This window comes from Lynx rufus, unplaced genomic scaffold, assembly GCF_022079265.1.
Source record: "Lynx rufus isolate CCGP_SWC_20201006 ecotype Redwood Valley unplaced genomic scaffold, mLynRuf1.p SCAF_5, whole genome shotgun sequence".
Lineage (NCBI taxonomy): Eukaryota > Metazoa > Chordata > Mammalia > Carnivora > Felidae > Lynx > Lynx rufus.
Genome location: NW_025814867.1, coordinates 110,872,255 through 111,016,433, shown reverse-complemented (window position 1 = coordinate 111,016,433; position 144,179 = coordinate 110,872,255). Strand labels below are relative to the sequence as shown.

General features: G+C 38.0%; 3 protein-coding genes across 4 annotated transcripts in view; all 3 read left to right on the top strand.

Moving 5' to 3' along the window:
• Positions 1-12,885, top strand: part of LOC124526009 (cell cycle control protein 50C-like) — a 24,875-nt gene extending 11,990 nt beyond the window's left edge. The window contains exons 3-7 of the mRNA XM_047098686.1: positions 616-717; positions 1,712-1,799; positions 2,193-2,333; positions 9,735-9,944; positions 12,695-12,885. Of these exons, the coding sequence (XP_046954642.1) occupies positions 616-717; positions 1,712-1,799; positions 2,193-2,333; positions 9,735-9,944; positions 12,695-12,885 (732 nt within the window). The remainder of the gene's footprint in view (positions 1-615; positions 718-1,711; positions 1,800-2,192; positions 2,334-9,734; positions 9,945-12,694) is intronic.
• A 37,336-nt stretch (positions 12,886-50,221) lies between these two features.
• TBC1D23 (TBC1 domain family member 23) lies at positions 50,222-109,865 on the top strand. 2 transcript variants are annotated; one of them, XM_047100378.1, is made up of 19 exons: positions 50,222-50,498; positions 71,886-71,997; positions 73,359-73,464; positions 74,740-74,944; positions 78,977-79,100; positions 82,165-82,289; positions 82,384-82,430; positions 83,271-83,374; positions 84,983-85,105; positions 86,395-86,487; positions 90,039-90,209; positions 92,469-92,511; positions 94,449-94,558; positions 97,963-98,102; positions 99,490-99,534; positions 103,107-103,195; positions 105,508-105,643; positions 107,176-107,370; positions 108,197-109,865. In XM_047100378.1, exons 1-19 carry the CDS (start codon positions 50,446-50,448, stop codon positions 108,276-108,278), a joined length of 2,103 nt encoding a protein of 700 aa, XP_046956334.1. In that variant the 5' UTR covers positions 50,222-50,445; the 3' UTR covers positions 108,279-109,865. The 2 variants fall into 2 exon arrangements, with proteins under 2 accessions (XP_046956334.1, XP_046956335.1); XM_047100379.1 differs by lacking the exon at positions 99,490-99,534.
• Positions 109,866-113,470: 3,605 nt separating this feature from the next.
• NIT2 (nitrilase family member 2) lies at positions 113,471-134,318 on the top strand. The gene is made up of 10 exons (XM_047099938.1): positions 113,471-114,155; positions 117,471-117,589; positions 119,056-119,176; positions 120,236-120,324; positions 126,430-126,523; positions 127,038-127,112; positions 128,180-128,258; positions 129,961-130,059; positions 132,194-132,249; positions 132,598-134,318. Exons 1-10 carry the CDS (start codon positions 114,128-114,130, stop codon positions 132,687-132,689), a joined length of 852 nt encoding a protein of 283 aa, XP_046955894.1. The 5' UTR covers positions 113,471-114,127; the 3' UTR covers positions 132,690-134,318.
• The last annotated feature ends 9,861 nt before the right edge of the window (positions 134,319-144,179 follow it).

The window sequence follows — 144,179 nt, the reverse complement described above, 5'->3', positions numbered from 1 at the left end:
TTGAAATCATTGGCTTTGATGCCTACCACAACTCCTAGGCAAAGCATTTTTCCTACTATTGCTAGGAAACAACAATATTTGTTACATCAATTTTATATATTGAGAATACAAAATCTTTTCATGGTTTTAAAATCTTTTCATGGCAGGAACACAGTAGCCCTTACAAAATCATCTCAAATAAATTAATTGGTTATTTTAATAATTCTGTGTAAATGAGGATTTTCCATCACTGATTTTTTAAAATGATTTATTGGGTTTCTGTTTGATATAAAGAAACTTACAGTTCCCAGGGCACCTGGGTAGCTCAGTCCATTAAGCATCACACTCATGAATTCAGCTCAGGTCATGATCCCAGGGTTGTGGGATCAAGCCCTGAGTGGGGCTCAGGGCTGAAAATGGGGCCTACTTAAGATTCTCTCTCCCTCTGTACCTGCTCCACTTGTGCTCGCTCGCTCTCTTTCTCTAAAATAAAATTTGAAAAAAATTTTAAGAAAGAAATTTTCAGTTCCCATCATTTTTTTCTGTGGTACTTTTTATTACAGAAATCCTGTCTGTGTTTATTAATATTCTAGTTAATTCTTCTTACTCTGCTCTTCTTGCTTTTCTCCTTTACAGGGCAATGTTTATTTGTATTACAAGTTATATGGCTTCTATCAGAATCTTTATAGATATATTCTATCCAGAAGTAATAGCCAACTGGTGGGTACAGATTTAAAGGTAAGACTTTATTTAATTTGGTATAATACTCCTTTTTTTAAAGACCAGGTGGATCTTTCAGTCTAAAAGAGAGTTTGGAAAATAAACTAAAAACGTAAAGTTTTACAAGGCAGGAATGCTCATTTCATTCTTGCATAAATTGAAGGAGCTGGGTTTTCAGTATAATTGCTATTGAGAGGCATGGTTTCTCTCTTCAAAACAGTAATGTGTATCTTGTCCAATTAAATGGTTATCCTTTCCTGCACCAACCATTTTGGTAGTAACTCTGAGTGGTTGGTCTCAATCCAGTTCCTTGTATACCTACCATTGTTCTTCCAATAACTGGGACGTTCATTCCAGACCAGATTAAGGAAATTCAGCCCTACTTGATTGATTAAAAGACTTTGGTTTAATTAAATACCCTTTCTCACCTAGAACACAAAATTTTATTCTTGATAAATGATACTCACCATGCTAGCAAAAAAAGCTAGAAGGAAACCTTTTCCATACTGAGATTATTATATGCAAGTGATAATCAAATGATTTTTTAGCAACCACTCTTTTTAGATACATTCTGGTAGTTAGCTGTATGGATTCCCTGTGATAAGTCATCTAGCTATATAAACTCACCATTTGTATAGTTTCAGAATATGAGTTACACTTTGACAAAAAAAGGGGTTTAAAAATGTATTTCAGTGTAGCTTAGTGTGATATTTAGCACAGCCAGCAAGTTAAGTTCCTTTCTGCAGATATATTGGTATGTTACATATTGTTAATAAGGGGGGAAAAAACTACACACACACACACACACACACACACACACACACGTCTCCAAAACACAAAAATTTCTGAGTCTAAGTGAGCCAAAAGTCTGGGAAAAGTTGGTAGCAGTCCATAATCTTGTTATGTGTGAATAAATTACTGTGGGTTGATTTACATTGCCAGTGTTGTCACTTTTAACATTCTAAGAGAATTTACCAAAGCATTTCTCTTTACTGTATCATCTTGCATCCAGGATGTTGGAAACTGTGCTCCATTTAGCAAGTCCCACAATGGGACCCCCATCGCTCCTTGTGGTGCTATTGCCAACAGCATATTCAATGGTAGGTGACTTTTCCTGTCTCCATGGTGTGCCTTTTCATAAGCGTGTAATAACCTAAATGTCCAGAAGATCAACTCTGCAACTGGCAGTTCAAGAAAAATTTTTGTATGCATTATCCATTGACTTATGGTATTTCATTTGCAAATAAGTTCTCCCTTACCAGAGATTTGAAGTAGTTAGGGAACATGAGCTAAATGGAGCTTGACAATATTTTCCAATATTTGAGGCTTTGGCAAGAAAAAGAATAGTCTTATAATTCCAACACCTATTGCATGTAGGCATGTTGAGAGTCTACTGAAACCCTAGTTTATTTTTCATCTGTGTCTGGTTTTGTATTTTGAAGTGGGGCAAAAATGCTTGCTTATATCTCTGACAATTTTTAATTTCCTTACAGATACCATCATTCTTTCCTACAACCTTAATTCATCTATACATATGGAAGTCCCAATGCTAAGGAGCGGAATTACATGGTGGACAGATAAGTATGTCAAGTTTCGGAATCCAAGTGCCATTAATCTTTCTAGTGCATTTACAGGTAAGATACATATGTTAAATATTTTTACCTCTTTACAGAAACATTGATTTTTATATATGGGGAAATGTTTATGATACCTCCTTCTTTACTTTTTGTTGACCTCCGTTTTGCTCTAACTTTCCCTACCTGCAGGCACCTCCATCATATACCTATCAGAAACATGAAATGATTGGTGCCCTGGTTCTTTCAGTTTATCATTTGGAAAAATGCAATGTTTTAAAAAACGTGTTGCTTCATCTGTAATTAGGGTCACCATGTAATTTATTGTCCAACCTGGTGCACTTTTGAGAGTAAAAAAGGGGCACGAGAATAAGTCAAGTCATATGTTTGTTTGAAATTTGTATTTATTTATCAATAAATTGACATTACCCTATTGGTGGGCCTGTAAAATAATTCTATACAAACTATTTTAAAATGCAATTCTTTCAAAACTTAAAATGACATATCTGTGTATATTAAAACAACCTAGGGGCGCCTGGGTGGCGCAGTCGGTTAAGCGTCCGACTTCAGCCAGGTCACGATCTCGCGGTCCGTGAGTTCGAGCCCCGCGTCAGGCTCTGGGCTGATGGCTCGGAGCCTGGAGCCTGTTTCCGATTCTGTGTCTCCCTCTCTCTCTGCCCCTCCCCCGTTCATGGTCTGTCTCTCTCTGTCCCAAAAATAAATAAAAAACGTTGAAAAAAAAATTAAAACAACCTAAAAAAACTACTTTATTATTAGAATATTAAAAATAACATAAGCAGAATAATTATTCTGGATAGTCACATACTTTAATCAGTTTCTTGGCCATATCTGTCTTCATTACATGCCTCTGTATTTTTATTTTTTCTTATAGTTTTTTTAACATTTATTTATTTTTGAGAGAGAAAGAGGGAGCACAAGCAGGGGAGGGGCAGAGAGAGAGGGAAACACAGAATCTAAAGCAGGCTCCAGGCTCTGAGCTACGAGTGCAGAGCCTGATGTGGGGCTCAAACTCATGAACTCTGAGATCATGACCTAAGCTGAAGTCAGATGCTTAACCAACTGAGCCACCCAGGGAACCCACATGTTTCTTTATTTTTCTAATGAATCTGTTCTATTATTTTAAAAACATTTTATTGAAATATTTTTGCACCAAAAACCATAAGGTACCTAGGAATAAACCTAATCAGAAAGGTAAATGATCAGTGCACTGAAAACTATAGAAAGTTTATGAAAGAAATTGAAGAAGACATGAAGAAATGGAAAAACAGTCCATACTCATGGATTGGAAGAATAAATATTGTTAAAATGTCAATACTACCCCCAAAAGCTTGACAGATTAGAGAATAAAAGGAAAAAATTAGAAAAGGAAAAAAGAGGTAAAAAAGGAAAATGCTTTGAATAGAATAAAATAAAATGATGAAAGTCAAATAGAATTTTTAAATTTTTAAAAATGTAAAAAATATAGTAGAAAAAGTTAAAGAAAAATCTTTTTAATAAAAATAGAAAATAAAAATAGATTTTTTTTCTTTTTCTGTGTTCAAGAATAAGAAAAGAAAAGAAATTGAATAAAAGGACCAGCGAATAGAATGAAGTACCATTGAAATTACATCTGGTTTCCCATAGAAGTGAAGCTATGAAGCACTTTGTAGTCCATAAACTAAGCAGGGGGAGAGACGTGTTTGTCAAGAGCACTGTTGGCCCAGTTAGGCAGGGTTTAGTGTAAAGGTCTGTTCTCCACTACATGGTGCTGCTTAGCTTACTGGGGTGGATTGTTGTGGTATATGTAGGTGTGTATGCCCATGTGCAGAAGGGCTGAAAATGGTGTCACCCAGCTACCCAGTCTCTAGTATCGGAACTCTGTGCTCTCTGTGACTGGCAATCAAGCACCCTTCCTTTGTCTTGGGCTTCTGTCCACTACCCGCTTTTACACTGTCTGTGACCAAGCAGTCAGGTTGCCAGGCGGCACCTGACTCAGATGCGGCTGTGTTTCCCAACGCCTGACTTCTGAGGGACTGCAGCTCTGACCTGCTCAGACCTTCTGGAGGAGGGTCTTGTTGAGCAATGGCTGGATGCCAACCCACCCCCAGGATTGTTTGGGAGACTGCTGCTGCTGATGCCCAGAGACTGCAGCTGGGTGCCAGTCTACTCCAAAAACAGTTCACGTGATCTTGTAGCAGCAGTGTTTCAGGGTTTATGGAAAATCACAACACACATCTGGCACCAGGCTTCCCCTTAATGTCCTTGTTCCAGCACCAGCCAATGTGGCTGTTCTCCAGGGTCCGCTGGGGCCTTTGCCTGTGGGGAGGCCACACAGCCTCTACCAAATGTCCTCCCAGCAGGGGAACCACCTCTCCCGTGTGACCTCGCTTTCTGCTCCTGAGGATTTGCCCTTCCCACCAGAGCACTTCCAGGTATCAAGCTGCAGAGTTTCAGACTCTGCACTTCCCCTGTTTATAGAGTCTTAATGGAACTTAAACCCTCTCCTTTCTCCCTTCTCCCTTCTCCCTTTTTTTTGTTCCATCCCTGTGACTGATTCCACTTTTCCACTTTCTCTCCAGCTGCTTTTTTTCTGGGTGGGGGGCTGATTTTCCAGTACTCTTCCCCCATCTCTGTCCTCTCTCCGCCAGCAAATACAGTTCCCTGCCCTCCACAGCTTCTCTCTCCCCCAGTTCACCTCTCTGCACCATGTACCTGCTGAGTTCTGTGGTTCGGGTTGTGCAGATTGTTGTGTTAATCCTGAAATCAGTTTTCTAGGTGTGTGAGATGATTTAGTGTTGATCAGGCTGCATTTCAGGGATAAGAGATGCAAAAAAAATTTTCCACGCTGTTCTGCCATTTTTGGCCCCTCCTCCAGATGCTATACAATATTAAACTTTCTTGATATCATTTAATTCTGGAAGAGAAAAACATTTTTTATTCAGTTAAAAATAAGAGTTCCAGGGTGCCTGGGTGGCTCAGTCAGTTAAGCATCTGACTCTCGATCTCAGGGTCATGAGTTCATGTTCTGTGTTGGGTTTTGCACTAGGCACGAAGCCTACTTTAAAAAAAAAAGAAAAGACAATGAAATGAAATAAACAAAATAATTAATAAATAAATAAAATAGGAGCTCCATCAAAAGAGTTTTTACATAAATTGAAATATCTAGAGCAGAATTATAGAATTTGTTTTTAAATGTTTATTTATTTTTGAGAAAGAGAGAGACAGAACGTGAGTCAGGGAGGGGCACAGAAAGACGGAGACACAGAATCTGAAGCAGGCTCCAGGTTTCTGAGCTGTCAGGACAGAGCCTGACAATGGCTCAAACCCACGGGCTGTGAGATCATGACCTGAACCCAAGTTAGACACTTAACCAACTGAGCCACCCAGGTGCCCCACAATCATAGAATTTAAAATTTAAATTTGTACACATTTTGACCTCTTATTATGTAATATGTTCAATAATTTCCTGCTTTTTGGGGGGTAAATTTTAATATCTTCTTGTTTGCAAGCTTGGCTTTCAATAACTATAATTCATTAAATCAAAAACTGAAGTTTTTTGATATTCCATATTTTGGATACTTTGTTTAAAATTTTTCAACTCTTTTGAATTAAATTCAACCAAAAGTTAGAGGGCTTATTTACCAAAATGTTTGAGATCATTTTAGGACACATCTTTTGGTATATAAAATAGTTCTTCAGAGGCTCAAACATTTCTAAATTTCTGGTTGATGATATATAACAAAGACAGGCCACATACCATGCTGATGTATTTCCTTAATTTAGCATCCCTATTACTGTAAAAATTTTGCAGTTCAGTTTCAAAAATATTTAAATTTGCACAACTACAGCTCTTCTTTTGATTGGTAAAATAGTGTAGCTTGTTTGGATATAATTATAAATTATGTATGTACTACAACCAATTTAAGAACATTGTTGTGTTCTTAACACATTAATAAATTTCTCAATTTATTAAGAACATTATATTTATTCTGATATTGTGCTCCTCCACATTTAATTTATATTATCACTACACATTTATATTATCACTACAAAGCCAAAAATTTACACTTGCTGTTTGAAGTTTTTAACTGAATTTAGAATCAATTTATTATATTAGAGGCTTTATCTTTCAAGATTGAATATCTAAAAGCCTTGCTTCGATTCCACGAAAAATCAAACCCAAAAAATCAGACCAGCATTATAATTAACTTGTCTGGTGTTTCTATTTGAAACATCTGAAGACACTAATGTAAAACTTGCCTCATTTAACTGTTTACAAAGTGGTTTTTTGTGCTAATAGAGGCAAAACATGAAAGCTTTTTTTTTTTTCTTTTTTGGTAACAACAACAACAACACAACAACAACAACAAACCCTCTAAATAAAAGGAGAAGGAAGCTCACTTGATCTAAATGACAAGTCAAGGTCGTGCTCACATTATTAGATATAAATAGACCTTCTGTAGCTATCTGAGGTAAAGCATTGTCTTTGGATACACTCTTTTAAAAATAGCCACAAACTTCTAAAGTAGATTCTGATGTTCTTCAGCTGATTTATGTCTTTTAATTTTCACGCAGTCACTGACATCACAATGATTCCCCTGTTGTGGGGTAAATGTCAACTAACACTGCAAGTTTCACATTCATCAACTTTCTCAAGAAACTGTACTTAATTTTATATTAAACATATGTGTTCCCTTTTTAACTCTTCACAGCTACAGGGACTTACTAGCAAATAAAAACTGATACCAAACAATAAAATAGTTACATATTTGCACCATATAATAAATAATAAAACCACAGTTGCAAGGGAGTTCAGATGACTCTCAGCAAGACCGTTCAGCATCTATTTCCCACATATATCATGTATGTATAATGTAACCTATAATTTCCCATGTTTCCCACTGATCCCACTGGCTTATAGACTGGCATCTTCATGCATCTCACAGGCCAAGAGTGAGGTTATGACCTAATCAGTTGGAGTGTCAAACAGCTGGCAGAGGTCACAGGAATATGTTGTGTTTTGATTGAAAGGGTCTCTGGTTATCTTTCACTAATTACACATTAAAGTACTCCATTCACTGCACATTGGTATTTCACACACTACCCGTAAAGACCTGGAAGGTGGAGGGATGGAGTTATAAACATATTATTTGTTTGGGGTAAATGCTAAGTCAGTTGGGATAACAGACAACAGACATCAGCTGGAACTACTTTAGACAAACAGGCATGTATGGTCACTTTATCTCTGATTGACTTCCTACTGTTTGAAAGGAACTTGGCAGCATTCTATAGTTTTGTCTTCCCACATAACCACAGGCCTATAACACAAAGGGGCCTTGGCTTTCATCTCCTGCTATACTTTGTTCTTACCTTCACTGTAAGAGTTACCACATTATCTTGTAATTATCTATTTGAATACTTGTCATCCCCACTTCAAGTCTGTGAATTCCCTGAGGAAATTAGGAAGTTTTATATCCCTGTTCCTTCATACATAGTGAGCAATCAGGAAAAGCTTATTGTTGAATGAATGGATAAAAGTAAACGACCCAACTTGGAAAATGAAGAAAAGTGGTGCCTCTTAAACCACACTTCTTATACTCTTCAGTAGTGGGATGGAGTGGGAGCGGGGGGGTTGGTAGGAGAAGGCATGCTTGAACCTACATTTTTAACAAGCTCCTTGGGTGACTTGGGTGTCAATGTGCCCATAGGACACATTGTCTTAGGGCATGTCTCTGGCTAAAGTAGACAGAGGGTGAGGTCCACAGTATGGGTACAAAAGGCAATTTCAATTTTTATCAAAATTCTTCTGGCAACAGTGATTGAAGTTTTGGGAAGGGTCAAAATAGGTGAGCTCCACAGAATTTGCAGAGGAAGTTTCTCCAGCAAAGGATTATTTCCTGAGGAAGTGTTTAAGAATACAAACATACTTCAACAGATTAATCCAACCAAACACAGTACTCACTTTTACCAGCACCACACCCCATGCTTAGAAAACATGACTGGGTTTCTTTTAAGAGAAAATAGTTTAGTTAATTGTCAGAGTTGAGAAAGAGTGGTTTTCCCTTTTTCATTTTGTATTCTACAAATACTAGGACCAATTGTCTGGAACTAAAAAGTTCATTAAACAATTTTCCATTATTAACTCATTCTTTAAAATTCAATATAGTTTTTAGGATCAACTTCTGTCAGCTTTAATTAGAACCACTCATTCCTTTATTGAGCATATATTGAATACCTACTATGTGCCAGGCACTAGACTAAATGCCAGCAGAAAAAAGATGAGGAAGACATTGTACTCAAGAATCTGCTGTAGAGTGGGAGAGGCAGACATGCCCACCATGGGCCCTAAAGTGGGAAGTATGAGAATGAGACTAAACTCAACAGACTCATTTCCTGGCACTGGCCCTCCCTCCTTGTGCTTCCAACATTCCCACAGCACCCAAACCGACTAGGCCTCCTGGATTTAGAAGAGGCTTGCAGTACCTTTGCTCTTCACCTCCTCCCATCTACCAGTTCCTCCTCACTTCCAGCCTTCAGCTCTTAGGCACACTATTGCAGAGAATCTCTGTTTAACACGATCTTCATGCACAGACATGATAATTTCCTTAGATTACATTTCTAGAAGTAGAATTTCTAGACCAAAATATAATTAAACCTTTTTTTAAAAAAAGTTTATTTATTTTGAGAGAGAGAGAGCAAGAGAGAGACAGGGGTAGGGGCAAAGAGAGAGGGAGAGAGAGAATCCCAAGTAGGCTCTGCACTGTCAGCGCAGAGCCCGATGCAGGGCTCGAACCCACAGACTGTGAGATCATGATCTGAACCAAAATCAAGAGTCAGACACTTAACCGACTGAGCCACCCAGGCACCCTTATCAAACTTTTTGATGCACGTTCCTAGATTGCCAGAGGTGTTATTAATCCACACATTTCTCTGCTCTGTTCAAGAGTTCCCATTTCCATTGCATCATCAAGGGTTGTCACTCTTTTTCTCTTTACCAATTAACCAAGTTAGGTGAAATGATCATATCTTGTTTTAATTTTCTCTCTTTAAATTACTAATGAAGTTAAAGAAAATACAGAACCTATGATGATATCACTGAATACAACCACTATTATAATTTTCTCTACCTGTTTTTTCTCAGTGCTTTATATGCATTTAATGTAGTTGAACACATAATATACATATAATTTGATACTCTGTTCTTTTTTAACCCTATGACAAATCATCATTATTTCCCCTACATTTCTCTAGAGTCTTTTTAATCCATTATTTTTAGTGGTTATGTATTCAGAGAGCTCACACACATGCTCACACACACACACACACACACACACTTTTTTTTAAGTCTTAATTTTTATTTCTCTTAAGAATGCAAAAGTTTTTTCATTCTCTACATTCTAAGGAAAACTGAATGGGTATAGATGATTTCTTTCAACCATGTCCATTATTTTCTTCCCACAGGAACCGCAAAGCCCCCATACTGGTCTAAACCTGTCTATGAACTGGATTTAGAGGATACAGAAAACAATGGCTTCCTCAATGATGACTTCATTGTGTGGATGCGGACAGCTGCCTTTCCCACTTTCAAAAAACTATACCGTCGACTCAATCGAGTACAGTATTTTATTGAAGGCTTGCCTGCTGGTAACTACAGTTTCAACATTACCTACAGTATCCTTTTATACCACTTTTGCTCCTGGGGATGAAGGAAAATCAGTGTCCATCTGGGCACTAGTTGTTGAATTATTTCATTTTTTACTTTTCTATTCTACAATCTAATCTATCTATATGAAGAAGAAATATATAGTTCTCTCATAGGTAATACTGTCACTTGCCACCATATAGCTGTTTTTCTACACCTTATGTAATCAAATGTGTACAATGGGTTTTTTAGGAATAACAGTAAAGCAGTATCAGGTAAGTAGGTATGGGTAAGTAAGGAGGGATATTTCTATCCTCCAATAAAGATTAAGTACCACGGAGCCTTGAGATCTTTAACAGAGAGGAGAAGACTGCTATGTAAGATGGGATGAGTTTGGAGGACCATAGTAATGAAGAGAGAGCAATTTGATAAGAAGTAAATGTAGAAAATGGGCTAAAAATAATGAAAACTGAGACTGTAGAGCCTTTTATTCTAGGCAAAACTATAGACCAAGGGAGCCCCGGACTCAAGAAGCAGGTCGGGTTCATCCAACCCATATGATGTGTGCTGTAAGCTGTGCTCTGAAGACGCTATTCTTCCCTCCTTTGGCACAAAGCCAGCTAGTAGGGGTCAGTGCCTTGGTTACAGACATAAGGTCCAAGTTAGGAGATACATGCTTTCATATGAGATTCTGAATTTTTTACTTAGTTCAAAAATACAAATGTAACTCTTGATCTAAAAACAAAAAGACTTAATTTCAAAATGACACCAAACACTGTTTTTTAAAATATATATATATTTATAAGCAATTTATACTCACTGTCATCATCAGACTTTAAAGTCTCTTCCTAATTCTCCTTGAAGCTGAAACTTTCCAGGGCTTGTAAAAACTTTGGGACATCAGCCCAAATAAGCATCAGCACTTCCAGTAGCATCTCAGGGCTACTGACTGGGGGTTGTTCTTGGGGCCCGTGGCAGGCCAGAGGATCTTAACACAAAGCTGTCTCCCTCCTTAGTTTCTATACCTCTCAGGGAGCTTGAATGAGAAATACTTGAGAATAAGTGAATTGACTGCATGTGCTCCAGTTCCCAGCTCCATCTTCTCTTCTATCCTGGAGTGTGGATATCTCCATCCTGACAGGGGAGGGGGACCTTCCTCAGTCAAAGACGCCCCTACCGACGTGACACAGTCTCTACTTCTCAGCCTGTTGCCTCCTTTTTGTTCACTGATGAGGAGTACAGTTTGCCTTCAGTTTGTTCATTTTCATGTCTCCCAAAATGAAAATGAAAGCCACAAACTGATTTCTCTTATGCAGCATTATCCATACACATCAAAGAGTAAGCCAAAGACTATTACCTTTTTAATAGGAGTTTAGCAACCCCCCCCAAAATTTGAGATTGAAAGTTGCTTGACAGCGGTCTCTCAAATTAGATCTTCCGGTGCCACCAACTTTGTCTATGACTGCTTTACCAGTTACAGTAGCAATCACAAAACAGGAAGAAAAAAACCAATCATGTCCTCACAATGCACGATAAGGAGTTTCAAGTTGAGGAGAAGCATGGGTTCCAAACAAAGGAGACACTCTGTTTCTCCTCTGGAGACAAGCTCTCCTCAGGTGACTTCGCTCACAGTCATATTTTAATGCTGATGACTCTCAAGTGTAAATCTAGCAAGCAGAACCTAGATCCTGGGTTTCAGTCCTATACTTGTGCTCACCATGCTGAGCCCTGATGTGAGCGGTACCCAGCCTGCCTCACGGCCTGGCTGCTATGCAAGGAGAACAGCTATATCTGAGCTGCAGCAAACACCTACCACTCCTAAGGGGAAAAAGATGTTCTTTGTGCAAGGAAATGATCTTAATGGAACTGAGGAAAGAAAACAGGCAGGTGGGTCAAAGTGGCACTCAAGGACCTGGTGACAGTGAAGAATTCTGATGGAAAAGAAAGAGAGAGAACTTGTTTCCTTGTTAGGAAACTGGTTAATTTCCTTGTGCCTTTAAATCGCATGTTGCCAAGTGATTCGAGGCCTTTTAAGAGCTTTGCTGGGAAATGCTTCTGTCCTGTGCCGTTGCTATGAGAAGCCTTTATTTGTTTATTAGTTTGGTTTACAAAAGGCACCAGATGTTTAAAAACCTCAGGCCACATGCATAATCAAAATGACATCATTAAAATGCTAACGATAGCAAACCCACTTCAAATATTTTCTCTCCGGCAGTGAGGGATGTTTGCTTTTTCAAAACCCAAATGAATGCACCACCTTTAGCTTTCCCACCAAAAATGTTTTGCCATCTATCTCATTATTTTTTCTTCTTCACTGGTCTTGAAGAATTTTCCCTCAGGTAGAAATTCAAACAGTCTATGAAGGACTTTAGCCTACGCTGGGTCTCCTGATTCATAAACATAAATTTAGGCTTGCTGTAAAACCCATCTGTATTTTTTTCATTTCCTTGGGTCTGCCAAAGGAAATTAAATATATTTGTTCATAATTTAGTTGTCCGTAAGCCATTCTGATGTATTTGTGTCAGAATTTCTTTTATAGACTAGAGCTATGGTGAGAGAAGGCTTCTTTTTACTTAATTTCATTCCAGCAAGATACACCACATTGCTTGGTAAACATTAGACAATATGACATTGAATATTCAACCATTCTTTTAACCTACAAAACAACAAATTTATGTGGTTCAGATATTGAGGATACTATATTGGTACTATATTGAGGATATACAGTGGTAGAGCTGACAGTGTCGAGATAGGTCCTTAACAGGTCTTCTTGTTTTAGATTTTCCAGTAACCAGGTTCAAAGGAGAAAAATCAGTTGTTCTTTCCACCCTGACATGGAGTGGAGGCAGTAGCCTTTTCTTAGGTCTCGCCTACACAGTGACAGGAGCTGTGACATGGTTGGCTACCTTTTCCATGATGGCAATCCACTTGATGCTGAAAGAAAAGAGAACGCTCTTCATCGAGCGGTAAAGTCAAGGTTTAAAAAGAAAACAAGAAAACACAGAAATGGACAATGAAGCAACTAACAGAGCCAATGATTTCTGACAAGGCTTGAAATGACTGGGATGTTTCATCAAGGGGAACTGGATTGACCGACCAAGTGCAATCCCAGAAAGATAAATACTGAGAGTTTCAGGGTGAAGAAGAGGAAGAAGAGGGGGAGAAAGCGGTGGAGGAGGAAGGATGGAACAGCATAATTATGTATTTAGTAAAGTGTCCTTGGAATGGGAAAGATAAGTCATCCTTGAGTTCTTTTCTTTTAATTTTTTAAATTTATCTATTTATTTTGAAAGGCAGAGAGAGAGAGAGAGAGAGCACACAAGTAGGGCAGGAACAGAGAGAGAGGGAAAGAGAGAGAATCCCAAGCAGGGTCCATACTGTCTGCACAGAGCCCAATGCTGGGCTCAAACTCAAACCGTGAGGTCATGACCTGAACCGAAATCAAGAGTTGGACACTTAACCGACTGAGCCACCAGGTGCCCCCATCCTTGAGTTCTAAACCAAGTCTCAGGTGTTTATTTGAAGCCCTGTGCCAAAGGCCGGTGAATGCCTAGGGAAGAATGCCATCAGCAGACATAAGTAAGTAAGTCTGGGTTCCCAAAGACTTTTAACCTCAGTCTCAGACCATGAGTCTTCATTGCCTGGTAGAAATTACAGACTTTCTAACAATTGCTGAGCAGTGATTTTAGCAATCAGGATGATTTTTAAAAACTTATTTATTCAATGTTCTCTTCTTTCTAGAGATTCAAAACTCAGTTTTCTCTGCTAAGTATATACCTAGCAAAGATTATGGCAGTGCTCTGACCACCCAATATATAGCAATACACCAAAAAGAAAGGCCAGAGGGTTTCCTAAAGCTATCCATGTAGCTAAGAAGGAAGCACTGAACGTTGTAGATTCTCTCAAAAGTTGTATTCAGCATTTAAGGACACAAAACAATTCTAGAACTTATATTAGATGGTATATCCTGGAAAGCAAATGATGTGTATTTATTTATAATACTTGAATTATATGTGTTGAGGGAGCTTCTCAGGGTCCATCTCAAAAGGTTTAAATACCTACTAAATGTAACTTAAATATATATATATAATATATTATATTAATATATATTAAATATATATAATATATTATCTTAAATATATAATTATTAAATATACATATTAAATATATAAATAATATATATTAAATATATATAAATATATATGTATGTGTGTATATATATATGTATGCATGTGTATATATATACATATATATAATGTTTATTTTTTTATTTTGAGAGAGCAAGCAGAGGAAGGGCAGAGAGAGAGGGAGAGAGAGAGAATTCTAAGCAGGCTCCACACTGTCAGTGCTGAGCTTGATGTGGGGCTCCAACTCAAGAACCATGAGATCATGACCTTAAATGAAATTAAGAGTCATCACTTAACCGACTAAGCCACCCAGGCACCCCCTTGCTGAAGGTAACTTACAGAAGACTGAATGAAGTACATAGTAAAGCTGCACAGTAAGAATCCCAGTAGACTTGTATACCTAGATCTAATATTAACTTGTAAAAACACGTTTATGTTTATTTTATTATTATTTTTATTTAAAAAACCTTTATTTTTTAATTTTTTTAACGTTTATTTAGTTTTGAGACAGAGAGAGACAGAGCATGAATGGGGGAGGGTCAGAGAGAGAGGGAGACACAGAATCCGAAAGAGGCTCCAGGCTCTGAGCTGTCAGCACAGAGCCCGACGCGGGGCTCGAACTCACAGACCGCGAGATCATGACCTGAGCCGAAGTTGGACGCTCAACCAACTGAGCCACCCAGGCGCCCCTAAAAAAACCTTTTAATGTTTAATTTTGAGAGAGAGAGAGTGAGAGAGGAGCAGGGGAGGGGCAGAGAGAGAGGGAGACACAGAATCCTAAGCAGGCTCCAGGCTGCAAGCTGTGAGCTCAGAGCCAGATGTATGGCTCGAACTCACGAACCACAAGATCATAACATAAGCTGAACTCAGATGCTTAACCCACTGAACCACCCAGGCACCCCTATATTTATTTTTTAAGGCAGGGGAAGCTTTATTCTGTGATGACTCTAGGAGAATTTTAAAGAAAAATACAGTACCAACACATGTTTGTCTCTTTGGCAGCTAAGAAAGCATTTTTTGTTGCAACTTTCTGCATTCAGCAAATAGTTGAGTACTTTTCCAAAAAAACAAAAAAAACCCCACAAAATTTCAAGTTCCAACTCTGAAATCTCAGAATCCCTCCCCTATGTCACCTTTGAACTGTAACCAGTAGCCTCTGGTGTCCAGGTGTAGTAGGCCAGATAATACCTTACCTCTCACCCCAAAGATACCCATGGCCTCATCCCAGAACTAGTGAACATTACCTTAGATGTCAAGAGACTTTTCAGATGTGATTAAATTAAGGGTGTTGTGGTATGGGGAGATTATCCTGGATTACCTGGGTGTGCCCAGTCCTTATAGGAGATGCAGGAGATCAGAAGAATAGCAGGAATGTGGCAATGGAAGCAAGAGATTGGAGATGGGAGGGATGCAAGGAAAGCACTGTGATCCAAAGAATGCAGGCAGCCTCAAGGTGCCGAAGAAAGAGAGAAACATCCTCCCCTGAAGCCTCCTGAAGTCCTCTTGACATCTTGAGACTTCTGTAAGAGAATAAATTTATGTTGTTCTAAGCACCGAGTGTGTGGTAATTTGTTACAGCAGTCATAGAAAAGGAACATACTAGGGTTTGGCCATGCTCTAGTCCCCAGAACAATTGTGTCTCAAGCTTAGGTGAATGATCCAGGGCAGACGGCTAAGAAAGAATGGAGCTTACACCTGAACCAGGCCAGAGACTTCAGATCCTGGGTTCTTGCCCTCTAGTCCACAGTCCTCAGTTACGGTGCTGGCTCAAAAAAGGCATGAACACATTTGTTGCTTCTCAACTTCGTTTGTCAGCGTATAGAATGCTGTATTTGTCAGGGTTCTCCAGAGAAACAGAACCGTGTGTGTGTGTGTGTGTGTGTATGTGTGTGTGTGTGTGTGTGTGTGTGTGTGTGTTATTTTAAGGAGGCTCGGAAAATGCAATATCTAATTCAGGAGGCTGGCAGCCTGAACGTTCAGGAAAGAGTTAACAGTTCAAGCCAAAAGACAACCCGCTGGAGAAATCAAGAAGAGTGAATATTGCAGATGAATCCTAAAGTCTGTGTGTTCAGGAGAGGTTAGTCTTTTTTTCTCTTCAGGCTTTCAACTGTTTGGATGAGACTACTCACATTATAGAGGGCAGTCTGCTTTACTCCATCCATTAATTTTTTTAGTTACATTTTTTTTGTGGGGGGAGCACCTGGTTGGCTCAACTCAGTGGATTGTGGGACAGTTGATCGTGGGGTTGTGAGTTTGAGCCCCATGTTGGGTGTCGAGACTACTTAAGAAAAAAAATGTAAAAAAAATTGTTTCTGGAAATATCACTGTTTTATGTTAAACCAGATATTAGATGAACATATTCAAAAATAAACAAACAAAAAATATTATGTGTTCTAGCTATTTAAGTTTTATTGTCTTTTAGTGTCATTAAAAAATTTTTGAGTATAGTTGACACACAATGGTACATTAACATTGTGTACAACATAGTGACTCAATGTCTCTATATGATATGCAATGTTCACCACAAGTGTACCTACCATCTGTCACCATACAACACTGTTACAATGTCATTGACTATATTCCCTTTGCTGTGCCTTTTATTTCCGTAATTTATTCATTCCATAACTGGAAGCCTGTATCTCCTACTCCCTTTCCTCCATTTCTCCCATCCACCCACCACCCTTCCCTCTGGCAAACATCAGTTTGCTCTCTGTATTCATAGGTCTGATTCTGTTCTTCATTTGTTTGTTTATTCACTTGTTTTGTTTTTTAGATTCCACATATGAATGAAATCATATAGTATTTGTCTTCCTCAGAATGACTTATTTCACTTAGTATAATACCCTCCAAGTCCATCTATGCTGGAGTTATAGAAGTTCTTTATATATTTTTGGATATTAACTCCTTTTTGGATCTATCATTTGCAAATCTCTTATCCCATTCAGTAGGTTGCCTTTATGTCTTGTTGATGGTTTCCTTCACTGTGCAAAAGCTTTTTATTTTGATATCATCCCAATAGCTTATTTTTGCTTTTGCTCTTTAGGAATCATATCTAGAAAAATGTTGCTATTGCCAGTGTCAAAGAAATTATTGCCTGTATTCTCTTCTAGGGGTTTTATGGTTTTAGGTCTCACTTTTAGGTCTTTAATCCATTTTAAGGTGTGTGTGTGTGTGTGTGTGTGTGTGTTAGAAAGTGGTCCAGTTTCATTCTTTTCATGTAGCTCTCTGGTTTCTCAACACCATTTATTCAAGAGACTCTTTTTTATTTGCTGTATATTCCTGCCTCCTTTGTCATAGATTACCTGTTGATCTACCAATTTAAATGTTAAGTTTCATCCCAAAACACCCTTCCAGAAACATCCAAAATAATGTTTGACCAAATATCTGGCACTATGGCTCAATCAACTTGACATAAAATTAATCACCACAGAAGGCATCTGCATTCACCTAGTAATCAAGAGGTTTTTTTTTTTTTTAAAAGCACTCTTTATTTCACTTTGCACTAGAGTTGACTCAATGGAAGAGACCTAGGCAAACCTAAGTCTGTCCATGAAAAACTAAACTATTCGAGAAATATAAGTCACTGCACTTTTTGACAGAATGGATATGTGTACTTCCTTATTTCTGCTTCTCCACAAGTCAACAAGCCCAAAACAGCTAGTCTTTGCAACACTCTCACCCTGCTATAAAATATGGGGGACCAGGGGCACCTCCGTGGTTCAGTTGGTTAAGTGTCCAACTCTTGATTTCGGTTCAGATCATGATCTCACGGGCTTGTGAGATCAAGCTCCATGTTGGGCTCCGTGCTGACAGAATGGAGCCTGCTTGGGATTTTCTCTTTCCTTCTCTCTGCCCGTCTACCACTCATGCATGCATGCACATGTGTGGTCTCTCTCTCTCTCTCTCTCAACATAAATAAACATTAAAAAAAAAACTTCTAAAGAAAAAAAATCTAGGGGCCATCCTCCTCTCCTTATTAGGGTAAAATCATCATTTACAATTAACTCCCTACTAACAACAGGAAGATTGACCTTCCTGGTTTTCTTTCTCCCCTATTCTTTCTCTTCTTTCCCTGTCATCAAGCTTTTGTCTTCTTTCTCTACTTTTCTAATTTTTCATCCTTGTGCTTTTGTGACCTGGTTGGTGAAGGCTTGGAAAAACTAGGTGCTACTCTACTCTTTCTTCAACTCCTGGAAACAGTTCTGGAGTGAGAAAAAGTGAGCAAAGATCAAAAGAGACAAGAACAACAGTGAGAATCATGAGAGCTTGTGAGTGTGTGTGTTTGTACATGTGTGAGAGTGTGAACTGTTTAGAAAACATATTGGGGTTTTGAGGTACTTTTATTTAGGTGCATATTCTAAGTGAATATGCAGAGAATAAAATTGCGTAGGATTGAAATTATGGGAAAATAAAAGTAGAGAGTTGACCTTTATTTAAAATTTACCAATTAAACCTCTACCTTGTGTGACAGATTAACAATGCTAAAGATACCAAAATGAGCCAGTTGGGGCTCTTGCTCTCAAGGGACTCATCTCACATGGATTTTTGTGTCCTTTTGAATCCATTCACACAATTGGGCATGAATCCCACACTCACATAACTTTCAAGTTTCCTGAATGTCAATCTGTTCCCCACACACCCTGAGTGAAGATAGAGTATGCTCCCACAGGGCAATACCTGGCTTCCAACTCCCTATGTACGATCCCAGAGCACCTAAGTCCATGCTGGGCACAGAGCAGTGTTCAAGTTGATGAAAACCTCCTGACTTGGTCACAACATAATCTGTCCCAGCCCTCACTAAGTCTTTCCTAATGAAGGCTGGTTTTTCATCTGGTTTGTTTCATGGTAGAGGCTCTATTAAACCATATGTTACTAACAGAAACCCAGCCACCAGCTGCTGGTGGTTTTCCTTTGCTGTGTATCCAATAGAATCCCACAGCAGCCTGGTCTGTGGCTGTCAACATTTTTTGTCTATGAATGTTCATGAATGATAGAACTGCAGACCAGCTTTCACCTGGCTTTGCCAATGGGTACAAAACAAGGAATCCCACTCTTCCTTCTTGGAGCCAGAGCAATAGCTCAGGTACCCAGCTCAGAATGCCTCTCATCAGGACTGGTTCACGGGTCCATTGTTAAATCAACCTTGGTTTGGCAAATAGGGCCCAGTCCTTTGAAGGCTTTATCACTACTGACCAGGTTTCTAAAAACTTCACTCTCCTTTTACTTGTTTACAGGGCCAGTATTTCACTGAAACTTCTTAGTTAATGCATTTTCAGATGAGCCGTGGCTCCTTTTTTAACCACCATGCCCCCCTAAAATAGCTATCTGGTAGTATGATTAGAAGAAAAGGAGGGGAAATTGTAAGATTTGGATTGCAGTGACTCAAAAAGCAGCAAGAGGAGCTCATTTAGGAAAAAACAACTTTCCTCTGAGGGTCAGGCTTGTACAATATTCCCATTCTAATCCTGTGGCGGTCCATGAAATGATTCAGAACGTGGATGGTGAAATATTGTTTTATAATGAATCTTCCTTTTTTGATTAGTGTAGAGCCTGTATCCTGCTTCCAGAGGCAGAATCCAGTTTTCTTATTCATTTTCACCACAGTTGGAATGGAAAAACTGAAGTCGTTGCTCTGATGGCAAGAAACATCTCATGGTGCTCGCAGACCCAGTATTCGGTACAGACAGGCACAGGGGTGCCTTTTGCTCCTTTTTTGTTGACGGAAAGAGCTTCACTCCACTGAAACAGGTGATTTTTAGTACAGACTAACATTGTAGAAATAACTCACACTCTTTTGGGTTTTTCTTTTTTATTGTATAAAGATTTCTCAGTTTCTTTTTTTTCATTGAAATATAGTTGACATCTCAGTTTCTTTTTTATAATCAACATCCATGAGCTGGCCATAAAAATGTATTCCTCAGTCTGAGGTCAGAAACTTCCTTGAGAGGTCAGGGAGATTCCAAAAACTTTGAAAATTAGAACTGCAGAACTCCAAAAAGTAGGTTGGGGTGGAAGAGAGAAGCAGTGCCTTTGTTTGGGAAACGTGAGCAAAGCTTCTGGATTTCCACCTTTCTTCTGAAGCTGGAAAATGAAGAAGGAAATCTGAAAGGGGGAAAGGGAGAAATGAAACAAAGAAATGACGATGGAGCCCTTTAAGTGTCCAGCCTCATTAGATACATTAGTGCATTCAATCCTCACAAAAATTCCCACAAGGTTTTCCCCTTACCCTTCTGGCCTCTTGTCAAAGCCCACTTTACATGATAAATATTAAAATGGTAGACACATACTTTGCCTTCGGTAATGAGACCCAGTTCTAACTATAGGACTTAAGAGAAAATCTCATGGGGGGATTTAGGAAAAGATTTTCCTCCAAAACAAAAAAAAGAAGCATACATGATCATGAAAAGATCTCTTTTCACCTTACCTGCCCCCTGCTTCCTATATATGAATGCAGTTATATGAGGACATGATGCCATCTTGCAACCAAGAGGCAAAAATGTTGAGGACTGAAAGTTTTTCATACTGAGGATAGTGGAATGAAGGATGGAAAGAACTGGATTCTTCATGATATTGTTGAGACCACTGATTCAGTGGCCTGGAACCACCTACTTCTAGAGAACTTTTTATGTGAGATAAGAAAGTCCTTTATTGTTTCAGCCACTTTTAGCTGGGTATTCTGTTACTTTCAGCCAAAACCATGTTAATGAATAAAATATGACTATTTCCATTTTACTCTACTAGATGTGTTTCATCCAACAGACCAAAAAATTAATTCACTGGCCATTGCAGTGGAAACAAAACATAATTGCTTTATAATCTGTTAGAAATTATCTTTTGTGCAGTCCTGTAGTTTTCAGCTTAATACATTTTCTCCTCACTGCCCTTCATGGGTGGATGATGACATGTAGCAGTCCTTAAAATGAGCATGTACCACAGATGGTAACTTTGCTTCCTATTATTTCTTGTGACCTACTTGCTGAAAGATTGGTCCCAGTCCTCAACCATTACGCTTATTATTTGGCTAACATTTTCCCCCGCAGACTGATAGAAGCTCAGAGGCTGATGCTCTGAGGCTGATACAACATACTGAATCTATAATAATGGTCTCCTACCATAATGATGATACCAGGCTCATGGTTTAAGATACGTCTGTTCAAAATGATTGCTAGCAAAGTTATCAGTCACATTTAAGCTTCTACTCACAGATATAACATGTTACATGCTGTACAGCAGTCCCAAAAAGACAAAATTATACTAATGAAGAAGGTTAGTGGTTGCCAGGAATTCGAGATAGGGGGAGGATGTGACAGTAAAGGGATAGAGTGCAAGAGGTAGTGGAACACTTCTATATCCTGATTTTATGGTAGTCACATGAATCTGTACATATGTTTACTCATGGAACTCTATACTACCAAAAAGTTCAATTTTACTGTATGGTAATTTAAAAATTAAATTTATCCGATAAAAATGGTTTATAGCCAGTCATTCTATGATAAGTCTAAACTGATTTACTTTTTCTTCTAATTGCTACCAAGAAAGAGGGGGTGATATAGTTAGCTATATCTGGGCTTAAGAAAACAGTAGCCAGGTCAAGGAAATGGAAATCTCTACCACTAAAAATAGTGGTTGAAAGAACATTCTATGAAATAAAATTGTAATTTTTTAAAGTTTATTTATTTTAGGAGAGAGAGAGAGAGAATGTGTGCATACACTCACGCATGAGTGGGAAAGGGGCAGAGAAAGAGGGAGAGAGAGAATCCAATGTAGGATCCACGCTGTCAGTGCAGGTCTCAGTCTCATGAATTGTGACATCATGACCTGAACTGAAATGAAGAATTGGACACTTAACCAATTAAGCCACCCAGGGGCCCCCAAACTGTTATTTTTTAATTGCTGAGGCCTCTCCCAATATCTTTTGGGATAAGAATCAGAACCATTTCCTTGGTTATCAAATCTCAGGGTCCATGATCTCAACTGATGTAGAAAAAGCATTTGACAAAATTCAACACCTTTCATAATGAAACACTAAACAAACTAGAAATTACCTCAACGTTAAAAAAAATTCTGTATATGAAAAACCCACAGCTGGGGTGCCTGGATGGCTCAGTAAGTTAAGCATCTGACTCTTGATTTCAGCTCAGGTCATGATCTCACAGTTAGTGAATTTTGGGCTCCACATCAAGCTCCACACTGACATCACAGAACCTACTTAGGATTCTCTCTCTCTCCCTCTCTCTGTGCCCCTCCCCTCTTCTCTCTAAATAAATAAATAAATAAACAAAAATGGAAAAAAAAAGAAAGAAAGAAAACCCACAACTAACATCATACTCAGTAGTGAAAAATGAAACCTTTTCCTCTAAGATCAGGGACAAGATAAGGACGTCCACTGTGAAATTCACCACTTCTATTCAACATAGTACTAGAATTTCTAGCCAGAGCAATTAGGCAAGAAAAGAAATAAATGGCATACAAATTGGAAAGGAAGAGATAAAATTATCTCTGTTCACGAGTGACAAGATCTTATTTGTGGGAAATCATAAAAATTTCACACACACACACACACACATGCACAGGATACAAAATCAACGAACAAAAACAGTTGTGTTTCTATACACTAACAATGAACAATACAAAAGGAGATTAAGAAAACAATTTACAATAGCATCAAAAAAAATAAAGTACTTTGGAATAAACCTAACCAAAAAGGTGAAGGATTCATACACTAAAAACTGCAAAATGTTGTTTGAAGAAATTAAAGACATCAGTAAATTGAAAGACATCCCATCTTCACTTGAAGGCTTAACATTTTTAAGATGTTGATATTATCCAAAGTTGTCTACAGGTTTAATGCAATCCCTATGAAAATCTCAACAGTTTTGGTTTTTTTTTTTTTTTTTGCAGAAATAGAAAATCCATCCTAAAATTCATATGGAATCTCAAGGGACCCCAAAGAGTCAAAACAATCTTGAAAAAGGACAAAGTTGGAGGTCTTACACTCCTGATTTCAAAACCTACTACAATGCTAGCGCAGTCAAAACAGCATGATACTGTCATAAAGTCAAACAGAATAGAGAACCCAGGATTAAGCCCTCACATATTCAGAGCTTCCTTGACTTCTCATGGGGTTATGCCCCAATAAACCCATATTAAGTTGAAAATACAGTAAGTTAAAAAATGCATTTAATACACCTAGCCCACCAAATATAGCCTAGCATAACCTACCTTAACTATGCTTAGAACACTTATATTAGCTTTCAGTTGGGCAAGGTCATCTAATACAAAACCTATTTTATAATGAAGTGTTGAATATCTCATCTAATTTATTGAATACTGTACTGAAAGTGAGAAAGCAATGTTGTATGGACACAGAATGGTTATAAGTGTATCAGTTGTTTACCCTTGTGATCATGTGGCTGAGTAGGAGCTGTGGTTCATTGCCACTGCCTAGCATCATGACAGTACTGTACCACATATTGCTAGCCCAGAAAAATATCAAAATTCAAAGTAGAATTTCTACTGAATGCATATTATTTTCACACCATTATAAAAATGAAAAGCTGTAAGTTGGGGACCCTGTATATGGTCAAATGATTTTCAGTAAGAGTACCAAGACCTTCCAATGGGGAAACGACAGTCTTTTCAACAAATGGTGTTAGGAAAACTGGATCTCCACATGCAAAAAAATAAAGTTGGATGCTTACTTTCCACCACTTATAAAAATTATACAAAAAATGGTTCAAAGACCTAGACGTTCTAGCAAAAACTACATAACCCTTAGAAGAAAACATAGGAGAAAAGCTTCATGACTTTGGATTTGGCAATGATTTCTTGGATATGACACCAAAAACACAGGCAAGAAAAGAAAAATAGATAAATAGGACTTCATCAAAATTAAGAACTTTTTTGCACACAAAGACTATTAACAGAGTGAAAAGGTAACCCCCAGAATGGGAGAAAATATTCACAAATCATGTATATGATAAGTGATTAATATCCAGAATATGTGTTTTTTTTTTTTATTACAACTCAGCAACAAAAAATCCAAATTAAAATGGGCAAAGATTGGGCTCTTGGGGGGATGAGTCAATTAAGCCTCTGACTCTTGATTTCAGCTTAGGTCACAATCTCACCGTTCCTGAGATTTAGCTCCATGTTGGGCTGTGTGCTAATATCGCCGAGACTGCTTAGGATTCTCTCTCACGCCCTCTGCCCCTCCCCTGCTTGCACAAGTGCTAAATGCTCTCTCGCTCTCTCTCTCTCTCTCAAAATAAATAAACATTAAAAATAATTTAAAAAATAAGATAGACAAAGAATTTCAATAGTTCTTTGGCAAGGATGAAAAAGTGGAACTCATTGCTGGTGGAAATGTAAAATGGTGCAGCAACTGTGGAAAATGGTATGGTAATTTTTCAAGAAAATAGAAGAAGAATTACAATATGATCCAGCAATTCTGCTTCTGGGTATATACCTAAAAGAACAGTAATATATATATTATTATATTATATATAATATATATATACACACATATTATAGCGTATAATAATACACTATAGTACATAACTGTAAATACTGTAATAGCCTTAAAAGCAATGTAATTCAGGGCACCTGGGTGGCTCAGTCGGTTAAGCGTCTGACTTCGGCTCAGGTCATGATCTCACGGTCCATGAGTTCGAGCCCCACGTCGGGCTCTGTGCTGACAGCTCAGAGCCTGGAGCCTGTTTCAGATTCTGTGTCTCCCTCTCTCTCTGACCCTCCCCTATTCACGCTCTGTCTCTCTCTGTCTCAAAATAAATGTTAAAAAAAATTTTTTTAATAAAAAAAATTTATAAAAAAACAATGTAATTCTAATACATGCTACGATACAGATAGATCTAGAAGACATTATGCTACATCAAATAAGCCAGTCACAAAAAGAAATTTGTATGATTCCACTTCTTGAGATCTCTAGAGTCATCAAACTCATGGAGACAGAGAGTGGAATGGTAACCAGGGCTGGGGGAGGGAGGAAGTTCTGGAGATGGACAGTGGTGATGGTAGCACAACAACGTTCATGTACTTGATGGCACCGAACTGTACACTTAAAAATGGCTAAAATGGTAAATTGTATGTATATTTTACCATCACAACCAAAAAATCTCAAGGTCAGCGTGCCATGAGAATGGTAGATCCTAAAAACCCTTTTTGAGTGACTTTTACATGTGTGCTAAGCATTTGAACAAGCCAAATATCAAAAAGAGATGGAGTGATGATGGCTGTAGCTTTTAGCCGCAGTGTCTTCCAAAGAGTTAGGACAACGTGCTTGTTGTGTGAGGTTCCTGTCTTGCTAGTTTCATTGGAAATGAGCAGTCTCCACATCAATGGGGAATTTTATTAACTAGGGTTTACTGGGTTCACTGAAATAGTCCCATTATTTGACAACTCCCAGAAAATTCTTCAGCCACAGACATCTTATGTCACTACATCACCAAACAGAACTCTGTCTAAGATGCTCTGTAGATAACTTAACACAAGGAATGCATTCTCCTGGGAATACACTGGAGCCTCCACATGGCCCTTAAGAAGACACTGACCTCTTTGAAAATAGGACTGCAAGATCCAGGGGACTGAGGGCGGCTTCCAGTTGCACAGATTCTTTTGAACTTTGGTTCTCAAGAAAGACTGAAAGAATCATCGGAAGACCCAAAATAGAATCTGTCACATACCAATCCTGTGAGACAATGCATGATCTTGCAGAGGCATTAAGAAGAAGGAAGACAGATATTCTGGGACTCTTTTAATGTGATTTGTTGCCTTCTAGAGACTCGAAAGACTGGAAAAATTCTCCTATAGGATTAAAATATATAGACCTGTTGGACTCTGTTAAACTGAAAAGAATAGTTAAATCCAAGGATTAAGACTAGCACCGGGATAAAGGAGGAGTTTCTGACTCTCCAGCCTCCTTCCAGCCAGCTCAGATACCATCAATCTCCAGCCAATGCAGAGACAAAGTCTGTATTTCAAGATTTGCATCTTTGACCTCTTTCTAAACATAAAACATAAAATAGCATTGTCAGAGGTTTTAGATGGCCTATAGCTTCATGCAAGCTTCTTCGGTTCACACCAGTGAGAGTTTCCCATATGGACGAGGTCAATCCTTGACCTCTGGAATCCTCAATATGTTATTCTCAAGGCAGCTGCCTTCTTCCTAGTCCCTTATAAATTAGCTGTGCATTTTCTGGAATCAACCACATCCTTGGAAAACTGCAGCTCATCCAAGAAACTTGGCCTCCATTCTGTTGTCTCCAGAGACAGCTGTGTGAAAGTTTCAGGAGCCATAACTCAGGCAGAGGGTCCTCTGTGGTCAGCAGAGCCCCAAATTTGGGTAAAGTTTCACTTGAATATTCATTGGCTTTAGCAGTTTGGCAGAAATAGGAAAGGACTTCTAATTCCATAGGGTCAAATATCCTTCCTGAAACTAGAATGGAAAAGATGAACTGACTCATAGAAAGGATTTTGTGATAAACCTAATGTCCTGGGGCCACTTTCATATTAGTACCTCCTCTTCTCATCACTTACTTCCCTTGTGTGTCTCTTGAATAATATCATTTTCAAGGATTTAATAAAGATTTCTTTGTCAGCAGCCCAAATCAAAGCCTCCAGAGGAACTGGTATACTGTTTGAAAAATCCAGGGCCCTCAGTTCTAATGAAGTATAGGAATAAAGAGGATGTAAGGAAGAAGATGACTATTGGGGATGGTCTGAAGCCAACAGCAACCTGGGATTGGAAAGAATTAAGAGACATCAGCCCCATGGAGATATTTAAACAGAGTGAGAGTAGATGATATTAGCAATTACATATACAGATGGCAAGTTTATGCATATGAAAGGATGTTCAATATCGATATGTCATTAGGGAATTGCAAATTAAAACAACAATGAAATGCCACTACATACTTCTTTGAATGACTAAAATACAAACACGGACAATATCAAATATAGACAGTAAAAAGTTAATGGTTGCCAAGAGTTTGAGAAAGGGAAGGTGGGATAAATAGGTAGAGCACCCAGGGGATTTTCAGGAGGTCTTTGGGACTCTCTGTACTTTCTGCTTCATTTTTCTGTAAATCTGAAATTTCTCTAAAAAGTAAAGTCTATTAAAAAAGAGAGAGAGAGAGAGAGAGCTGTTGATGAAAGAGGTGCCAATAGCTGTTTGCATGAAGACAGGGGCCAGAGAGAGATTTGCATCCTCTCAGTCACATAGAGCATTTGCATCATTGTTAAATGGGAGCCAAAGTGACATTTCTCAAATAAGGTCCAAGAACCACCTCCATCCAAATCAACCAGGTTGATTGTTAAATGCAGGTTCCTGGGCCCCGCGTCAGACTACTGAGTCAAAGTCTCTTGGAGTCAGACCTGGAAGTCTGCATTTAGAACACTCCAGGATTGCTATGCACTTTAAGGCTTGGGTCCCATTAGTGTACGCTGTAACAATCTTCTATTTTTTTATTTTTGTACATATGGAGTAATAAAGAGAAGATATCTACTAAATTCTTATCAAATATATGTAACAAGCTTATGAATAATGGGGCTGGAGAGGGAAAGAGTGAGATGGACACAAGATGAGGCTGATGAACAATCTGTTTGGAGAAGCTTCTCAGCCTGCGTTAATCAGAAATGACCCAGTGGAAGACAACTCATGAGCTTTGAGTCAAGTGATTTCCAGGAATACCTATGAAGGCACCAACCACCCTCCTAAAAAAAAAAAAAAAAAAAAAAAAAAAAACCTAAACCAAAACAAAAACCCAAAATAAACAAGAAGATGGAAGATGAGCATTTTCCATTACAGATGTTACATTCGTATATATCTGACCCTTGAACAATGTGGAAGTCAGGAACAACAATTTCCCCTCATCCCACATGGTCAAAAATCCATGTATAACTTTTGACAATCTCAAAACTTAAATACTAATAGCCTACTTTTTATTATTGCTAATAAACAATCAATTAACACATTTTGTATATGTATTATATCCTGGATTCTTTTAATAAAATCAGTTAGAGAAAAGAAAATTTTAACAAAAGAAGGAAATTACATTTATAGTACTATACTGTAAACAAATCTGCACTACAAATAGACATGTGCAGTTCAAACCTATGTTGTTCAAGGGTCAACTGTATTGGCCAGATTGTTATTTTCTTTCCACTGGAATAAATTACTGTAATTGCAACCTAAGACTGAGGTAACAATGTAAATGGAAGTGAGAAGGAGGAAGAACAAATGATCTTCCTCATTTGACCCCCCTCGGTTTGTGTAACAAAGTAAGGTCCTTGTATGTTTACACATGCTCTATTATTGCCATTTCAGCAGTTACAGCCAGCTGTGTACCTGTCTCCTTCACTAGGCTGTCCACTATTTAAAGGCTCTTATTTATCTCTGGGTTCTTAGTGTCAGGGAAACAGAAGGTATTTTGTAAATACTTCTTTGGAAGTGGGGTTGTATAAATGAGAGTTAACAGAGCAAAACCTCATTTATTTAAAGCAAGTGGAGGGGAAAACTGAGGAAGGTTAGGGCCAGAGCCTGCAAAAACTGAGGAGGAAGATGGCAATTGGTCAATGGTGTTCCCAGAGCTTGAGTGTTTTGTCAGATCACAGCATAGACCCATCGTGGTGCTTGCTCTGCTAATAACTGTAGCCATTGCTAAGATTAGGCTTTTTTCTTCCTCTCCTCTAACCATTGCTCTTATTCTCACAAAAAACAAAACCAAAAACATCTCTAGTGGAACTACTCAAAAGAGCCCACAAATCAGATGTAGAGAAGTAGAGAAGTAGACATAAAAGAAATCAGATGAATTCTGTTCCTAGTGTTTGAGTTACTAACTTTGTGTAGGAAATTCGATTTGCATTTCAAGTTATTTGCTGTGTGCTAAATTTTCCTGACCTGTGGTATACAATTGAGCTCTTCCAGGTTTTAGAAACTGGGAGAAATTAGTTTCTGTTGTCAGTAGAATTAAGGGGTTGTAATTAGCATTTCTGAGAAATGCCCAAGTCAAATTAGAAGAGTTTAATCTAGATTGGTTATTGAGCTTGCTTTTATTTGCCCTAACAAAGGCACAGCTTAATTAAGGCCGCCCCAGACAGCAGTAACAGTCTAAAGAGAAGCTGTAATGAAGGGGCATTCACAGTGTTACCTTCAAGTCACCTTAAATTACTTTGGAACAAGACAAATGAGTAAAATAAAATTGGGAAACGTCTTGCACTTAAAGGAGATTTATGATTTATGAAATTATTTGATTTATATTAAACCTCAAAAGAGAAAATACCAAGTGTTGGCAAAGGTGTGTAGCAACCAGATGTCTCATAAATTACTTGTGGGAGTGTTAACTGGATCAATTATTTTTGAATAATTGTTTGGCTTATCTACTAAAATGAAACATACATACAAGCTATGACCAAGCAATCCCAGTTCTACGTACATACCCAACAAAAAGGATTTTATTTGTTTTCCAATGCAGAAAACCAGATGGGAAAACTATCCAAATGTCCATCAACAGAAAATGTATAAATAAGTTGCAGTATTTTAATAAAACTGAATACCATACATCTAGGAAAGGGAATGATCCATAACTGCACACAGTATGGATGAATCTCATTAATATAATGTTGAGTGAAACAAGTCAGGCATAAAAGAGTTCATACTGTATGAGTCCTTTTATACAGAGTTCGAGCACAGGCAAAATCTGTAATATGAGAGATCAGGATAGCAAATGCTCTTTTGTCAGAGGAACAGTGACTTGAAGGGGTATGAGGGGTGTTTCTAGGGTATGGTGGCATTCTGTCTCTAGTCCTACATGAGCATGTTCAGTTTGTGAAGATTCATTAAGCTGTAGACTTCTCATGTGTGCACTTTTCTCTATTACATGCTCCAATAAGAGTTTTAGTATCAATTGACACACAAATCCTAGGAAATTGTCAAGGAAGTTATTATTATGTTTCAATTTTATAAATTAAAAAAAAAATGAGACAAAAAGAAGATAAATGACATTTTCTAAGTGTTTAAGTTACTTCTCACTTTCTTGGCCAGGACTAAAACTGTGCTTTATTACATTGAAGGTGAAGAAATGTTGTGCCTTGTATTGTGTTTTTGTTCCCTCTTTGTAGGAAACAGCACTTTACAATTGAATGTTATGAATTATCCGATCATCTCATATACCCCAATATGAGGTAGAAAGAATGGAATATAGGTATATATCACCTCTCTTAGTAGATGTAACTATGTAGAAATTTATTACTCTAAATTTACCAAAAGAGATGACCATTTAAAAATATTCACTGGTAAATTTTTATTATAAGCGAAACTAAATAAACCAAATCAAAAAAAGCAGCCACATTTCTGGGTAAAATCTGTATTTTATATATAAAATTGTATACCTAAACTCATCTTCTAGGTGAGGAAATCTGACTAGGAGAGAGCTGAAATATCTTATATGGAATTAACTAACAGGGCTAATACTAACATAAGGCAAAAGAAAAGATGATTTCCTCCACACCTAGTCTTAGTATGAATCAACTTGAAGAAATTTTCCAATCATACAATCATTGAAAGGAGTTAGGAAAAATTCCTAGGAGTTAGGAAATGACCAGGAAAGCCAAAGAATCTACCACTGAATGACCTCACAAGCAATGTAAAGTTAAAGTAAAAGTAAAATATTAACTTGACAATGGAATTCTAATCTATAAACAAACTCACAGTAAATGAGATTAATCTTATCCTTTGTTAGTCTTAATCTTTAAAGTTATGACAGAGTTGGGGTGCTTGGGTGGCTCAGTCAGTTAAGCGGCTGACTCTTGATTTCTGCTCAGGTCATGATTTCATGTTTCATGGGAGAGAGCTCTGAGCTGGGCTCTGAACTGAATAGTGCAGAGACTGCTTGGGATTCTCTCTCCATCTATCTCTGCCCCTCCCCTGCTTTCTCTCTCTCTCTCTCTCTCTCTCTCCCTGTCTGTCTCCCTCTCTCTGTCTCTCTCTCCCTCTCAAAATAAATAAATAAACCTTAAAAGAAAATGAAGTTATGACAGAGTTCATGCATTATATTCTTTAAAATGTCTTTTTTTTCTTGCTGAAAAGCCAATAAATAATTAAAATCATCTCAAGAGGTTTTTGAAAAATTTTTAAAAACTAAAATCACAACTTTTTTACTCAAAATTTTTTTGATGTTTATTTTTGAAAGAGAAAGAGAGAAAGTGGGGGGGGGGTGGGCAGAGAGAGAGAGGGAGATACAGAATATGAAGCAGGCTCCAGGTTCTGAGCTGTCAGCACAGAGCCAGACGCGGCTCAAACTCAGGAGTGGTGAGGTCATGGCCTGAGCTGAAGTCAGATGCTTACCCGACTGAGCCACCCAGGCATTCCCAAAATCACAATTTCTAGCATAATAACTATTTTCTTTTTTAAAAAACAAGTTTATTTAGTTTTGAGTGAGAGAGTGGGTGTGAGCGGGGGAGAGTCAGAGAGAGAGAGAGAGAGAGAGAGAGATTCCCAAGCAGGCTTCATGCTCTGCATGGAGCCCGAGGTGGGGCTCCATCTCACGAACCATGATATGATGACCTGAGCAGAAATCAAGAGTTGGAGGCTCTACCTACTGAGCTCCTCAGGTCCCCCATAACTATTTTCATATTATCTTCCAGGTGATTAAGTGTATTTATATTATGGTAATCCTAAGGTATGTACTTTTTGGGTGACGTTTCTATTTATTTATTTTTTAAGTTTATTTATTTATTTTGAGAGAAACCAAGAGTGGGGAAGGGGCAGAGAAAGAGGGAGAGAGAGAGAATTCCAAGCAGGCCTCACATTCAGTGCAGAGCCCAACTCAGGGCTTGAACTCATAAACTGTAAGATCATGACCTGAGCCGAAATCAAGAGTCAGAGGCTTAACTCACCGAGCCACCCAGGCACCCAGGGACATTTCTTTTTAAATGACAATACCAGTATTACACATGCTCCCTGAAATATTTGTGAGTAATAGAAGTATATAAAGGAAAAGGAAAAGTGTACCTTTTCACTCCCATTTGGGAGTAGGTACTGTTAACACATCCACCTTTTTCCTTGTATGCGTACACACCTACTAGTTTGTCTTTTGTTGCTACCACTTAACGTTTTGTTGTAAACATTTTCCCATGTTTCTGCATAATTGCTATTTTTAAAGAAATGTTTATTTATTTATTTTAAGAGATGGGGGAGGGGCAGAGAAGGAGAGAGAGAGAATCCCAAGAGGGTCTCTTCTGAGAGTCAGAAGCTCAACCCATGGAGCCCCCCCCACCCGGTGCCTTGCATAATTGCTATTTTAAAGGTTACATAGCATTCTTTTCTGTGCATGTAGTAATCAGGACTCTTAACTATATCAGGAACCCAACTTATACTAGTTAAAAAAAAATAGAGACTTAATGGTTCATATAACTGGAGTGGGAATGGCTGGAAGAGATGTTAGGTACGACTGGACCCAGGGCTCAAACACAGTTTTCAAGAATGTGCCATCTCTGTCTCTCTTCATCTCTTGCCTCTGCTTGTGTGTTGGCCTTAGTTGGTCTTAGCTGGGCTTTCTCTATGTGGCTGACAATGCTAGGGTTTCATTTGTCTAGTCCTTGACCACAGACTAAAGAGGAGATCTTCTCAATTCTAAAGGAAAAGTCATAGGAAAGGATTTTACAGTTCATTCCTAAACCAATCACTGTGGGCTGTGGAGATGGGTAATCTGGTCGCCTTGGGTTATGTGTCTACCACTACGTTTAGGAGGTATGGAGGAAGTGATTAGGGAAGAGACCGCAGATACTAAACCCTGATACTATTGCAGATTCTAAACCCTGAACTTTGAGGTTGTTTCAGTATCTTGGTTGGTATTGATAACCTTGAGAACATCTTCAAGGATGTTACTCCTATAGGATTTTTTCTTTATGAAAAACTAAAGTGTAATTCCTAAATCTAAGAGTATCCAACAGACATTCCTATGGCTCTTGCTGTACGTTGCCTTATTGTTTTGCAAAAGAATTGTACCAAAGAACTAGCTTATAAAAATGAGGTCCTATTATCTAAAATCTATAAAGAGCTCACCAAACTCCACACCCGAAAAACAAATAACCCAGTGAAGAAATGGGCAGAAAACATGAATAGACACTTCTCTAAAGAAGACATCCAGATGGCCAACAGGCACATGAAAAGATGTTCAGCGTCGCTCCTTATCAGGGAAATACAAATCAAAACCACACTCAGGTATCACCTCACGCCAGTTAGAGTGGCCAAAATGAACAAATCAGGAGACTATAGATGCTGGAGAGGATGTGGAGAAACGGGAACCCTCTTGCACTGTTGGTGGGAATGCAAATTGGTGCAGCCGCTCTGGAAAGCAGTGTGGAGGTTCCTCAGAAAATTAAAAATAGACCTACCCTATGACCCAGCAATAGCACTGCTAGGAATTTATCCAAGGGATACAGGAGTACTGATGCATAGGGGCACTTGTACCCCAATGTTCATAGCAGCACTGTCAACAATAGCCAAATTATGGAAAGAGCCTAAATGTCCATCAACTGATGAATGGATAAAGAAATTGTGGTTTATATACACAATGGAATACTACGTGGCAATGAGAAAAAATGAAATATGGCCTTTTGTAGCAACGTGGATGGAACTGGAGAGTGTGATGCTAAGTGAAATAAGCCATACAGAGAAAGACAGATACCATATGGTTTCACTCTTATGTGGATCCTGAGAAACTTAACAGGAACCCACGGGGGAGGGGAAGGAAAAAAAAAAAAAAAAGGACGTTAGAGTGGGAGAGAACCAAAGCATAAGAGACTGTTAAAAACTGAGAACAAACTGAGGGTTGATGGGGGGTGGGAGGGAGGGGCGGGTGGGTAATGGGTATTGAGGAGGGCACCTTTTGGGATGAGCACTGGGTGTTGTATGGAAACCAATTTGTCAATAAACTTCATATATGAAAAAAAAATGAGGTCCTATTAAAATTTTAAAGTTCATTTTTTCGCTCAACAAATACTTGTGTAGCTATGTGCCTGACCATATTTCCATTTTCAATTACTCAAATGATTCCTTTTCATTCAAACACTTAATTCAAATGAAATTTACAGACATAATATAAATTGTAATCAGAGGCATTATCACCCACCAGCTGTTTACCTCATTTCCCCAAGTTTTGCTTTGCTCATCTCTGAATGAGAATATCTGTCAAGCTCTCTCCTAGGGCCACTGAGGGAATCAAAGATGGAGAATGAGGGGACAAGGAGACAAGGCACTCAAGAAGTGATGAGAAGATTTTGAGGAGCCAATAAGGTAAATGTGACAGGAAATTTAAAAACTGAAAAAGTAAGTTTGTTAAACTCTAAAGCATGGTATGAATGTAAGACATTATGATATGGAGAGGTGTTACAATAGCAGCTTTATTTTAGTGCCAAATAAGTCATATAAATATGGCACAAAATTATAACTGTGGAATGTAAAACTGGGTTTTGAAATTCTGTCACCACTTTTGCAAAAAACATAAGGAAAAACATTTCTGAAAATGCCTCTTCCTTTAACTGGAAGTTCTTGTTACATTATGACCATTTTATTAAACGTGTAGATGAAATGATGAGTTAATAAAAAAGAGTGGATGAATTCATGTAGATTGCTAACTTCCCTCCAAATCTGAGTTACATTGATGAGCAAGGATTATTATGTAAGTCATGAAAAACAAGGCATGTGAATTGTATTCAGGTTTTTGCATATTTGATATTTGATATTGGCCCTACCATGCAATCAGCAAATGTAATTGGCCTATAAAAAGCTTAGTTTTTCTTCATTCAATTATTTACACATTCATTTTTTTTTCAGTGCCAAATAAGTTTATGGCACTATTCTGGGCATTGAACAAAAGCCAGGGTAGTATCACCCAGCCCTCAAGGGTTACCATATAACAGTTGGAGGGAGAAGAGTGTAAGCCGGTGTTTCAGATACATAGATATCTCTGGCACAAGGAAGTATTGGATAAATGTAAGTGATCTCCTAGAAGTTAGATAAGTGCAATAGAGAGACAAAAAGAATTGGATGAAAGTATTGCTGCAGTAAATGCCTTGATTAAATTAGCTGTCATGGAAGTGTCGTTTGCCATTCAATAGATTTACATGCATTTCTCCAATAAGATTCATCACTCAGGTTTTGGAGGAAAGCAGACTTTGGGGTGACTCAAATTTAGAAATCAGTCTGACAAGCATGAGAGACAAAGGATCAAGAGGAACAAGAGAAGGAAACATGAAAATGTCCATCTCTTGTCTAAGCTGATGAATCTTGCTGCAGACGCAAGAGAAATCAGAAGGAGATGACTGTCAAGACAGAGAGGGATAGAAGAATAGGGGTGATGGAGGATAGGAGGAGCACGTTCAGTGCTCAGAGAGAGCGGACAGTATCAAAGGACAGAAGTTTGTGGTCAGAGAAAGAGAACTCAGGATCTCTTTTGTACTCCTAAGTCCACCTTAACGTGTGTTGCCAAAGTAACCGATCTATAAACTTTAAAGTCTTGCCGCATATATTCTTATTTTATCCTCATAATAACCAAGGTGGTAGGGGTACCTCAGTACTCATGCTCTGCCTTACAAATAGAAAAACTGAAACCCAGAACACTTAAATAACCTGTGTTTGCACTGCTAGGTTGTGCCAAAGTTGTGCCAAAATTCCCTCCAAATCTTATCCGATCCCAGTGCTCTTTACCTTGGAGATGTTAAGAATAATGAATGGCAGTAAAAAGCGCTAAAGGAAGCCACAGCTGAGTATCTGCCAAACTTTGTAGAATTAGCATGAGGTTGAAATGTAAAACATCATTGTAGAGAAAACCAATCCCATACGTAAAGTACTACATTTTGACTAAAGAGGAGGAGAATTGGGGGACCTGGATGGCTCAGTTGGTTAAGTATCCAACTCTTGATTTCAGCTCAGGTCATGATCCCAGGGTTGTAAGATCAAGCCCTAAGTTGGGCCCAGCGTTGGGCATGGAGCCTGCTCAAGATTCTCTCTCTCCCTCTCCTTCTGCCCCTCCCCTCTTCACACATGTTCTCTCTCTCTCTCTCTCTCTCTCTCAAAGAAAGAAATAAAGAAAAGAAAAAGGAAAAGAAAAGGAAAAGGAAAAAAGAAAAAAAAGGGGAATTGCAAATTATAAAAATATTTTATTTCTATCCCAGTCTCATTTTAAGGGTTCCTTTTGTGTGTATTTATGACAGTATTATTAAGAGTCTTTCAGGTGTTCCTTTGCCATCAGTGGATTGGACCAGTCCAGTAATTTCCATCTCTAAGGAAGGTAGTCCAATGCCCTTTTGAAATCACACTAGCTATTTTACCATAAAGCATAAAATTGTTGCCATAATTTACAAATAACTTCCTTTGCTGAAATCTGATCATTTATTTTTCTTTCCTTCTTTCTTTTGAATTTTGAAATGACAAAACATAAAACAAATTCATGAGCATTAAACACAATTTGAGAAATATAAAAAAGTATACAGAGGACAATAAAGGTCATCCATAATGCCACTGGTGCATTTTGGCTTTAGACCTTTTAGTCTTCTACCAGTGTGCACACATATGTACATTCATTCCCTTACTATAAACTTAATACTACACCACATCCTAGAAGTTGTGACTATAAATAGCTTTAACCCAGGAAGTTCATCCAATTCCAAGGTCCCTTGTACTGGCAGGTAATGAAGTCACTGACATCTACCTCTTATTCCCAAAATGAACTAAAAATATGTAACTTCTTACATTTTATATCTGACAGAGTTAGACCTCAAACTCAGTTCCTTTATGTTTACTTTTTTGCTAAATCCTTAGATACTACCACTGTGGTCCTTGATCGAAGGGAAGCATCTGAAAGATGACTTGGATGTCCTTTGCCAATGAAGAAAGTATCACCTTTTGATAATCTGATCATGAAGGCCCCAACTCCCCCACCTCCGAGGTCCAGTTCTGAAGCCAGGTTGAAACAGACTGGATTCTTGAAATGACCTGGACAGAATGAACCTCCTGGAAACACTAAGACAAATGAGCTGGGGGCGGGGGGAGGAGCAAGGTTTTGAACAAGAACCATGTCTAGGTGACTCTGTCCAGTGGTGACTCATCACAGGTAAGAATCCCATCTGCTTGAAGTTCACTTGTGCAGAGGCATTTGACTGAGAGAACTAAGTGTTTGCTTAGATAATAACACTTGCTTTTATGTCACACAGCATGTGTGTCTGGACAATGTTACAAATGTAACTAAACCACAGAAATAGTTTTCTATACAATATCTCTAAACTTGAGATGATAAAAAAGGAATATGAAATAAGAAGTACATAATTAGTGTAAGCAGTTGGTAAAATATAACAGGCACCCACAGAACCAAAAGCTCTTCTTAATAAAAGGAGTCCCAAGCAATCTTCCTAAAATGGCATGATTTCCCAAGTTGCACCCAGCATGCGCCTGGGTCTTTTTTTTTTTTTTTAATTTTTTTTTTAACATTTATTTATTTTTGAGACAGAGAGAGACAGAGCATGAATGGGGGGAGGGTCAGAGAGAGGGAGACACAGAATCTGAAACAGCGCCTGGGTCTTTTAAGGGACAGGAGCCCAGCAGCCAACTTGCACCAGCTGCTTCCCATTGGAGTTACATGAGTGCCACCTAGTGTCACTTGTTAAAGCTGAAAGGGGCTTAGATAGACCTCTTAGATAGACCTTCAATTTCCCTGATCCGAGGAAACCAAAGCCCTGAGCACAGAGGTGATTGAAGCAGGCTATATCTATTCGATTAGTGTCTGAGCCAGGCCTAGCAATCGGTTACCCTGCTTTACAATTTCAACTGGTGGTAACCTTTGGAGTTTGGGAGTCAGGAGTCCTGGTAATTGGACTGTGCCAAAGAATAAAGCACAACCTTCCACATGGCCCCAGGTGTCCCATGCATTAAACTCCTAAATTAAAATTTCCTTGTTCTTAAAGTCTTGAGACGAATGAGTGACAGAGAGCAGAATCTGAAAGTTAGTATGGGCCTCCATAGGCATTTAGTTAGCTCCTCTCCTCCATGACCGACTGACCATAATCCAGCTGTACAAGTAATCAAATTATTTCCTGCAAGCAAGTGCTCTGAAGTCATCAGTCTTAATTCAGGGATGATGCCTCCACCATCGTCTTTCAGGCTTTCTGCCTTCAGCTTCTAGCTTTTCAAATGAAGCAGGTCTGACACCAACTGAGAGACAAGTGCCATTAGAACCATTCAGGCTTTGATTTCCAGAAGTCAGGTGTTTTCCAGTTCTCCAAGTAGAGCAGTTTCAAGATTAATCTAGGCCAGTGGTTCTTAATGATGCATATACATTAGCATCACCCAAAGGAACTTTTAGGACACCTCTATGCTTGGGTATGACCCTAGATCAGCACAGTCAGAATCCCCGGGGCGAAGTTCTCACATTGTTGTGTGTGGTTTTTGTTAAGCTAGCCCTGGGTTATTCCAATGTTCAGAAGATTGAAAATCACAGTAATGGTCCAAGCTTGCACTGAATAAGAGAATAGAAGAACTAAAAGTAGGACAGGTGGGAACTAGATAAGCTCTTCCTTCCACGCTGGGTCTCGAACAGAACTGGGTATATATGAAAGTCTCAATAGATGGCTGCAGAAAGGAACTTGTTCAAAGGAAATGGTATAATAATATTGATGGAGTTCACAGTCTACTAATTTCAGGATTCTCTTAGCACCCTGCATAGGAAACATCTGTGAAGAACCACAGGTAAACCTAAAAGTAGGAGAAGCAGGTAGACAAGACAATATAGAGCAGAAGGAAATGCTTCAAACACAAATGTTATTAACACATACATCACCCTCTGCTTTGTTTCCCCTGTCCTATTTTTCATTTCTTTTCAAGTCACCTATAGTGTATCTAAAGACACACATAATTAAAGGGGCCGGCCATGTTCCAAAAGGCTGCCCATTTGCTTCTCTGAGCAATGACAATTGAGGTGAGATGTGAAGACTAGGTTGTACATATGTTGGGGTCTGTGCGTTTGCGGGTGTGAGGGGATTTTTCAAGGCAAATGTAGCATGAGCAAAGTCCATATGTTGAAGTCTTATTCAAGGAACACAGAGGAAGACAGTGCGAGGGGGAGGAGAATGTGGTGTGAGAAGGGACTAGAATGTTCAGGAGGTGCCAAACCAGGCAGGACCTTGTCCATTTGTTTTCATATACCTGTAAGCCACGTACCACTTTTCTCTCACGCATTAAGTCCATCATACGTTCTCCTTGCTTTGATCTACTTTTATGATGTCACCTTTAGTATCAGTGACTGATACTCCTTAAGAACTGCTGATCTCCTCAAGAAAATCTGTTTTTGTAAAATTCCAAACTTGTATTCTTATTAAACACAGTACATACTCCGTGGAAAAAATTCTCACAATTTATAGATGTATAAAGTGAAAGTTCCCTCAAGTCCTATCCACCAAAAACTATCATGGTTAACAATTATACATATTCGTTTAGACTTTTCCATGTGCACATCAAAATGGATATTTCCATTTTTTGGAAAAAGCAAAATACCAGACACACCATTCTGCAACTTGCTTTTTCCCCAACTCTTGTTTTATTTAAAAACAAATAATGAGGGGGTGCCTGCGTGGCTCAGTCAGTTGGGCCTCCAACTTCAGCTCAGGTCGTGATCTCACAGTCAGTGATTTCAAGCCCCTCATCAGGCTCTGTGCTGACAGCTCAGAGCCTGGAGCCTGCTTCGGATTCTGTGTCTCCCTCTCTCTCTATCTGCTCCTCCCCCACTCGTGCTTTGTCTCTCTCTGTCTCTCAAAAATAAATAAACATTAAAAAATTAAAAAACCCAAATAATGAAATATTTAACACAATTCCCAAGGAGAAGTGACTTGCTGTTTGACCCAGCTTTTTAAGGCTATGTAGAACCAGAACATACATCAATGGACTATCGTTAGTGGTTGGGAGGAAATATTTAAGAGCTTTATTTTTTATTATTTTTTTCACCTTTATTTAGGTATAATTCACAAATAAATTTGGAAGATATTTAAAGTATACCTGGTGATAATTTGGTATATGTATATACATTTAAAAGGATTCCAGTGGCATGTTATTTCATCATATAGATGTGCCATTCAATGATGGACAGTTAGGTTGACTCCATTGTTTTTTTTTGTTTTTTGTTTTTTTTGCCATTACAAACAAAACAATACATCAGTCAGCATCCTGGTATATACTCTTGCTCAATTGTGCAAGTATCTCATTAAGATAAATTCCAAAGGGAATGTTTCAATGAGTATGCATATTTTAGATAATGAATATTTCCGAATTCCTATCCAAAAACGTTGCACCAATTCACCTCTGATAGTGGCATAAGAGAGTGCCCATTGCCATTCTCTGTCTCCTGATTGCTGCCTCTCATCTTACAAAAAGAACAAGAATCAGAATTTTACCAAATTCAATCCAATTTTCTGGGCCATGGCTTTGTTTACAACTGCCTAATATACCCCATTTCAATCAAACCTCTATCACCAACACAGCCTCCTCCTAAGAGCTCTGGTCCTGCTGTGACCACCATCTATCATCTGGACCACCCTCCCCCCTCCCCACATTGTCTCTCATAATCTTTCTCTTCCCACAATCTTTCCACTTGCATTACTTTTCTTCCAGCTCTGTGGCTAATATCCCCGCTTAGGGTCTTACTACTTCCTGCCTAGCTCCAATTTCTTCCACCTTCAATGAACTCATGTCTACATTCATCTTTGTGAAACTCTTTCCTCAGAGTCCTCTCCAAGGTTCTCTCCTATTTGAGGCCCTTCAGTGTCTCTATTCCCTGCCAAATCCTGGCTGAGTCCAGAATCCAGTCTGTCCCATCACTGGTTTGCTGTTCCAACCACCAACATGCCTGTTGCTTTCCTGCATTTGATCAGGTCATTCCCTCCCTGAAGGTGTTTCCCATATCTTGGCCTACCTGAACCCTATCTATCCAGATGAACCATAAAGATACCTGGGGAGAGAGTTTTCCAGATAAAGGGAATGTTGGAGTTTCAGATTATGTAGCGCCTCATCAGACACTGTAAAGACTATGACTAGGCAAAATTTGAGCATTACCATTATGTAGGAGTATAGGCTTTGTCTCTAATGACAAATTATCATCAAATGCTTTTTGTAAAGTCAATAATTTTTAAAATAATATTTTTTTTTCCAACGTTTATTTATTTTTGGGACAGAGAGAGACAGAGCATGAACGGGGGAGGGGCAGAGAGAGAGGGAGACACAGAATCGGAAACAGGCTCCAGGCTCTGAGCCATCAGCCCAGAGCCTGATGCGGGGCTCGAACTCCCGGACTGCGAGATCGTGACCTGGCTGAAGTCGGACGCTTAACCGACTGCGCCACCCAGGCGCCCCTAAAATAATATTTTTATGGCAGGAAGAAATTCTTTGCTTTAGGCTAAAATGATGGTACAAGCTTTTGCCTCACTTTGGAAGGATTTCATTAAGCTGAAGCAGAAACATCCAGCTGAGCAATCACACCTACCTGTGATAAATAAGGACCATGAAGTAATGTTGTCCTTCTTATTCATATTATTTTCTCATTTAATACAAACAGGACAATCATTTCTACTTCTAAAGTGCTTCTTAAATCATGAAGACAGAAAACCACTTGCCTATTTAACTTGAATTCAGAGTTCATATTCATTCATTGCTAATTCATAGGGTTGTTGGGAAGACTAAATGAACTAATAGAAGTGCTTAGAACACTACCTGACACACAGTAAATGCTCTATAAGTTTGCTGTAATAATTTTATGTGTATATATACTCTCCATTCATTCATTTATTCATACAGCAAATTACAGTTATGTATCCAGTACTATGTCAGGCACTGGAAATGTAAACATATTAAACTGTTTCCAAATATCTCATCCCTAGTGAGAAAACAAATTTATAAAAACATGATTAAAATGTGATAAATGTGATGATTGAGGTGTATTTAAGGGGAAGTGGTAACAAAAGGCAGAAATGAATAATTATGCTTGAGAGAAAGGGTTACAGAGAAAATGATGCTCAAGTCTTATGGCTAGGCATAACCAGTTGAGAGAGGTTAGTAGAATGTAACAAAGTAGAGGGAATAAGCTTTCACAAAGGCATAAACTCATGGAGCAGCAGGGTATATCTGAGGCCTTGTAGAGTGACTGATGTATATGTTATAAAGGAAGAAGGGAGAGTACTTGTGTTTGTGAGAGTCTTGTATCATTGATAAAGAATTTGAACATTCTTTATAGAGGATGGTGAGCAACTGAAGGATTTGAGGTAGATTTCCATTTTATAAAATATGCAGCAAGAGGCACAAATTCAAATACCTCTGAGGACCATGCAGTTAACAAATGTGTAAACTGCGGTATGGTTTAGTGATGGGAAATGGTGGGGGAGACAAACTGAAAAGTGTGTAAAGACATAAAAGTGATTTAAAAATAACTTGGCTGGCTCAGTCAGTACAGCATGCGACTCTTGATCTCAAGAGTTGTGAATTCGAGCCCCACATGGGGTGTGGAGATTACTTAAAACTAAAATCTTTTAAAAAAAAAATAAAAACAACAAAATAAAAGCTGCTAAGTAAATCCAGTCTGAGCGCTGCCAGTTTGAACTCCTGGTGTAGAGGCTATTGACTGCTTAGGGGAGAGTGGAAGAAGGTAGGGACTAATTAAGGAATCCCTTCATGTAAAACATAACAAGGAATAAAAACAAGAGAAGAGCTGCAGTGGTGAAGGACCCGACCTGACCTATATTTAGGGAGGAAAAAATCCATAGACCCTGCCGACCTATGGAAAGGAAGAAGGAAAGAGGCTAGAATAATTCCCAAATTTCTGGCTTAGATGACTGTAAATAATGATAAAACCCATCACCTCTACAGAAATGGTAGGGACTGGGGAGCCAGGCAGACATGATGAGTCAGTTTTAGAAATGCTGACTTTGGAGTGTTTGTGGGTCATCCAAGTGTAAGCTCCCAGTACATGGCTAGATTTATAGATGGAAAGTACAAAAGAAAATACAAAAATACAGATATAGGAGTTATCAGGTTATAGGTTGGAATTAACAACAGAGATGTAGCTGATATTGTACAGAATGAAGGTATGGGAAAATTATAGAGAAAAAATTTTGTAATCTAAATTAAAAAAATGCTTTTGTATCTGTGGTAATTTTCACATTCATTATATCCTAAGAATTCTTTTTCTTCTACTCTGTATTCTTCTTAAGTGAGTTTGGCATGTAGAAATGACAATGATAAAATGTACAATTTAGCATGTGTACTCGGCAAACCAGCCTGGAAATAACATACTGATAGAAATTGTAACATACCTACATTTTTTACACATATTGTTAAAAGCATATATCATGTAATTAAATTCAATGACCTTAGATGGTTCCTTACTATTTTATTTGGCAAGACAGATACCTAAAAGGAAGGGTGAGTCCAAGAGTATGAGATGAATGGAGACAGATCATACATAATGAATAGCACAACCATTGTCTAAGGATACTGTTTACAGATTGTGTGTGTGAGCTCATAGAAAGCAGTAAGTTTTTAAAATTTAGGCTAATACCAGCTAACATATTGTTTACTATCCCTATTTCCAATCAGCACTGACTCAACCCTAATAAGAGCCTTTTGTCTGGAATATTTGAAAACAAATTTGGAATGAGGAAGGGGTGAAACAGGCTCCCACATTAAAGCATAACCATCCCAGACTCAGGAATAGGCCAATCCCCATCAAAATGTTTACTTTGGGTCCATCTACATAACCTATTAAGAGTCAACTTCGATCAGCAAAGACAACAACTAGAAGGATAATGGAGAAATAGTATAGTTTCCAGATCTTTTTTTTTTTAAGCACTGTTTGCTTAACACTTTTAAGTGAATTAATAGCAGATGTTGAAATTGTTGCCAACTGTTGACTTGTCATCTGTGAATGGGAATTAACTTGGTTTTGTTCATCATTAAATTACGTGTTAGGCTTCAGTAGTTTAAAGAATCTTGGAATGCAGGTCCTAATGGGATTTTAAAGTTACAAATAACTGAAGTAATTCTGATAATTGTGAAGACATCTGTCCTTGTAAGATAAAAAGAAAAATTCCTGAGAAAGTTTAGAATTCTGAAACTCAAAAGTCATTATTTTGAAACAGAAATCAATATTTTGATATTCAACAAGAACTTCTGGACACCATCTATACTTTCAGTCCTTTATTTGGTGTAACAGAGGCTACAAAAGAACTTAAAAATTGTTGTCATTCTCAGAGTGACAGAATGCAAGATGCTGTGTGACTCAGTACCCACATGAGGGGGCCTTCACAAGTTCAGAGGAAAACTAGCTGGAAGAGAGCTGAAATGATCTGGACAGGGACCTGAGGAACAAGTTGGTTGGACAATGGTGAATGTACAGGATTTAATATTACTTCAAGTAGCAACGAGGTTCTAAGAAGGCTCTCAGTGATTCTTGCCTTTGGTTATTCAAGCCTTTTTGTAGTTCGCTTCCATGTTGAACAGACCTGACCTGTGTAACTGATAGGATATTGCAGAAATGATGGGTATGTGACTTTTGAGGTTAGGTCATAGAAAATATTGTGGCTTCAATCTTTGTCTCTCTTAAATTCTCACTCTAGGGGAAGCCAGACTCCATGTTAAGAGGACATTCAAGCAACCCATGGAAAGACTTATTTGGAGAGGACTGTGGGCCTCCTGCCAATAGCCAACACCAACTTGTTGGGCATGTGAGTGAGCCAACATGGAAGTGGATCCTCTAGCCCCAGTGAAGCCTTCAGATGACTTCAGAAGCCTTCAAATAACCTCAAGACACCCTGACTCATAACATCCACTTACCTGTTTCTAAATTCCTGACCCATTGGAATTGTGAGATAAGAATGTTTTGGGACACTGAATTTTGGGGTAATTTTTAAAGTAGCAGTAGATTATTAATACAATTTATTTGGTCTCACCTAAAAATGCAAAAAAAAAAAAACAAGAAGAAATTGCTCGAATATGAATAAAAGGATGAGCTATAATCATTTCTCTCTTTAAAAAATGCTATAATATTATAACAAAAAAGTGAAATAAACTGTTCTACACTAATATAATAATTGACCACACAGATCAGTTCACAATCCCTACCTGCCCTGATCCCAACCAGCTGTATAGGTGAATGACTTCATCCATTCAAAAACACTTCAAAAAAGCCCCACAAAACCCTGAGTTCACTTAACAAATATTTATTGAGGATAAATTATGTGTCAAAATATGAATTAAGTACACATAATAAAATATAAATTACATAATTATATGGCATAGAACAGCACATAATAGATGAAAAATATTTTTGTTTTTTTATAGTTTCATTTAAAACCAAGAGAATTAAAGTTTCCTTTTTGTAAAAATTGCAACTTGATTTTGTCCAAGGATAATATGGCATAATTCTACACCTTCCTATTTGGGTGTAGGGATACCATTAGCTGCAGAAATGCAGGCAGGTAACACACCCTATGTGGATGACTGGGTGTGCCTTTTTTGGAAACACATCTTGGAATGGCTATACTACTGTACACAGATCCAGATGGTCACCACTATTAGCATCACCTTAGCCCAGCATCAGGTCTATAAAAAAAGAGATTCCAAGTCTGTCTGCTCCAGAGAGAGATAAAGAAGTACAAGAACAGAAAGAGTTCCTAGTATCACTGATGAAATCTTAAAATTAGGAGAAAAGAGAAATGTAAGAAAATACAGACTGATGATTTCATAATAAAGTCTTCTCTAGCTCTTGAAAAGGGCTTTAAAAAAATTTATTTTTGAGAGAGAGAGAGAGAGCATGAATAGGGGAGGGCCAGAGGGCAGAGAGAGAAGGGGACAGAGGATCTGAAGTGGGCTCTGCGCTGACAGCAGCAAGTCTGACATGGGGCTCGTGAACTGTGAGATCACGACTTAAGTCAAACTTGGATGCTCAACTGACTGAGCCACTCAGGTGCCCCAGGGATGGCTGGCTGGCTGGCTGGCTGGCTTGCTTTCGGCAGAGATCCACTACTAGAATTTAACAAATTCTACTTGTAATCCTGAGGTTGGGGGGATGAGCAGGGGAAGGGAAGAGAGAGAGAGAGAGAGAGAGAGAGTCCTAAGCAGGCTCTGTACTGTCAGTGCAGAGCCCAACATGGGGCTTAATCCTATGAACTGTGAGATCATGACCCGAGCCAAACATCCAGAATCAGATTCTTAACCAACTGAGCCACCCAGGCTACCCCCATACTATTTTCTTTTCTTTTTTTTTTTTTAATTTTTTTTTCAACGTTTATTTTATTATTTTTGAGACAGAGAGACAGAGCATGAGCAGGGGAGGGGCAGAGAGAGAGGGAGACACAGAATCGGAAACGGGCTCCAGGCTCCGAGCCATCAGCCCAGAGCCTGACGCGGGGCTCGAACTCAGGGACCGCAAGATCGTGACCTGGCTGAAGTCGGACGCTTAACCGACTGCGCCACCCAGGCGCCCCCCCCCATACTATTTTCTTAAAGCACATAACAATGGAGGCAAATGGCAGGACCATGAGATTTGTTTTAAAGCACAAAATACTCAGAAGTTACACCCAAAAAATTTTGCAGCCAGCTAGAAAATGTTCTGTAGCCACAGCATGGTCCTTGTCATCTCAGGAAGTGAGGTGTTTTGGGGAAAATGTGGACAAACCAGATTCAAAGCAAGAAGAGCTTATGATAAAAGATAAACAAAAAACAACCCATCAACCAGAAGGTCAGTACTAACTCAGCAGCTTGGAGATTAACAACTGAGTGTGGTGTTTGTCCTTCCAGAAGACCAGGCAAAGTGAGGGGAAAGTGTGAATGATCCTGGTCCAGAGAAAGAGAAAGAGAAGCCCAGGGCTTATGGGCAGAGGACTCACCTACCACTGAGATCTGCAGTAACTGCAGCTTGGATGTTAACAAGCCAAACAGGAGCAAACACAAAATACCATGGAGAGTAAACCAGTAGAACCTATTCAGAGGAACCAAAGACATACCAAATTTCAAGGACTTCACCTAATAACCAGATTCCTAGAATTACCACCAGCGGAAGAGGATGTCGTCTTGGTGAATACCACGAACTGAGAGTGAACTCAGCAGAACACAGAACAGGTTGATGAGTAAAGGACAAATGATATAGATATTCCAGAAAATATTATTAAATAATTTCAAGTGAAATCCTGTCCCCAGTTGGGTTATACATTAATATCATAGTGACCCTATCTGGGACTGGCTACATAATTTGTGGGGGGCCCAGCACAAAATTAAAACAAGAGACCTCCTATTCTAAAATCATTAAGAATTTCAAGATGTAATAGCAGAGCACTAAACCAAGTGTAGGGCCCTTCTAAGCATGGGGTCTTGTGTGGTGGCACAAGTTGCATGCCCATGAAGCTGACTCTGGCCCTATTAAAAAGAGTGGAAGACAGTTTTGTCTTCTACGAAGTGAAGAACTGCTTGAAAGTCAAGAGATATATTTTTAATGGAATAATATTTTTACCACATAGAGTATAAAGCAATTATTGATTTAATTATACTAAACATGGAGGCACCTGGTGGCTCAGTCAGTTAAGCATCTGACCTTGATTTCGGCTCAGGTCATGAACTCACGGTTTGGGAGTTTGAGCCTCACGTTGGGCTCTGTGCTGACAGAATGGAGCCTGCTTGGGATTCTCTCCCTCCCTCTCTATCTGCTCTCCCCTGCTTGTACTCGCTCTCTCAAAAAATAAGTTTTAAAAAAATTGTACTGGGGAACCTGGGTGGCTCAGTCGGTTAAGTGTCCGACTTCGGCCCAGGTCGTGATCTTGCAGTCCATGAGTTTGAGCCCCATGTCAGGCTCTGTGCTGACAGCTCAGAACCTGGAGCCTGGTTCTGATTCTGTGTCTCCCTCTCTCTCTGACCCTCCCCCCATTCATGCTCTGTCTCTCTCTGTCTCAAAAATAAATAAACGTTAAAAAAAATAAAAAAAATTGTACTAAACATGAATTACTGTTGAGGATTAGAAACACCTTAAGCAATGAACAGCTGCTTGTCAAGTCACAGACTTAATAGTTTTTAAAACTATTTTAGAAAAGCTTCTGAAAACCCACTGACAATTGACGGGCCACAGGGGAGGTCTTGGAAGTTAGGATGGTAAATTGACCTAGATCCATGCCTTTTATTTTCTTTTAATGGTTGCCATCAAAACACTCATTCCACATTAAAAGAAATTTTCCCCCAGAAAGATTGAGCAGCATGAAAAGATTCTGGGCTTGGAAGTGGTGCAATAATGTGTGGCTCTGGATTATTCCCCTTTTGGAAAGAGAGTGAACATGTTTTTGGTTGTTAATGAAATGATTGGACTATGTTTTGTGCTTCTTTAATCAAATAGTTTCGAAGTATGAAAAATTCTGTATACCAAAGTATAGACTCTATAAGGAATATTGAACACCTACTCGACTACAACTTCTCAGCTCTTAAGAAACAAAATATTAAAAATATAATTGAAGCCATTTCTTCCTCTTCCTCCCAATGTAATTTTGAGACCTGCAGAGCTTTCCACGGGTAACAATTCTGTCCAAACCTTGAGACTTGACCAAAGTCGAACATGGTTTCTAGCAACTTAATGCCATGCCCCTAGGAGAACTCTAGACCCCCATGGAAAACCAGCTCCTCATTAAAATGCCTGATTTAGAAAGTTCAACTGCCAAGAGAATTTACTCTGTTCTAGCCAACCCTGATGATGGATTCCTGACCTCTCTTTCTTAGAGCATTTATTAGAAAGAGCTTAGAATTTTCTCTTATGACTTAGAAGTGTCCTTCTCAAGGACCTGAGAGTCATTACTTTGAAATGTAATCATCAGGAAGGATAGGGCCACTGTCTCTCAGCGTCTGTGGGAGGATAGAATCCTAACTACAAAAATTGCCAGCTAGCAGACACAGCTGGCTCAATCACAATCACACTGGCTAACTCTTTGTAATTTTTCACTTCTCTGACTCTAATGAGCCCCCATTCTCTCCACTCCCTTATTCTCCCTTTAAAACCTCTAATCACCTCTGCACCAATTGGAATGGAGCTCTGCTCTTTCCCCTATTGTCAGTAGTTTCTGGATAAAACCTGTTTCCCCTGCTTTAACTAATGTCTGGCTGTGTAAGAACTGCCATTCCATTTTTTAAATCATTTCCCTTTATTTTTTTAAAGCACTTATGCACCTATTCACAAATATATTGTCTTGCCTATTTTTACCACCAAATATAAATGAAACCATACTATACCTATCCTTCTGCAATCTCTCGTTCATTTAACATATTTTTCAGATTTATTCATACTGTTACCTGCTTCTCTGCTTCATCAGTGTTGGTTCTACGGCTTGCAAAAGCATTTCCCTACGTCCATCCTCCCGAGCCTGTGCACACCAGGAATGGTCAAGGGGAGACAAGAGGCTAGTGCTTTGATGGTGTGTGTGGTGGTGGTGGTAGTGATGTGGGCCGAGCTTGGATGTGGAGGCCAAAGTGCCCGTAGATGTGGAGCAAACAAGAAGTAGGGTGGGAAGAGAAGAGACGTGGCAGCTCGGTTTGGAACTCCAAGATTTCTAGAAATCTAAACTTGGATTTGACCTTCCAGGTTATTAGGAAGATTGTGTGTGTGTGTGTATACACACACACGATACACACACGCATATATATATATATATATATATATATATATATATATATAAAGGCGGGAGGGTGGAGCATATTTCCTTTACTTTTTAGCGCCTTCCCCCCCCCCCAAACAACTTTCAAGCGTTCAGAAAAAGTAGGGGACTTCCATTTGTGCTTCTGACCGCGCCCCACAAATAGGGGTGGGCGGTGACCTTTCCTTACATCCAACTGTTTCCTCAAATCCAGTTGTTAGTGGGAAATGACTGAAATGTGGCTATCCTCCTACTCCCACCTTCCCTATGGAATTCCCCCCTCTCCTACTCTCTCCATTAGTTAGGACTCCCAATTCTGATTTTAAGTACGACGCCAAGATGCAATGAAGAAGCCAAACGGACGCTAAGAAACGACGCTCACAAGGACCTTTTACCAGGTCACGCTCCCTCATCAAGCTCCGCCCACTCCATCCGCCCAGTCCCCGCGGCATGCTGGGACATGTAGTCTTTGAAGGGGCAGCTGCTTTGGCCGAGTCTCCTCCCCCAAGCTGCCTTTAGCCGTCGGGACGTCGGGACGTCGCGTTGCTCCCGTCTCTTGCCTCCTCCCTCTTTCTTTTCCTCTGCAGAAGCTCTCTCCCAGACTTCCGAGAACCTTTTACGACATTGGGTCTCAGAGTCGGTCCGGGCGCCAGGTCCACTTTTCGGCACAGTGACGTGGACGTCAACAGCAATGGCGGAAGGAGAAGAGGTCCTGCCACAGCCAACGTCGAGCGGTGACGGCTGGTGAGTGAAAGCCTAGGGCTGATTCTTTCTGCTTCTCTATTCTTTCTTCTCACCATCCTGCCTGTCCCTGAGGCACCAGCAGGTTCCGACCTGGAACGGGAAGACCCGTCCTGGGCAAAGTCCAGCGCCCTGCCCCGCCCCCTCTGCTGGCCAGCTCCTCTCAGCCGGCTCCATCAAATCGAAGGGTCTAAGGCCGGACTCCAAATGATAGGAGTGTCGTCCAGGTATTGGGCCTCAGTGAGGTCCTCCTGTTTCGTTCACCGGTTTCTAAAACGTGCTGGAGAGGGTGGCTTTAGGGCTGGGTTTGGCAGGAGTCCCTGGCCCGGGGCGTTAGAGTAGGTTGGTAGGGAACGAAGTTAGAGCTGAGGCACTAGAATACCATTTGAAGAAGACACTTGAAATTACCACCGCAACGTTTGCCGGAGAGGTTGAGTGATACACCCAGGGAGGATCCCTCCCACAGAGTTGAGGTATTTTTTATATTCTAGTTTTTATTTGTCATTTTGCGTTTCAACCGTTTCTACCATTCGTCTCACACAAGTCGACTTTTTTTTTTTTCCTGTCTCTTTCTTTCTACCGCTCAATCTACACAGCTTTTGGACGTTTTGTGGATATTGCTCTTGCTGCTCCCAAGCCTTTGCATGCTTACCTGACTTACACTCGGAGCTGTGGAGGGGGCGGGGACCTCCAATAATTTTTTGGTAGACTTTAGTCATTTAGTGTCTTTAATCTTTGGGAAGGGCTCCTACTTTTGAAATAGTTAATCTTTACAATACATTTTTAAGACAAAAATATATGGAACCTTTAGAAGCTTGTTGAGTTTGTATATTTAACCTAAGTATATCGACCACATGCATTAGTTTTAGATTTGCTCTTTCATCATCTGACATGTATGTAGCTCATGTAATAAGTTGTTTGCCTAAAAATAATACAGGACATTTTACACATGGACCTTAATACTTGAGAAAGAAATGAAAATCATTGAAAGGGATAGATAATATAATAGTTGAGAAAATCAGCTCTCAGCAGACGTCTGGCATCACCGAAGTTCATGCATGTACTCTCCAAGGTGTAGTAGGAAAACTCACTGGTGACCTAGATGGAGTTTCTTTTCTCAATTTGCTTATGTTGGAGCTGTGACAGGTAACCTCAGTAACAAGGTAAAATTGATCCAGTTCTTTGGGAATGTGAAGGTGTTATGGGATTTCAGGGGACAGAAACCACTTCCACTTGCAGTCATTAGAGAAGGCTTCATGGAAGCAAAGGTGTTTGAATTAGGCCTTGAAGAATCAATAGGTTTTAGACTAGTGCTGTCACTAGAAATATAACGTGTATGTAATTTAAAATTTTCTCTTTTTTCCCCCTACGATTTTTATTTATTTATTTATTTATTTTTGTAATTTTTTTTTTAAATTTATTTTTGAGACAGAGAGAGACAGAGCATGAGCAGGGGAGGGGCAGAGAGAGAGGGAGACATAGAATCCCAAGCAGGCTCCAGGCTCTGAGCTGTCAGCACAGAGCCCAACGCAGGGCTCAAACTCATGGACTGTGAGATCATGACCTGAGCTGAAGTCGAACGCTTAACCCACTGAGCCACCCAGGCGCCCCTTCCCTAGGATTTTTAAAGTAATTTCTACACCCAACATGGGGCTCGAACTCACACTCCCCAGATCCAGAGTTTCATGCTCCATTGACTGAGCCAGCCAGGTGCCCCTGAAGTGTAAAATTTTCTAGTAGCTACATTAAAAACTAAAAAGAAACAGTTTAAATTCTTTGATTTATATCTGAAACATTATTTTAACATAGGATTGTTCAAAAAAAGCCAGTTAGATAGTTTTACATCTTTTTTAATATGAAGACTTCAAACTTTCACGTGTTCCTTACCTTTACCCTACATCTCATTTGGATCTAGCCACATTTCAAATGTTAAATAGCCACACATGGCTAGTGGCTAACATGTTGGATAGTGCATTCAGATTAACAGATGGGAAAGGCCTTTGAATGGAGTAATAGCATGACCATGACTTGGGCAAGAAAATGAAATGATTGTTTGAAGAGTAATGACTAGCACTTCATGAAAGTGGCTGTCTTGAAAGTGTGTATTGTATCTAACTGGCTCTGATCAGCTTATTGGAGGTCATGAGGAGAAGTGTTTCTAGAGTTAAGGTATCTTTGAGGAGTTCTTAGGATTGTGAACAGGAGTCTGTTCACAGAGGCGAGGAACATGGAATTAATGGTTGTTAAAGGGTAGCATTTGTTCTCTTCTAGGGTTGCTCTGTCTTTTGTGTGACTTTCTATTTTTGTTGTTTTTATTTTCATGAATGGAGGAACCCTGAGGTGTTCAATGATTTCTCCTCTCCTTCTGTTCTCATGTAATCTTTGTCCATTTTCTATGCTCACTGCACTCAGTGGTGCCCTGTAGGAGTGAGTTTGAATGTAGAGAAGACATTGGATTTGGAGCCATAGATTTGGTACAGCCTCTGTTCTAAGACTAGTGAATGGGTTGTTATGGAATGGGAAGGATTTACTCTGTTTTAAAAAAGTCATGGGGCGCCTGGGTGGCTCAGTCGGTTGAGCGGCCGACTTCGGCTCAGGTCATGATCTCTCGGTCCGTGAGTTCAAGCCCTGCGTCGGGCTCTGTGCTGACAGCTCAGAGCCTGGAGCCTGTTTCAGATTCTGTGTCTCCCTCTCTCTGACCCTCCCCTGTTCATGCTCTGTCTCTCCCTGTCTCAAAAATAAATAAAACATTAAAAAATTAATTAATTAATTAATTAAAAAGTCATATTTTTATTGTAACTTTTTCAGCTGGAAATGTTTCTGAAATATGTTATATACCTGATTGCCTAACCTGAACTTATCTCAGTGACTTAGAGCCATTCAGTTTACAGATATAAGTATATAAGAATAAAACTAGGTCCCTGTCCTCAAGGAATTTGTGGTCTAGTTAGAGGAGGCACATTTAAGAATGTCAGTTACTGTTATACTTCTGTAGTATAGTGAGAACTATCTAGGCAGATAGGGTAGATTGTTGCTATGTTAAATGGACCCAAAAGCCTTCTCTTCTTGAAATTGCTTTTTATTTTATTCCCTGTTTTCTTTCTTTGTTGTTAGTGGTATTTCCCAGTGTTTTGTTTTGTTTTTTTTTAATCTGTGAAACTGGGTAGCTGACCACATTAAAATTATGTATCAATTTGCAAAAAGGCTCGGGGTGGGGGACTGAAGATCTTGAAAGTATGAGATGACACTTATTTACTGATCTTCAGTTATGTTCTAGGTTAGTGCTTCTCAAAATTTAAATGTGCATTGGAATTACCTGAGGATCTTGTTAAAATGTAGATTCTGATTCAGTACATTTGCTTGGGACCTGAAATTCTGTATTTCTTTTTTTTTTTTTTAATGATTTTTATATTTATTTTTTAATTTACATCCAAATTAGTTAGCCTATAGTGCAACAATGATTTCAAGAGTAGATTCCTTAGTACCCCTTACCCATTTAGCCCATCCCCCCTCCCACAACCCCTCCAGTAACCCTCTGTTTGTTGTTCATATTTATGAGTCTCTTCTGTTTTGTCCCCCTCCCTGTTTTTATATTATTTTTGTTTCCCTTCCCTTATGTTCATCTGTTTTGTCTCTTAAAGTCCTCATATGAGTGAAGTCATATGATATTTGTCTTTCTCTGACTAATTTCACTTGGTATAATACCCTCCAGTTCCATCCACGTAGTTGCAGATGGCAAAATTTCATTATTTTTGATTGCCGATTAATACTCCATTGTATATATATACCACATCTTCTTTATCCATTCATCCATCAGTGGACATTTGGGCTCTTTCCATACTTTGGCTATTGTTGGTAGTGCTGCTATAAACATGGGGGTGCATGTGCCTCTTCAAAACAGCATACCTGTATCCCTTGGATAAATACCTGGTAGTGCAATTGCTAGGTCGTAAGGTAGTTCTATTTTTAGTTTTTTGAGGAACCTCCATACTGTTTTCCAGAGTGGCTGCACCAGCTTGCATCCCCAGAGATTCTGTATTTCTGACTGACTAGCTTCTAGGTTATGGCAATTCTGCTGGTTCATGGACCACATTCTTCAGTAAGGTTCTGGATGATGTGCAACTCAAAATGAGTTGGCCAGAGGAATGTATCTCTATATGTTATATAATCTGTTATATTTTGTCACCTAACACATTATGCTATAATTTATTTGATTACATGTTTTGTCATTGCTATTTACATAGTGAACTTCTAAAGTGCAGTGGCTGATAGCAGGTGGCTCAGTAAATGTTTATTGTCTGCATGACTTTTGTCAAATCATGTGCAATAACATACCAAGCTGTCATTTCATATACATTTTCTAACTTCATTGTTTTTGTGAACTGTGTAATGCTCTGCTTGTATAATGTTCAACTTTTATGGAAAACCATGGATATCAAAAAATACTCAGCTCACTTTCTGAAACTGCAGCCACATTAGCTCGGAGCATATGGAGAAATCCTTTAAAAATATTTACAATGAGTTTGAAATTATTTAAATTTAAACAAGCTACAGATTTGTAAAAATTAACCATGTTAAATTTTTATAGTTCAAAGATTGATAATTACTCTTCTCGGTATTGAAGAAATTGGCCTTGGATTTGAACATGTTTCTCATTTTCTGAGGCTTTCTTCCTGACATAATGCTTAAAGATCTAGTCATGATTTAAAAAATGTTTTCTGGGGGTGCCTGGGAGACTCAGTCAGTTAAGTGTCTGACTCTTGAATTTGGTTCAGGTCATGATCTCACAGTTGTATGATTGAGCCCTGCGTCAGACTCTGTGCTGGGAGTGGAGCCTTCTTAAGATATTCTCTCTCTCTCTCTCTCTCTCTCTCTGTCTCTCTGTCTCTCTCTCCCCTCCACTGACTCTCTTTGAGTGTGCACACACACATTCTCTCTCTCCCTCTCTCAAAAATAAGTAAAACATTTTTTTGTATAGATATTAATTTTACAACAACTGTTGGTATTCTGAGTTTGTTTAGTTTAAAATTTTTGTACAATATCCACGTTAAAGTCGTGATTTTAATTTATTGCTAAACTCTTCTTAAAATTATAAAATATCAGTTCATAAAGAAGCTTCTATTCTTAATTTGAAATGTGAATAGAATTGTTTTGAGAATAATAGGGTCTTTTTCAAAGTTTTGTGCACTTTGTATATAGTGCTTTCAGTGCTTCCCATTTCATAGGCATTGAAATATGAGGAAAGATTTAAAGAGTAGGTGATTGCAATTTCAAAAATGATATAATCAATAAAGAAATACATTTAATATGAAAGAGAATGGAACTCATTTAAGGTGAATATTGACAGCTTGTGGTTCTGGGCAGACTAGATACTATCTTACAAAAAATGAAGAGGAAGAAAAACCTCGTCTTGAATTAGGTGTTTGGTTTTTTTTTTGATGTTTGTTTATTTTTGAGAGAGAGAGAGAAATCGCACAAGCGGGGGAGGGGCAGAAAGAGAGAGGGAGACACAAAATCCGAAGCAGGCTCCAGGCTCTGAGTGGTCAGCACAGAGCCTGACGCGGGGCTCGAACTCACAAACTGTGAGATCATGACCTGAGCCAAAGTTGGACGCTTCACTGACTGAGGCACCCAGGTGCCCTGAATTAGGTGTTTTTAAATAACAACTATTTGATTTGGTAAGCTGTAAGTATAGTGCAGGAAACAACTAGAAATTAAGAAGACTTAACTTGCTTATACTATTTACATTCATGTTTTTCTTATAATTCAGATTTTACTGTTTTTAAAAGTAATTCCTAAATAATAATTAACTTCTAGGATTTTGCGTCTGTGGATGTTTTAATATCCACAGGTAAGAGTTAATAATTGGTTTTTGGATGCCAAAAAATGGATCCAATATCATTTAGTTTTACTGTAGAGAGTACAGGTGCCTTCCGCATCTTGGAGGCAACTTAGGTAATTCTGGCACACCAAGTTAAGTGTACTGCAATATGCACACAGCCAACTTCTGTCTCCTGAACAGAGTTGATAAAATATGCTTGGCAAATCATTTCTGGTGCTTATGCTAAACTGTGGATTCTACTTGGTATAAACCAAAAACAGTGGCTTCCCTCATGTATCAAAAAGCAAAATAGAGTTTAGCAAAGCAGTTATAAGGCATTCAGCAAACATTAACTAAATACTGGTTATATTCAAGCTACTATTCAAGCTAGCGTTTTAGGAAAAAACTGAGACAGATTTAAAACCAGAGTTTGCAGTGTTAGGAGCAGTAAGAGCAGTAAGTTAGGAGTCAATGTTAAGAAACTTATTTCCTGAAATTTGATGTACATTTGTTTTTAAGAGTCTGTCTAACCTTTGACCGGAGCTGAGAAAATGATCAGTAATTAAATCACTTGTTTCAAGTCTTCTTTCTTTTTCTTGAGGGTTAAAGGAGTTTTTCTTATTCATAAGCTGACACGGCATTCCATAGTTGGGTGGGAATGCTGTAGTTTGTGTTTTTCTTGGTTTAAAGCAGTTGTTACATAACTAATTGGTATGGTGATATTTAATAATTTTAGCAAGAAGACATAAGAAAATATTATATGTTTGTGTAGGGCTTTATCTTGTATGTAATGCTTATATATGCTGTCTCATTTGGCTCTTACGACAATTCTATGAGAAGTGGAAGTTATGGATTATTGTAGTTTTCTTGTTAGAGATGAGAAGGCAGGCTTAGGGTGGTCAAGTGACAAACCCAGTTAGTAGAACTTATATCTCTTTAAGCCCTGTGCTCTTTCTAAAGTTGAATGCATATATGTTATGTATTTCACATATAGTTGAACAGACACCTAGAAAGAGCCCAATTAAAAATATGGTATTCCTATATTCAATCAGTCTTGTGTTTTGAAAGCCACAATATTCCAAGATGTACGTTGTTGAACATATATATTTGTTACCTGTGGCACCTATAAAGCTGTAAGGATATGCATACCTTGTCTGTGTTATATACACAAGAAGGGACAATTCATGATTGATATGGTGGGAAGTGATACAGAACATTATATACTATAGCTTTGCACCTTAGTTTTCATAATGTGTTCTCATAGCCTTGCCAAAAATAGATTAGTTTTTTGAACTTGAAATATTATGGTTATATAGTACACCTAGATAATATATACTTGTATAATATATGTTGTATATTTAAATGTATTTGTATAATAAATTATATGTTAAATATATATTATTATATAAGTAATATAATTATATTACATATATCTAAATCATATATAAAATGGAATTATTATTCATAGTTTGTGAGACTATAGTAGTGACATTTAATTAGAAAACATAAGTAATTATACAGCTTAGTAGCTTTATTAGCTCAGTAATTTTTCTGTTGTTTTTATTCAGGGATATTGGAGAAATAAGAAACCTAGTTTTAAAATAACTCTCTGTGGTTACTTTCCCTTTTTGGGAATTTCTAGCCTTTGTTTTGAAGTATAAAAGTGACCCATAGAAGAATGTATTTATTTCATATAGGTGTGTAATTAAATACCAGAAATTCTTGAGCTTTGTATTGTAGATTCTATTTACATGTAACCACTGACATGAAAGTAAATGAGACTCTCTTTAGTCAAATAAATTATCATTGATGGTTGGAATCCAGGCTTTAAAAAAATCTGTTATGTATTTCCTTGCCAAATTAATCTTCATTGGTAAAGCACCCTTGGAAAGACTTGCCAAATGATGTAAAGTGTTGTCACCTCACTTGTAGTAGTGTTCCTTTATTTTCTAAAATGATAGTTTCCTGTTGGAATGAGCACTGGGTGTTGTATGGAAACCAATTTGACAATAAGTTATATTTAATATATTAAAATAAATAAAATGATGGTTTCAGGGAAAGGAATATTGGTAGTGTTTCTTCTCTCATTACATTTTGGATAAATTGGAAATTTGTGATAGGAACAGGTAATGTGCTGTTTTGTGTTGACTTGTGCTGCTTTCATCCCGTTCTTTCTCTTGGGCAAAGGACATACTCTATTTTCCAAATAAACCACTGCTTTGATTGGGGGAAAATAATCTGGTGCTTTTCTTTGTGCATTGAAAGTACTGGAAAGTCACCTCATGTGTATAGAAAAGAACAGTATGTTAGGAACTTTTTATTTTGAGGAAGCATGAAAGAGGAAAGGATTTAGAGCACTCTGTAAAGTCAGCTTCTCATTAGTAGAGAAGATGTTCTTCCATTTTGTAAGCAAAGTCTTACAGCAAATGCATTGCAACATTACACATCTAAAGTAAAGTAATGACAAACAGCTTCTTCCTCCTTCTCCTCCTCCTCCTCCTCCTCCCCCTCCTCCTCTTCCTCTTCTTCTTCTTCCTCTTCTTCTTCTTCTTCTTTTTTTTTGGCTGAGGCAAAAATTCCTGAGTTTTTTCTTAGCAAAAGGGGCACACCCCATAGGTACCATTGGTGCAATTTGATCTACATGGATTATGGATCAAAAATAAGTCTGAAGATTTAAAGCATCTGTTCCATTTGTAGTTAATTTTAGTAGTTTACAGAGCAGCGTTCTGTGATCTGTCTCCTTTGCCTGTTGCACAGTGCTAAAATACTGTAGATACAATTTTTTGTTTGGCTTATCAAGCATAGAGGACTAAATTTACACTTTCTTTATTTGGCACAAGATCCCGCTTTAACAAATTCTGGAGAGGATTGCATTATTTGATAAGGGAATCTCCTAAAACTGCTTTTGTGGATCTGATCCTGATACAAAGTTTCACTAATTTTTTTAAAGCTGGTGAATGAGATGTTTTTTCCCTTGGCATTTAAATATACAACTTGTTAAAATGCTGTAAAAAGTATGTTGATTCTGACAAAAATCCAGAACTTCAAGATTTCACAGTTACCAGATTGTGCTCTCAGATTGTAAGGCGTTGTGGTCATTTCTTAATGTGTCTCATACTATTCGTTGTTAGAAAGTTTTGATGGGTTGAGATTGGTATTCATTTATTTATTTTTTAATTTTTTTAATGTTTATTTATTTTTGAGAGACAGAGCACGAGCAGGGGAGGAGCAGAGAGGGAGGGAGACAGAATCTGAAACAGGCTCCAGGTTCTGAGCTGTTAGCACAGAGCCTGATGTGGGGCTCAAACTCATGAGCCATGACATCATGACCTGAGCCGAATTCGGATGCTTAACCGACTGAGCCACCCAGGCGCTCCGAGATTGGTATTTACAAATAAGTTACATGTGAAGCACCGGGCTGGCTCATTTAGTAGAGCATGTGATTCTTGATCTCAGGGTCATGATTCAAGCCCTGCATAGAGCTTACTTAAAAAAAATAAGTCAGAGAAAGATAAATACCACATGATTTCACTCATATGTTGAATTTAAGAAACAAAACAGATGAACATAGAGGAAGGGAAGGAAAAATAAGATAAAAAAAAAGAGAAGGAGGCAAACCATATGAGACTCTTAAATACAGAGAACAAACTGAGGGTTGCTGGAGGGGTGTTGGGTGGGGGGGATGGGCTAACCAGGTGATGAGCATTAAGGAGGGCACTTGTTGGGATGAGCACTGGGTGTTCTATGTAAGTGATGAATCACTAAATTCTACTCCTGAAATCATTATTACACTATATGTAACTAACTTGGATTTAAATACATTAAGGGGCGCCTGGGTGGCGCAGTCGGTTAAGCGTCCGACTTCAGCCAGGTCACGATCTCGCGGTCCGTGAGTTCGAGCCCCGCGTCGGGCTCTGGGCTGATGGCTCAGAGCCTGGAGCCTGTTTCCCATTCTGTGTCTCCCTCTCTCTCTGGCCCTCCCCCGTTCATGCTCTGTCTCTCTCTCTGTCCCAAAAATAAATAAACGTTGAAAAAAAAAATTTTAAATACATTAAAAAAATGAAAAAAAAAATAAAAATAAGTTATGCAGTTATAAGTTATGCATACCTTATGGTCACTGAACTTCATCTGTATATCTACTGTACAAGTGAATGTGTAACAAGGTTGTGTTATTTCTATTTCTAACAAATGTCACAAAATATTTAGGAACTAATTAAGGAGTATTGGTATGGTAGTAATTTGTAACCAGTGTGCCAACAATAGCAAAATAAGTTCAGACAAAGCTTTTGATGCTGATGTCTCACGAGCTGGGCATTAAGAAATAACACAAAGTAAGTCATGAAACCACAACTTAATATGTGCAACTTGACACTGTTACACAGTCTGTTGGTGGTCATTTTTGAGTTTTAAGTAACTGATCAGAGGTTTGTGCCAAACAAATTCCAACAGACTACACTTCAGAAGGAGCTGCTTTTGATGAGTGGGTTTTAGATAATAGGACTTGTGATAAAACCTTGGAGTAGCCAGCTAGAATGTAGGCTACATGAAGCATGACTTTTTAAAGAAAAAAAATTTGTTTTCATGTTTATTTTTGAGAGAAACAGAACATGAGCGAGGGAGGGACAGGGAGAGAGGGAGGCACAGAGCCTGAAGCATGCTACAAGCTTTGAGCTGTCAGCACAGAGCCCAATGTGGGGCTCGAACCCATGAGTAGTGAGATCATGACCTGAGCCAAAGTCAGACGCTCAACCAACTGAGCCACGCAGGCACCCTGAGAGCAGGACTTTTTGTTCATTGCTAGATCTCCAGTGCCTCACACAGTCGCCAGCAGGTAGTGGTGCTCAATATAATTTATTGAAGGTTTGAAGAAAAGAGTACTTTTGGCAAGGAAGGAAAGAATTCAGAACAAGGGTTAGAGAGAGATATAGGAAAGTTACTGGGAACTGAAGGAGAGTGTTTTACGGAGAGAATCTAACTTTGCAGATATGTAAAGAGGACAAGGACTGAGATGACTGATGACTTTTTGGAGCAGTTTCAGTAGAGGGATAAAGGGTTTAAGTGAATGGGGAGAGAGTAAGTTAGAGATGAATGATGACTACTGTTTTCAGGAAATTGAATTGTAAAAGGAAGGAGAGAGTTAACTGTTTGCTTTCAAGTTTATTTATTTTGAGAGAGAGAGTGTAAGGAGGGTAAGGGCAGAGAGAGGGAGAGAGAGAGAGAATCCCAACCAGGCCCCTCTCTGTCAGTGTGGAGCCTGATGCAGGGCTCGAACCCATGAACTATGAGATCATGACGAGCTGAAACCAACAGTCAGATGCTTAACCACTGAGCCACCCAGGTGCCCCGAGAGATGACTTTTTGAAAGGGAGTAGGTCATGTATAGGGCCTGTTGAATAAACAAATGCGGTGAAAATGTTTGAGGAAAGGAGAATAATCATCACAGGCTATATTGTTCTTTACATCTGTGAATGCAAGAAGTTCTGAGTCCATTTTATCTCTTGGCTCTGTTTAATAATGCTACTAGACTCAGAAGTTTGAGTAATATCCTATGCAGTAGAAATAGCATGTTTAGGATGTTTACATAGCAGGCTTTGGGTTTTTAATGATTTCCTCAGTAGTGCAGCTTTTAAATTTTTATTTTTATCAAACAATAATATATCTTAGACCATTAAAAAAATTTTTTTGGCCCCTCAAAAAAAAGGTTTTTTTTAATGTTTATTTTTGAGAGAGAGACAGAGTGTAAAAGGGGGAGAGGCAGAGAGAGAGGGAGACACAGAATTGGAAGTAGGCTCCAGGCTTTGAGCTGTCAGCACAGAGCCTTATGCGGGGCTCGAACTCACAGACCAGACCATGAGATCATGACCTGAGCTGAAGTCAGACACTCAACCAACTGAGCCACCCAAGCATCCCTTATTATTTTTTAAATAGTTTCCCCGTGTGTGGGGGAAAGAGTGGGTGGGGAGTAGGAATAGTGTACTATTTCTTTTGAATATATATGCTGTATGTTAATTTTAAAACTGCCCTTAGTTTTAAACTTTACACTTTACACTGTGGTTAATATGTTGAACATTTTCCATGTCATTAATTGTTTTTCAGCATTTTAAATTGTTGCCTGGTATTCCATCTACTGATTTAAATCAGTTCCTCATTTTAAGAGAGCTACATTGTTTTCATGGTTATAATAAGCACTGCTTTGAACATGCTTTTAGCTGAATCATTTTACTCATTCTCAATTTTTGTTGACTGAAAGAGTATAAATGTTAAAAAGGAATCCATAAGTATTTAAATTATTCAACACTACAAATATAATCAATACAATATTGATACAAATATAATCAATATTATAAATATACTCAAGTTTGGGGCACCTGGGTGGCTCAATGGTTAAGCTTCTGACTCTTGACTTCAGCTCAGGTCTTGATCTCATGGTTCGTGGGTTTGAGCCCTGCGTTGAGCTCTGCGTTGACAGTGCAAAGCCTGCTTGGGATTTTCTCTCTCTCTCCCTCTGTCTCTGCCCCTCCCCTGTTCTCTCTGTCTCTCTGTTTCAAAATAAATAAACCTAATATATACATATACGTATGTATATACTAACTAATGCTTTACTGACTAATGCTATGTGCAAAGTAAATGTCCTTCCCATCTCATTTCTCTGAAGTAGCCACCTTTCACAATTTTGTTTCTTTTTCTAATGGATATTGCCATACCCCGGACCCACCTCCGGTCCCTAACAACTACTGTTTTTTTTCTGTCTCTGTGATTTTGACTATTCTAAATACCTCAAATAAGTACAGTATTTGTGTTTTTGTGACCGGCTTATTTCACTTAGCATAAAGTATGCAAGATTTATCCATGTTGTAGATGTGTCAGAATTTCTTTCCTTTCTGAGACTGAATAATATTCCTCTGTGTGTGTGTGTGTGTGTGTGTGTGTGTGTATCCCATTTTATTTATCCACTGAAGGATATTTGTGTGTGTGTGTGTGTGTGTGTGTGTGTGTGTGTGTGTGTGTGTGTATCCCATTTCATTTATCCACTGAAGGATATTTGCGTTCGCTCCACCTTTGGGTACTATGAAAAATGCTGTTATGAATATGGGTCCACAAATATCTGTTTGAGTCCCTGCTTTTACTTCTTTTGGGTATATAACCAGAAGTGGAATTGCTGGATCATACAGTATTTTTATATTTTAATTTTGGGGGGAATAGGCATACTGTTTTCCATAGTGGCTACACCATTTTACATTCCCACCAATAGTGCCCAAGGTTTCACTTTCTCCACATTGTCACCAACACTTTTCTTTTCTTTTCTTTTCTTTTCTTTTCTTTTCTTTTCTTTTCTTTTCTTTTCTTTTCTTTCTTTTCTTTCTTTCTTTCTTTCTTTCTTTCTTTCTTTCTTTCTTTCATAATAGCCATTCTAATAGATGTGAAGTTTTAATCTCCATGTATTTGGGGGTTTTTCTATTTTTTTCTTGTGGTTGATTTCAAGTTTCATAACATTGTGATCTGAAAATATGCATGATATGATCTCAATCTTTTTGTACCTCTTGAGGGCTGTTTTGTAACCCAGTATGTGATCTACTTTGGAGAATGTTCCACATGCACTCTATAAGAGTGTGTATTATGTTGCTTTAGGATGAAATGTCCTGAATATACCTGTTAAGTCCATCTGGTCCAATGTGTCATTCAGAGCCATTGTTTTCTTATTGATTTTCTGCCTAGATAATCTGTCCATTGTTGTGAGTGGAGTATTAAAGTCTCCTGCAATTATTGTATTATTATCAATGTTTGCTTATGTTTGTGACTAATTGATTTTTATATTTGAGTGCTTCTATGTTGGGGGCATAAATATTTATAATTGTTAGCTCTTCTTGATGGATAGACCCCTTAATTATGATTTAATACCTTTCTTCATCTCTTGTTACAGTCTTTATTTTAAAATCTAGTTTGTCTGATACAAATATGGCTACTCTGGCTTTCTTTTGATATCCATTAGCATGATAGATTGTTCTCCATCCCCTCACTTTTTTTTTTAATGTTTATTTATTATTAAGAGACAGAGAGAGACAGAGCATGAGCATGGGAGGGGCAGAGACAGGAGGAGACACAGAATCCAAAGCAGGCTCCAGGCTCCGAGCTGTCAGCACAGAGACAACACAGAGAGCTGTCTCGAACTCATAAACTGCGAGATCACGACCTGAGCCAAAGTTAGATGCTTAACTGACTGAGCCACCCAGCCCTCCCCCCCCCCCCCCCCGCTTTCAATCTGCAGGTGTCCTTAGGTCTAAAATGAGTCTCCTATAGGCAGCATAGAGATAGATCTTACTTTTTTTTATCCATTCTGATATCTATGTCTTTTGATTGGGACATTTAATCCATTTACATTCAGAGTGATTATTGAAAGATACAAATTTATTGCCATTGTGTTATCTGTAGATTTCATGTTTGTTGTGATGCCTCTGGTCCTTTGTAGTCTTTGCTGTTTCCACTCACAGAGTCCCCCTTAGGATCTCCTGCAGGGCTAGTTTAGTGATCATGAACTCCTTTAGTTTTTGTTTGTCTGGGAAAGCTTTTATCTCTCCTTCTACTCTGAATGACAGCCTTGCTGGATAAAGGATTCTTGGCTGCACACTTTTCCTATTCAGCACATTGAATATTTCCTGCCACTCCCTTCTGGCCTGCCAAGTTTCAGTGGGCAGGTCTGCTACTAACCTTATGTGTCTACTCTTGAAGGTTAAGAACCTTTTGTACCTAGCTGCTTTCAGAATTCTCTCTTTATCTATGTATTTTGCCAATTTCATTATGATACGTCATGGTGTTGACCTGTTTTTGTTGATTTGGAAGGGAGTTCACTGTACCTCTTGGATTTGGATGCCTGTTTCCTTCCCCAGATTAGGGAAGTTCTCAGCTATAATTTGTTCAAATAAACCTTCTGCCCCTTTCTCTTGCTCTTCTTCTCCTGGGGCTCCTATGATATGGATATTGTTTCGTTTCATGGAATTACTTAGTTCTCTAATTGTCCTCTCATGATCTAGTAATTTCCTTTCCCTCTTTTTTTCAGCTTCATTATTTTCCATGGTTTTATCTTCTGTTTTACCTATTATCTCCTCTGCTTTTTCCATCCTCACTGTCACTGTATCTAGTTTATTTTGGATCTCAGTTATAACATTTTAAAATTCATCCCGACTAGTTCTTAGGTCTTTGATCTCCACAGCAAGAATTTCTCTGGTGTCTTCTATGCTTTTTTTCAAGCCCGGTTATTAATGTTATGACTGTTCTTCTAATGTATGTTAACATATATTGTTTATATCTGTTTTGGGTAATGTTCTGGCTTTGCTTTCTTCTTGACCTTTCTTCTGGGGAGAATTCCTCCATTTTGTCATTGTGGCTGTTTCTGTCTTTTGTGTGTTTTAAGAGCTTATTATGTGTCTTGCACCTTTGAGTACTACTATATTTAAAAGGAGTCATATGCTGCCTGGGGCCTGCACTCCAGGAAGTGTTTTTGGCATATGTTGCATGTACTCTTTTGTTGCATTTGGCTGCTCTGTCCCACTAGTCAGTCCTCTGCAGAGCTCCTCCTAGCTTGTAATGGTGCAGTGTTTGGACCTTTAACTAGGTGTGCTTTGATTTGTTGTAACTCTGGGGAAAAAAAGCAGGGGGGGTGGGGGAGAGCCTAATTCCATAAAAAGAGAAAAATGAAGGGGGAAAAGAAAACCAAATAGAGAATCAAAAAACTATAAGGCTAATTCCAGAGAAAGAGGAAGGAAAATAAAGAAGAAGACAAAAGAGAAAATGTGATAAAAGAATAGAATAAAAATGCCTAATCAAAAAAAATATATATTATATATAAATAATTATATAATAAGTAATATAAATATAATTAAATAATTAAAAATGTATAAAATAAGAATTCACATATTTATAAATATATATAAATATAAAAATATATATTTATAAATGTATATATATATGTATGTATGTATGTATGGTTTGACCATAACAAATCAGAAACTATGAGCCTGATTCCAAAAGAAAAAAAGAAGAAGAGGGAGGAAAGAAGAAGAAAAGGAAAGAAAAAGAAACAGATGTCTGTTGGTGCCTGGGACAGGTGGCTGTGCTGGTCTGGAGGAGAGGCCAGCTGCTTTGGTCAGCCAGTCTTGCTCCAATAAACAAACAGTTACCAGGCACAGAGGGGCGGGGTTTGGTGTAAGCGTGTCCTGCCTCCACTGGGGGCTGCTGTGCTGCTCTCTGAAGTCCCACCATGTTGGTGTTGGGGGGAAAATGGAAACACCCCAATCTTTCCTCCCCGGCCCAGGTGTCTCAACCCACGCTGTTCAGGCAGCCCTCAGAATAGCGAGGGCAGTCAGTTTTCCCTGCTCTACAGTTCTCCTGCTCCTTCTAGGCACTCAGCTGGGATTCAAAACTTCGAATCTTAAAGGACCCAGCTCTGTGTGGCTCCTCTCCCCTGTTCCAGAGTAGGGCCTCAAGGTCTTGCTGATAAAAGGCTTTTTGGCTGGTACCCTCAGGGTCTTTTGTCCTTGGGGAGGCAATAAACCCTCTTCCCAGAGCACTCTGGAAGAGGGGACTATTCTCTCCTAGCGTGCCCTGAGGTCGCTACACCGGGCTGTGCACTTCGGCTGGCTTCCTTCTCCCCAGGAGTGTGTGCTAGGGCTCCTGGCTCCGCTCCAGAGAAAGTCAGTCACTTACGAAACCTCCAAATTTCAGCTCCAAAGGCTGTTTGCAAACAAACAAACAAACAAACAAACAAAACCCCCAAAAAACTGGTACTCTTGTATATCTCTTTCCCCTGTCCAGGGTCCAGAGAGGTTTTTCCTTTTGTGCTAAATGGATGCTGCACTTTCACAACCCCTCTTTCTTTCTCTCCCTTTTGTCTCTCCACAGAAAGTGTTCTTTCCCCTCCGTGCCTATGCCATTTTATCTCCCCCAGTTCACATACACGCACCTTGATTCTGCCAGGCTCTTCTCCCTCCAACTGTGGAGATGCTTCTGCCACTCCGAGGTGTGAAGTTTTAATAGAATTGATTTTTAAATTCTTCCAGACCTTCTTAAGAAGAATAAATAATAAATGATGCATATGCATCATACACTTAAGTAGTTTAACTGTTGATACATATTTTCAAAATTAGGAGACAGTCATATAGCTAAAAAGTTAAAACAACTCTAATGTTTATTAACTGATGAATGGATAAATAAAATGTAGTATAACATGCAGTGGAATATTATTTGGCAATAAAAAACATGTACTGATACATGCTATAACATAGATAGACTTTGAAAACATTATGCTAAGAAACCAGACACAAAGACTCCATAAATAAAATTCCATATATAAACTGTCCAGAATTGGGGTACCTAACTGGCTCAGTTAGGAGAGCATGAGACTCTTGATCTTGAGGTTGTGAATTTGAGCCCCACATTGGGTGTAGAGATTACTTAAAAATAAATAAACTTTAAAAAATAAAATGTCCAGAATAGGTAAGTGTGTAGGGACAGAAAGTAAATCAGTGGTTGCCAGAGGCTGGGAGTAGGGTGGGGAGGAGTGGAGAATGGCTGATAATGGATGTAGAGTTTAAGTGCAGAAAGACACATGTAAAAAAATAAGAGATAAACTAAGTGTTGTTTTCACCTCCTGTTTGGAGTGTGTACAGCTAAAGTTTTAATAAATTTTGAAATTATAGGGAAAAGAAGATTTTTAGAATGTGGTTATGGGCAAAACAATTTAGAAAAAAGTGAAATAAACAGTTTTTTTTGTTTCGGTGACAGATTTTCTCTGACTTTTTGACTTTTAGGAACACAACATGCATAATCCTAGTTGCTTTTAAAAATGTTAATTTTGAATGGATTCAATATATTCAGAAAATAATTATGTACAAAAATTTAAATTGAATTTATTAATCCTAGAAGCATTTAGAAATCTGTATTTAATTTGGTAGTGCTTAAAAATTCATGTTCCCCCCCATCATACCCCTTTAACTTGCATTGTGCAAATGCTTCCATATGCTAGAAGTTACTCACCATTTGGTTGAAGAAGAAAAATTCAGTTGCTAGTTTGAATAAACATTAACTTCATATGAACTTAGTCACGTTGTTTGCCTTGCTATAATTCTAAAGCAACTTGGGTTACAGTGTTTAGGTGATGTTGCCACAAACCATCAGGTGAGGGGAAATTCTGTTGTTTTATTTAGGCTTTGAAAATGTGTCCTTGATAGGTCATCAACAATAACCTGTAGCGTCGTACTAACAAATAGTATGGTTTTCAATGTCATAGAGTTAGGAAGAGATGCATTTCTGTTACTTGGCAACCCCAAAGCTTTGGATTTGCTTTGTGTTGAACCTTCTAGCAAAGTAGACAGTTACTTATTTTCCAGATTTAACTAGGATAAATGGACAAGACCTATACTTTCCTATTTTAAGAGCCATCTGAATCCCCAGTACGTTTCTACCAACCTTTGGCTTGTGAGGTTAGTAAGAAGCCACCATAATCAAAGAAGATTGATTGATTGATTGATTGATTATGAAATTTGTTGTCAGCTGGTTTCCATACAACACCCAGTGCTCATCCCAACAGGTGCCCTCCTCAATGCCCATCACCCACTTTCCCCTCCCTCCCCACCCCCCCATCAACCCTCAGTTTATTCTGTTTTTAAGAGTCTCTTAGGGTTTGCCTCCTTCCCTCTCTGTAACTTTTTTTTTCCCCTTCCCCTCCCCCATGGTCTTCTGTTAAGTTTCTCAGGATCCACATTAGAGTGAAAACATATGGTATCTGTCTTTCTCTGTATGACTTATTCACTTAACATAACACTCTCCAGTTCCATCCACGTTGCTACCAAAGGCCATATTTCATTCTTTCTCATTGCCAAGTAGTATTCCATTGTGTATATAAACCACAACTTCTATATCCATTCATCAGTTGATGGACATTTAGTCTTTTTCCATAATTTGGCTATTGTTGAAAGTGCTGCTATAAACATTGGGGTACAGGTGTCCCTATGTATCAGCACTCCTGTATCCCTTGGGTAAATTCCTAGCAGTGCTATTGCTGGGTTATAGGGTAGATCTATTTTTAATTTTTTGAGGAACCTCCACACTGTTTTCCAAAGTGGCTGCACCAGTTTGCATTCCCACCAACAGTGCAAGAGGGTTCCTGTTTCTCCACATCCTCTCCAGCGTCTATAGTGTCCTAATTTGTTCATTGTAGCCACTCTGACTTTGAATATTCTCACCTCAAAGAAGATTTAAAAAACCATAAACTCCCCCCCCACCATCATATCCCCCCAGACATGTGTCTTGATTTTGAATGTTAGGTATTGCTTGCTCAAAAGTAGAAGGAAACTTGGTTTAGGGGGAAGGAAAGTTCTATTTGATAGCTAAGTGCCATAGAGTTCCTAGCTCTCGATAGGAACTTGACCCTTACGTGAATTATTTAACGTCACTATTTTCAGCTGTTTGCTACTTTTTACAAGTGCATTTGTAATGTTGAAGGTCTGATAACTGAACTTTTGAATACTTTGTTCAGAAGATAACATTAATTTAGTTTGTGAGAGATGCCTTTTACTACTTAAGTTGGAGCGTATTCTGGTTTCTTGCTCATGGTTGTACTGTTGGAGACCATGTTTGTGGTTCCCTGGGGGCAGCATCAAAGACTACAACAGCAGCTGTATCAACAGGGATGTGCTTGTACATTATTATGATTTAAAAAGTATGTCGAGGGTTGGGCATTTTGCCCTAGAATACCGACTTTGTTGTCTGGAATAGTAAGGGATTTGGCAAAGTTACTTCAAAAAGAAACCAAGGATTTTTGCCCTGAAAAATAGAAAAATTCTAGTTCTTCATTTATTTGGTAGAAGAATTCTATCTCATATGATGGTATTTACAGTTCATTTACATATTTAATCATTAAAAATATGGTATTTATTTCTCAAAGATCACATTAAATTTTCTTTGTTTTATGGTTGCAAACAACCTTTCACATTCTAACAGGCTCTCTTGTACATTTTGACCAGATGAGAAGAGATAAACCCCATTCTTTATCAACTATAGGCCTGAAGCATTTCTGAACAGTAGACTTGAAATCTTTTTCCCTCACTTTCTTGTCCAACACTTTGGTGACCACATAGCAAAAGGAAAAAAAAATGTTTCTTGCGTGGTTACTAGTTATATTCTTGTTCTTATGAATTTGTAGTAGCTAAAATTTGATCACTACTTTTGTTTTGAATATGATCCCAAGTGATTATATATATTTCATTTAATTCCATTCCATTAAGAGGGTAACACTTTAGTAAATTTACCCATTTAAACTAATATTCTTGGAATCCTGTCAGTAGGGGAGATTTACATTATCTTATTAAGAGAATGTGAAATGGTAGTAAATTATTTTCCTCAAAACCATCTTCCCACCCCCCCCACCCCCAATGTGACAAAATCTTGGTTTCCTGATTGTAGTGGGAGACTCTTTCAGGCTGCTTCAAAGATTTTTAGAAATTGTCTGGCTGAGTTATGGATTTTTATTTATATAGATTTCTTATGTTTTGTACATTAAAATTATAAACAATGACTAAAACTCAGCTTTTGAGAATTCTGAGAGAATTACTTATTTTAAGTGGTTATTTCATGGCTAAAAAACAATTCATAATGTTTGTGAAGTTTTTGAAAAATATATTCTTTTTAACCATATACAAACAAAAATAAAATTTATTTCATGTTTAATTTTCTCCTTAAACCTAGCAGACTGTACATAACTGCTTGCTGATGTACTCAATGATGTATTCTTTTTCTTTAAAAGAATATATATATTATATATATATATTTAATATATAAAATGGTGATGCCATTAGAACTTTTTTTGTTCATCTGACATTTATTGGACACTTACTGTAAGCTAGGCACAGCTCTAGGCATGATACCTGTGTGAGTTATGTACTAAGTATTCCCATACAGCACTGAATTCTTGGCAGAATTTTATGATTTCTCCTCTTTGCCACTATTTAGCATAATATCAGGAGCATAAATTCTGGAACCAGACTGTTAAAATTGGAATCTTGGCTAGAATACTTACTAGATGAGTGTTCATAAACTATATAACCCCTCTTTGCTTCAACTTTTGCATATGTAAACTGGGGCCAGTGATGATTGTGGTTACTTCATAGGGTTGTTGTGAGAATCAAAATAACACCTGGACAGTATTTGGAACACTGCTTGGCACAAAGATAGTGCTCTATAAAGTGTGAGTCAGTACTACTACCATGAATAGTAATATTACTGTGACTTTTAAGTGCTGTCATCCTGCTTGTGCTGTCTTCTCTTTTTAAATTTCTTTAATTTTAGAAAACATAACTGAGCTTGTTAGAACTAAGTGCAAAATAAGAGTAAATTGCATGAAACCCTAGATTCCCTTCCAAGGAAACAAAATGCTGTGTATGTCTTGGCATTACATTTTGGCTACTGAGAACCTTTTCTTCGTAGACACACACAGCCTTTAATAGGCCATGGTTATAAATTAATCTTCAATAAGAAAAAAATAAGTAGAATTGATCTATTAAGGACTTGTTTTTTAGGGAAAAAGATCTTGCAGAAGCTCTGGAAGCAGGAGGTTGTGATCTTGAAACTTTGAGAAATATAATTCAGGGAAGACCACTACCTGCTAATCTGAGGGCCAAAGTTTGGAAGGTAAAGTAACTGAAAACTAAAGCAAAATGTCATCACTTAAGAATAACATTTGAGAATTTTTATGTTCATTTGTCTAAGTTGCAGAAAACTTTATCATCTTCTGACCATGTTGCATCTAGAGAATTTATCAAACAGAGCAACTTAAATGGTGTGTTTCTGTCATGTTTGGTTATTTAATAATATAGGTTTTGAAGGGCAATGCTTTTTCTTTTGTAGTCATTACAAATGATGTTTATAAAGATTGTTTAATGAAATGGGAAAATGCAACCAATGAGTAAAATAGGATTTATAATTGCAGACATGGAATTATCTCAGCTGTATTAAAGACAAGGTGGGGAGAGGACATAGGTCTCTCTGTGTGTTGGAATTATAGGACATTTTACTTTGCTTTATTTTCCTCTTCATCTGTTCTGTAGTGCATGTGTCACTTTTTAATTTTAAATTAAGATTTTGTTATGATTACAAAAGAAATACTGTTTGTTAAAACATACAAGCAGCAGATAAGATAAAAACTATCTACTGCCTATCACCTATGGGTAAAACACATAATAATGTCTTGGTATATATCTTTTTATTTTTTCTTCTCTGCACATATATCTGTAACAGAAATGGAATAATAATTGTACATAGCATTCTGAATGTTTTATTGTAGAAATTTAAAACACATACAAAAGTAGACTTACATAATGAACCCCCATGACCCATCACTTAGTTTTAACTGTTAATATTTGGCCAGTCTTGTGTGATTAGTATCTCTATGCTTTCCTCCCTGTCTCACCCACTGGATTATTTTAAAGCAAATCCTTGGTTGCACACTAAAATACTTTAGTACGAAAGTCTAAAAGATAAGACTTTTAAAATAAGCATAATACCATTAAACTAAAAAAAATAATAATTCCTTAATGTGTCCTCACATGGCTGAAGGGATAGGGGCTCTCTGGGGTCTCTTTTATGAAGGCACTAATTCCATTATGAGGGCTCCACCCTCATGACCTAATCACCTCCCAAAGGCCTCACCTCTAAATAACATCGCATTGGGGATTAGGTTTCAACATCTGAATTTTGTGGGAGGACACAAACATTCAGTCTATAATATTGATGATGTTTGCTGAAATAAATTTGTGTATGCTATTCACTGGATTGACATGAAGTAGTAAAATTTAATGTAGGGAGATTTAAAATAATTGTGTTCATTATGATATGACTGAAGGGATCAGCATTTGGTGGAGTGTAAATACATTACTTTGTAATCTTTGAAGTATGTATTATTATTTCAAAATTCAGGACTTTCCATTATTACAGTATATTTTCTAAAAATGAGACATGACATACAAAGCTAATTGCTTTTATCTTTCTTCCAGATTGCTCTAAATGTTGCAGGAAAAGGTGATAGTTTGGCATCATGGGATGGTATTTTAGACTTGCCAGAACAGAATGCCATTCACAAAGATTGTGTAGAGTTTATCGGTAAGTTTAATAATTGTTTTCAAACTGAAAAATTTTGAAAATAATATTGTGAGGTAGAAGAGTTACTCTTTAATAGAATCATCTTGTTACAGTTTGGGATATGTTAAATTTGTGAACGGCTAGTAAACAGTCGTAGGACTTCTCTTTGGAAATTCTTATGAAGTAATATCTAGTATTTATAAGAAAGAAAGCCCAATTTTTAGTGTAGGGTTTTCTTTGTTTTTTTTTTTTGTTTTTTGGCTTATATGTTCAGTTCTTCTGGTACCTTTATAGTTTTGTTGCAGTTTTAAAATTGTTTTTTTGTGAAAAGGTCTGTATGATCTTTAGTCTTCACATTAAAGGGGTCTGTGTTCTAAAAGTTTACCTATAAACTATTGCAGATCATAGGTAATGATCTGTAATAAAAAAAACCCACAAAACTATTTTAAGTCGTGGATGAAAAGGTTTCTTGTCACTCCACAAGGTCTTTTCAAGCTTAAATGAATTTAGTTTGTATTTTTATTTATTTATTTTATTTATTTATTTATTTATTTATTTATTTATTTTTTTCAACGTTTATTTATTTTTGGGACAGAGAGAGACAGAGCATGAACGGGGGAGGGGCAGAGAGAGAGGGAGACACAGAATCGGAAACAGGCTCCAGGCTCTGAGCCATCAGCCCAGAGCCTGACGCGGGGCTCGAACTCCCGGACCGCGAGATCGTGACCTGGCTGAAGTCGGACGCTTAACCGACTGCGCCACCCAGGCGCCCCTAGTTTGTATTTTTAAATTCATCTATAGTCCTTAGTGTCTTTTTGTTTTTCTTTTTATTACAATTTAGTTAAATTTTATTAGATAGGCTTTTGTGTACTAACCACAACAGAAACATTATTGCTAGTGTATTCAAAGGAAAGGGAATTTATTGGTAGGGAATTAATAACCTTCTCTGACAAAGCTATAGTGACAGCTGCCCATCATTGGGTAGATGATAATCTTTTGTTTAGAAAACACCTTTTTGCTTTCCAGGAATATGGGTTAAGCATCTTTCCTACCTCTGTACCTCGGATTGCCCATTTTTATGTTTAACATATATATAGGTCAAGTATTATTGAGTTAAATACTGAATAGCTAGTAAATACTAAATAAAAGGAAACATGCTTTTGCGTAGTTTTCTTTTGCCCTTGTCATGCTCTGAGTACACTAAGGAAGTATTGTGTGTTTGAAAACAAGTGTTACTTGCAATAACTGAGTCTCTAACAGGCCCTTGGTAACTTAATTTTGACACTTATTTTCTAGAACAGCTTTCAGTGCCACAAGAGAAAGCAACAGAATTACTTTTGGATATTGAATCCGTAATCACCTTTTACTGTAAATCACGTAACATTAACTACAGCACATCCCTCAGCTGGATACATCTACTGAAACCATTGGTGCATCTTCAGTTGCCACGCAGCGATTTATACAACTGCTTTTATGCTATCATGAATAAGTACATCCCCAGGTAAAACACGTTTTAGTAATAATAGTTTTTTTTTTTTTTCAACGTTTATTTATTTTTGGGACAGAGAGAGACAGAGCATGAGCGGGGGAGGGGCAGAGAGAGAGGGAGACACAGAATCGGAAACAGGCTCCAGGCTCTGAGCCATCAGCCCAGAGCCCGACGCGGGGCTCGAACTCACGGACCGCGAGATCGTGACCTGGCTGAAGTCGGACGCTTAACCGACTGTGCCACCCAAGCGCCCCAGTAATAATAGTTTTTAAATGAATAAAAGTCTGATTTGTTTTGAACTAAAGTTAGATTTACTTTGGTGGTAAAGTAAAAGGTTCAAGTATTTGGATCTTAACTGTTATTTGACTTTATTTCTGTGGTTGTAAACATTTTTTAAAGGGTTCTTTGGTTAAGAATTTATGCTTGTAAAGTTGGTACAATCTTTTGGTAGTATCCCTATTATAATTTCTTTCCTTATAAAAATAACATTATAGTGTCTATACGAAAAGTAAAATTTTTGGAGTGCTGCCTTAAGTGAGGTGCTAGCATTACAGCTTGAAATGTAATCCTATATATGCAGGCACTGAACAAGTAATTAGGAGTGTGCTGAGTATTAGGAAGATGAAATTTAGAATGCTAAGGGCATATTCAGTGGGGGCGACCTAACTTGTCCTGGAGGTCAGAGATGACTTCCCTGGGCAAGTGACCCTTAGGCTGAGACTAGATAGGTAGATGTTTAGATGGTTGCAGGTGTGGAGGGCCAGAGGAGAGGTAGTGCAGGGGCTGCATCCATGAGGCCGGAAAGAATTCTTGTAGTTCCCTGTGCTACCGATTAGGTAGTCAGGATTTCAGAGCGAAGAGGAACTTTTGACATAATCTGCACAGGGAATTTTGGATGCACACTGGAGTCCTTGAGGGAGCTCTTAAAAATCCTGATGCGTATTTTTATATCTGACTATCAAATCTCTGAGAAGGGCACCCAGGCATCATTGTTTTTTTAGAGCTTCTCAGTTGACTGCAATGTGCAGCCAAAGTAGAGAACTCTACTATTCTGGAGCTTGGTAGTTAAATGACTACCATTCTTTACTGCTTTCTGTGATACATACTATACTTGTATATCTCTGATATACAAGTACAAAAACTGAGGCAAAGAAAGAGATTAAAGACTTACTCATGATTACACGTCTGGTGTATGTCTGAGTCAAGATTTGAACCTAAGTTTGGATGGCCACCTGTGTTTTAACTAATACGGTTTTCCACCCTGGTTGCTTGTTAGAAACCACTGAATAACTTTTTCTTTAATAGCTCAAGATACCATTTTCAGATCATAAAATTTATCCTTTTACTGTGTGTATAGCTCATTGTTTTTTAGTATAGTCACAGGATTGTGCAGCCATAACCACAAAATTTTTTAGAACATTTTCATCTCCAAGAAGGAATCCTGTACCCATTAGTAGTCAACTCTCCATTTTCCCCCAACACTGTCAGCCCTAAGCAACCACTTCCTGAGGCAATCTTTCTGTGTCTGTGAATTTACATGCATTGCATGGCTATATCACATTTTATTTACTCATTCAATAGTTGGACATTTGGATTATTTTCACATTTTGGTTATGACTAATGCTGCTATGAACATTTGTGTACAAGTTTTTGTGTAGACATGTATTTCATTTCTCTTGGGTATGTACCTAGAAGTGAAATTGCTGAGTTATATTGTGACTCTATGTTTAACCTTTTGAGGAATTGCCAGCCTTTTCCATAAGTATATCATTTTACATTCCCACCGGTAGTGAATGAAGATCCCACTTTTTCCACTGTCAACATTAAAAAAAAAATTATTATAGCCAAACTAATGAGTGTGAAGTGATATCTCATTATGGTTTTGCTTTGCATTTCTGTGATAGTCAGTGATGTTTAGCATCTTTCATGTGCTTTCTGGCAGTGTGTGTATCTTCTTTGGGGAAATGTCTGTTTAGCCCAAGAACTTTTAAAACATGTGGGTCCTTGAAGTTTCAACTATAAGTGCACTAGGTAGAGCCTCATATTTTTTAAAAACTCCCCAGGGTAGAGAACCTCTTTGCTACCTTGAAGCCACAGTGCTTCATATACATAAAACAGACCCAGAGATGCTGGGAATCAGGACTGTGGTCGTGGTAGAGCAAGACTGGAATTCATACTTACGAATCATTCAGTGGCACTAGGTTTCTCAACTGCTTGTATTTTACCACTGCTCGGTGTAACAGAGCTAGTGATGGAAAGGGACATGATGCTCCAACTTTTTCTCTAGAGACTATGTTGGTAGTGGCAGTTAGTAATAGTAGGGGAGGGGGCTTTACCCTGAGTTGTATAGTACACTATCTTGTTAGGTTCCTCCAGGTACTGTTTCTATGAGTTCCACATGTAATACAGCACTCCAGGCAGGGTCAGCATTAATGCCTCTGGATAGAACACAGCCCCACAAAATGCTGCTAGAAGAATTCCATTGTAATGTATCTTCTCATTACAGATCCAGTGTAACATGGGTAGAATCCTGTCAAGTCAAGCACAGTGCCTTGCAGTGGAGAGTAGCTTTGCAGTACAGAGCTATTAAATGAATAGATGCTGTTGCAGTAGCTAACTCCCTGAGATGTCCTGCTAGGGACACATACTAGGCAATGGTTCCTACAATTTTATGTCTCTACTCTAAGGTTTCCGTGTCTTGCCTTAACAGTCAATTGCCTTGCATATATTAGAGTGGGGAAAGTATTCAGATGAAGGAAGAGGTAATCTTGCCAGTATGAATCCAGTTCTGTCTCTGGGCTTCTGAATTAACAGCCTAGGGCCTTCTCTACAAAATTTCCCTGTTATCTACAATATAAAAAAAAAAAAGTAGATAGAGAGTCATACCAAATCCTGGCATTGATCTCAGATCTTGGTTTTGCAGAAATTGTTTTTCATTGTTCCTACTTAAATAGCATTTGACAATATTCTTTATCAGTGCTTTTATGTTAAAACCGTGACATTCATTTCATTAGCTTTTTCACATGAAGCCTTTTGCTTCATTTCAATTTCTTTACAATTTGCTTTTTTAGAGACTGTGCTTCTACCAAAATACCGCTTGTTGAAATACTGAATTATATATAGAGAAGAGTCGTATGGCATAATAGTTTAATGCACAGTTTTTGTGTACAGCTCTTAGCTGACTTTTTAAACTATGTGACCTTGGGTGAGTTACTTGCCCACAGCTAAGCTTCAGTTTTCTCATCTGTAAAATGAGGAGAATAATAGTAACTGTTTCATAGGGTTGCTTGTCAAGATAAAATTAGATAACTTTGTAAAGTGCCTGTTACAGTGTCTGACATGTGATATTTTCTCAGTAAATATTGACTTTTATTGAGCTCACCTGTCCTTGAGCTGTTTACATTTTTATTGATTCATTAGACACAAGGGAAGAAGGCACTCTTGTTTAATAAAGTGTTTTGTACCTCTTGGGATTCATTCTGAGCACTAGTACCCAGGCCACTTCAACTAAGGCTCTTGATCCAGTATTTTGTTACCTGTGGCTATTTCAGACTTTTACCTCTGCTAAAGGACATTCCTAATTGAGTATGTTAACTATGGAGCTAACCTAAAGCCTTCCTAGGAGTTTCCTTGTATTTGGAGGGGAAGAAGAGAGCTGGACTTTTTTTTTTTTTTTTTTTTTTTTTAGACCTCTGTAGTTCTCCTTTTGGGATGTAGAACTTGTCAAAATAACCTAAATGGTCCTGCTCTTTCCAGTGGTCCCTGTAGTTCTTTCTTTTGAGTGCTGCCTGGGTTGAGCTGGAGAGAATCTCCTTAGAGTTGGCTGTAGACCTGCTGTTTCTACAAACTTTCTGTCAAATCAGGGATATTAGGTGTTAGCAAGAGATTTCTGGCTGATGTATCAGGTAGGCTTGCTGTGAATGCTGTGGTGTTCAGGCATTTTGGGGGGTGGGGAGAAGGAGGTGGGTGTTGCAGGAGGACTAGTTACTGATATGATCATTTCTGATCCATTAATGCAAAAATCTTGCTTCTCTTGTCTTTTAGGGATTGTTCTCTGAAGGGAAGACCATTTCATCTTTTCCGATTACTCATCCAATACCATGAGCCTGAGCTTTGTTCTTTTCTTGATACAAAGAAAATTACTCCAGACTCCTATGCACTCAACTGGGTAATAAAGTGAAAGTAGGAACACTTAATGAAAAATAGCTTTCTATAAAACTATAGTTAGGTTTATTTTCCCCCAAGGAAGAGAAAGAAAAGTACTAAATTATAGACCATTACTACTTAAACCAAAGGAGTAAAATTATTGGTACTTCCAAAATAGGTTTTTTTAGTTCTTGACCATGTTAGTTCAGATTATTTAAAATGAAGTTTAGCCTTTTGTTTTACATGTATCTCATATTGCATAGATAGTACATTCATATGTAATATTTGTGAGATATATGTATGCAATATGTGCTAATATGGGCATGTAATATATGTAAATATGTGGTATGTATCAGTTCACTTTAAAACTTTGTGTGATTAAATTGTTGATGGTATGTATAAGAATTGATATCCAAACATGAGGAAAATGACTTAAGATTATATTGATCATTAAGAAATGATCAATATAAAGAAATACAAAGTACATCTCAGTGCTCTGTTATTCTATATATTTTGAATGGGAAGTTTTATTATTCTGGGTCAGTGGTTCTCAGACCCTTTGGTGTCAGGACTTTTTATACCCCATGTTTATTCAGGATCTCTAGTTTATACAGATTATGATGGTTAGAAATTAAAACTAAGAAATTTAAATATTCATTTAGAAGTAGTGATAAATCCATTACATGTTAACATTAATAGCCTATTTTTCTAATGCAAAATAACTGTATTTTCCAAAAGAAAATTAGAATAGTGACATTGTTTTATATTTTTGCAAATCTCAATATTCGGGTGGATCACAAATAGGTAGATTCTCATACCTGCTGCTTTATTCAGTCTGTGATGGTACCACAATTCATGTAGCCTTTGGAAAAGTATTGTTCACTTGTGAGAGAACGAGTATGAAAAAGGCAATTAAAGTTCACGTGTTATTATGAAAATAGTTTGACCTCGTGGACTCCCCTGTAAAAAATACTCTTGGGGACGTCTAGGGCTCCTCAGACTACACTTTGAGAACTGCTCTTCTCAATTAACTTGAAGATCTTTCTAAAACAGTGATTGAGTCCTAGAAGAATATATATTCAGAAATTAAACATACTCTTTGATCATGTCTTAACCTAGCTTTCTTCAGAAAGGATTCCTTTCTTCCACTTATTAACTGTGTGATTTAAAACACTTAGCCTCTGAGCTTCAATTTCTTTATCTGTAAAATGGGAATAATAATAATACCTACCTCAGAGGGGATGAGATAAGTAAACAATCAGGAAAAGGTACTTAAGAGAATCCTAACTGGTTTCAACTGTCATATTAAATCTCAGACTGCAGCAGCCTACTCTTTAGTGTTAGCCACAGGCTTATCACTTTGAGTTGAAATCATAAAACACCTATAAAATTGTAGTTTCACTGAGATTCATATATTGCCATTCATACTTATTTGTATTCAAGTAAAAAACTAAGCATTCTGATGCCTTATAGAGGTCTCTGCTGTCACATCATGCCTCAGAAATGCTCTTTATGTTGCCACAACTCTGAATTAGTCCTCAGTTCCGGTAGTAGATTTTACCAAGTACTAAAACAACTGGTTTCTCTTCAGTCAATGCCCCAACTAGTTCTTGCTATTAGTATCATGTCTGTGGAATGGAGTCTTTTTTTTTTTTTTTTTTTTAATCATGAGATGAAACCATTAAAGCTAGTTCTTAAACCTTGAGGGACCTACAACTGTGAGCAATGCAATGATAGCTGTAGTTTGGCTATGTGACTTTAATGATGGCCATATATTGCATGTATGCATATATTGCAGTTCTATTTGTATTTACATCTTTGGGATTTGTAATAGTAACCTTTTTTTCTCTCAAAGTTTACTTATTTTTGAGAGAGAGAATGAGTGGGGAAGGGGCCGGTGGGGGGGGGGGGCGGGGACAGAGGATCTGAAGCAGGCTCTGTGCTGACAGCAGAGACCCCGATGGGGGACTTGAACTCACAAACTGCGAGACCATAACCTGAACCAAAGTCGGACACTTAACTGACTGACTGAGCCACCTAAGTGCCCCTGGTATTTGTAATAGTAATCTTATTTGTAATAGTAATTTTTAAAACAACAAAAAAACAGTAACATTTTATACTTAAAAGCTTTGTGGTGAAGTGTAATGGCAGTTAGCTTGGGCTGTGGAATCTCAGGTCATTTTTCTAGTGTAAATACTGCCACTCACTATCTCTTTGAGCTTGGGAAGGTTGTTTAACACCAGTTTATTTCCTCACATGTAAAATGGGGAGAAAAATGTCAGCGTTGAAGGACTGTTGTGAGACTATTTTAAATAAGAGATAATAAAGGATATGTGACAGTAGTTTAGTACTGGCACAAAATATGCACCAATGTATATGTTCCCATTAGCCATTAAAAATGTTTTCGATTTAAACCCCTAAATGGAATTGTTTCTGTAGCTAATGAAAATCGAATAAAAATATCACTGAGTTTATGCAGTTTAAAACACAGGCTCTAGAGAAACTTATTAAACAGCTCTTTTATTTAAGAGAGAAGACCACAGAGCTCCTGAAACACAGGGATATAAATGTCTCATGTATTTCAGATGATGGACATGTAAGCTTTGGCAGCAAGTCACCTTGCTTGTCATTGAAAGTTGACTCTGTTCTTAACTAACCATGTTTGATCCTTACAGTTACCTTGTAGGTGAAGAACCATAATAATTATGCTGGGTACCCTTATAGTGGTAGTTATGCCAGTTATTATGTTATGGCATATATGTATTAGTGACTTTAGATACTCTAGGTTAATTATCTCTCCACAACAATGGTAGAAGAACGGTAGCAGTATTCTCCCCCCCCCCCTTTTAAGTAGAAATGGGAGTTTTAGAGGTTAAGTAATATGCCCTAAGTCACACAGCTAGTAAGTGGTGTCATTATGCCTTGAATCTACATATTCTGCCTTTGCATTACATACATTAAAATTAAGCTACACATTAAGTATCAGGTGCAGATAATTGGATATAATGTTACACAGTTGTTTTCATACTTTTAAAAGAACAGGTCATTTCCAGTGGTTTATGTCTCATTTCATTTCCTGATTACAGCTCGGAAGCCTTTTTGCATGTTACTGTTCCATTGAAGTCACTCAGGCAATATGGGATGGATATCTACAACAAGCAGATCCATTTTTTATTTATTTCTTAATGTTAATAATCCTTGTTAATGCAAAGTAAGTATCAAGTTGCTTAGATTTTTTTTTGCCTTTCTAGTCTCAGGATGTTCTGTTAATATTTAACTCAAATTCATTTGTTTCTCTTTTACAGAGAAGTTATTTTAGCACAGGAGTCTGATAGCAAAGAAGAAGTTATCCGTAAGTAACTTACTGTAGAGAAAATATTTCATGTCACTTAATTTTCTAAAACTCAGTTTTCTCATCTGTATATTTCAGAGATTAGTCTACAGAACTCTGAGGTTTCATTCAACTCATATACACTCTATAGGTACAGACCTTAAGGCCTATTTTCCCTTGATTTTGCCATCCTCATTCATTTCTTCCATGTTTTTTTCAGTCTTTCAGTTCCTTTTCATATACTGTTTCTTACGTTTCATTGTTCATACCAGATGCCCTCCTCTTTCTCCCCTCTTCCTTCTTAATTTACCTTTGAATACTCAGATTTCATAATTACTTTCATTGTGGAAATTTGGTACTTTTTTTGGGTTTTCGCCATTCTAGCCCCCACACAGATTTAGTTATTACTTCCTCTTTGTACTGCCACTTTGTATTATTTGTATTATATAAATAATACATATAATGTTTATCTCACAACATTATAGTGGTTAATTTTCACATTTCTCACACAAGACAGAATTCCTTAAGTCAGGAATTATTTCTTAGTCACTTTTTGTTTCCAGGGGCCCTGGCACTTAACATGTGTTTGTTAAATAAATCACAGTGCTACAATCAAGGCTAATGAATATGATTTGATTGCCTGAAACGATGTTTCACTAACAGCAGAATTGCATTAATAGTGTCAGCTCCTTTGGGAAACTCCACTACTCCTCAAGCAGTTTTAAAGGCTTCACTATTGACATTCCATTTATGTAGTTTTTATTATGTTGAAGATATTCTAGCTTTGCTACATAAATAATGTTCATGATTGTATTTTCCACAGTTTTTAAAAATGTTCTCATATCTGTAATTGTTTTTCAGAGTTCTTAGAAAATACTCCATCCAGTTTGAATCTAGAAGATATAGAAGACCTTTTCTCTCTGGCTCAGTATTATTGCAGTAAAACACCAGCTTCATTTAGGAAGGTATAAGACAAATTACCAGCTTCAGTATTTCACATTTTGTACATTGTTTTATTGTTCATGTTGTGTCCACTTCAGTTAAAATACTCTAGATTGTCATTCTTTTTTTTTTTTTTAATATTTATTTTGAGAGAGAGAGAGAGAGAGAGAGAGAGCATGCATGAGCAGGGAAGGGCAGAGAGAGAGAGGGAGAGAATCCCAAGCTGGCTCTGTTCTGTCAGTGTGGAGCCCTAGGTGGGGCTCGATCTCATGAACCTTGAAATCATGACCTGAGCCGAAATCAAGAGTTGGGCACTTAACTGACTAGGCCACCTAGGTGCCCCTCTTTTCTGTCGTCTGTGTTGCAGTTTTATGTGATTTTTCACTATAAATACTTGCCCCAGTGGAGGGACAGATTGAAAAGAGAGCATACACATATGCTAGGAACCATTTCACCTCACTCTGATTATTAATTATTTCTGATCATGAGAAAATGGAGAGATTTCTTATGCTAGTGCTTTCTTGACTTTAAATATTACAGAAAGCTGATGGAGGATGTATAATTATGTCTCCTTTATCTGGAGTTCAGCTTTGCACAATTTTAATGATGCAGAGTTGTGACCAAAAGATCCTTTAGTCACATAGAGACTTAGAACCTTTCTCAGGCCAGACAAATGCTTTCAAATGAAAGGACACCAGATTAGAAACACAAGTGGTGTGAGTCCTAGAGAGTAAAACTCCAAGAAGCAAAAGCTAATAGTGGAGGAGGCACAGAATTACCATTTATAAAATAAGCAGATTTGTCTATGACCTCAGGTGCCCATGAGAGCAGTATTGTCTTTTATTTATTTGTTTTTAGGCATTCTATAATAATAATTGCTAGTTGGTGGTCATGTCGCTGAAATAGCAAGATGAGGTTAAATTATGTTCAGTATAATATGTGTCAAAAGGCAGAAAAGAAAAATCTTTTAAGAACATTTCCCCTGAAACTAATTAATTAAAAAAGAGATTTGTTTCTAGGGACTAATTTCAGCTATTTTAATAATTGCCTTATGTAGACCACCTCAGCTCCTAACAAAGTGGGACAAGTCAGATGATGGGATAGTGGTTTAGGATGCTGGATGAAAAAGAAGTTTTACTCTTTTCAGTCTTGTAAGAGGAACAGCTTTTATTCTTCAGACCTAGTAAATAATCTGCACTAGCAGTTGCTAATTAAACCAGGCTGTAGATCAGTTTATTGCATAATTTATGCCTTATTTTTGTTTTTATTATGTTAAAATATGAAAAGTTGTAACCATTTAAAAATTTAATATTTTTAGATAGTTTATAGGTGATATTAAATAGTTTAATAGTATATAGGTGATATTATAGGAAACAACTACGTAGAATGTTTTAGTTTTTCATCGCCTTTTATTTTGTATGAACTCTGACAAGGACTTTTTCTATATAGCCTTTTTGTAGCCATTAGCCTATAAGATTTGAGATGATACAATATTAAATTTTAAAAATCACATGACTCAAGGGTATTATATAATTATTTTCTTTTCATCATGGTTTATTAAGAATATTTTTTGAAAGAAAGATTGATTTTGTTTTTTCTTCATAATGTTTTAAAAATTTCTCTACAAACAGGATAATCACCATCTATTTGGTAGTAGTTTGTTGGGAATTAAGGATGACGATGCAGACCTGAGTCAGGCTCTTTGTCTGGCCATCTCGGTGTCAGAGATCCTTCAAGCAAATCAGCTTCAAGGGGTAAATAAAGAAAACCCACAGTTTGTTGGGGGAATGTCCCTTTTAAATGCAAAAACCAACATTTCCTCCCTGTTTGCTGTGAGGGATTAATGTGCTTAATCTTCTGTCCACGTGTTCATATTTTAAAGTTTTTACTTGAGAGAGAGAGAGAGAGAGGGTGTGCGCATTACTTGGTAGTAGGGGCAGAAGGAAGAGAGATTCAAGCAGGCTCTACGCTCAGCACGGAGCCCAACATGGGGCTCAATCCATGACCCTGGGATCATGACTTGAGCTGGAATCGAGAAGAGTCAGACACTCAACTGACTGAGCCATCCAGGTGCTCCCACATGCTTATTTTAAAACTGCCAGCTTGTGTGTGATTTTAATTGTCAATAATGAATTATTCTTGACAACTGTTTTCGTAAATTGCCAAATCTTTTGCTTTTAGCAAAGCAACAGAATATTGTATAAAGTACTTAAAAGGGTGAATTTAGCATTTATTAGTTAAATTCTGGGTAATTATACAGCTAATTGAATTACATGGTCTAATGCCATAAAGCATATGACAAAGAATTGAAGATATACCATAATTTTCTGTCTCCTGCTATCTTCATAAAAATCTAATGAGCCAGTTTTTTTCAATATGTTTATTACTAGTAGTGCAACAGTTAACCATGGGTATGTGTATTTGGAAGGTGGGTGTATTTCAAAGATGGAGGAAAGAACAGCCATGGAAAGACAGGTGTTTTACAATAGATCTTTTGAAAACAAACATTTCACATGTTTTTCTTAGAACTAGTATTAAAAACAAATGAAAACCTGTAATCCAGTTTGAAGATCCTCATGTGAACTTCCTCAGTTCAAACTGGCATTCCAGAACCTCCTGTCACCCCCAAAAGATGTTCTTGTATGAATTTAATTGTTGGCAACTTTGTAAACTTATTTGCAGAAATAGGAATTATATCTATATCTGTGTTTATAACTATATAGTTTTAAAATATACGTTTAACATACACATTAAAATTTTAAATTCCAGTATAGTTTTATAGCTCAAAATGACATTCTCCTGCTACATATTTTAAGACTTTCTAGTCAGGAACGGTATATACAAAGTGTTCAAAACAAATAAAGTTATTTAAAGATCTTGAGGTTATTTTCCTGTATCTCTGCTAATTGGGTCCTCCTAATTCTGTGAGATCCATTTTTTTTAATAAACCTATTCCCTCTTCTTTGGTTAATTGTAATACTATATTGTGTCAAATGTAACCCTCATGGCAAATTGCAGTATGTCACATGTTGTTTCCTCTTAGGAAGGAGTCCGGTTCTTTGTGGTGGATTGCCGTCCTGCAGAACAGTATAATGCTGGGCATTTGTCAACTGCTTTCCACTTAGATTCAGATCTGGTTAGTATAAATGCTAGTTAAAATTTTTTAATAAAGTAAGAGAATAAATAGGTTTTTCTTCCTTAGCTCAGAAATAAATATACATGTACTAGATTGGAGACATTTTCTTTCTGCTTAAGGAGGAAGTCTCTGCCCTTACAACAAAAGTGTTCTCAGGTTTCCTTTTCACCCAGAACACTCTTTTGGTATGATGAGAGTAGATGCAAACACTGTTAGGTATGGCTTACTATTGCTTACCATTGTTATGTCAGTAAATTCTAAACTTCTTACTGTGAATTGTCTGATGTAGCACTTAGCATAGTGCCTTGCATCTAGTAAGTACTCTATAAATATAAGCTCTTTCTATAACTGGGTAATTATTCTAGAAATTTTTACTATAAGCCTTTTTTTCCATCATGAGTACTTAAGCATAAACTAATATTTAATAAGGATAGTATGTGGCATACAGGTGCTCACTTGTTAAAATTTTTATACAAGGGTCACTTTACTTACAGGAGAAGATGAAGTAAATAATTAAATATTGTCAGAAATACTTAGAGCAGTTGGTAGAAGTAGGACTGACATCATTTAAACCATTCTGGTTATAAGAGCCTCAGAGATTAGGGAAGACAGAAAGAGGAGTAAGCCCTTTTGCTAACTATGCAGTCTGCCTTTCATCCAGCTCATCTGAAAAAGGTGATGCTAAGGCCTGAAAAGGCATGGAGGGGAATTTAGGTGGTATTGAGAGGAAACTTAGGGAAAATAGAGGTAGAACAACTCAGAGAGTTTTGGGTGCTTTAAGGAAGGTAATCCAAGCTTGTTTGCATCCTGAAAGTGAACCTGAACCTTTCTCATCCTTGGTTTGCCTAGGAGGGCCTAGTTTTTCTTTTATGCTTATTTAAGAATTTGCTCAAGTGATTCATGAAAACTTGATTTTTTTTCTTCAGAAAACTCAAAGAATGTCTTCAGAGCTAACTATTATCAGCTTGTTTAAGCTTCCAGACCTTTAGTATATATTTATATATTTCTTGCTTCCTTTTTCTTTTTACTTGATTTTTCAGTTAACAGTTCACTTATTTTTTCACCAAACTGTTTCTTAGAGATCTTTCCATTCAGTACATTCTTTTTTAATATCCCCACTTTATTTATTTATTTATTTTTAAGTAAGCTCCAACGTGGGGCTTGAATTCATGACCCCAAGATCAAGAGTTGCATGCTCTACTGACTGAACCAGCCAATTGCTCCTAAGTGCATTCTTTTTAATGACTGTATAGTGGACCATGGTACAGGTATACTATAATTTATTGCCTAATTGATGTACATTTGGGTTATTTTCAGTTTTCTTGTAATGAACAATGCTGCAGTTAGATCCTTATACATGTTTTGTGAACTTGTACAAATACTTCTATAAAATAGACTACTAAAAGTAGAACTGTTGGTTTGAGGGTTGAGTATATAAAACATTACTAGAAATGCTTTATCACCCTTTAAAGAGACTGACCCAGCTTACACTTTATAACTAAGTGAGAATGTTTCAACATCGCATTATATAGCACATTTTATTTTACAGTGAGAATGTTTACAACATTAAGTAAGAATGTTTCATCATTGCATTATAGCACATTTTATTTTACAGTAATGATGGGTGAAAAACCATCATTGAGGTTAGTAATTCCAAGGTGGTAATTACTAGTAATGTTGAGCGTCTTTTTGCAAGTACACTGTTTACTTTTTTTTGTTTTGTTTTTTGTTTTTACAAATTGCTTTTCTGTGGTTTGTCAGTTTTTCTCTCGGATTTTCACTGTATTTTTTTGTTTATTTTTGAGAGAGAGAGAGCGGGAGGAGCAGACAGAGGGGGACAGAGGATCCAAAGTAGGCTCTGCACTAACAGCAGAGAGCCCAATGTGGGGCTGAAACCCGTGAACTATGAGATCATGACCCAAACCGAAGTCAGACACCTAACTGACAAGTCGCTCAGGAGCAGCGTCACTGTGCTTTTTATGTAGCCCTGTTGTAACATTGTAACAAATTTTTGAAGTTATTGGCATATCTGTTTCCTTGAAGGAAAGGAATTAACTTTTTTTGTCCTTTTAACTCTTGTACCTAGAGTAGTGCTAATAAATAAATTGGCTTCTACTATTTCTGACTGCCTTCTAAGAAGTATATCGTTTGCCATATAAGTGGAAACTAAAAAATATACCTTGTTTCAATGTATTGTTTTTAGCTATGGACCCTTTCACTCAGTGTTAAACTTTTCTTGTCATGATACCTAATGACACCATAGCTTGTTTAAGAAACAAACCAGATTTTTTTCTTAGCATATTTTCTTTGCATGTTTCATCTTTCTCTGAATCTTCAACTTTTGTTCTAATGTATTATAGGTACATTTATATGCATTTATTTTCTCTTATCCCAGGGATTTTATTTACAAGAGCCTTTTTCCCTTTGTTTTTGTTTTTTTTTTATTTTTTATTTTTTAAAATTTACATCCAAATTAGCATATAGTGAAGCAATGATTTCAGGAGTAGATTCCTTAATGCCCCTTACCCATTTAACCCATCCCACCTCCCACAACCCCTCTAGCAACCCTCAGTTTGTTCTCCATATTTATGAGTCTCTTCTGTTTTGTCCCCCTCCCTGTTTTTATATTCTTTTTGTTTCCCTTCCCTTATGTTCATCTGTTTTGTCTCTTAAAGTCCTCATATGAGTGAATTCATAAGATTTTTGTCTTTCTCTGACTAATTTCACTTAGCATAATACCCTCCAGTTCCATCCACATAGTTGCAACTGGCAAGATTTCATTCTTTTTGATTGCCGAGTAATACTCCATTGTATATATATATACCATATCTTTATCCATTCACCCGTCGATGGACATTTGGGCTCTTTCCATACTTTGGCTATTGTTGATGGTGCTGCTATAAACATGGGGGTGCATGTGTCCCTTTGAAACAGCACACCTGTATCCCATGGGTAAATGACTAGTAGTGACATTGCTGGGTTGTAGGGTAGTTCTATTTTTAGTTTTTTGAGGAACCTCCTTACTGTTTCCCAGAGTGGGGGCACCAGCTTGCATTCCTACCAGCATTGCCAAAGAGATCCTCTTTCTTCGCATCCTTGCTAACATCTGTTGTTGCCTGAGTTGTTAATGTTAGCCATCCTGACAGGTGTGAGGTGGTATCTCATTGCGGTTTTGATTTGTTATTTCCCTGATGATGAGTGATGTTGAGCATTTTTTCATGTGTCAGTTGGCCATCTGGATGTCTTCTTTGGAGAAGTGTCTATTCATGTCTTTTGTCCATTTCTTCACTGGATTCTTTGTTTTCTGGGTGTTGAGTTTGATAAGTTCTTTATAGATTTTGGATACTAACCCATTATCTGATATGTCATTTGCAAATATCTTCTCCCATTCTGTCGGTTGCCTTTTAGTTTTGCTGATTGTTTCCAAGCCTTTTTTTCCTTTGTTTTCATGGTAGCTATGTAAATATTTTCTGTCTGGAAGAATATTTCAAATTTGGAAATGTATGTGAAACACAAGTTTACCACATTTTTAGTTTTTAAAAATTGTCTAGATGCTCCAGAATCCGTCTGAGTTTGCACAGTCAGTAAAATCTTTGCTGGAAGCACAGAAGCAGTCCATCGAATCCGGCTCCATTGCTGGTGGGGAGCACCTCTGTTTTATGGGCAGTGGTAGAGAGGAAGAAGACATGTACATGAACATGGTCCTGGCACACTTTTTACAGGTATGTTGACAGATTATTTCAGTTTGGCTTGGTTATTGCTATCATCTTTAGGAAGTTCTCATAGGTTAATTTGTACTGTTATCTATATTGTCAAATTTATATGAAGTTTTTCTTTACAGCTTACAGGTTTTCTGTCTTGCCAAGAAAGGACTTCTTGAGATTTTTCTTACATGTTTCTATGATTTACTTTTTATGCTTAAGTGTTGAGTCATCTGGAATTTATTTTTGTGTAATAAATGAGGTAGGAATAAAAAAAAAAATCTTTTCCCAGATAGCTAACCAGTTGTGTTATCACTTTGAAATAACACCTTAAAAAAATTTTTTTTAACGTTTATTTTTGAAAGAGAGAGAGATAGAGACAGAGACAGAACACAAATGGGGGAGGGGCAGAGAGAGAGGGAGACACAGAATCCAAAGCAGGCTCCAGGCTCTGAGCTGTCAGCACAGAGCCCGACATGGGGCTTGAACTCATGAACCATGCAATCATGATCTGAGCCGAAATTGGATGCTTAACTGACTGAGCCACCCACCCAGGCGCCCCGAAATACCACCTTTTTAATTCCTCAGTGCATCAGGATCTATTTCTGGATTATTCTATTGCATTGCTGTTTATGTCTGTTCATTCCCTAGTACTTTTTACAGTAACTGCATAATTCAGTTTAATATATTTACTTTGAAATAGAATAAATATACATGTATATTTGTTCATTATACTTGGCCATCTTTCCTTTTTGTGTTTGAATGTTGTCTAATTTGTATCAGTGATTTTATGCAGCCTGTTCCTCTATCTTCTCTACAAAACCTCTCTCAGTGATGGCGCTTTCTTCATAAAAATAATTGTTTGTTAGGTATTCTTTGGTATTTTATACATTAAAGTCTTTATTTTATATGACCCTGACTTACGGAATTAGCAAGACCATAGGCATGGTGTTGCATTAGTTACTAAATTTGGATCCATTTCTGTTCATGTTGTACTTTACTGGGAATCTGCTTTGAGAAAGTAAGTCTAAAGGAAAGAATCCTTAAAAGACAAAACACGAGAAGGAACAAGGTATATGGGGGAAGGGTTGTAAGATAATTTTATACCTTATTAAGGGAGAGATTTTAGAAACTTACACAAAATAACAAAAATAGGGTCTCAGACTCATTTTACTTACAAATTTAATTGGCCTATTTTAAAAATGCTCTGGTGTAAACTATAGATTGTGAACATTAACATATCACATGGCAAGAATTTGAAATATTGTGAACTTATTTTTTATAACTCAAGTTCTTGATGTGGTTTTAGAAAGTTTTCCCCCAACTTTTATCATGGAAATTTTCAAACAAAATCAAGAGTACATAGAGTTGAACCCTATAAACTCTTTATAAAGACATAAAACCACGTTACCGTTATACTTTATTATAAGAAAACCTAACTATTGTTCAGGTTTCTCTGATTTTCCCAGGATCCAAAACAAGACATTCTGCTTGGTTGACATCCTTTAAATCTCTTTTAATGTATAGGTTCCCTTTCCTAATTTTTTTTTTTTTTTTTTGCAGATATTTGTTGGAAAAACTGGTTACATTATCTTATAGTGGGTCCCCCACATACTAGATTTTGCTAATTGCATTCACATGGTGGTGTTTATTAGGTTCTGTCCCTGGTATTTCCTCTAAGTTGGTAATTAGATCTAGAGACTTGATCAGATTACTTTTTTTTTGGGAGGGGGGGCGGACAGGAAGTCCTGGGTGGTGTGAACTTTGGTCAGGGGGTATGTACTGCTCATATCTTTCTTTTTTGTCTCTTTCTCTGTTAGTGCACATTAGATCCATTGATTTTTATAGTAGTTTGTAAAATGGTAACATTCTATTATTTCTTATTCATAATTAGCTAGAATAATTGTTTTTATATTTCCTTTTTATAAAAGATACAACATATTTTGAAATATTTTAAAATCACTCTAATTATATCTAAAAATACAATTAACTGATTTTAGTTTGACTTGTTATTATATTATTGGAACTATAATACAGATAAAATCATAGTCTTGATAGTAGCCATGAAGTTGTCTCCTTCTTTCCACCAAGCGCCAGACCTTACAGTATACAAGGTAAATGTATGTATCTCTCTATACCAGAGTCCCAGATGTCAAAGAAAACAAAAAGTCCAGAAACTTAATATATAACTATGTATAACATGTGTCAATGTTTATAGGGCTATAGAGGTTTTGATTAAATTGCATTTTGGAATAATTTAAATTCTATTTTTTGCTACAGAAAAACAAAGAATATGTAAGCATTGCCAGTGGAGGCTTTATGGGTAAGGATTTAATTTATTTGTTGCTTTGCTTCCATTTCTCAGAGGAAATTATATCACCAGAGCTGATTGGGAGTGACCAGATTAGTTAGTGGATAAACTCTCTCTTCAGACATTCTATATTTTCAGAAAAGGGAAAGCCAGCAGGACATATAGATAACAGATAAACATAATAGACAATTGAAATGAGCAAATATTTAATGGAAGACTAATTCAGTAGATATGTTTAATGAGCTTGTATTTGTAAAAAGTATTTTTGTAAAGAGGCATGAAAAACTGTCTACATGATTTGTCTTTATGGAGAAGGTGCAATAGATAGGACTGGGAAATGGGTAAGAGGAATACTTTTCATACTCTTTGCTTTTTTGTTTCATTGTTATTTTGTTTTTGAAATACTTGAAAGTATTAGCTGCTAAAAAAATATTGGCTGAATGGAATAAAACAAATAAGCTGATGTTTTCAAATCTTCAGACCAGTATCTGACAATCCAGGATGGTAAAATAACAGAAAATCTCTGCAAGCAAGTATTTGAGAATTTATGAAGGATTAGGTCAGGATAAAAAGATTTAAAAAGAGCCTGGCTTTTTTGCAAATTGTATTATTTAAGGGTACAAACTTGTGACTAAAAGATGAGTAAGTCCTAGAGTACTGTAAGTGTAGTGAACGTAGACAACAGTATTATCATAACCAAACTTGCAAAGAGACTAAATCTTAATTATTCCCACCATGAAGAAATGGTAATTATGTGATCTGATAGAGGTAGTAACTGTTGCTGAAATGGAAATTATATTACAGTATGTAAACCAACATGTTAAACACCTTAAGTTTACATAGTGTTATAGGTCAAATATATTTCAATCAAGAAATAAAGAGCCTTTATTTTTTATTTTTTTTTTTAACGTCTATTTATTTTTGGGACAGAGAGAGACAGAGCATGAACGGGGGAGGGGCAGAGAGAGAGGGAGACACAGAATCGGAAACAGGCTTCAGGCTCTGAGCCATCAGCCCAGAGCCCGACGCGGGGCTCGAACTCACGGATCGTGAGATCGTGACCTGAGCCGAAGTCGGACGCCCAACTGACTGAGCCACCCAGGCGCCCCAAGAGCCTTTAATAATAAAATCAAATTAATATTTGTTGAGTAATAGAATTGAGTTTGAATCATGAGAGTCTCATAAGGATTAAGTTCTGACCTAATATAATCTTCTTGTTTTATAATTTAGAATTTTTACAGATTAGGATCTTTTTCCTCTTTGTCGATATTAACAAGGATTATGATGATTTCCTGTATATCATGGCCTGATAACTCACAATCTTTGGGGCTCATACCCAGAGTGATCTACAAATGGGGTTGTTTTAATAGTGTTAAGCAAGTATTGGCCTTTAGGCCCAGTGTTTATTAGGAATTTTGACAGTGATACAGAACTTAGTTATTAAGCTTACTATCAAAAGTGTCTGAAAAGCAGTCTTTTATGGTATAGTCTAGGTTCCAGAAGCTTTTTTCTAATTATGAATTATTTCTTTTCCAAGAATAACCTCTCTTTCCATAGCAGTTATGCCTTCTTTATTATGGGAAAGATTAATTGATATCTCTTTATGGTAAAACAAAAGCCACCATAGGTTTTCTTTTAATTTTTTATATCATAAAAATGTTGCTGAGATTATCTCTTAATACTTCCAGAGAGGAAAGCATCAAATTTATATATAGTTATTGTCAATTAAGAAAAACTGTAGTTGTACAGAGGGCTTTAGAAGGAGAAGAAGGCGGCTTTCTGTAGCTTAGAGTCCTTCATTACTGAAGTGCAGAAAAAAATACCTGTAATTACGTCTTTGTATCCTCTTTCATTCAGCCATGACATGTTTATTATATTCTCTGGTAACGAATCTTTCCAAAGGGGGTTGATATGTGAGTTGTTTTTTTCCCCTTCTTGTTTATTTTAAGCACTGCAACAGCACCTGGCGGATATTAATGTGGATGGACCAGAAAATGGATATGGCCATTGGATTGCTAGTACCTCAGGCTCAAGGAGCAGTATCAATTCTTCTGTTGATGTAAGTGTATGTGTAGAATGTGTCACCATATTTGGATAAATGCCCAGAAAATGTGACTAACTATTAAGCTCACTGTAACAGAAATGGAGTCAAAATGTTTCAAACACATATAGTGAGGAGTCGTGTTATTGCATGGTTCATGTTATATGGAACAGGCCTGCACAGCTAAACTAGCCAGGAGTTCTGGAGGTCCACTTGCTGAATTCAAATTTCTCCCTGTCCAGCTGCAGTTCGGTGTCATCTAGTGACAGTTTTCTGCCCCAGCTTAAATATCAATGGAGATAATACTGAGTCCTATGACTAGCTGGGACTCTCAAGTGATCTCATTCTAGGAATCTCCCAATTAATATGAGCCAGAAGAATACTGAGGCTTACAGTCACATCTCCTGCAGACCATGTCTATACCCCTCCCTACCAGAAATGTACATGATCATAACTTCAGTCCATGCATATTTGAGAATGGGCCAGGCAGAAGAAGACAGGAACTGATTGCCAATCCCATTATATTTGATTTTTAGTTAAAGAGATGTATGTTACTGCAAGGTTTTGCTGTAGTTGGTAAATTCACTTTTCTGTGCTGCTTTGGAAATAATTGGGCAATAAGTCTTTTGTGCTTTTTCAAGAATATTTTATGTCAGTTGAATTAAATGTCATCAAATCATTTTCTTAACAAGTAAGGGTCCACATCTACCTAATGATCATTCTTTAAAACAGAAATAGAGGGGCGCCTGGGTGGCGCAGTCGGTTAAGCGTCCGACTTCAGCCAGGTCACGATCTCGCGGTCTGTGAGTTCGAGCCCCGCGTCGGGCTCTGGGCTGATGGCTCAGAGCCTGGAGCCTGTTTCTGATTCTGTGTCTCCCTCTCTCTCTGCCCCTCCCCCGTTCATGCTCTGTCTCTCTCTGTCCCAAAAATAAATAAACGTTGAAAAAAAAAAAATTAAAAAAAAAAAAAAAAAAAAACAGAAATAGAAGGAAACTATAGTACAGGTCATTGTTATTACTAGCTTAGGTTTACCGGTCTGGCTTAATGGTATTCAGGTTTTATCTCTACAACTTAACTTTTGTCATGATCTTCAGTAAGACCTTTTCAGCTCTGGTTTCTCCATCTGTACAACAGAGATGATAATAACAGAACTTTGTTCACAGTGATGTGAGGATTAAATGTGCAAGTATATGTATAGTATTGTACCTGTCACATATTTAATAGCAGTTATTATAAAATTGTAATTCATTAGATGATTACAGTTTATCTTCAGCCACATAAGTCAAAGCATATTGTCAAATTATCAGCACATAAGGCTTCTCTAAGAAGTAGGTTTTCAATTTAATCCTCTTGGTATCTAAGAGCTCTTCATGTGAGATCACTATTTAATAAACATTTGCAGTATTTTTATTTTGAATAGCTAACTAGTATTCCACTGTATGGATATATAATAATTTATTCAATTGCCTGTTGTTGAGTATTTTCATTGCTTTTATTTGTCTTTTTTGTGTTATAAACATTATCTTTTTCTGATTAATTTTTGTAGTTATATATGTACATATGCCATGATTATTTGGCCCCAGAAATATAATAACTTGATCAAAAGATTACATATCAGGATTCTTGAATTCTGCTTTATTATATCAAATGGTCCTTAAAAACAACATTCTTCTAATTTATATTGCCACCCACAATGTAGAAAGTAATTCTCAAGTTTCTTTCTTCAAATTTAAAAAACAATGATTGAGGCTGTTAAAGAAACTGTCTTAAAGATGTGTTATATTGAAAAATACCAAATAATTTAATTTCTATATTCAGTTTAATTTGATTTCAGATTTGGATATGGAAATAGAAATAGGTTTTTGTGTTAGTTAATGATTTATTTCACTTAAAAATGAAAATGACATGTTTATTTTAGCATCATATATAAATATGAAAGATGTAAGAAAACAACTGCTATTCATATTTTCATACTTTGAAATATTTCCTTCAAATATTTTTAATGCATATGTATTTTAGTGTTTTATTTTAAAAATGGTGATCAGAGTGTACATATAGATTTATTTTCTGCTTTTTCTCACCACTTTTTCTAACATTTTAAAATGCTTTAAAAGAAAAGGTAGTGGGGATTAAGGAATACACTTGTCATGATGAGCACTGGGTGTTGTATGGGAAGTATTGAATCACTGTATTGTCCACCAGAATCTAATATTACACTATATGTTAACTAACTAGAAGTAAAATAAAAACTTAAAAAAATTTTTTAAAGCATTTTTAAAAAATTTATATAAATTTCCATCCAACAGTACTGAAGTCCTAGAGTGCTTTCTAATTATTTCTTTCTCTTAAGTTCTGAAGAGGAATTAATGGGCAAAAGATAGGCATACTTTTTGGGGCACCTGGGTGGCTCAGTTGGTTAAGCATCTGACTCTTGGTCTTGGCTCAGGTCATCATCTCACCGTTCTGATGTCAAGCCCTGCATTGAGCTCTGCACTAACAGCACAGAGCCTGCTTGGGTTTCTCTCTCTCCTCTTTACCCCTCCCCCGCTCAAATGGGTGCACTCTCTTTCTCTTTAAAAATATAAATAAAAAAAAAGATAGGCACACTTTTAAACTGACACCTATTGCCAGTTTGCTCTCTAACGAATATGGGAGCAATTCCATGAAACATTTTAAGAATTATACTCATATCTGTTATATTAGGTACATAAGGATAGTTTTCTTGAGAAAATTAAAGGTCTAAGTGAAAATATTTAAACAGCAAAATTTTACAAGGAATAAATGTTTAAAAATTTAGCTACATGAATGATATTCTGATTATACATTTGCTGATTTACATTTTATGATTGAAGTTAAGAAAAGGTCAGTAACTTAATTTTTTATTGAGTAAGGAAGGTATTTTCAGACTTTACACATTTGTATGTACAACATACATCTGCATTTTTCATTTCTAACTCCCATCCCTAAAATGGTTTTACCTAGTATATTGGTCGGTTAAGGCTGCCATAACGAAATACAACCAAGTAGTTGGCTTAAATCACAGAGGTCTATTTTGTTTGGTTCTGGAGGCTGCAGATTTGGAATCACAGGGTTGGCAGGTTTGATTATGTATCCTCAGGCCTCTCTCTTTGGCTTGCAGATGCCTGCCTTTTTGGTCTGTCTGGATATACATGGTCCTGTGTATGTGGTCTCCTTCTCTTCTTGTAAGGACACCGGTCATACTGGATTAGGGCCCACCTGTATGACCTCAGCCTTAGTTTAATATCTCTGAGTACAGTCTTTATCTGAGGTGAACTAGGAGTTAGAACTTTAACATATGGGCACAATTCAGTCCATAACCTCTAGATAACCTTTAGCAGTAGTGTGTCTGCTAGTCATTAGGAGAACAGTTAATTCATTAGTAAGTTTTTTTTTTTTTCCAGGGTGAATCTTCTAATGGCTCAAATGATAGAGGAATGAAATCACTAGTAAATAAAATGACTGTTGCTTTGAAGACGAAATCTGTTAACGTCAGGGAAAAAGTTATCAGTTTTATTGAGAACACATCAACTCCTGTGGACCGGTGAGTTGCTTATATGGTATGAGTTTATGATGGGTAACTAAAGACATGTGTCTTAATAGTAAATGATAGTTGAATTGAATATGTTCTAGAAAAGAATCATAAAGTACATTTTTTAATTGGATAATTTCAGTTTTCATTGTAATTGCGAAGATGTCCTTTATTGCTATAACATTTGACTGCAAAGATTTCTCTTCCCTACTGCTCAGAATAAAACTCAAATAATGATTCTGCCCTTTTATGCCATTCATTAAAAAAAATATTAAGATGCCATTATATGCATTATTCTTCATATAGTAGCTGTTTCCCACATGTCAAATGGATGGGAATCATCTACTAAATGCAGTAATCTCAAAGCAGGAAGCTCTTCTCCTCCTCCAGGAATTTATAACCTAGAAAATTTGTTCATGCTAAATAAAGCAGAAACCTATTTTCTTTCTTTCTTTTTTAAAATTAATTAATTCATTTTTAAAGTAATCTCTACACCCAACATGGGGCTCGAACTCACAACTTGGATGCTTGCTCCACTGACTGAGCCAGCCAGTTGCCCCAGAAACCCATTTTCTTAAATTTAAGAGTTTAGCTCTTCATAGAATTTTGTCCACAGAATATAAGTGACATCTGTTTTCCCACGAATTACAAATGAAGGACACAGTTTGATAAATTTAAGAATGTCTGCTACAGTGTTTCTTATTGGAACTGTGAGTCCACAATGTTTTCTCCTCCACGTATTAGTCTAATTCATCTTTCTTGTTGTACAGTTCAAAACTAATGTAATAATTCCAGCATAAAATTTATTTCTAAGCAGATCTGGTCTTGAAAATGTGTGATATTAATTTCACTTTCTTATTTTGCAGTATCCTAGGAAAGTTGAAATATTTGACTTTAAGAATTGAATGTTAGAAATTTACTGTTGTTACTTTATCAGTTATAGTACCTATGCATACAAAAGTACATTTTCCCCCATTTAGTAAATAGCAAGGAAGAATGGATTATTTTCACAAATCCAAAAAAATTGTACCTGTCTAAAATGGTCAACTCATAAATAATATTAAAGTGTTTTATCAAGCCTGAAAGTCTTCTTTGCTCATTAAAATTATGTCTGTTCTCAAAAGCCTATAACTTTTTTACTTTCAGTGCATTCTGGGTTAGAGTACTATTGCTACATTTGGTAGCATGAACATTTAACATTTTATTTTAAAATGAACAAGTGATAACTCTGACTTGAAATTGGCTTTTCTTCATTTTTCTTTGTACTTGGGATGATCAAAACATTTTCTTTATAATGTATGCTCTGGGTTAGAAAAAGTGATTATACTGTATTTTTGTTTTAAAGCTGTTGTATTTTTAATAATCATTTTGTTCTGTCCTCTACCTCAATTTGCTATAGAATGTCTTTCAATCTTCCTTGGCCAGACAGAGCATGTACAGAGCGGTAAGCCAATGAGTAGAGCAGCTTTATGGGACCATCCTTTTCTTTAGCATGCTTCATGCTGTCTATAAGCCTCACACTGTCTTGGCTTAAATTTGATGCACCTGTTTTCAAATGCTGAATTTTTCTTATTCTGCTTTTAGGAGTGTGTGATATTGATTGAGCTGTATTTGTTTTTTGGCTTGATCATTTTAATTTTTTTTTCTTTGCATGCTTCTTTATATCTCCCTTTCCTCAGATGAAAATCAAGTACATTCAAATCCAAGAACTTCATAAAACCTGCAGTTTTTATTCTGAAAGAGAGGAGTGAAACAAAGAAAATAATTAGTCTCAGAGTTGGCAGAGTGTTAGCGTTGGAGATCATGTATTTCTATTTCCTGCCCTAACAGTACAGAGTATTTATCGCACCTAACAAAGGGCATTGTTCATAGTTCAAAATTGTTGTTAATTCAAGTATATTATGTAATTTTATGATTTTTTTAAAAAGATTTTTCTTAATTAGATTTGTATATTTAGGTTGGTGACTTCACATATCTAAATCAGTTCCAAAGAACCACAATTCTTTAGTTTTCCATGAAAGAAATTAGGTCATGGTGGACATGTTAATGTATAATCCATCCCTTCTCTGTCCCTAGTAACGTGTGGTACTTGTCATTAGATTATAGAAGTCTAAAGTTTAAAAATCTACTGAACCTTCAATTAGGGTGCACAGAAGAACTCTACTAACTTAATACCTTTATATAGCTTTGTAGTTTTTATACCTACAGCATTTTTCTGCAGTTTATTTTGTTTTTAACTTTATTCTGAAAGAGAGAGAGAGAGAGAGAAAGAGAGAGAGAGAGAGAGAGAGAGAGAGAGAGAGAGAGAGAATATCCCAAGCAGGCTCCATGCCGTCAGTGCAGAGCCCAATGTGGGGGCTCAATCCCAAGAACCATGAGATCATGACCTGAGCCAAATCAAGAATCAGACACCTAACCAACTGAGCGACCAAAGTGCCCCATTAAGCAGTTTAAACTAGAATATCAATTACAGCAATATCTATGGAGATTTTAAAAGAAATTCTAGTTGTATTTTCAATATAAATTAAGCTTTGGAATTATGGAGTTGAATTTTTCTTTGGTCATTTCAATGTTTTCAGTGACTAGAAGTAACATTTTTAAAAGCACTAGTTCACTGTTAACTTAGTGGCAAGAGTTTTTATTTACTGTAACTATTCCTGCACAATGCCAATTACAGAGCTTCTATTACAATTTTACCTGAGACTATTTTAAAGGCATTTGCTTCTTTTAAAATTATAATGTTTGTGAATCATCTTTCTACCTTTTCTTGTTATAGGACCATTGAATTAGTCTAATTTTAACTCCCAGGTTTTCTCCCAAATTCTTAAATTTATAAAAATTTAACTTATTTTCTCTGATCTACAGGTAAATATATCTATTTTGAAAATAGAATTTAGTGAAAAGTTAGAATTGGGTTTCTTTCTGAGCTCAGTAAATAAATTAGAACCTGGTCAAAATATGTTATAGATGTTTCTGTTATTACTTCAACTAAAAAAGTATAAATATACTGCTTTTTAAAAAGAGTACAGACAGTGAATTTCATTAATTTTTAAATTGTTTTAAATGTTTATTTTTGAGAGAGAGAGAGAGAGAGAGAGACCGAGTACAAGTGGGGAGAGGCAGAGAGAGAGGGAGACACAGAATCCAAAGCAGGCTCCAGGCTCCTAGCTGTCAGCACAGAGCCTGAAATGGGGCTTGAACCCCACGAACTGCCAGATCATGACCTGGGCTGAAGTTGGCGCTTAACGGACTGAGCCACCCAGGCGCCCCAAATTTCATTAATTTTTAGCCAATATTTAAGAACTAATAACCCAGTAATCTTTAGCAATCTTTATAAAAACTGCCTTGTATTATAAATGTAGATCAATAATGATTAGTTTTTTTAAAACTTTTCACTTTGCATACTTGAATTCTGGTTCATGCATTTACTATAAACATTATCCTTGTTACTTTCGACGTTACATCGGTTTAATTATGCTTTAATGTCAGGAGAGAACCAATAATTTAATCATAAATTTTTATAATCTAGATGGCACTAAAGTATTTTTAGACAAAGCTGTATTATCTTTGTCTTTTATAAGTAGGCTGATTCTGAGTTTCATAGGTGTTTGAATTATTTATTTCACTTTATCTAATGAGTATAGTTTGATAATTTACTGGATAACTTTACATAAGATATGTTTTAACATAAAATAAAATGATTTTATGATTTAACTTAAACTGTAAATTATGTATTGATTAGTGTATAATTCCCAAAGAATGTTATACATTTAGCTCTCATTGTTTTTTCTAGTAAGTGTTCCATTGAGGAATGTTTTGGGAGAAGTAAGGATTTAAGTAAGCCTCATTGAACAAAATTAGGTTATGATAAGATTTTGGTTGATGATATGTATTATTTAAAATACATATTTTATCTCTATATTCTGGAAAAATTGAATTTAAGATTAAAGATGTGTAACCCCAATTTTTTCCATGTTGGACTATCTATCTCTTGATATATGATCAATCAATCAATAAATAAAAATAAGCCAGTTTTTCTTCATTGTAGATAATCTTGATGGAACCTTTATCTTACAAATATACAGTGCTTTTTCCACAAAAACATGTATTTTGTTGAAATATTTTAATTTTTCTTCTTGGTTTGTTTGAGATTACCTGAAAAGTACTGAGGTATAAATTTTTATAGTAAAAAGAGGTTATACTTCCTGCAAGAACTAATCAAGTTTATTGTTTATGCTTCTGCCACTTGAAAAAGAAAGGCAGATTAATTTTCATGGTTTATTTACATTTATGTAAAAGAACTAGTAGCATGTTAGTTTCTATTAAAGCAAAAGTAATAGTAAAAAAAAAAAAGGAGGATTATAATGTGAGCATTGGGTAATATATAGAATTGTTGAATCATATTGTACAACTGAAACTATGATTTAAAAAAAATGGGAGGAAAAATCCCATTTTATATCCCCCCAAAATCCCCCCAAAATATTTGCCCCATATAAGAAAACCTTAACACCCCTCCTAGAATTGGAGTATTCAGTTCCATAATCTATTTTACCTAACAGACATATGCATAGTACTAGCTAGATGCCAGGCATTGTTCTAAGAGCTTTACAAAATATTAACTAATTTAATTCTCACAGTAACCTTGAAGGGTAGGTACTGTTGTTAACTACCACTTTACAGATATGAAAATAGAATCACAGAGAGGTTAAATGACTTCCCTAAAGCTACACAGATCTAAGCACTAGTTCTAATATGAATAATAAAATTGTTTTAAAATTTAATTTTCACAGATTGAAAACATTCAGCCTGTCAAGACATTATGCCACTTTTGTTAACATAATTTCCTATCTTGTTACAGTTTCCTTAACATAGATAGCTATTCTAAAGTTGGGTGGTATATGGGGGTGAGGAACAAAGAATGTATACATTTTGTATAAATATTCAAATGATACTTGGTAAAAATCTTCGGTTAACTTCTTAAGTGATAATTTCCCCTCTAAAATTCTTTGAATATAGGCATGTGAGCAGCAGTGACAGAGTGGGCAAGCCTTACCGTGGTGTAAAGCCTGTTTTCAGCATTGGGGATGAAGAAGAATACGACACAGGTGTAGTAATACACTTATCTGTAGATGCTTTCCTTAGGCACCAGGAATGACTATAGAGATCATTCTGAGACTAGCTGAACTTAAAAAAAAAAAAAAAAGACACAATGAAATTCTGTAGATGAGATTGGAGAGTCTGTTCTTTTTTCCTAAGAGTTTTTTCTAGTTTTTTTCCTAAGAGTTTGGTTTTAGACCTCTTAAGTTATGCCTGTTAGAATTCAAGCAGAAATGCTGAGTAGGCATTTGATTATAGGAGTCTTTAGATGAAGAGAGAAGGTCTAATAACGTGGTGCTGATCTGGGAATTATCCGTGTTGAAATAGTATTTAAATCCATGGGATTTTATTTAAATCCCCTTGATCCACCCACCTGGGAGATTGAGAGCTGTGGGACTAAAGTTCAGGGAATTCCAAAATGGAGACATCTGGAAAGAGCTTTTTTAAATTCGAAGTAATATCCTAAAAGGCCACAAGGTGGGGATATTGTACCAGGCAAATTGTATCATCGTCTGTGGTTGTCTTTATATTTTTAAAAATGATTTATTACTTTGCTTCATAATGCTGCTGCCAAGATTACCCTGGTTAAGTAATAATAACGAATGTTAATCTGTATTGGGTTAGAAAAAATAAAGCAGTAAATCAATGTAGCAAATAAAAGAAAAAACCTTCCCAAATTTCTCCTTGTTTTTTCTACTTAGTAATACATGCTGTATATTTTCCATCTCAGCCCATATTCCACCTTAGTTCTCTTTCTATCACATAAACACACCATAATTTATTTAATCAGTCTTTCAAAATTCACACTGGTAGTTCTTCAGGTTTTTTGTTTGTTTCAAATGGCAATAGATATTTTTATACATAACTATCTGAACTTTTGTAAGTACACACAGAGGCTGTATTCTTAGCAGTAAGATTAATACATTATAGGGAGCCACATTTGACATTTTAATAAATATTTACAAAATCACCTTCCTAAAAACTTGCATTGAGGTAAATGAAATTTTCTGTGTGCTATTTCTCATTGTTTCTTTTTCTCCTCTCCCTTCTATTTTTGTTGCTATCTTCCTGTTATTTATCAGTCTGTCCCTGAATATTTCGGCTCCTTTCTTTAATAACTTTCATTTCAACTCTTTTAATTCCCAAGAGGCAAATGGATGGATAAATTATAGTATACATACATGTGTCATATATTTATGCATATATTTGTATTTGGGAAATTGTACAGTAATGAAAATGAGAACACTAGAGCTATGTGTATCAACATGTTTAAATTTTACAGTGTTCAGAGTGAAGAAGCAGTTGCAGAAGAATACAGTTGAAAGGTCTATTTATATAAATGTTACTGCTACTGTAGAGATTTTTACTTATTTATCCAAGGATGGATTTTTGTTGTTTTTCTTAAAGTCAAAAAGCAGCGAGAGAAAAAGAACTCTAACATCTTTGCCCTCAAGATAGATGCTTATTATTGGACAATTTAGCCATCTTTCTATAGTCTAGACATAGATTAGAGTCATGTTACATAAAGCAAAAAAGTTGAAATTCCTCAGGCAGTGTAGTCTTTAAAAAATTTATTTACATTATTTATTTTTTGTTTTATTTTTTTAAATCTTTGACAGGGAGAGAGAGACAGAGCATGAGCAGGGGAGGGGCAGAGAGAGAGAGAGAGGGAGACACAGAATCCAAAGCAGGCTCCAGGCTCTGGGCTGTCAGCACAGAGCCCGACGTGGGGCTCCAACTAACGGACTGTGAGATCATGATCTGAGCTGAAGTCGGGTGCTTAACTGACGGAGCCATCTAGGCACACTTACTTACTTACTTACTTACTTAATTTATTTGTTATTTTAAATTTTTTTTTAAATATTTATTTTCGAGAAAGAGAGCATGAGCAGGGGAGGGTCAGAGAGAGGGAGACACAGAATCTGAAACAGGCTCCAGGCTCAAGCTGCCAGCACAGAGCCCAACGTGGGGCCCGAACTAACAAACCATGTGATCATGACCTGAGCTGAAGTTGGATGCTTAACTGATTGAGCCACCCAGGCTCCCCTATTTATTTTTTATTTAAGTATAGTTGACACATAGTGTTACGGGGTATTCTTAGTATTTTCACCTGACTTTCTTACCATGTAGCCTAATGCTTCATAATATTTCTGTATTATGCCAGTGGCATAAGGAAACATAGTAACAGGATTTGAATTGTTTTTTTTTCTTTTCCCCAACCTGTATGCTTAAAATACTCAATTTTTTTTTCCTGGCTATTAAGGAATGTCTCATTTTTAAAGTTGGTAATTCCCACTTTTAACACTTTAAACTCTTTCAGATGAAATTGACAGCTCTTCAATGTCAGATGATGACAGAAAAGAGGTTGTAAACATTCAAACTTGGATAAACAAGCCAGACGTCAAGCATCATTTTCCTTGTAAAGAAGTGAAAGAAAGTGGACACATGTTTCCTAGGTACTTTTTTAAATGCCTTCTTCAGAAGTAAAATTAAATTTGGGGAATAAAAAACTTAACCACAGGAGAAATTTTCTTTAAGTACAATAAGATATAATTTTCCTTTGTCAACTTGTATTATGTGTCTTGATTTTTAAAATATCTTTAATGTAATTTTTTATTTTGAAATATTCTAAAAAGTTGAAGAAACAGTACACTGAACATCTTTATAAGCCTCTCTCAATTCACGATTTTAATTTCTTTTTGTGTTTTTCCAATCTATTTATATATCTATTTATAGACACACATACACATACAGTTCTCTCTTGTCAAGCCATTCAGAAGAATCTTACAGATATGACCCTTAACCCCCAAAAATGCTTTAGTGTAAATCTCCCAAGAATATGAGCATTCTCTTATACAACTTCAATAGCATTATGACTTTTTTAAAAATAGCATTATCACTCTTTAAAAACTTTAAAATGAACATCATTCAACATACATGTCACACTCAGATTTTTCAGAGTGCCCCAAAATATTATTTATAGTCGTTTTTTTCCTTTTTGATCCAATAGCTAGTCAGGGTTCCTGCATTGTATTTGCCTGTCAATCTCTTTAGTTTCAGCCGGTGTGCAACAGTACTTCTGCCTTTACCACCATCTCCCCTTTTCTGCATGATGAATGAATTTTTTGAGGCTAGGCTGTGTATTCTGCAGAGTGTCCTGTGTTTTGGACTTTTATAGTTTTACTGCACAGTAAAACCTTGGTTTGCGAGCATAATTCGTTCTGCAAACAAGTTTGTAATCTAGAGCACTTGTGTATCAAAGCGAATTTCAGGAACCATTAGCTCAGTTGCGATCATTTGATGTTTGGCATCATGTACTACTCGTAAGACATCGCTCATTTATCAAGTTAAAATGTATTAGAAAGGTTTGCTCGTCTTCTGGGACACTCACTGAACAAGTTACAATCCAAGATTTTACTGTATTACATAAATGTGTATGAGTATATCATTGCATTACATTAAAAGTGAGCTAAGACACAGGGAGGGGGTGTGTTAATAACACCATGCCCATTTTACCTTCAAGATCCAGTTACAGAATATTATAAAATATGTAAGGCAGCCCAACTATTGCTTAGTGGTCTTTGATGTAAAGTATACACTATGGTATAGTGACTGAGAGTAGTTTATGAATATAGGCAGTATTGTGAAAAAGTTTGAAAAGGACTGTATTCCATATACCATATAGAATAGATTCTAAAAATATTATTTTAATGATTTCTAATAGTATTGTACTTTTTATTACATAAAATAGAAACTTTGCTCTTAAACAGTTACAGGATTTCCTATTAATAAAATGTTAATTTTCCATACAACTAAAGGAAAATTAAGAACTTTTATTGGGTAGTTTATTTGTTTATAGATGATTCATTTTAATTCAAAAGTAATTTCATCTGGAGTTGAATATTTTTTTGGTTGAAGTAACAGCTGTTTTGCATGACGTGTCTAAAATTCTTTTTGTTGTTTAATGCTTTTTTTTTTGCCTCTTAAGTCATCTGTTGGTTACTGCAACACACATGTACTGTTTAAGGGAGATTCTTTCACGGAAAGGATTGGCTTATATACAGTCTCGACAAGCACTAAATTCCGTAGTTAAAATTACATCTAAAAAAAAGCATCCTGAGCTAATTACTTTCAAGTATGGAAATAGCAGTGCTTCAGGAATAGAAATCTTGGCAATTGAAAGGTAAGATTTTCTTAGAATGGTATTATCTGAATTATTGAATTAGTTCATTATTAAACACAGTTTGTTTCTCTCTTTTGGAGAATAGATGGTGGCATAGGCTACTTGCACCACTTTTAATTAGTATTCTTTGCTTATCTTTTTCTTCCATACCCTTAATCATATGTCAATTAGTTATTAACACATGGTTTCAGTAAGTTTCATAGCTAATTTCATTAACTTTTTGACAGAAGGGTCCTTATACTATTGCTGCACTAAATGCTGGTTTATCAAATAAGAAGCTTGTCTCAGAATGTAAGTCAGTGTTTCTACTTCCGTTCATCAAAAAATTCTTCTTTTGAAAAAGTATCCATGAAGTAAGCAACGTGCTGAGTGTTATATTTAATTTACAATCTGGCACAAACTCCTTATCTTATTGTGGACCAGTGACAAAACAGTTCATGGATGGGCATCAAGGGCCATAGGACCTCACTTATCTGGAAACTAAACCATCTTTATAATCCTATAAAAATGTGAAGCCCAGAGGAGTTGAATGACTTCCAAATCCTCACACCTTGCTTGTGACAGGACCAAATGGAGCTGTCCTGACTCCAGATATCTGGTTCCTTCCATTTGGCTATGAAGAGTCACCAGCTTGCACACTTAGATTTTCTTTCTTTCAAAATATGCTTTCATGTATGTATTGAAATAAGTTATGGGGAGTAAATATGAGGGTATGTCTGCTGGCTTTGTAGGTTAGGGGAAGTTTTGCATTGGAAGTGTCACCTAAGCTGAGGCCTGAAGGGAAAACAATTTATGTTAATATATATGTATATTTTTCCCCCCTTAGGTATTTGATTCCAAATGCAGGAGATGCTACTAAAGCCATTAAACAACAGATCATGAAAGTTTTGGATGCTTTGGAAAGTTAATATAAGAGAGAATTATTTCAAAAGAAATTAAGGCAACCAAGAGAAAGAAACATGGACATACTTTCCGGATTGCGTACTAACAGAAGACCTTTCATTTGCTCATGGGGGTGCTTGAATTGCAGGTCTAAGTGTAAATTATTATAATCAATTTCTAGACAGTTAAAATTTTACTTAAATTTTCTTTTGCATTTTCGGTTTTGTAAAATGATTTATAAAGGTCAGTTATTAAATGACTTTGAGGTAACTGACCCTCTACCCTTGTGAACTAAGGGTACAGAATGCAGTTCTGTTTTGAAGAGCTGTGTTTTAAAAGGGAATATGCATCACTTTCAGATTTAAAAACATCCATGCACATATATACTTGCAATGTCTTCACTGAAAATTAGAGATAGAATTAGTTGAAGAGACCCCTTTAATTGCTACATTTAGTTTTATCCACTTGGCAGTATCAGAAACTGAAAGTATTACATAGATTAATAATTAGCTTGCTGTTTCTGTTCTTAAAAAATGTGAAATGTTTTTAACGAAGCAGATAAAGATTCCAGCCAACCCAGAAATGCAGTCCAGCTAGTGAAATGTTGGAGTATCAGTCTCTAAATCATCTTTTCCCATTAGCTAATGATTTGAACACTGAGTGCTTCAGATCTTAAACTTCATCCTACTGGTTTCTAAGGAGCGGTTAAAATTATAAGTAGGTAGGCGTATTAAGATTAAAATAAACATTTGGGGGACAGAGTTGTATCTATAAAAATGTCATTGGTCTTTATTACAAGTGGAATATTTGATTTGGGATATTTCAGAACAGCTGTTGTGCACACACTGATTTATCCTTACTGAGATTATGGTCTGTGACCACAACGAATATCCACTTAAATAAAAGCCAAATAATCAGAGAGCTATATAAACTACAATTGTTTTATCAGCTCTTTCTGAAATTTCTTACTCTTCTTTGGTTTTTGTCTTCTGTTCCAGTGGTTCGAAACTATTTTTGTGTTCTTAATCTGACAGAACTAAAAAGTGATCTGCTTTACTTTGCAGCTTTCTCAATTTAATTTATTGAGGTCTATATTAGACACATCTGGTGAGAGAAATCGGGAACATGTTTGGGGCTATGGAAGGACTCCTTATAAAGTGTTTTTGGGAAGTAGCAAATCCTAACAATCTGCTATGTCCTAAAACGCAATGGATTATCTCTAAGGGGTTTATAGGAAAAATATTTAGATGTACACTGTTTATAGCCAGTTATTTTAATTTACTTAATGGAAATCAAGCGAATAACAGGCAACATAGTTCAAGATATTTTATTCTAATATCTAAATAAAAGCAGTTTCTTGAGTGGTTGAAGACATTTGCGTGAAATTGCACCTGGTGCATACTATATTTATGACTTTACCCACAACGGTTGTGTTGCTTTCTCTTTCTTTTCTTTTTTTCTTTCTTTTTGGTGCCCCCTTTACAAATGCCGTGAAGTCTCCATTTTTTGCCCATTTCAGCCATGGGACTTTTTTCATAATATTAATGTAAAGATGTTTGTGTTACTGTTTATAAAATTACAATTGTAAATAAACCAATACAATTTGCTCAGAACTTTGTTCTTAATGACAATCTCTCTCCCTCTCCCTCCCTCCCCCCGCCCCCATTTGCAAATCTGTGTAGATAACACAAAATTAGAAATTTGAGGACTATCCTTCAGTGGAATTTAATGTTCAGGTTTTAAGTTTGAAAGTATTAGATTCCTGTTTGTGTTCATCTGTATAGGGAGGGGGAAAGAGTTAGTTTAAAACTAATGACATTAAATTCCACATGAATAAATTACTACCTTTAACCACTTAAATTCTCAGAACTTTAGTTTCTTCTTCTGAAATAACATCACAGTTACTAATCATGAGTATGAAATAAAAATACATTTTGTTAATTGTACTAGGCACTTACAAGGCTGCTCATCCTTCCTTAACTGGCCCACTAAGTACAGAACTAGAATTCACTATGGGATACTCACCTCTTACTGACTCTCAAGGATTGCAGAGTTTGCAACATTATGAGATTGTTACTATTTTCTGTATTTCCAAGATTAGAAAACCAAGGCTGAAAGAAATTGAGTTAATGAAAAGGGAAGGTATCCCTTCTTCCCTCCCTACTCCCTGAGAATTATCACTTAAGATAACGAATCACTTCAGGGCACCTGGGTGGCTCAGTCAGTTAAGTGTCTGACTTTGGCTCAGGTCATGATCTCACGGTTCACAAGTTCCGAGTCCTGCATCGGACTTTCTGCTGACAGCTCAGGGCCTGCTTCAGATTCTGTATCTCCTTCTCTCTCTCTCTGTCCCTCCCCCACTTGCTAGTGTGCTCTCTTTCAAAAAGAAATAAACATTAAAAAATTGTTGAAATATAACCTACATACCATAAAGTTCACCTTTTTGAAGGGTCTACAAAGTGCTTTTTAGCAAACTCAGAGTTGTGCAATCATCACAATTATTTAATTTCAGAACATTTGGTTGCTCAAAAAAGAAACTCATACCCATTAGCAGTTACTCCCCTTTTCCCTCCAGTCCTTGGCAGCTGCTAATTTCCTGTCTGTCTTAGTGGATTTGCCTCTTCTGGACATTTCATGATAAAAGGAATCATTACAGTAAGTAGCTTTTGTGTCTGGCTTATTTCACTTAGCATGATGTTTTCAAGCATCATCCATGTTGTAGCATGTATCAGAATTTCGTTCCTTTTTAAGGCTGAAGAATATTCCATTGTATGGATATATCACATTTTATTTATCCATTCATCACTCGATGGACATTTGTGCAAAGCTCTAAGCCCAATTTGGTAATTCCCAAGTTTGATCTTTTGTTTGGAGTACCATACATTCCCCTAAGATCTCATCCACTTTGACAGTTTCTGTTCTTATTGTGGAGATGATTCCAATTCTAATTTTCAACCCTTCATCTATATTAGTCATTTGTATAACTACCTCACCCTGAAAAATTGAACTTAGGCCCCCCCAGACTGACTTCTATATGAAGAGTGATTGGAGGATAAGATGCTGAGGGAAAGGAGGCCAGTTAAGTTGCCTAAAAGCAGTCTCCCCAAAATGAGAAAGGCCTAGCCATGAATGGTGGTCACAAGGACAGAAAAGGAGGCAGCAATCAAGGGGTACTGCAGGAAAGTAAGAAGGGCCCTGTTCTTAACCAGAGATGGAGGAGAAAAGACTTGAATGATACAGAAGTGATTTAGATTTTCCAGGGGAGGGCATGAGGAGTTAGGAGAATTGGAAAACAGCATAAATGGTGGTGCCTATATGTAAGAGGAAAGCTGGGAGAAGCTCTTTTATTTTTTAATTTTTTTCTAATTTTATTTGTGAGAGACAGAGACAGCATGAGTGGGGGAGGAGCAGAGAGAGAGGGAGACACAGAATCCGAGGCAGGCTCCAGGCTCTGAGCTGTCAGCACAGAGCCGACGTGGGGCTCGAAGTCACAGATTCTGAGATCATGACCTGAGCCGAAGTCAGAGGCCTAACCGACTGATCCACCCAGTTGCCCCTGGGAGAAGCTCTTTTAGAGATGATAAAATTAGTTTCAGATGGTTGAGTTTAAATTGATGTCAAGACGTGTAAACAGATGGCTTTTGGGCAGCTGGAGATGCTGGAATAGATCCTCTGGAGTAAAAGTAGAAATCTGATCAGTACCAGCCTGGCAATGGTTATTAAAACTGTGAGACATGGTTGGCACTTCCAGCTTTTGATCTGGGCTCTGGAGATTCATTTAGTGTAGTCGTTTAATTCTTTGGCTACTTTTCAAGTGGCAGATAAAAGGGAATATGGAAACGTGAAGACAGAGCTGTGTGGTTGAAGAGTCAGAGTGAAGTGACAGGAGGACTGTGCAAACTCGGTCATCCAGCCATCCTCTCACCTTCTGCCTCTGAATCCTCTTGTGTTACAGATGATGAAAAGGTCCTGAGAACGAGATGATTTGCCTTAGGTATTAACATCACATCAGTGTCAGAGCCAGAACTGGAACCGTGACTAGCGGTTCCATTATGCCCAGAAAGTTCTAAAGGAAAATTCAAGAACAGTTTGTATTATTTCTTACCATTCCCTCCCTAGAATCCAAGTCACTGGCTTCCCTGCATGCGACGTAGGGAAGACAGTGCCCATAGACTCTTGGTCTTGAAGTCCCTTTCTCTCCTGGTTTTCCTACCTCTCAGGTGGCCCCTTATCAGGTTTCACAGGCCCCTCTTATACCTGTGCCTTTCATAGTCCACTTGCAACTTGTCACCCATATTCAGAGTTTTGTCTTAGTTTAAATTGCTGATGACTCCTAAATCAGCCTCCAGCCTGCATATGGGAGTTTGAGGCTTAGGACCAACTCCCTACTGGGTGTCTCTGCTTCGATGTTCCAATAACATGCCCAGCCATGTTTGGTACCACTGTTACATACAACTTTATGCCAATGAACTTGCAAATCTAAATGAAAAGGGTGACCTTTTTTTTGACAGGTTGTAAGTGGCCAGTATTGACGCAGGAATCTCAGCGGGCTAATTAAACATAGCAGAAATTAACAGATTATTATCTTCCTGCTACAAATCCAGGTCCAGATTGTTGAATCTTCAAACAAAATAAAACCCGTAATTGCTATGTATTTCCTCCCAGCTTAAGAAAGTTTTAAAAACTTTTAAAAACGTCTTAAAGTAGTACACGAACAGCTATATTTTCTCCTGTTAGATTTAATTTGCCACCTTTGCTTTGTCTCTGTATAAGCACATATTTTCTTTTTACGTACCATTTTCAAGTCAGATATTCTGACACTTCACCCTTAAATACTTCAGCAAATACTTCTCAGAGTAAAGATATTGTCTGGCATAATGACAATGTCATCATCACACAGAATTCATTAAAGCATCAAATATCCAGTTCATAAATATCCCTAATTATTCCAAAAATGTTTTAAGGGTATCCTTTTATTTATTTTTGAGAGACAGAAAACAAGGAAGAGGGGCAGAGGGAGAATCCCAAGCAGGCTGCCCGCAGGCCGACCTCATAAACTGTGAGATCATGACCCAAGCCTAAATCAAGAGTGGGAAATTCAACTGACTGAGCTACTCAGGCGCCTCTAGAGTATCCTTTTAAAAACCAGGACAGAGCATTAAAAAAAAAAAAAAGAAAAGAAAAAGATGGCAAGATTTTATTAGTTTTGTGATTTTTGATCCCCAAACCTGACAACAAAAACCACAAAGACATGAGACACCCACACACACAATCCTAAAAAATACAAATGCAAAAGTCCTCACACAATATTAGCATATTTCAGTATGTAAGAGGTCTGAATTTTTGAGGATACAATGTTTGTCGCTCTTTTCTTCTCCCCCATGACCTAGCAGCCTTCTAGTCAGATCCCACTGATGTCTTGCGTGACTAAACCATCGTAGGTCATTCCATCCCATTCCATCCCATTCCATCCCCAGTCGTCAGAGCGACTTGTTCAAGGAGCCCAAGGCAATCAGCATATACGGTATTATTGCCGGCTAGAGGTGCTCTAACCAGCAAGAGGTTCAATCCTTTCTCTGGCCAATTGTTGAACACCACTCCAATGTACCCCTTTGCCTTGCATTCCTTTTACTGGAGCGTGTTGTTATTCGTCGCTTCTCCTTGGTCCATGGTTTGCTCCTTGGTGGCGCCAACAGCCGACACCTAAACAGATGTTGGAGCGCGGGAAAGACCACACGCTCTCCCCGGAGCCGCGGGACCGGGAGGCGGTCCGGAGGCGGAGCCTCGGCCGCACCAAGTCCTGCGTGCCGCTCTGCGCCGCCTCTCGCCGGGCCGCCGCTCTCCGCCCAGGGAACCGGGTCAGGCCGCGCCGCCCATGGTGCTGCTCGAGAGAGCCATGGCCAGTAAGTAGCGCGGCGGCCCGGGGGAGGGATCGCCGGCTCAGCCCCTCGCCTCCGCTTGTGTCCCCGCCGCGTCCCGGGCCTTCCCTGACCCGGCGCCCGCGGGGTTGAGGTCTCGGGCGGCGGAGCGCGGCCCGGCGCACTCCCGGGGAGTCCAGGCTTTCGGGAGCGCCAGGCCTCGCGACCGGAAGGGCCCGCGTCTTGCTCCCTGCAGGGCTCCTCCTGAGTCCCGTGGCTCTAGCTGCGTTTCGGCACCGCCGGCTGCAAATTCACCTGCGCCGGAAGAGGAGGGAGACGGGTGCACACAAGTTCCGCGCCCCCTTCTCCCCGCCCCGACCGGAAGACTGCACCTTCAGTAATTAGGAGACTTTTTCGAGTGTGGGAACCTCTGCCTTGTGGGATTCTTGGAGGCTGTTAGGTTTTGCATGAGAAAGCGAGACTATCCAGGGGGTGTCGCGTTCACTGTATTCACCTTAGATTGATTTTTTAACTTGAGTTTTGCAAAAGCATGTATCCTAATTATTTGTGTCTTGAACCCCGTTATATGAAAATGAAGCATCGTTTTTCTCTGATTTGGGCTGTATGGTAAGAGGCCTGATTAACTTGCCCCATGTTGCAGCGCCCGTCACACCCAGTGGAGAATGCTCTCTTCCCAAACAGAAAAAACTGGACAAGCTGTTTCTGCACCTGGACATTGAGCTTTCGGGTTAGGTATTACATGTTACACAAGTCTATCCTGGATCAGCCCCAGGGGGCGTTTCCAGCCATCTTTCTTTGTCCCCAGGTCTTTGCCCGATCCTTTTACATGAGGCTTTGGAGTGTCCTGGACCCCTAGTCTGGAGACCTGGATTAATACAGTTTTGCCTCAGTCTGTGGCAACAGGTCATTTAATCTTTCTGAACCTCAGTTTCCTGGCCTGTAAAATGGACATCAACTGCCCCTCCTGAGGTCTTGCGAGGCCCCCACTAGATGCTAAGGTTTGTGCAAGTGCTCTGGTTTTCATTTTAACCTGCCAGTGCTCGGAGCAAGTCAGTGGCTGACTGAATGTTAGGATCGGGGTATGGAAGTCGTTTTACACACCTGCCTCTGGATGTGCCTGCTGTCTCTGAAGAGCCAGGACGAGACTGAGGCTGGTGGGCTTGAGAGGTGTGGCTCGTGATGGTGTTGAGGATGGTGTCTCATTTCCTTGAGGAGTGTTTTCAAGTTACATGACCTCTCCCCGGCCCACCCAGAAACAAATGCGGTTCCTGTCCTGCTTTACAGTTCCAGATTTTGGCTTGGATTGTCTCACTGACTTTGTTCACTGATTTTGTGCAGCTTCCCTCCCCCCCTGCAATTTCCTCATCTACCAAATAGTGTTAATGACGCTTCACAGATGTTTGCATGTATAGAGGGCCTGGCACATTCCGTATGCTTTTCCCACATTGGTCCCTTCACTTTACTTTGTTTTATCTTTTTTTTTTTTTTTTTTTTTTTTTAGCCCCTTTGGTAAGTCTTTCATTGTTAGATGATGATGACTATTAGGGCAGCCAGGAACCTTAAAAGTCATTGTAATTTTCACTTTACAGCTGAGGAGATGAATTGACTAGTATTGTTTTCCACATCAAGAAACTTCCCGATGGTAGCCTTTCTGTATCTCAGTCCCTGTGTGGAGTGGGTAATCTGCAGAATGTCAGACAGTCCCAAGCCTGGATCAGGACTTTCTGGATAGGATGAGGGAGAGAGGAAACTCTCAGCATAGCCATGGTGGATTCATCTTTTAATCCCTCCAGAGCAGAGACAAAGCCCAGCTCCTGAATTACCGTGGAGACTTTTAGTAGGTTTGTGTGATGTTCGGGTGACAGCTAAAGTTTGCTCCAAAGTTATCCCAGCTTTCGTTTCTTGTTTTAGATTCCTTTGTATTCATTCAGATTCTGAAACTATTCAACAAGCTACATTCAGGGTTACGTTTAGCTCTTCTCACTGTATTTAAGATACACCAAGGAATGGAGCATCTGAGTTTTCCTACTTTTAGGGTTCACAGTGGGCCAAACAGGCCATCAGAGATCGGGGTCTGTCGGTGTTGACTCTTCTGGGGACATTTGCACCAGTACAGCAGATACCCAGAGGGAGAACTCTAATGGTTTTCAGGCTCTAGAGCTTAGTTTTCTAGAGCAGTGGTGGGGGAGGGAAGCTAGGGAAGGCCTTTACTGAAGATTCCTGAAGTTTTGCAGAGCTTCATAGGTTGCCACGTGCTTTTGATCCTTTAATGTCGCCTCCCGTCAGACCAGGAGCAAAAACTATGCATCAATCAGGGTCCAGGCAGGACGTAGAAACCACACCAGTCACTTGAACACGGGAAATTGTATATAAAAAATTATTAACCAGTGGGTGATGACTATAAGAGTTACAAGAGAACTCTAGAGAATATAGGAAAAGCACATATAGGGTGTGGTTATTAGCTCAAAGAAGGAATAAGCCTGGAAGAACCCCTGACCTTCTTGGCTGACAGCAAATCTTGTTGGCTCTGTGGGACTCAGTCCCTCATAAAAATATGGAGCCTCTTACTCGAGTAACAGGAAAAAGCACTGTTAGCTTTTTCTAACAGTCTCCCTTGCAACCTCTCGTGGTGTTATTTGCCACTTAATGTTGTGCTCTTTGGGGGCACAGGAATGTTCATGGGGCCAGTGCAAAACCTCACAGGTGGCCAGGGGCCCTGCCCCGTGACTAAGCACATGTGCAGCTCCTTAGCCGCCAGGCTTCCCTTCCTCCGGCGGCTGGACCTTTGCTCCCTGCCCCAGCTGGTGGTGGGGAGGTGGAGGCGGGCAATTCCCCTTCCATTGGGCTGACCGCCCCAGGTCACAGTGATTGGGTAGTTTCCAAGGGATTTCACCTGCACTAAGATGCACTCCGTATCTGGAACAGGGGTAGCTTGAGTCCCAAGAGCAAACTGTAAGGGACAGTTCCATCTTCAAGTTCATTCTTCCTTCAAGCCGTGTTCTCAGTAGTATGTAAGAAGCTGGCCCTGCCTGCTTTGCTTGAGGCTCTTGTGCTGGCGTGGGGCCTCGCCCAGAGGTGTTGCTCTGTCCCCAGGTTTCTCAGCCTCCACATCATTCACATTGTGGGTTGGATAATTCTTTGTTGTGAAGGACTGTTGTGTACTGTGGCGTGTTTAGCAATGTCCCTGACGCCTACGCACCAGCAGCTACTGGCACCCCAACAGTGGTGACGTTGTCAGATGTCTTGGGGAGGGGGTACAGAATCTGTCTCTGGTTGAGAGTCGCTTTGATCCAGGAGTCAGGTCTTCTGACAGCTGTTTTCTTGTATCTTCGTCCTCAGCTTTCCGCTTGGCCCTCATCCAACTTCAGGTTTCTTCCGTCAAATCAGATAACCTCACTCGAGCTTGTGGCCTCGTGCGGGAGGCAGCAACACAAGGAGCCAAAATAGTTTCTCTGCCAGTAAGTATGGAGGTGGAGGTGGCCGCTGCCCTCTGGGAACTTCTGATCCAGTAGAATACTGGCTGCTGCTTCTCGTTGTCTTCTTGTGTCCTGGGGTCCAGCGGGGTCTTGTGGGTCCCCAGGATTGTTCCATGTTTAAGGGTCTTTGTGATAGGATGTGCCAGCGTGTTTACAGCTCTTTGGGATTATTTATCGTGTTCAGAATCCTGGTAAGTTGTGTGGCTTACTTAAAGATAGAATACTCAGTGCCTTGGATACTTACCTTCTTTCCTTGTATAAGTAAGTCTTTCCAGGACCATGGCACACATAACTGATTGTAGTGCTAAGGCTCCAACATTTTTAGCAAATGGTTGAAAACTGGAAATTACTAGAGACATTTAGGAAGCCTGCAGTATCTTCCTAAATATGGTAGCCTGTAGTAAGCCAGTAGGGCTCTGCATGTATTTCCTAGGTGACTGCTTTTAGAACAGAACCAGGTCAGCAGGTGTAGTGTTGGCCCAGAGCTGGGTTCTGCTCATGCTAAGACATGCCTATACTGCATTTTGGGGCAAAGGACTACTGGGATCAGTGGTTGAACTATTCCAGGCAGCCCCCTCTTCCTCTCTCCCTTTTGCGCTGTGGGGAGGAGGTGGCCCTTTGTAAACCCTGCTTAGATTGACTAGAGAATTTTCAGGGCCACCTTATGTTTTAGGCTCCAGTCCATCACAGATGTGGCCAGTGAGTCAGAATCTTTAACAAGGGAGCTTGAGATCTTAATGTGAATCCAGTCTTCCTTATGGCCACAGTTATGGGACTCGCCTGTACACTGATCACGGTCACTTGTTGCTTTAAGTTGCCAGGAGCGAGAATGAAAGCACCTAATTCTGCATGTGCCCTCTCTAATGTGTGTTGTATAAGCTGATGATCCTCAGGTTTGAGTTTGCTAGCACAGTGCCTGGTGCACAGTCTCAGTGAATGATGAATTAGAATCAAAGTCTAGTTTTTGCTTTTCTTTTGTCACAGAGCTGTGGCAGATAGCATATCCTGGAGAATGAGAGATTTCTGTATTTTTTCAAACACAGGCTTTATTGCTTTACATAGTTAATAATATAGTTTTGAGCCAATGGATTCATTCTAACACCGAAGTCCTATGATTAAACCCAATTGTCATGGGGCTCAGGTGCCCAGGGTGGGAACTCAGAGTTCTGCGGACACTGAGGGAGAGGCGGATTTGCTGGGGTGACAGGGATCTGAGAGAGCACACATGACCTGTGTCCTCTGGCCCAACCTGAGCCAGCTGTCATGTTCGGCTCGGGGCCACAGGCTCTTTAGCCCTAGGATGCCAGTGTTTTTCTTATCGGCTGTGTTTTACCCTTTTGAGAGCAGGGCTAAAAGAGGCAGCTGTGTCTTCTGAGTTTAAGTTTAAAATGGGTGGGCTATTTTCACGGTTTCCCCCCCCCCCCTTTTCTCTGCCAACATTATTCTAGGAATGCTTTAATTGTCCATATGGCACGAAATATTTTCCCCAATATGCTGAGAAAATTCCTGGTGAATCTACACAGAAGCTTTCTGAAGTAGCAAAGGAGTGCAGCATATATCTCATTGGAGGTAACTTCCTACCCTCAAGGTATAATGACCTAAACATGAGAAATATCCAAATAATTTTTGTTTCATTTAAGCAATGAAATACAAAGCATGTAAGTCAGACATTGAAAGAATGAGGTGGATCTTACGTAATCATGTGGAAAAAGGTTCAAGACTCAGTTATGTGGAAGAAGCACGTTCCGTATGATATGAACAGGCACTCTCAGATTAATCCCTGCCACAAAAGGTTATATATTTTCGTATGTGTTTGTATATGTAGCACATAGTAAGTATTGTATAAAGACGCACCAAACTGATAATGATGACTTTTCCCTGGAGAAGGAATGGGAATACAGGGCAGGTGGAAATGTGGAAAGAAAACACTGTATTGGAGTGTCTTTCATTATACTAATACAACGTTAGGAAATTTTGTTTTCTCATAAAGAGGCCACATATATCAAGGTAGCTTTAGAAGTATGGTTTTGAAATAAATGTGGTTTCAAAATAAATTTTTAAAATGTATTTGCTTAAATAAAAATCAGTACAGCAAAGCTGTTCAATAGATCTAGCAAACACAATTATTCTCTGTTATGACATGTTAAAAGAATTAGAAACAGATGAGAGGTGAAGAAAAGACAAGCAAGAAAAAAGAAATGCGGGAACTACATTCAGTGATGGCAGGATTGGCTTCCATTCCCATCATGAGGCCTAATGGGGATACAATTACTTTGCAGGACCTGGTGATTTGAAGTTGAGCAACAGTGAATCCTCTGTGTTTCTCTAGTGTTATAGATTAACAGATTTTGTAGCTCAAGATCAAAGCAGAATTCAGAAACAGTTTGGTTATTTTTGAACCTGTCTTTGGCATCTGACTTAATTACATTTCATCTCTACTCTGGAGTTTGTTTCTGAAACATCATATTAAAGAAGACAAAAAAGAACATAATTAAATAACCCTTAGAACATAGTATGCTTTATTGTTGGGCCCAAGTGACAGGTTGTCAAGTGTTTGTCTTGTTATCATACAAGAGTGCTTTATTCAGAATATTTTCTTTGCTCCTGTGTTTCTCTTCTCAATGAAAGGTTCTGTTCCTGAAGAGGATGCTGGGAAATTCTATAACACTTGTGCTGTGTTTGGGCCTGATGGAACTTTACTGATAAAATACAGAAAGGTAAGTAGGGAATGTGGCAAGCCTCATTACCTCTTGAGAATTTGCTGTGAAATCCCCTAGTTCCTCTCATCAAATTTTACACATGTGGGGCGTTTGACTAGTTGGTATAGTCAACTTGTCGAATCTTGCCTGTTGGCATTTTGATATAAATTTTAGACTTAGCCTGTCAGTTTCAGCAAAGGAAAAATCTGTAGGAATTTTGATTAGAATTGCCCAGTGTTTATAGTGCACTATTGACAATAGCCAAAGTATGGAAAGAGCCCGAATGTCTATCGACGAATGAATGGGTAAAGAAGATGTGGTATATGTGTATATATCACTATATTTATATCTATATCTGTATCTATATATATATGTGTATATATATATACACACACACATATATATATACACATGTATATATATACATATGTATACACACATACATACAATGTAATATTACTCAGTGATCAAAAAGAATGAAATCTTGCCATTTGCAACAATGTGGATGGAACTAGGGTGTATGATGCTAAGCAAAATAAGTCAGAGAAAAACAAACATATGACTTCACTTGTATGTGGAATTTAAGATACAAAACAGATGAACATAAGAGAAGGGAAGCGAAAATAAGATAAAAACAGAGAGGAAGACAAACCATAAGAGACTCTTAAATACAGAGAACAAACTAAGGGTTGCTGGAGGGGAGGTTGGTGGGGGATGGCTAAATGGGTGATGGGCATTAAGGAGGGCACTTGTTGGGGTGAGCACTGGGTATTATATGTAAGTGATGAATCACTAAATTCTATTCCTGAAATCATAGTTACACTAAATGTAACTAACTTGGATTTAAATTAAAAATAAATAAATAAAGCGAATACTTAGAATGATAAAAAAAAAAAAAGAATTGCACTGAAAATAGAGATCACTTTGGGAACGTTGACATTTGGTAAATGCAAATACATTGAAGATTGTTAAATACTTTGGCTATTGATCCTTTTATTGTTGTGAAATCCCTTTCTTTCTCACAATAATCTTTGTCTTGAAGTTTATCTCTGATATTGTCATGGCCATTCTAATCTTATACTTACTGTTGTATGGTACATTTTTTTTCTAATTCCTTACTTTCAACCTGAATGTATCTTTGTATTTTATTTATTTATTTATTTATTTATTTATTTATTTATTTTGGCAGGTGTATTTAATTTATTTTTTGAATTTACATCCAAGTTAGTTAGCATATAGTGCAACAGTGATTTCAGGGGTAGATTCCTTAATGCCTCTTACCCATTTAGCCCATCCCCCCTCCTGCAACCCTTTCAGTAACCCTCTGTTCTCCATATTTGAGTCTCTTATGTTTTGTCCCCCTCCCTGTTTTTATATTATTTTTGCTTCCCTTCCCTTATGTTCATTTGTTTTGTATCTTAAAAGTCATCATATGAGTAAAGTCATATGATACTTGTCTTTCTCTGACTAATTTCGCTTAGCATAATACCCTCTAGTTCCATCCATGTAGTTGCAAATGACAAGATTTCATTCTTTTTGATTGCCGAATAATACTCCATTGTATATATATATACACACACCACTTCTACTTTATCCATTCATCAGTCGATGGACATTTGGGCTCTTTCCATACTTTGGCTATTGTTGATAGTTTTGCTATAAACGTTGGGGTGCATGTGTCCCTTCAAAACAGCACACCCGTATGCCTTGGATAAATACCTTGTAGTGCAATTGCTGGGTCATAGGGTAGTTCTATTTTTAATGTTTTGAGGAACCTCCATACTGTTTTCCAGAGTGGCTGCACCAGTTTGCATTCCTACCAGCAGTGCCAAAGAGGTCCTCTTTCTCCACATCCTTGCCAACATCTGTTGTTGCCTGAGTTGTTAATGTTAGCCATCCTGACAGGTGTGAGGTGGTATCTCATTGTGGTTTTGATTTGTATTTCCCTGATGATGAGTGATGTTGAGCATTTTTTCATGTGTTGGTTGGCCATCTGGATGTCTTTTGAGAAGTGTCTATTCGTGTCTTTTGCCCATTTCTTCACTGGATTCTTTGTTTTTTGGGTGTTGAGTTTGATAAGTTCTTTATAGATTTTGGATACTAACCCTTTATCTAATATGTCATCTGCAGATATCTTCTCCCATTCTGTCAGTTGCCTTTTAGTTTTGCTGATTGTTTCCTTTGTATTTTGATGAAGTCCCAATAGGTCATTTTTGCTTTTGTTTCCCTTGCCTCCGGGGACATGTTGAGTAAGAAGTTGCTGTGGCCAAGGTCAAAGAGGTTTTTGTGTGCTTTCTCCTTGAAGATTTTGATGGCTTCCTGTCTTACATTTAGGTCTTTCATCCGTTTTGAGTTTATTTTTGTGTATGGTGTAAGAAAGTGGCCCAGGTTCATTTTTCTGCATGTCGCTGTCCAGTTTTCCCAGCACCACTTGCTGAAGAGCTGTCTTGATTCCATTGGATATTCTTTCCTGCTTTTGTCAAAGATTAGTTTGCCATACGTTTGTGGGTCCATTTCTTGGTTCTCTATTCTGTTCCATTGATCTGAGTTTCTGATTTTGTGCCAGTACCATACTGTCTTGATGATTACAGCTTTGTAATACAGCTTGAAGTCCAGTGTATCTTTATAATTAAAATGATTCTCTTGTAGCTAGCATACAGTTGGGTCTTGTTGTTTTATTCATTTTGACAATTTGTGCCTCTTAGCACTGACTTCACTTATAGTTAATGTAATTATTGATATGGTTTGATTTAGGCATTAGACATTTTAGTGTTTTTTTTCTTTGTTCCTCTTTCCAGCATTCTTTTGGTTTAGTTGAGTATTATTTAGAATTCCATTTTAATTTAACTATTGGCTTTTAGTTATACCTCTTTGCTTTTTTTTTAAGTTGTCCTGAGGATTACCATACACACCCTATCTTTTCATAGTCTACTTAGAATTAATATCCTACTATTTCATATGAAATTTAAGAACTTCACAATTATATAGATCAATTTCCTTCTTTCTCCCCTCTTTCTGTTATAGTTGTCATACGTATTGCATAATAAATCCCACAAAACACTAAGTTTTTAAGTAATCATTTGTATGTAAAGAAATTCAGATAAAATTATTTTGTTTGCTGAAATATTTAGCTTCTTTGTATTTTTCTTTCTAAAGATCCTAGTTCTGTCTGGTATCTGCCTTCAAACAGAAAGATCTCCTTTAGAATTTTTGTAGTGAGGATCTGGTAGGTAGGAATGCTCTTAGTTTTGGTTTATGAATATATCTTTATTTTGTCTTCATTCTTGAAAGATATTTTTGGTGGAATAGAATTCTGGGTTGACAGTTTTCTTTTCTCTCTGAGCAATTTGAGCAGTGTTTTTCATGTATTTCCTAGCCTCTTTTTAAGCATTTTTCTGATAAGAATTCAGTGGTGATTTGTATTGTTGTTCTGTATGTAATTCGTGGTTTTTTTTCTGTCTGCCTTCAAAATGTTTTCCATAATCTTTAGTTCTCAGTGTTTTGACTCTGATGTGCCTATGTAGATATAGTTTTCTTTTTATTTCTCTTGCTTTGTGCTTATTTATTATTTTTTAAAAATTTTTTTAAACTTATTTTTGAGAGAGAGAGAGATAGTGTGAGCAGGTGAGGGGCAGAGAGAGAGGGAGACACAGAATCTGAAGCAGGCTCCGGGCTCTGAGCTGTCAGCACAGAGCCCGATGTTGGGCTCAAACTCATAAACTGTGAGATCATGACCTGAGCCTGAAGTCAGACGCCTGACTGAGCCACCCAGAGCCCTGCTTTGTGCTTCTTTAATCTGTAAATTTAACTCTTTCGTCCCGTTGGGGCATTATTTTTTTAAATGCCTTTCTGTTCCATTCTCTTCTTATTGGACTTCAATTTTGATACTGTTCTACCAAACCAGGTTTCCAAGACTCCAGTTTTTTGTTTTTCCAACCTTTTTCCTCTATCTTCTTCAGCTTGGACAGTTTCCATTCATCTGTCTTCAAGTTCTCAGAGTCTTTCTTCTGTAATCCCTAGTCTCCTCTGTGCCATCCCAGTGAAATCTTTTAAAATTTCAGATAAACTTTTATTTCTCTACTAATTATATCCTCTTTGTCTATTCATTAAGAGCATATTTCTCCTTATAACCTTGAGCCTAGCTTAATAGGTCCTTTTTGGTAATTATCACATCTGACTCAGGCTGGGGTCTGCTTCATTGATTATTATGTTTTCTTTAAAGTTAGGTAACATTTTCTTATTTGTGTGTCTAGTAATTTTGGATTGCATATTGGATTCTATGTTGTTGAGATTCCAGCTTCTATTATATTACTCTGAAAAGGGTTGAGTTTTTTTGTTTTAGTAAGTAGTTAACTTCATTGTACTCAAACACCATACTGTTTTTCCTTTGTGAGGTAGGCAGTAACTTCAGGTTCTCCATTCTTTTTTTTTTTTTTAATGTTTACTTACTTTTGAGAGAGAGCACGTGTGCATGCATGAGTGAGGGAGGGGCAGAGAGAGAAGGAGACACAAAATCCAAATCCAAACAGGTTCCAGGCTCTGAGCTGTCAGCACAGAGCCCAACGTGGGGCTCACCACAAGATCATGATCTGAGCTGAAGTCCGGTGCTTAACCGACTGAGCCACCCAGGCAACCCTCAGCTGCTCTGTTCTATCTAAAGTTGTTTAGCTTTGGGGCTAAACAACTAGCTTTTTGTGCTTGTAACCTCACTGTTTGAAGTGCATATTTTTAGTATTGAGTTTTCCAGTCCATGAATATGTATATCCCACCATTTATTCAAGCTTTTAAAAATTTCTCTTGAATTGTTTTTATAGTGCTTTGGGTACAGTCTTGTATATCATTTGCTAGATTTATTCCTAATTGGTGGTTTTTGATGCCCTTTCATTTTCTGTTTCTTGCTAGTATATAGAAGTACAACTAATTTTAAAAGTACTGACCTTGTATGTTGTAACCTTGCTAAACTCCTTAATTTCAATAATTCAGCTGTAGATTTCTTTTGGAGTTTGTAGGTACATTGTTATATCATCTGAGAATAATTACAGAGTTAATTTTATCTTTCTCATCCTCATGGTTTTTATTCCTTTCTGTTGCCTTGTTGCTTGGGTTAGGATCTCTGAGATCCTCCGAATAGGAGGAGTCCTTGTCTTGTTCCTGATCTCAGTATGAAAAGGCTTTTTTTTTTTTTTTTAATTTTTTTTTTTTCAACGTTTATTTATTTTTTTTTTTGGGACAGAGAGAGACAGAGCATGAACGGGGGAGGGGCAGAGAGAGAGGGAGACACAGAATCGGAAACAGGCTCCAGGCTCTGAGCCATCAGCCCAGAGCCTGACGCGGGGCTCGAACTCCCGGACCGCGAGATCGTGACCTGGCTGAAGTCAGATGCTTAACCGACTGCGCCACCCAGGCGCCCCTGAAAAGGCTTTTAATGTTTCACTGTTAAGTATGATGTTCCTTCCTTTTTTACTTTTGCAGATGCTATGTCAGAGTAAGGGAATACCCTTCCCAGAAGAGTTTTTTTCTTTTGTTTTGAAAATATGAATGGATTTAGAAGTTTGCCAAATGCTCATTATGTACCTCTTAAGATGTTCATATGACTTTTCTCCTTTATTTTGTTAGCTATTTGTAGTAAATTACATTGATTTCCTCATGTTAACACGTGCTTTCCTTGAATAAATCCAATTTCAGATGATGTGTTGCACTTTTTATATATTGCTGCATTTAGTTGGGAAAATTGTACCGATTTTTAATTACCCACTCTCCACCTCTCCTGCCAATGTGTCAGTTTGATTATGATTCTGTGATGAAGACTTCAGTTAGCATTTATACTGAATAAGAAAGTAACACATTAGCTGCCTTCCGTAAGAAACCTAGATATCACCTTGCGTACTACATAGGAAAGAAGTGTCATAAAACTACCGCTTTGTGGATTTTTTCCAGTTTTGTATATTAGAGCTCATTTTGATAAGATGTCAGCTTGTGGGTTGGGTTGTGGGCAGGTTGGGGTTACTATTTGTATAGTTGATCTTAGAGCATCCCTATTTCTGGGCATGGAAGGACGTTTGTAAATTGCTGCCGTGAACCCTGCGGGAAAAGAGGTAACCAAATCCATTACTTGTGATGCAGCTCCATCTGTTTGATATTGACGTTCCGGGGAAAATCACATTTCACGAATCTGAAACATTGAGTCCCGGTGATAGTTTCTCCACATTTGATACTCGTAAGTACTAAGTTCACCTGTTTCAGCAGTCTCAGTAGATGAGGGTCAGGCGTTCTTTTTTTTTTTTTTTTTTCTCTTATGTTCCTCCCTGACTTCTTTACATACCCTGACTATAAGACCAGAAATGAGAAGGGTATAGAATGGCCAGAGATCTAGAAATAGTGGGCTGAATGGAGAACTACAGGTTTGTCATGATTTTGCTCTGCCATTTGGTCACAGACTATTCGTATGATCACTTCCAGAGTTTATCTGTCAGGCTGTGATTGAATACTTCCCACATAGACAATAAGCATTCAATTAGAATGAACTTCTTATTTCTAATCTGCTGACATAAACGATGTCTTCGTGAGGGAAAATCCAAGCAGGCATAAGCTTGTACATTTTCTCCATCCATGGGCCCTGGGTAATGTATTACCTTCATTGTTTGGTGATCTCAAATGGAGGCTTTATCCTGCCACGCCATGTTGCAAAAGAGGTTAACTTTTCATTTGTGCATTTTCTGTTTGAAAAACAGCTTACTGCAGAGTGGGCCTGGGCATTTGCTACGACATCCGCTTTGCAGAGCTCGCACAAATCTATGCGCAGAGAGGTGAGATCACCGAGGTTGTGCTGTGGAGGTGCTTCCAGGTTTGGTTCTGGCCTGGTCTTCGTGGGTAGAGGGAGGGAGCCCTTGGTCAGAAAAACCGGAGGAGAAGCTTTACTCTGTCGACCCTCATCCGGCTGCTCAGACATTGCTGCACGTGGACAGCACAGCTGTTTGGAGGTTGCATTTCAGCACACTGTGGAGCTAAGCAGGAGCCATGCTCCTAAATCTTCTCTGCCCCTCGAACCCTTCTTGCTACTGTATTTGGAAAGAGTAGCTTGGAGCCCGCTAGAAGTGAGGATATGGTCTATGGTGCCTGTCATGATTTCACACTCAGTGGTCCTGCATGTTGGGCACAGTAGAAATGTAGTCAGTGACATTCTGGTCCAGAGAACAAGTGTCCTTGCTGTCCTGGAAGAGCACGGAGCCAAGTCACAAGATCTGGGTTCTGGTTCCAGCTCTTTCCCTTAATGGACGTGATACTTTTAGTAAATTATTTAATCTTTACAGCAGCGTGGATCTCCATTTTTTCATAGGCATGGGGTGGAGATTAAGGAAGGAGAGCTTAGAAAGCTCTTCTTGTGGTAGTCAACAAATAGGAGCATCCCACTAGACTGTCCAAGCTACTCTGATTTGGACTTGACTGTCACTTCAAGTGAAATGGGTGCAGGTGTTGTGACTGCCTGGTCAGCAAAACAGGTGGGGGGTGCACAGGCTCTGCGTTGGCGGTCTCTGTTGACTTCTGTCAGTAAGTGTTAGAGCACCTACTCTGCCCCTCATTTCATTTGAAAAGCATTACAAAATGTGGTCCTTGGCCACGCAGAGCTGGCCATATGGTGCTGACAGAAATCTGTGAAGTCACATACCGTGGTTTTGGTCATCAATAGCACTGTTCTTCTATGTCTGTGTGCAGCGTGTATGTGTCCCCAAAGGAATCCTACCTTGGCGGACATCTTTGTTTTTAGGTTTGGGAGAGTTTGAGTTTGTTCCCCACTGGGTAAGGACCAAAATGGGGACTGAGTGTGAGGTGGTGTCAACCTGCACCCATTCTTCTCTGGCCGTTCTGTCTCAAGGCTGCCAGCTGTTGGTGTATCCTGGAGCTTTTAATTTGACCACTGGACCAGCCCACTGGGAGTTGCTTCAACGAGGCCGGTAAGAAAGCATCTCAGGCACACCTTCAAGTGTGTCAGTGTTGCCTTGTTGCAGAGATTTCCAGTTTGGGGGAAGAACCAACCTTCCTGATACAGGATGCTGCCCCTGACTCAGGTGCCCTGACATCCAGATGCAGTGGGAAAGGATGAATCACCCCATTGGCTATGTTGCTTGGATCGCGATGCTTCTCCTACCCCAGCCCTTACCTCATTCTGCTAGTCCTACAATACCCTGCCGAGACACTGTTTTTCTATTCTGCGAATCCCAGGCATTGCACGGTGTCTTTGGCATGTCACAGTAGCTGTTACCTGAGTCCCTGAGGCTGAGGAGTGAGTGGTGAAGGGCAGATGGCTGAGGTGGATGTAATATGGAAGGGGAAAGGAGTGTGACTTGTGTGTCTGTGTAAAGTGTGCTGAAAACCATGAAATACTGGTCAGAGACGCTGGCTCTCTCCGTTACAGTTCTGTTAGTTGAGGTATCCTATACTTAGAGGAAAGTACACTGATTTTAAGTCTGTAGGTTGGGGAGTTTTTACATGTGTATGCACCTCTGGCCACGGTCAATATAGAACACTTCTGGATCTCTAGAATGCTCCCCTTTGCCCCTTCCGTCTACCCTCTCCTTTGCCCAGATGTGGCCACTATTCTCACTTCTAAAGAGGATGGCAATTTTTATTGGAGGAGGAAGCAGAGGTGTTTGGTTGGTTGCTTGGTGTAAGATGGGGTAGGGGTGTCTGATACCATGAATATTAATTAATGCAGTCTTGTAGGGAGCAGGAAAAGCTTGGGAGATATCGGAATGGCCTGGCGTGGACCTGTTGGTTAAGCCCAGGATGCTCCCAGGTGAGGTGGCTTGATGTACCCAGCCTGCCACCTGAAATTCTTACCTAATTTGAGATGATGGGGCTGCGGCCACTGGGGGCATGGAGATGCCACGCAGCCCTGCAAAGTGTTTGGCCCCAGCAAGTCCAGTCCAGTCTCTCTGGCCACCTTGACTCGATTAACCAGAGAAGATCTGCTCGTTTATATGTTAAAAGGTTGGCTCAGGCCAGGATCTCAACTGTGGCAGTATTAACATGTTAGACTAGCTCATTCTCTGTTATAGGGGCTGTTCTGTGCACTGTAGGATGTTTAATAGCATCCCTGGCCTCTACCCTCCGGGTGGCAATAGCAACCCCCATCATGAAAGTCAAAAAGTCAGAGTCAGTGTCTTCAGACACTGGCAAATGGCTCTACTGGGCAAAATCACTCCCAGTTGAGAAGTGGCTTATGCATTAAATATACTTTTAGAAGGGAGGGTTTCATGGCTTTGTTTGTTCCCTTCCATGTCTGAGCCAGCCTATCCTGTCCCAGTTTTTATTTCATTTTATTTATTTAAAATAATTTTTTTAATGTTTATTTATTTTTCAGAGAGGGAGAGAGAGAAAGCATGCGTGCGTGAGCAGGGGAGGGGCAGACAGGGAGACACAGAATCTGAAGCAGCCTCCAGGCTGTGAGCTGTCAGCACACAGTCCAACACGGGGCTCAAACTCAGAAACTGTGAGAGCATGACCTGAGCTGAAGTCCGACGCTTAACGAACTGAGCCACCCAGGCACCCCCCACTCCGTTCCAGTTTTTAAAAGAAGGATCTGTACCCTTGGGATAGAAAAATGTTGCCAATATATAATATATGAATTACCTCTTTTCTGTCTGTCGACAACAGGGCTGTTGATAATCAGGTATATGTGGCCACGGCATCTCCTGCCCGGGATGATCAGGCCTCCTATATTGCCTGGGGACACAGCACTGTTGTGAGTCCTTGGTGAGTTGGCTAAGCGGGGAAAGGCTCTCCAGGAGCTTGGGAGAGATTGCACTGGGGGGGTGGGTTGTCTGATTCCCCACCAGCCCTGCCCCTTCCCAGCCCCCCATCCTCACATGCCTCCTAGGTCTCCACTTCGTCTGAGAGAGACACTTGCACTTGGAAACCACATGAGAAAGAATTGGGCCTGCTGTCTTTCTTGATTGAGCATTTGACCTTAGCCCTCTTCTGAGCTTCTGAGTAGCTTTTGTTATCAGTCAGACTTGGATCACATGGGGGAAGCACGGCAGCAGTCATGGTGGGTGATTTTAGTTAAAAGAGGCTCTCAGATTGTTGGCTTTTGGTTAAAATTTAAGCTAGGTGATTAGTTCTAGAGCAGAAATGGGTTATAGGGTGAGGATTTTGCTCCCTGCCTAATGATTAGAAGATGGGGGAGGATGGGTTCATTTAAGCAAAACTGTGACCTTGTCCTCTGTGAGAGTGTAAAGCATTGTCTTAGAGAAGCCAGCATGGGAGTTCTCCCACCTGCACACCCAGTTGTATGTTACTGTACGTAACTCATGGTCTGTACTTGAATGGTTTCCACAGCACTTTCACACACATGGCCTCCACGTGAACGAGACTTTTCCTATGTTAAGCTCAGTTTATAGATGGTAGAATTGAAGTTCGTGGGATAAAATAGCCAGAACTGGTGTTTAGATTCAGGACTTCTGACTTTAGAACTCGGATTTATTCCATACCACTCACACATCTGTATGATTACACACATACTGCTGTGTATTTACATAATTTCAGGATAAATATGCCAGTAACAAGGCCGAGAAGGGTTATATATCACTAGGGTATGTCTGAAATTCTCTCTTCTGACCTTCTAGGCCCCAAAGATGAAAGAATGTGATAGGGGAAGGCCTTGGAAGATAAGACCAGTGAGAGATTCCAGGGAGCCTCCTGCATATTAGGATTTGGAAGGCACTGGCAGACTGGAAGGATTAAGTTGTCTTGAACATTTTCTTAAACTCGGTTCAAGTTCCTCTGTTCATTTGTTAGTGACAGGCTTCCTGGCCTTCTGGGCAGCTCTGCTTCCCTGCTAGGGTTCTCCTGATGAACTTCATTGCTGATCAGGCTGGCTGCTTCTGACACAAAGTAGTTGTACTTTATTCTTTTCAGAATTCTACCTGTAGGACTTGGGGGCCCTCGGTCTTATATTGACATCAGGAATGGCTGCCTGGGGTTAACCCAGAGAGGGAGATCTTTGAATGCCAGAGCAAATGGGGAAGAAATAGAAAAGAATAAAAATGAATTCAGTTAAGTGGCATTAATGATGATGTTTGTAGCTCATTTGTGCCAAAAATTTGTTTGTGGCCATCTGGGAAATGGAACCAATTACTGTATCAGATTGTTTGTTAGGTCAGATTACTTTATTTTGTGCTTTGGAGAAATTTCATTTCACTAGATGTTTTTGAAGCCCTGCTTTGGGCCAAGAGACTCAGCACTGGAATCTTTTCCACATCAGCCTTTCCCCAGATTTGGGAAGGAGTGTTCCTAAGTGTGAGGCTCCTCTCCTATTGGGGTGTGCTTTACACACCACTTCTATCCAGACCCCAGGCTGAAACCTTTCCTTCAAAAACTGAAACCCAATAACATAGGGACCCAGGGACCACAGGCACAAGGCCAGAGATCCAGGCAGCACAGGGCTGTGCTCAGACCCAACCTTACCATCCCCAGCCTCGGAAAGCATGAAGGAGCAGAGCCAGACCACCCTCCCGAAAGGGGTCTTTCTGATCTGCACTCAGGAAGGGACAGGACAGAGCTTCCCACTGTTTACAGGTAGCTCTGTTTTCAGAGGTTTGTAATCATGGAGGAACTACCATTTCCTAGCAGCTGGCAGTTTACAGAACATACTCTGTAATCTAAGTCCTCACAGAGCTCTGATTTCCACTTTATAGACTAGGAAATGGAGAGTGCAGGTGACTTAGCACAAGGCCAAATGGCTACTTAAATGGTGGAACAGGAATTTATGTCCCTCCTTTCTTGTCTTTAATCTCAGATTCCTTCCCCTGAGGCCTGAGGTGGGACAAAATAGGGATCCTGATACCCACAAACATTAGTGACCTACTCCCTTCCGAATCTCTTTCAGGGGAGATGTCCTTGCCAAGGCTGGCACTGAAGAGACCATCGTGTATTCAGACATAGGTAAGATCTGCTGCGGCACGGTTGAGGTCTCTGGCGTCCCCATTGGTCTGAGGTGATTCCTAGCTGTGAAGCTCCTGTCGCTTGGAGGGGCTCCCTTGTGCCACCTTCTCGTTTATCCTTGGTTCTCTGGCCAAACCCTGGGGGCTATAATTCCGGTTGAGTTTTCTTGGTTTGGTTTGAAATAACTCCAGCGGGACCGCCAGGTCACCGGGTGCCTTTGGACAAGGCCTCTATATTCCTGAGTTACTTGCCGAGACTCTGGTGGTTTTTATACTGTTTGGGGAAGAAATTCTCATTGGTTAGTGAGGAGTTACATCCTATTAATAGTACACTTTCCTGTTTTTGCAGACCTGAAGAGGTTGGCTGAAATACGCCAGCAAATCCCCATTTTTAGCCAGAAGCGATCAGACCTTTATGCAGTGGAGGCGAAAAAGCCCTAAGGTTTATGCTTCTAACATGTCATGAAAAACAGGATGATGTTTCTGCAATGTAATCAACTCCCTGTTGAATTCTTTAAGGAGATTTTTTTTTTTTTTTTCTAATTTCAGACTTTTCCTTTGTTGGGAACTCTCTATTGAGATGATGGAGCATTAACACATGATATTTTTCACACCATATTAGATAGTTAAAAAGGGCTTAGGCTAGCCTTGCGAGCAGAAGGAAAAGGAGGTGGCTATAACTCCCATACTAAGTTGCTTCATAGCAGTTGGTGAAAGTATCAGATCTTGGTATCCTGGTGGCTGCTTCACCTGGTACCCATAGATTTATGTCACATACCGCTTATCTCACTGCTGGGGTTAGAATCCATTACGTAGAAAATTTGGTCTGGTGCCACTCTCTTTTGAGTAGGACGTTGAAGTTTATATTTTTAGTCTGTGAGTAGCTATGGAAAGCAAGGTTATGGACCCTTGGTGTTTGCTAGAGGAGATGGCAGCCCCATCCCTCCCGGCAGCCTTGGGGCTCTTCAAATTCAAGAAGGAGCCAATGAATCAACCCCAGACCCTCCTGGTCTTAGAGAAAAGGTAGTATCAACAGGGAGTCCTGTGGAAGAATGGCAGCAGTGGCATTTGGTCAAGGCAACTAAAGTATGAGTCTCTAAAAGATTTTCTTGATGGGGTGAGTGTCTGAAAATATCTTTGTCTTTTTGCTTTTCTCCCTAGTAACACTTTCTAGCTTGATGAAGGCAAGCTAGTGGTTTTAGCCTAGTGGTTTTCAGAATCCTTTTGCACAATTAAAAATTAAGGATTCCAATGAACTTTGTTTTTATGTATGTTACAGTTGGTGGTGGGCTAATAAACATTTAACAACCAGCTGTCCCCCCCCCCAAAAAAAAGGCCCTGATTTTGCAGTAGTTGCAGTAGTATTTGCCAATTTCCTTGGTATAAATACTTTCACTGTGGCCAAGTACAGACTATCAAGATGACCCCTCTAAACACAGAGCTGGAAATAGATGCACAGTGGGCACTTCTGAGCTGGTGTAATCCTGCTCTAGCACACCACTGTTTACATATGTAGAGATATTTATCATCCTGGAAAATAAAACAAAACCTTACAATAATACACAAGCACACATTCTGTTAGCTATAAGAGTGATGATATCATCATGTGTCATTTAACCCTTGGGAACTGGCATTGTATACCCAGAGGAGTACAGGAGTGAAAAAGGCAAATGACGTTTTAAAATTAAGTCTACAATTTGGTAAAATTTGACACATGTATACATCCATGAAAGCGCTCACATCAAGATAATGAACCCTCCCCTGGTGTTTTCTTAAGCTGTTATGTAATCCCTTCAGCCACTCTTCTCCTCCCCAGGCAATCACTGATCAGCTTTGTCACTGTAGATTAGTTTGAATTTTCTATAATAACCCAAAAGTGGAATCATGCCATATGTATACTTTTTTACATCTTCTTTCACTCATCGTAATTACTAGGGGACTCATTCCTGTGTATATCACTCATTTCTTTTTTATTGCTGAATGGTAGTCCACTGTATTTATCTGTTCACCTGTTGATAGACATTTGACTTTTTAGTTTTTGGCTATTAGAAATAAAGCTGCTAGAAAACATTTTGTACAAATTGTTCATTTTTCTTGAGTATCTAGGAGTGGAATGGCAGGGGCCTATGTGTATTTCATTTTCCGAAGTGACTGTGCCATTTTATTTCTTGCCATCCGTCTGTCAGTGTCCCGGTTGCTCCGCGTCCTCACCAGTATTTGGTGTGATAATTTGATTTTAGCTCTTTTAATGTGCATGTGATGTGATTTCATTGTGGTTTTACTTTGTATTCTCCTGATGATTAATAGTGCTGATCATCTTTTCCTGTGCTTTTCCTGTATCCTTTTCAGTGAGGTGTCCCTTCATATCTTTTCCCCCTGTTTTGGTTCAGTTATTTATCCTTGTATTGATCAGTAAGAGTTCTTTATATACTCTAGTTAAAAACCATCTGTTGCGTGTCATGTTTTACAAATATATTCTCCAAGTCTGAGAAAAAAAAAGTCTTCATTTTTTTAAAAAGTATTGTTTACAGAGCAAAAGTTTTTAATTACCAGTGAAGGCTGGTTAATTGCTTTTTCTTCTTTTGAAGTTTGTCTTTTTTATGTTGAGAAAACAGAAGGCCATGGGGGAAGGGAAGAGGAAAAAATAGTTACAAACAGAGAAGGAGGGAAGCAAACCATAAGAGACTCTTAAATACAGAGACCAAACTGAAGATTGGTGGCGGGGGAGGGGGGGAGGAGAGGCGTAAATTGACTGATGGGCATTGAGGAGGGCACTTGTTGGGATGAGCACTGGGTGTTGTGTGTAAGCGATGAATCACAGGAATCTACCCCTGAAACCAAGAGCACACTGTTTACACTGTATGTTAGCTAACTTGACAATAAATTATTTAAAAAAAATGTTGTATTTAAGAAATTGCCAAACTAGATGTCACTAACTTCCTATGTTTTCTTTTGAAAGTTTTATACTTTTAGCTCTTATATTTGGGCCTATGATCCATTTTTTTAAGTTTATTTTGAGAGACAGCACAAATGGGGGAAGGGCAGAGAGAGGGGAGAGAGAATATCAAGCAGGTTTCTGTACTGCCAGCACAGAGCCCGACTTGGGGCTCGATCCCATTAACCAGAGACCCTGATCTGAGCTGAAATCAAGAGTTGGTCACTTAACCAACTGAGCCACCCAGGCGTCCTATGATCCATTTTGAATAGTTAGTTTTCTATATATGGTGTGAGTGAAGAGTCAAGATTCTTTTCTTTCTTTCCCGTTCCTCCCCACCCCCCACCCCCCGCCCCCAACTATCCAGCTGGTCCATCACCATTTGTTGAAGATTATTTTATTCTCATTGAATTGCCTTGGCAGCTTTATGGAAAAAGAATTGGCTGTATTTATCTTGATCTACTTCTGTGTTCTCCTGTTTCATGAATCTATTCATCTATTTTTACACAAATAACTGTTGATTATTGTAGCTTTATAATAAATATTAAAGTCTGGAAGTATTGGTCTTCCAGCTCTTTTTTTGTTTTGACTATTTTAAGTCTTTTACATTCCCATATAAATTTCAGAATGAGAGTGTAAATTTCTACAGAAGAAAAGCTTGTTGGCATCTTGATTGGGATTATGTTGAATCCATAGAACAGTTTTGTGGAAAATTGACATCTTAATATCAACCCATGAACGTGAGCTATGTTCTCCCTTATTTAGGCCTTTAATTTGTCTTAGCAATGATTGTTTGTTTCAATGTAAAGGTAATATATATCTTTTGTCAGATTTATCCACAGGGACTACATATTTTTGATGCTGTAGTATTGTTTTAGAAACTTCAATTTCCAATTTTTCATAGCTAGTAAAAATATAATTTATTCCTGTATTTGATCTTACATCTTGCAACCTCACTAAACTCACTCTAGCAACATTTTGGGGGTAGGTTTTGCGTGGTTTTTTTCTTTTTTTTTTTTTTTACATAGATGATCATGTCTGCAAATGAAGACAGTTTGTAAAATAAATAGGCTTGTTCCTTTCCAATCTGGTTCCTATTTATTCATTCATTCATTTATATATTTATTTATTCATTAAATAATTAATTTATTCATTCTTTCATTCATTTAATTATGGCCTATGGCATTGGCTAGAAGTTCCAGAACAATGTTGAGTAGAAGTAGTGAGTGGGCATAAGTTGTATCGGTCCTGATGTTACAACATGTAACCTTTCATAGATGCCATCTATCAGGTTGGGGAAATTCCCTTTTATTGCTATGTGCGGAGAGTTTTTATCAGGATAGGATGCTGGAATTTTTTAAATGCCTTTCCATTCTTCATTGAGACAAACATGTCTTTTTTTTCTTCTTTAGACTGTTTATATTGTGAATTACGTTGATTGATTTTGAAGGTGTAAAACCTTCCATTCTTTGCATAAACTTCACTTGACCATAATGAATTAAAGTCCTTTGTTATATATTGTTGAATTTAATTTGCTAATGTTTTAAGAAGTTTTGCATCTCTGTTCATAAGGGAGTTTGGTCTGTTGTTTTCTTGTAATACCTCTTTCTGGTTTATGTACCAGGGTCTGCTGGCCTCATAAAATGACTTGAGAAGTATTTCCTTCTCTTTAGTGGTCTAAGAATTGTGTGATAATATGCACCTTGTCTCTTAATTTTGATTATTCTGATTGGAGGTTTATCAATTTTATTGATCTTTTCATAGAACCATTTTTTGATTCCATTGATTTGTTTTTTTAAATTTTTTTAATGTTTATTTTTGAGAGAGAGAGAGAGAGAGACAGAGCACGAGCAGGGGAGGGCAGAGAGAAAGAGAGGCAGACACAGAATCTGAGGCAGCCTCCAGGCTCCAAGCTGTCAGCAGAGAGCCCATTGTGGGGCTCGAACTCATGAACTGTGAGATCACGACCTGAGCCGAAGTTGGATGTTTTACTGACGGAGCCACCCAGCTGCCCCGATTCCATTGATTTTTTTTAACCTTTTTTTTCAGATTTGATATCATCGATTTCTGCTCATTTATTTTCTTCTGCTTACTTTTGGTTTCATTCGCTCTTATTTTTCTAATTTCTTAAAGTGTGTGCTGAGTATCTTTGATTGGAGACCTTTCCTTCTTTCCAATATAGGTTAGTTTAGTGCTATAAATGGCCCAGGATTGCTTTAATTGCATGCCCAACCTTTGATATGTTGTGTTTTTATTGTCATTCAATTTAAAATATTAACCTCTAGGGGTACCTGGGTGGCTCAGTTGGTTAGGCATTGGACTTCAGCTCAGGTTATGATCTCACAGCTGCGGAGTTCAGGACCCATGTCAGGCTCTGTGCTGACAGCTCAGAGCCTGGAGCCTAGTTCAGATATTGTGTCTCCTTCTCTCTCTCTGCCCTTCCCCTGCTCATTCTCTCGTGTCCTCTCTTTCTCTCTCTCTCTCTCTCTCAAACATGAAAACAATTATAAAAAAATACTGACTTTTCTTAGTCATCTTCTGTGATCCAAGGGTTGTTTGTGTTATTTAGTTTTTCTTTTTTTTTTTAATGTTTATTCATTTTTGAGTGAGAGAGAGAGAAAGAGCACATGAGCAAGGGAGAAGAAGAGAGAGAGGGAGACACAGAATTCCAAGCAGGCTCTAAGCTCTGAACTGTCAGCACAGAGCCCAATGTGGGGCTTGAACTCAGGAATGGTGAGATCATGACCTGAGTCAAAGTCGGATGCTTAACCAACTGAGCCACCCAGGCACCCCAATGTGTTATTTAGTTTTTAAAGGTTTGGGGATTTTTCCAAATCTTTCTGTTACTGATTTCTAATTTGATCCCACTGTGGCCAGATAACATACTTTGTATAATTTGAATCCTTTTAAATTTATTGAGACTGTTTTATGGGCCAGAGTATGCTTTATCTTAGTAAATGTTCCATGTGAAGTTGAAAAGAATGTATGTTGGGGCAGCTGGGTAGCTCAGTCAGTTAAGTGACTTCAGCTCAGGTCATGATCTCACAGTTTATGAGTTTGATCCCTGCATTGGGCTCTGTGCTGACAGCTCAGAGCCTGGAGCCTGCTTCAGATTCTGTGTCTCTCTCTGTCTACCCCTACCTCTCCCCTGCTCATGCTCTGTCTCTCTCAAAAATAAATAAAAAAAAAAATTTAAAAAGATTGTATATTTTAATTTTATGTTTAGAGTATTCTATAAATGTCAATTAAATCACATTGGGTGATAATGTGACATAGTCTTCTCTGTCTATACTGATTTTCTAATTTTTGTATCAACAGAGGTGTTGATATTTCAGTATAATTATGGATTTGTCTATTTTTATACTTCTATCAGTTTTTGCTTCGTGTTTTTTGAAGCTCTCTTATTAGGTGCATAAATATTTAGGGCTGTTATATCATCTTGCTGAATTGACCCTTTTTCCATTTGAAGTATCTGTTTTTTGCCCATTTTACCTTTTAATTTTAACCTATTTGTGTCTTCATGTTTAAAGTGAGTTTCTGTTAAGCAGCATATAGCTGGGTCATGCATTTTTATTCAGTTTGACAATCCCTGCCTTTTAATTGGGGTATTTAGGCCATTTATATTTGTTATGATTATTGATATGGTTGTATTTAAATCTACCATCTTTTTTATTTTGTATCCCATTTGTTCTACTTTTTCCTCCTATTCTTCTTCCTCTTGGATTGAGTAAATATTGTTCTGTGATTCACTTTATCTCCTTTGTTGGATTACAAGTTATAATTCTTTGTTGTGTTATTTTACTTGTTGCTCTGTGGTTTATAGTGTACATTTTTAACATCACAATCAACATTTATACAGTAATATGCCACTTGATATGTAAGAATCTTAAAGTACTATACTTCATTTTACCCCCCCTTTGTATTGTCATACATTGTACTTCAACATGTATGAATCCCACAATGCATTGCTATTTTTGTTTTAAATACCCAGTAATTATTGAAGATACTTAAAAAGCACATAAACATCTTTTGTTTACCAACATATTTACCATTTCTGATATTCTTCCTTAGCGTAGATCCATTTTCTTTCTGCTTGAAGCACTTTAACATTTTCGGTAGTGTAGCTCTGCTGGTGATTTATTCTTTTAGCTTTTGTGTGTCTGAAAAGTTCTTATTTTGCTTTCATTTTTTAAAGATTTTTTTAAAGTTTATTTTTGAGAGAGAGCACAAGAGGGGGAGAGACAGAGAGAAAGGGAGACACAGAATCCAAACCAGGCTCCAGGCTCTGAACTGTCAGCACAGAGCCCGATGCAGGGCTTGAACTCAGAAACTACAAGATCATGACCTGAGCTGAAGTGGATGCTTCAGTTACTGAGCCACCCAGGTGCCCCTGCTTTCATTTTTTAAAATATAGTTTTGCTGATAATAGAATTCACCATTTTCCCCCCTTTGAATGCTTTAAATTTGCTTCTACACTGTTTTCTGGCTTGCATTCTAGAGGCAAAGTGTACTGTCATTATTATCCTTTCTCCCTCTCTATAATGCCTTTTTTTCCTCTGCTTTTAAGATTTTTCTCTTCATCATTAATTTTATAGAACTTGTTGTGATGTGCTTTAGTGCAGTTTTTGTTGTTGTTATCTTGTACTTAGAAGTTCTTTACTATTCCTACATGCTTGGTTTTATAATTTTCATCCAATTTAGAACATCAGCTATGATTTCTTAAAATATTAGGAACCCTTCTTAATTATGCATACATCAGGGTTCTTGGAAGTGTCCCATCAACAATGATGCTATTGTTCCCTTCCTCTCTGCCCCCCCCACCACCCAGTCTTTTTTCTGATACTTCCTTTTGGCTAGTTTCTGAGTCTTCAGTGTATTTTTTTCTTTATTGGTGTCTGATGTATCAGTATCTGTCTTTTCTTTGTTACTGTCAAGTGGTTCCTGCCTGTGCTTCAGGTAGTTTCCTCATATCCAGGTGCTGATCAGTACTTAGCTGAAGATGTGAACACAGCTCTCTGCAGATCTCTTGAACCTCCTCTTTATGCAACTCTCTCCTCTCCAGTACCTCTGCCCTGTGAACTGTTACCATCTTTGCTTCCTAAGTCTGCCAACTTTCCCTCCTCAACTCAGGGAAACTGTTAACCTCCAGCCATGTTCCCTGTGCTACAACCTGGAAACTTAATAAGCTAGAGCAATTAGAGGGTTCACTTCTTTTGTTTACCTTCTCTTAGGATCACTGTCCTGAGGTCTGATGTCTGAAAACTGCTGTTTCATACATAGTCTTTTTTTTAGCTATTTTGGAGGGGAGGGTAAATCTGATCCCTGTAACTCCATCTTGGCCTGAAGTAGAAGTTCCCAAATAACTTCATAATATTATAAAAAGTACTTTAAAAGGCTCACTTAAAGTATTTTTAAATACTTTAAAAGATTCTTTTAAAGGATGTCAAAACTTTCAGGTAACTGTGAGCTACACTTTGAGAATCACTGCTGTGTATCCTGGTAGGCCCACAGACAAATATTTAAACTTTATAATTTTAGGGGTGCCTGGGTGGCTCAGTCGGTTAAGTGTCTGACTTCAGCTCAAGTCATGATCTCACAGTTCGTGAGTTTGAGCCCAACATTGGGCTGTCTGCTCTCAGCACGGAGCCAGCTTCAAATCCTCTATCCTCCTCTCTGCCCCTCCCACTTTCTCTCTCAAAAATAAATAAACATTAAAAAAATGTAAACATTATAATTTTAGTGTGATCAATTTTTTATTTTATTTTTAAAATTTTTTAAAGTTTGAGAGAGCATGAGTGCGTGAGCAAGGGAGGGGCAGAGAGGGAAAGAGAATGTTAAGCAGCCTCCATAGAGCCCGACTCAGGCCTCAAGCTCATGAATCAGTGAGTTGAAATCTAGAGTCAGATGCTTAACTGAACCACCCAGGTGGCCCTGAAACAGTTTTTTAATAGAAAATCTTGCAGTAAACCTTATATCTGTAACAATGATGAAAGAATGATCTGGCTGATGTGGGTGTGGAGAGCCTAGGAGCCCTCTGCCTTGGATTCCCTTAGTCCCCAAAAAACACCTTATGGTATTTCCTCCAAAGAGCTCAGAATAGTTTGGAAACCAATGGACAAGCCAACTTAACTATCTAGTTGAAGCTCTAGAAGGAAGGACACTTTATCTTTATGTAGCATTCCTATATCAGATAAAGCACATGGATACTAGAACTTGTTTTTGTATTTCATTAAACGCAAGTCATCTTGTCCTTTTGGTGTTATATTGGGTGATCCTGCCTTCTGGTGCATTTGAAGACTGTGAAGTAAATGAATAAAGTAGGCATCTACATTAGTGTGTTACATTTTATTCTCATACAGTATGTGGTGACATGGCCCCAGATTCTACCTTTAATAAAGTAATACTGATCAAAATGAACCCAGGATTTGGTCCGCTTGAAACAGTAGAACACTGCAATTCAAGGCCATGAAAATGTTTTGTTCAAAGGTCATTCCCCGTAATCCCTCACTTTTTGTTGAGTTAGGCAATGATACTTTTTTTGCATAATACTTTGAAGTCTGCTATCATATGTTGCAGTCTTTCTCCTGCAGTTTATTTTTTTAAAGTTTGCAATTCAGTGGTTTTAGTATATTCATAGAATTGTGTGACGATCACCACAGTCAATTTTAGAACATTTTAATCACACCAAAGAGAAATTGCATACACATTAGTAGTCATTCTCCATTTCCTGGCAATCTTCCTAGGCTGTCTCTTCTGCAGTTTAGATAAGGCAACACACTTAACTAATCGAAGTGACTCCCTTACAAAAATTATGTCCTTTTTTGAAATAGGATATACTGGTAGTCATGAAAGTGGCCCTAAACATTGGCCTAGCTTTTTAAAGTTGAGGGCTAACAGAGAATGGGTTTTGCATTGGTTGCAAATGAGTAAATTACTAACATTACAGGGTTTAAACTGACTACTAGTCAGATTGTGACATCAAGTGGGTGTTTAGGAAAAGACTTCTTGCTGCCACCAAGAATTAGGTCTGTGCAAAGTCCACCAAGTGAAAAAAGGTTTAGACAAAGAGTTGAGGTTTCAGGATCAATGATCTCTACTGACGGTAGTTTTTATGTCTTTTATGTTGCCTCCTAAGCACTGTGGGGTGTGTTTTGGTAGTAAATGGATCTGATGAAGCCAGGGGATGGCAAGGGAAAAGCTGTATTTTGTGATGTCTCCACTGGCCAAACATAATTGCCAGGGCAGCAGGTTTCATATGGGCTTTTTTCCTTTATGCCTTATAACCACTTTTGTGTTGCAGTTTCATATTTCTTGTCAAGTTATTATCTTGATTCAGCTCTGTATCTTTTTGATCAAAGATTGAAGGATAAGTAAAAGCTAGTTAGTTGTTGGAAGAAAGAATGTGCTTTCGGATAAAATGGTCTTGTTAAAATCAGAAATTAAAAAGTTAAGCCACACGGGCACCTGGCTGGCTCAGTTGGTGGAACATGCAACTCTTGATCTTGGGATTGTGAGTTTAGGCCCCATGTTGGGTGTAGAGATTACTTAAAAAAAGAAAGAAAGAAAGAAAGAAAGAAACTTAAGTTCTAGATCTACCATCAAATACCAAAACTCAAACGTGTGAGGACATTACTTCTTGTTCACTGATTACTTCACGGCTGGCTCATAATTCACCAAGTGAACATGAATCTGGAAAAATGGAGCATGGTGGGCAAGGTGTAGTAATATTCTAAGTGTTGTGATGCCTAGCTCTTCTTGAAATATTTTAAACCTACAAATGTGTTCCTTTGTGCTCAACTATTATTACTATTGTATCTGTAGAGTCATTCTCCCTTAAAACTATACCATCCTATAAAAAAAACTCCCATTTTTTTACTACATTTCTTTTTATTATTACTAATTTATCAAAATGTTACAGTATTTTCAGGTGTACAACATAATGAGTCAGTAAGTCGTACATTATGCTGTGCTCACCTCAAGGGTGACTACCTCTGTCACCACATAGCACTACTACAATATTGTTGACTATATTCCTTCTACTGTACCTTTCATCCCTTTGACTTACTCATTCTGTAACTGGAAGTCTGTGTCTCCTACTTTCTTTCACCCATTTTGCACACCCCACCTCCCTCCACACCCCTGCAACCATCAGTTGTCTGTATTTATGAACCTCTTTCTGCTTTTTGTTTATTCATTTGGTTTTTAGATTCAACATATAAATGAAATCATATGGTATTTGTCTTTCTCTGATTTATTTAGCATAATACTCTTTAGGTCCACGCATGTTGTCTCAGAGGCAAGTTCTCATCCATTTTATGGCTAATATTCCATTGTACATATAGATCATATCTTTATGCATTCCTCTATGGACGTTTGGGTTGCTTGCATTTTTTTGGTTATTATAAATGCTGTAGTAAACATAGAGGTGTATATAACTTTTTGAATTAGTGCTTTTGTGGTTGTGTGTGTGTGTGTGTGTGTGTGTGTGTGTGTAAATACCCAATAGTGGAATTACTCGGTTATATGGAATTTCTATTTTTAATTTTATAGAGGAACCTCCATACCATTTTTCACAGTGCCTGCACTAATTGCATACAAATTTTAGTATTATCCTATTACAGTGACAAATGCTTTGGTATATTCATAGGGATTGCATTGAATCTGTAGTTTACTTTGGGTAGAATGGACATTTTAACAAGATTGGTTCTTCCAATCGTGAGCATAGGAAATCTTTACATTTGTGTCATTTTCAATGTCTTTCATCATTGTTTTATAGTCTTCAGAGTACACATCTTTCACCACGTTGGTTAAGTTTATTTCTAGGTATTCTTTTTAAAAATTTTTTTTTTAATCTTTATTTTTGAGAGAGACAGAGTGGGAGTGGGAGAGGAACAGAGAGGGAGGGAGACACAGAATCCAATGCAGGTTCCAGGCTCTGAGCCATCAGCACAGAACCCAGTGCGGGGCTTGAGCTCATGAACCGTGAGATCATGGCC

Bases quoted from the DNA above. Each gene is read 5' to 3' on its own strand.
- TBC1D23 (XM_047100378.1), top strand. From the start codon at position 50,446: ATGGCGGAAGGAGAAGAGGTCCTGCCACAGCCAACGTCGAGCGGTGAC. The intron at 85,106-86,394 runs GTAAATAAAGAA...GTTTCCTCTTAG, and splicing joins AAGCAAATCAGCTTCAAGGG to GAAGGAGTCCGGTTCTTTGT. The intron at 98,103-99,489 runs GTGAGTTGCTTA...AATTTGCTATAG, and splicing joins ACATCAACTCCTGTGGACCG to AATGTCTTTCAATCTTCCTT.
- NIT2 (XM_047099938.1), top strand. From the start codon at position 114,128: ATGGTGCTGCTCGAGAGAGCCATGGCCA. The intron at 120,325-126,429 runs GTAAGTAGGGAA...CTTGTGATGCAG, and splicing joins TACTGATAAAATACAGAAAG to CTCCATCTGTTTGATATTGA. The intron at 127,113-128,179 runs GTGAGATCACCG...TTCTGTCTCAAG, and splicing joins ACAAATCTATGCGCAGAGAG to GCTGCCAGCTGTTGGTGTAT.